Source organism: Ciconia boyciana, chromosome 9 (assembly GCF_034638445.1).
Source record: "Ciconia boyciana chromosome 9, ASM3463844v1, whole genome shotgun sequence".
NCBI lineage: Eukaryota > Metazoa > Chordata > Aves > Ciconiiformes > Ciconiidae > Ciconia > Ciconia boyciana.
This window is the reverse complement of record NC_132942.1, coordinates 12599359-12736995: the sequence shown is the minus strand read 5'-3', so window position 1 is coordinate 12736995 and position 137637 is coordinate 12599359. Positions and strand designations below refer to the sequence as shown.

Genomic DNA, 137637 nt, shown 5'->3' with positions numbered 1-137637 from the left:
CAGCACTCATGTTGCTGCTGGGAGACCTCCATGTTGGGGGACACCAGTGTCCCCCAAGCAGTGCCTGCCAGGAAGAGAACTCCAGCCCCAGGCTGCTCGTCCCCTCACTTGCGTGGGTACCAACACGCCATGTGGCTTCAGAAGAAGAAACCAGAATAACAAATGGCTGGACTCATGGTCCTGCTGATGCCAGGGGGACCACCAGTCGCCACTGCATCCCCCAGCCGAGGGTCTCTGGAGGGTGCCCGGGGCACCGCGTGCACCCCCAGGACAGTCCCCTGGCTCCGTCCTTGGTCTGCCAGCACTGCCTGGCATTGCCCTTGCTCCTACCCGCTGCTCACCTCCAGCCGTTGCCTCTGCCGAGCTGCTTCCCCTGCTCGCCCGCCCTGCCGCTGCCAGTGGGTGCCGGCAGGGTGGGAGCAGGCGGGAGAGCACTCGGTGGCTGCGAGCTGCCTCCCTGGCGGTGCTGGGCTGAGTCAGAGCTCGGCCCTCCCCGCGGTTACAACACAGTGCCCTTTCCCCTCTCCAGGCAGGCCGCTGCTGCAGGAAATGTCCTTTTTTAATAGAAGTTGGGATTTGTTTCCTCCTTGAAATTCCCCAGCCCCGCGAGGCCAGACCTGGGCTTTTGAGGAAAGCCTGAACCCCCGGCCAGGAGGGCTCTGCCGCAAGTGGCTCCGGGCTGGCCCACTCTCTGGAGGAGGGCGGAAGGCACTAGTGCCCATGCGGGCGCCTTTTCCCCTCTTCCTGGCCCCCAAAAGCCTGATCTCCACCGGCCATCGGGGCTCCATCCCTGCCCCAGCCGAGCTTTGATCCAGTTCTGGTCACCAGCTACCCAAGCAGCCCTGATGCCACCTCCCGCTGCTGAGGGACTCATTGCTGGGTGACACCAGGCAAGGTAAATCCTGCCCAAGGACCCCCAGGTGCCCCCTCCCGGGTGGCGAGGGTTGGGACGATGGAGGGGAACGTGCTCTTGCTGGAAGGACTCACTCGACTCTGTAGAAATTTAAGGGACTGACCCCAGGGCAGCTTCTGCTGCTTGTTGGGTGTCCCTCGCACAGGGATGCTGCTCGCTGTCACTTTGCAGCACAAGCTGGTGGCAGGACAGCTCCAAAGCTCCTTCCCACTGGGGCCTTCCAGCTCTCCCAGCACCTCCATCCCATCCCCCAGCATCTCCATCCCGTCCCCCATGGACAATGGTGGCCTCCACAGAGGAGAGGTGCCTCCTCCCTCCCTTCCTCCCTCCCTCCCTCGCCAGCACTGGTATTAAATCAAAGGTTTATGAGAAAATGGAGGGGCCAAGGGAGATCCTAATCTGGTCACAGGCTGATTAACCCCGAGTTCAGGCTGAGGTCCTGATGCTCAGCTATAAATAGCTCTGCCTTCCCTTTCCCATCCTCCTGCCGGGGCTGCGGCGTGCCTGCCCTTTTATGGTCAAAAAGGCAGATTTGGAGACCGAGCGGCCCCCATCTCCCATGCTGGGGGCGAGCCAAGGGGGCCCAAGGGGATGCTGCTCTTTCTCGCTGGGTTTTGCTGGGATAAATTATAATGCCAAGAACAAAGGAGCAGGTCTGGGGGGCTGAGAGCAGGGGATGGGTGCAGAGGGGCGAGCGCATCTGGTTTGTGCTCCTTCCTCCAGGGCAGGCGGCCCCTCTCCTGGTGCCAGAGTGAGGAGAAATCACCTAATTTGGTGTCTCTGTGGAGAGCCAGGCTCCTCCGCACCCCGCTTGAAGCACAGGATGGTGGCAAGGTGGGGACGGCGGGAGGGACCCCAGGGACAGACAAGGCCTCTGCCACCTCTGGGTTGCAAACGCAAGCTCACATGTCCCTGTTTGTCACCCCGGGGCAGTGGATTGACCCTGCCGACCCTGCCTGGCCACCACTGTGCCCAGTCCTGTGCCGCCATGCAGAACCCACTGGTTCCAGCAAAGCCGCCGGTGCCAGCCACTGCGGCGAGGGGCTGAAACCCTCCAGCAACACCAGAGCCTGGCTCGGGGGTGAGAAAGAGCCTCCAGAGGGGCAGGAGCAGCAGGAGGGGGATTCATGGCTGGAAGAAGCATGGCTAAGGAAGAGCCAAGGCACACAGCAGCCCGGTCATCACCTTTCCCATGGCCTCTGCTCTTCCCTGCTGCCCCCAGCCCACCAACCACCATCTCCCCATCTTTAGCTGATTTCCTCCTCCCAGAGCTGCCTCACCCCCTGGCAGAGTGCCCTGGGCCCCCTCCCCAGCCCACCACTGAAAGGTGTTTTGGGGGCACAGGGAGCCTGCCGGCGAGGGCTGTCACCTGGTGTCCCCAGTGCTGGCCCCAGGGCACACGGAGCGTGGGAGCGGGTGCCGGCACCAGCCCTCCCGCTCTGTTTACACGTCACATTCCCAGTCCAGAGGAAGTGGTGCAGGGGTGAAGTCCCAACGGGGACAGGCCGTCACGTCACCCGCCTCCAGCCCTCACTGGGAAGGGCTGGTGGGAACCCAGAGCACTGCGGGGAGAGCTCCCCACGGACACTGTTCCCAAGCGGTGCAGGTCAGCTGCTCCAGCATCCTCCTTGCTCCCTGGGCTCTGCTCCTCAGCCCGCTCTTGCATGGCTCCCAGCTGGAGCTGGCCAGAGGAGCTGGCGGAGGGGACGCTCTTCGGCATGGTGGGCACGCAGGAGCTCACACGAGGCCGGCAAAGAGCCTGGAGCCAGAGTGGGCAGGGAGCAGTGAGGCTCCCTCTCCTCTCATGGAGGCACAGCCGTGGTGTGGCTGGAGCTCATTAAGCTCCAGCACTCTTGGCTGCTTATCCAGGCTTTATCATCTTATCTCTGCTCCAGCAAGGGAGAGGGGAGCGGGGGTGTGTGTGCAGCATCGCCTGGACATGAGAGGAGCCCAGTTAGTAAATCACTTCCCCTGCAGGCCCCAGCTTTCCCAGCCCTGCCTGCTGCCCGCCCAGGCGAGCAGTAAAAGACGCTAGAAGAAAATGCCCTAAATAGGTCGAGCTCCCAGCAAGCAGGAGATGAGATGTGGAAAACGATGGAGCACAAAAGTTACGTCAGGACTGATACTCAGGCGCCGTTTCCCTGCAGCGCCCATGGAGCCGGCAGACCCTCCGGCAGGGCTGGCCGGGGAGCGCCCAGCGGGTGCGGTGAGCGGTGTAGCTCCTCTGCTCAGGTGCGGTGGGGCTCATGGGGGCTGGAGGTGGGGAATAATAAAAATGAAATTTAAAAACTAAGGTTGAAAAGGGAGGGAAAAAAAGGAAGGGGAAATCTGCAATGAGGGATCCCAGGTAAGAAGGCCAGGCTGGAAGAGAGAGATGTTGCTCTAGGTACCAGCGACCAGCAAGTCAGTCCCACGGCGAGCACCAGGGTGACCTTTTGGCCACCACGGAGCATCTGCCCCACACACGGCATGGCGGGTCCCACAGGCCCTGACCGCTGCCATCCCTTGTCCAAGGGAAGCTGCTTGTTCACCTCCCAGCAGAGCCCAGCCCAGAGAGAGGCAGTGCCATCCTTCACGTCCCAGCCCTCTGTTGCCCATGACAGGGATGTCCCTGCAGAGCAGAGGAGATGCGCTCCCTCCCAGCAGTCTCGGGGCGAATACCTGGCTGCCTGCACGCCGCTGGCCGGCACTCACAGACCCTGCTGCCCCGGGGTGGGAAGCCTCCAGCATTGCCAGCACGTCCCACCTCCCTGCAGCCGCTGGGGAAGGGGCTTAATAGGGCTGTCGCACGCCCGTCCCAGTACAGCCTCAGCCTCGGACGAGCCCCCTGAGACTCATGGGGGACAGGTTGCCAGAGCAGACGGCATGGCCTGCTGCCCGGAGCAGTATGGTGCCCTGCAGGGCTGGCCGTGCCCCGGGCAGCCCCACCAGCACGCTGCCTCCTGGCACGCTGACCATCTCCTGCGGCTCTGGCACTGCAGGGCACGGTGCCTCCCTGCTTCAGCAACAGCGGGACAGGGAAGATGTTGGTGCTCAGCACCTCCTACTTCAATGTCTCACATCAAGCAGAGCCCGGGCAGGCTGGCTGCCTCTCGCTCAGCCCGATCGCACATGTGTCTGTTCACCTGCCTAGCTGACAGCCGCACACAGCATGCACCTAATGCGGGCACACGGCTGGCCCCAGAGGCTTGCCAGCCCTCCAGAAGCCCCCTCCCCATCCTCACGGGCAGCATGACTGTCCCCGGCTTGTCCACCAGCACAAAGCAGCTTTGTCCCTCACCTCCACCCAGCAGCGGGAAGATGCTCACTCGCAGCAGCTGCAGCCCAGGCGCTGGAGCCCGGCCCCGCTGCACCGGCACTGTGATGGGCTCCCGCTGTGCTGCTCTGCAGAGGCCAGCTCTGCCCTGATGCCGCTGCTTCTCCCTGCCCCAGGACGGCGCTGGCATGGCCTTGCACGGCCACATCAGCTCCATGCTCAGCTCTGCCGGCTGCACGGGCTGAGTGCGCACTGGGGATTTGGCTGCCACTGCCGGGAAGGGTCCGTGTCTGTCCCTGAGGCAGCCCAGGTCACCCACCGGACCCTTTCCCTGCCCAGGCTGGCTGGGGTGTGGGACAGAAAAGCCCGGTCTCCCCCCAAGTAACTGTGTCCCTGGCTCCGCATAGGGTCTGACTCCAGTGTCTGCCCTTTATCTCCGTGACCATGCCAGATGAGCCTGGCCCCGCACTCGCTGTCCCTGCCCTGAGTCAAAGGGATGGGGTACCCCGAGGGGCTGGGGGAGCACTGGCACCTCCCGGCCGGTGACTCCCTTGGTGGCTGGTAGGGGAGGAGGAGGAGGCCCTACTCCCCTGCGCCCTCCCTGAGCCCAGCTGGCGGGCGCTGCCGGCCGGCAGACACTGCCCCAGCTCCCCAGGACAGCCCCAGAGCGGGGCAGGCAGCACGTCCGCATTACCTGGGGGAGGCCAGAGCCAGGCATGGAAGCGGGGCTGAGATGAGCCCTGTGAATGTACGTGGTCCGGGGCAGGCAAAGGGGTTCAGGGTTCAGGAGCGGCGAGTGCTCCCCCAGCACCCGCTGGCCTGCAGCCGCGGGACGTGTGTTGGGCTTCATCCCCCCCGGCTGGAGCCTCCCCCCACGCAGGATCTGCTCCGCTTGCCTCCTCCGTGTGCTCCCAGCCAAGGTCAAAGGATGGTGAAATGGCTCCAGAGCTCAGATTTCCAGCCTCTTGCCTCATCGTTTGCTGCTTGAATCCGGCTCACTCATGAAGACAAGCTTTTGCTGCTTCTGCCCCACACAGGTTAAGGCGCTGGGGCCGCCCCAGGGAGCATGCTAAGGTCCCGAGCCCAGTGCTCAGCCCCCTGCACTGCCTGTGCTCCTGCCTGCAGGATGCCTGTGCCACGCCACCGCCCATCACCTTCGCCAAGGCACGGCAGTGACCACCTGAGCACAGTGCCCACGCGCCTGCCCGCTGCTGGCAGGAGCCCTCACCTGCCGGGAGGCAAAGCGTGCCGCGGGCGGACGGTATGGCTCATCGTGGCCCTGTTCACCAGGAGCTGTGGCAGGCTGCACCACTGGCTCTCCCCAGCTCAGCCCCAGGAGAGGAGGAGCAGCAGGATGCTGGGGATGAGCAAAAGCAGGTTTCACTGGGGGTGTGGAGGAACAAGCCTTGGAAAAGCCTGATGAGGAACAAGGCTAGTTCTCAGATAGAAAAGGAGACCAAGAAAAGGAAAAGAAAAAAAAAAAAAAAGCCCTTAATCATCTCCAGACTGCCTCTTGACAAGCGTGGAGGGAAATGCCACTCTATCCAGCAGCCACCCAGAGCTGCAGCCTGTCTAGACACAGCCTTCCCCAAATTCCTGCTGATAACTCCTTGGGAAATCTTTGGCGGAGGCGTCTGCCTGTGTTTGTTGGAAATTAACTCCTCTCCTGTCAGCCGGCAGAGGGGAGGCAATGGCATTGCCCTTCGGAAGGGCACCCTGGCTGGCTGGGGAGCCGGGGCAGGCGCAGGCAGGATAGCTCCATGCTGGGGACACCACCGCTGGGATGAGGATGCAGGCCATGTCATGCTGGTGGCTCCCCATCCCCCTATGCAGCATCTCAGTGCCGAGATGCCGCAAGTTCCCTGGGAGCAGCCAGCGACAGCAGGAAGCCCTTCAGACAGAGTGGGATGGGGACAGACTGGGACCATGGTGGCCACGGCTGCCCTGAGAGGTTACAGTGTCCTGGTTACTGTCACCATCCCTTTGCAGAGGGACACACAGCCCATACGGGAGCTTGCCCCCCCAGGGATGGCATTGCACCCTGGCTGGATCCACTGTCCTCATGCTGGACCCGAGTGACAGCTGGTGGTTGTCCCTGTGGTGGTGGGAGCTGCCCTGCAGAGGAGGGAGTCAGGGGGACATGGCAGCTTGCTGCCACACGCTCGCTGGGCACGGTGTCCCCAGGTGACCCGCTGGGAGGGGACAGCCACTGCTGGTGCCCTGGGAGCAGAGGGAAGGTGCAGAGCCAGCCATAATCCAGGCAAAGGCAGCACTGTGTGCTGCGAGGGACGGGCAGGGAGGAGGCACGACCCAGAGAGCCTCGGGGAGCCTTTGCAAGGCCTAAGCCCAAGGCTGTCTAGGAACAAGCCGTGTCCGTACCCTCACGCCATATGGGGTCAGCAGCCCTGCCATCGCCTGCTGCACGTCCTGTGCCCTCCCCACCAGTCCTGTGGCCAGGGCTCAGCCACTGGCTCCCACAGGGCAACCAGGTTTGGCAGCCACTGCTGCAACTCCAGGGGGATGAGGACGCGGCAACCATTCACCCCGTGAGCAACGGAGCCAGGGAAACGCCGGCGGCTGAGAGCACGCCAGCGGTGCTAGCCAGGGGCCGTGCCCAGGGGGACAGAGCGAGGCAGCGGCACAAGCTGGGCTGGCACTGGGGGCTGCATTCAAGAGTTGCGGGCCACGGGATGGTCTTGGTTGGCATGAGTGCACCGGGTAGGGTGGTTTCAGCACCCTGCAAGCCTCTGGTGGTGAGCCCCGGCCCCATCCCCTCCCCAGCCTGGTTTCCCCAAAAAGTGGCAGAAGCATGGCCGGCCAGAGGAGCCGAGCAAGCGGCCCATGGCCCCATCTGCGCAGGGAGCCCGCCCGCCCAGGCTCGCCTCCGGCTTCCTGTTTTTTCCATCCTAGACATACACAGAGCAGAAAGCAATTCCTCCCCCAGCCCCGGGAGGGCCCTTCCCCACCTCCAAAAAGCTGGGCAAGCCCCACCAAGCTCCTCTCCCAGGGCCAGGACGGAGCTGTAGGGACAGCTTTTGGGGGAACCTCTTTGCTCAGGACTGCCTGGCCCCAAGGCAGCTCTGGCCACTCCTCGCCAGCTCCGTGCCCAGCAGGTTTCCCTGCCGGCACCCCATGGCCACATTCCGCTCGCCTCCCTCCCTCCTCGAGCACAGCGTCCATGCACCTGGGGGGTAACCTCTGCCCCCCTCCCCGCAGCCGGCTGGGCTGAGCATCCCGTGGCTGGCAGAGGGGGATGCTGGAGGAGCTGTGCTTTCCCCTGCCTCCTGCCCGCCTGCCCTGCCCATGCCCAGGGCAGGCACCAGGCAGAGCAGGAGCACCCATGCTGCCGGGGAGACTCAGCACCAACCGTCCCCCGTCCCTGCCGCCCCACGCAGCCAGTCGCCCCACACACCCAGCGCACCCGCCCGTGTGGCCACCCGCTCCCTCCATGCACAGGCACCTACCTGCCGCCCCACACCTGCAGTGGGGCACCGCGGGGACGCGGGCACACGCCCGCCACCTCCTCCTGGCACATTATAACCCGCCACTGGGACCCCGGCGCTGCCAGCCAGGGTTTTTTAAGCGGCTGGCATGGGAGCCCTCGGTGAAAAACTCCTTCCAGGCTGCTCAGAAGCTGGAAAACCTTTTTCTTTTTACCTTATATGAGCTGCAGGAGGAGGCCAGGCTGCCGACGGGCACCGCTGTCAGGGGCGCCGAGGGGATCCATTGGCTGGGGTGCCGTCACGTGGCCCCACCGCCGCGACCCGCCGCCGCGCAGCCGAGTGTTGCTTTTACCCCCTAAGGAAGGGCTGCTTGACAATTTTCATATTTCTTCTAAATTTGGAGATTTCAGACAATGCTGGGAGGCTTGGCTCGGGATGCCAGAGGCCCATGTGGAAGTCATTAAGTTGGAGAGGGGGAGCGAGGGAAGGAGGGCTGGGGGGAGCAAGGGGGAGGAGAGCGGCCAGGGCTGCGCCGGCTGCCAGCGACGCGCCTGGGAATCCAGGCCATCCCGCCCGGAGAAAGTTGTTTGCAATAACTGACTTCCTCCGGGCCCCAGGACCGCGTACGGGGGGGATGCGCATCCCACCACCGGTGGGGCGGGGGTCCGGCGGGGCAGGCTAGCCGCAGGGCCAGGGAGCTGCGGCAGCACTGGCCTCTGTCCCGCTGGCCGGGGAAGGAAGCGGAGATGCTCCCTGGCCTGGCTGGAGGTAGCTCGTGATTCCCATTACTTTGAAAAGCTCCATCTGGCCTGGGAAAAAAGGTGTTTCGGTGGCCACGGGGCTCTCACTGGGCTGCCCATGTGCGCAGGGTGAGATCCCTGAGTGCCGGTGGGGCTGGGACCCCCATGGGATGGCGGTGGCGAGGCCAGGGCTGCAGGGCTAGATGCACATGGCACCTTTCCCCGAGTTTTAGCAGAACGGGGAGCCAGTGTGAGAGCTCCATCACGGCGGGGCTGTGTCGGCCCCAGCCCCTCCCAGCCCCGTGTGGACCATGAGTCCATGTATGGCCTCCAGCCGGCACTGGGGCCGTTAATGAGCAGCCAGTTGGCAGCCTGGGAGGGAAACACCCGACACGGAAAGTGCCTTCATCCTCCTGCGCTGGCCGTCAGTCCCCGGCATGGCAAGGAAGGGGGTCCCCTCTGCTCTGGACACCGCTGCCCTGCCCCGAGGTCCTCTGGGCGATACGGCTGTTTGCAGGGATGTGCTGGGCTCCCCCCGGGGCAGTGAAGCCAGCAGCGGAGTGCGGCTCAGAAGGAGGAGGAAGCAGCCGTTGTGGGGTCCTCTGCAGCAAGCGATAATGGAGGGAGAGCTGGGGAGCTGGGCGGGGGACCCACAGCTTCTCCTCTGGGTTTTCCAAGGTGGTGTCACTCCCTAGGGGGGAGCAAAGGGCTGGTCTCTGGGGTCTCATGCCCTTAGAGATCCCCTGGCTCGTGGGAAGGAGCTCGATCCTGAGCCATGCACAGGCACAGTGGCAGCAGCCGCTGAAGAGCACTGCTGGTGCCTGGGGACGTGCATGCACTGCCCTAGCCTCAGCGGGGACAAACGTGAACGAGGAGTCTGGCAGGGCAGGACTTCCACCAGCAACATATCCCGGAGGGGCCAGGGAAGGAGAGGGGTCCTACCATCCCCGGAGCCATGAGCCTGGGAGCTGGGGACAGCCCCAAAGCCAGGGCCCCTCTACCATCGTCTCAGGCTTTGTACAGGAATGGTGTGGAGTGCTTGGCATCCTTCCTGCTCCCCCCAGACTTATGCACCACCTCAGCACGGAAGCCCCTGCTACAGGAGCCAAACGTCCCTGCAGCAGCTCTGTGTCCCCCCGGGGACATCCCTCCCACGCTGAGGCAGTGGCCAGCCACCAGCCCCCACCCCCACTAGCCCCACACCCCTGCAAACCAGGTGGCCACCAGCCCGGTACAGCTCTGGGCAGCTGCAGGCATCTCTGGAGGGTCAGGGCTGGAAACGAAGCCCTGCTGCCCGTGGCTGGCAGCGAGATGGGTGCTCAGAGTCATCCAGCTCACCCGGGGGAGGTGAAAGAAAGCAAGCTGGCAAAGCCAGCTCTGAACCGGCTGGCCTGGTTTTGCTCAGCTGCTGGAGAAACACCCACCGCTGGAAAGAGGGAGCGTGGGCAAGTGACTTTGGGAGTTAAAGAGGCGAGGGGGAGAGGCAGCGGCTGGCCAGACTGCTGTGGAGCACCCAGCCACACCAGCTGGCTCTGGGGACGGTGCCCCAAGGTGCGAGCGGGCAGACAGTGGGGAGCAAAACCAGTGCGGAGGAGTCGTACCAGCAGCAGGGTTCAGCCGAGGGAGGGGGCGAGTCGTCTGGGAGGTTGCTGCCCTGCCAGCTGCAGTAAAGGAGAAGCAGGGAACCGGACTGTGCTTTTTGCGCTACTCACACACACATTCACATCTCCCTCCACCCCAGGCACCCTGTAGCAATGAACACTAGGCCATCACAAAACAGGCAAATGTAGGAACTGCCGTGTGCTCAGCCCTGCTCTCTGCTCTGCAGTGGGGACCGCAGGGCTGGCAGGCCGGCACTACCCGGTGGGGGTGAGGACAAGACACGGGAAAGCAGCCGCCAGCACAGCCCTCGGGGATGCTCAGCATCTGCCAGGGGAGCAGGGACTGGAGTGGCAGTGCCTGAACCTGCCGGCAGCATGCCCAGCCCAGGGGAGAGAGGCAGCTGGTGTCCTCCAGGGAGCCAGAGCCACCATCGAGGTACCTGGCCAGGAATATGAAGGACTTCGCTGGGGCTACTGGCAGCAGGCTGGGGCGGGGGGGGAGCGTAAAACCCTGCTTGTTTCAGTCCCTGCACACTCACAGATCCAGTGGCCCCATGGCAGGACAAGCCTTGATCTTGCCACATCCCAGGAGCAGCCAGCTCCCAACAGGTCTGCCAGCAGTCACCGGGGCCGAGCCTGCGCTCAGCTGGGCGTGCGAAGGGGCATCCCCCTCCCTCCGCTGCAGATAAGCCTTGGTGAGCGGCACAGAGCTAGGACAGCATGTGGCATGTCCCCAGGACACGCCGGGCTCCTCCCTGGGCACAGAGCCCTCCCATGCCGCATCCAACCCCGTGCCCCTTGCTGTGTCGGGCACCCTGTGCACGCGGGTACCGAGCTGATCCCCATCCCGTGCCCTGGGAGCCCAGCAGCCTCCCCGAGAGCCAGCATGGAGCCGGCATCTCCCAGCCTCCGCCACCCTCCATCCCCTCTCCCCTCCCCATGGCCATGCAGCCCCTGCTCTCAGTGGGCTGGCTTTGAGTGAAGCACAACTAACTGCTGCCATTAAACAAACCCTATAATTAGAAACCAGGTTTCCTAAATGAAGTGAAAAATGTAACGTTAGCCTCTGTTTGTTCGCTGGATGCTGCTCTCTTGTTCCATGACCCAGAGGGGTCATGCCCTGTGGTTTCTGAGAAGCCTTAATAAGGTAATGTTTAGGAGGTTACTATCTTTACAACTCTTGTCTTATTACAACTCCATAAGAAAAACATTTGGGGCAAAGCAGGATTCCTTGGCGCGGGTTTGTTTTTGTTACTCCTTCGCTAAGATGCTGCCCAGCGATCCCTCCTCGTGGCAGATTCAGTTTCAGTATCTCCACAAAAGTGATTCCGCTTCCCCCCCCCAGCCCCAACCTCCAGCCCCCTCAGCTGGGCATGAGGGCCCGGGTGGCCCCAGGCAGCCGGCATAGCCCCGCTCCTGTCCCAGGCAGGTAGTCAGGGGACTGCCGGCCGCCGGCCGCACATGGGGCGATGCCGTGGGGCAGCAATGGAGAGGGAGCTCCCAGGCAGGCTCTGTGGGCTGCTCCCACCTTCCTGAGAGCCTAGGGAGCGATAAGAGAAACCCCTCTCCCACAAGCCCTGCTAACATCCAAACACACCGAATTTACAGCCTTTTCATCTGCGGCCCGACATCAGCAGGAGCTGCTGGGGGGCAGGCGGGCATTTCTCAGCCTGTATATTATTACACCCAAGAGCAGGCAGCCCCTGCCTCCCTCGCCCCCATGCATGCGCTGTCTGTGTTGCAGGGGCAGGACGGCGTGATTAACGCGTGAGCTGGGCTGGAGCAGCTCTGAAGGTGACCTTCAGGACTGGCCTGTGTTGCTTTGTAAATCCCTTCCCTTCACAGACTGTTAAAACAGGAGCACGTAGGAGCAGGGGTGAGGACCAGGGCAGGAGACTTTCTGCCCTGACTTCAAACCACCAGTCCCACCTGGTGACAGCTTGCCAGGAGCTTGGGGGGTCCCTGCATGTGCTGCAGAGGCCCCGTGCCCAGGGCCGCAGGGAGGAGAGGTTTGACTTGAGCAGACATCGGTGCCACCGCTGAGCCTTCCGTTTACCTCCGCCCTCCGCCTTGCCCTGGGAAACTGGGAACTTGGACGCCTGCCTGCAAGCAAAAGCCACCAAAGCCCTAAAAATAAGAGGCTTTCTCCTTGCAGACCCGGAGGGCATCGCTGCCCTGGATGCACGTCCCTGGGGGCTCCCTCCAGCCCCGTGGCCTTGCAGGGAGGGCAGCGGGGACGGCTCCAGGCTGCTCTGTGTGCCCCTGTGGGGCTGGAGGACCAGCCCTTCCCGTGGCCAGGAGCTGGGATGCAGAGGGTGTCCTGGCAGGACCATGTCTCACCTTTGCAATCCAGCACAAAATGCAGCCACTCCCCCAAGGTTCTCAGGGCTTGGTGTCCGACCGCCATGCTCACTGGCTTAGGCTGCGGGGCGAAGCAAAATCGTTATGTGGAAACCCAGCATTGCCTGCCTGTGCTCTGGGCTGGTGGGCAGTGGGGCGCGGCCAGTACAGGCTGAGGCCAGGAGCCCAAAGGGCTGGGGCAGTCAAGAGGGCAAGCACGGGGGACATGGAGGGAGCAGGGTGTGGGGCCAGGTGCCACCAGGCTTGGCAGGCTGAGGGGACCAGTGCCCGGGCAGTGCCTCGGCAGTCCCTGCAGCCTCCCTATCTGGAGGAGACCGTGGCTCTGCCCTGCTCCGTCCTACAGGGAGCTGGGGCTGCCCCGTGCTGAGCACCCAGAGGGGTCCTGCTGGGACGAGGGTCTGTCCCTGCCATGCCCTCACATCAGCTCCTCCCGTTCCCCCCCACTGCCACCGCGGGGCCAGCCAGACACAGGGCAGCAGGAGCAGGGAGCTGCCGGGGCAGCGGCCTGCACCACACCGGGTGCTGTGCCGGGCAGGAGCGGAAGGAAGCGGGTGTTTCCAGCACGGGGAGCGGGAGAGCAGGCTTTTTCCATCAGGTGCTCTGTCTCCAGGAGCAGAAAGCAAAAGAAAACAAAAGGCAGGAGAGGAGCGGCAGGAGGAACCTGCGCGTCTGGATCGTGTAACCAGCGACGTGCTGTAAACGCTGGGTGGCTGATGGATGTGCCGGCGGGAGCGCGGCAGGATGTGCCGGACACGCACCCTCCCTCCCGCCCCGCCGTCCCAGCACTGCCGGCAGCCGCTCTCCCGACGCCTCTGGCCCCCTGTGAGCCTCCTGCCTGGGGGCGGGCAGGCCGGGGTGCTGCCGGCCCCGCGGCCCCTAGCCCCAAAGGACAGCCCTGCACAGCTCTGCCTCCCGACGCCAAAGGCTGGCTGTTATCTCACGCCTGTGATCCAAAGGGTGTGATTTACAGACAGCGCAGAGCATCACCCAGCTCCCTGCCCGAGGAGGCAGAAGGGCCACCGAGACAGCTGGATTAGGGCTATATAAATAATACTGTCCTTAGATGCAGAACCCAGGTGCAGCGAGACCCCAGGCTGCCAGCAGCTCGTCCAGCCCCTCACACGGCCACCACGGTCACCCCTCCTGCCCGCGGCACCCCAGCACCTCAGGGCGGCTCTGCAGCCACAGCACCCGCATCGGGTCATGCCCCTTCCCTCCCACGGGAAAACCCTTGCCGCCAGGGTGGGGACTCTGGGGACAGCGCTGGTGTCACGGGGGCACGGGAGGGGACAGGTCCATGTCCCACGACAGCTGCCTGGGGGAGGGCACCCACCCCGCTTGATGCCAGCAATGAATTCCTGGCCGCCCTGGCCAGCTGGGCTGTGGCTCTGTGTTTATGTGATGGCAGGAGTCGGCAGAATTAAGCACTTTTTGTTTTTCCCTTTTTTGAGAACGGGGAGTTTTAATTCCCACCAAACAATGTTCTTTTTCCAGCAAGCTTAAAATAAGCCTTTTTGGCCCGGGTGTCCCTCACGCGCTGAGCGGGCCTTTGTGCAAATATGGATGGGAGCGCCGCGCTGCTGGCTCGGCTGGGCGCTACCTGCCGGGGGGCGGCAGGGGGATGCGGGACGGCACTGTGCTGGCCCCCCACGCCGGTGGCCCCGGCCCCAGCCCTCCTCCCTGCTGCGGTGTGGGGCTAGGTCTGGTGAGGCCGGCTCGCCAGAGCATGCTTACATTTGATGAGTGGAAAATGTTGCTCACGCAGAGATAGGAGGTGCTGCGGCCGTGCCGGAGCCTCCCGCTGTCCCGGCCACCTGGCCCACGGGTGGGTGTGTCCTCAGGTGTGCTGGGGCCTCACAAACCCCGTGGAGGATCTGGGCTTGGGAGCAGCCTGGTGCCTGGAGGAGTGGCCATGCCCTGCAGCATGGCACCAGCAGTGATGCCGCCCACCGCCTGCTGCGGGTGGAGGGGACTGCAAGACCCATGCCGGTGGCTCCTGCCTCAGCAGGGATATTCCTGATTGTGAAAAAAGGCAAAAAGCTATTTTCTGGCAGCGTGGGAACTGCGGTCTGATTCCCCCCATTCCCTTACCTGCGGACCCGTTGTGTGCTCTGCCACATGCTCCCTGGCCAGCACATCGCCCCTGCCAAGCATGGCATGGCCGCCCTGCATCCCTCTACCCCAGGAGCTTGGGCTCGGCTGGGGGCATGGCAGCAGGTTCCATGATGGTTATCCTGGGAAATATGCGCCTGGGTTTACTCGGGACAGGTAGAGCCTATCTTCATGGCCCCTCCTGCCCTGTTTCGTTTCCCACTCTCCAGGCTCTGCTTTCCACCCAAGTTTCCCATGGCAGTGGGGCAATGCAGTGGGGTAGCAGGGATGAGCACGTACAACAAAACCAGAAAGCACATCCCCTCTCCCCTCCGGGTAACCCACTCCCAGGGGAGCCGTGTGGGGGTTTCCAGCCCTTCCCGGCCACCCGCTTCCCTCGTCTCCCTCCACGGGGCTGACCCCAGCACACCCTGCTTCCACAGGGTTGGCACCGCAGCCGCACGGGCACACGGAGCCCACCAGCCGCCCCGTCCCAGCCAGGCAGGCAGGGGCTGGCCACGACCCAGCAACCCATGCACCCCAGCCCCTTCCCTCACGCAAGGCCAATGGGGAAAAGCCGCCCGCCCCCGCCTCCCCCAGCTTATCAAATTTGGCCATGTCTGAAAAGGCCTGGTTTCCTTTTCACCAAAAAAGATCAAAACTGGGTAATTGGCTGCCGGCGCGGATGCCTCTGAGCCTCTCTCATGTGTAAACAGCATTGCCGAGTGCTGACACAACGCAGGCGGCCATGGCACACGCAGGCGGCCAGCACCCTCTGGGCTCCCTGGGCCTGGGGCTGCTCACTGGCCCTTCTTGGGGGATCACAGAATAGGGGGTGAAATCACTGGGGTGCAGGCAGGGCTGGCTCAGCACCCCAGAAAAGACTGGTGTCTGAGGGCTTGGGTGTTTCCGTACCACCCGGTGCAGCAAAGGCAGGTGGCTGCAGGGCCCCTGCTACGGCCAGGTCCACTCTGCCAGGTCCCGAGGTGACAAAAGGGACATGCTGTGCTCAGCGCACAGCATCAGACCTCACCTGAGGGGATGGCAAGGACCCTGAAACACTCTACTGGGGCTGTCCTTGGGGATGTTAACATGGGCTGGGGCTCCCCTGCGGGTAGGAGCAGCCGGGCTGCGTTCCCTGCTGCATCCCGGGGATAGCGGGGCTGGGAGGAGGAGAGGGACAGTGTGAGTTGGGGGTGCAGTGTGTTTTACCCCATTTGTGGGGTCTTCTAGAGGCCCAGTTCCAAGACTGGGAAAAGGAGGTGGAAATTTCCCACCACCCTGCAAAGCACAAGGGCCTTCAAACCCCCGGGGACGTACAGTGAGTTGGGAGGCAGAGGGAAACTCCACACGCAGTGCTGCTGCAAAAGCTGGCGGTGCTGGGGAGGGAGCAGGGTGACAGGGGAGGCAGAAAACACCGGAGAGAGGCGGGGCAGCCCCCCAGCGCCGCCCGGCCTCGGGGGCAGCAGCCCTACCGATGTAAGGCCCCTCCAGAGGAGCAGGGCAGAGCCTGCTGCCCGTGAGAGTGGGGAACAGCACGGGGCACCCACGCCTCCCGCGGCCGGCTGGGGCGGGCAGGGGAGGAGGGATGCAGGGAGGGACGGAGGGGAGGAGGGATGCAGGGAGGGATGGAAGTTGCGGAGGAGGGATGCAGAGGGGAAGGACGGAGGGCTGGCGGTGCGGTTGGGTGGAGGACAGCACCATCGTGTGGCACGGGGGCTGCCCGGCCGCAGGGACAGTACAGCCCAGGGCAGGGGGGCTGCAATGCCGGCCCCCTCCCGAGAGAGGCCCCTTCTCCCCCGTCCCTGGGACGGGGCATCACAGCCGGCACCCCCGTGCCTCAGTTTCCCCCACCGCAGCACCCTGCATCCCGATGCCTGGCCCGGGGAAGCCAGAGCAGCAGGGCATGGGCGGGGGTAGTACCCCACCACTAACACCCACCACCCTGCAGCTCTGGGGCCCAGCCCCAAGGGCAGCTGTGAGCAGACCTGGTGTGTCCCCGCTGCCAGGGGTTGGGAACAGGTTTGAGGACAGCAGGAGGGTAAGGGTTTGGGGACAGACAGACCAGGGGTGAGGGAAATGATGGGTGCCATCGCCCCACCACTGGGCAGAAGGGGCTGGTGGCTCCTGGGGACAGCAGAGCTGGTGGTGGCACACAGATGATGGCGGGCCCTCAGCAGGACAGCCCCAGGCTACCTGCACACCTTGCTGCTAGCACAGGACGAAGCCCACCCTGGGTCCTCCCGCCAGCCCCTGCTCCCCCAGCCCAGCAGCCGTATCCCTCCTGGCCTCGGCAGGGCTGTGACCATGCTGGTGGCACCACCAGAGCCCAAACCCCCTCCCCAGGGCAGGTTATTGCCCAGCGAGCCCCTCCGGGCTGCCCGGCCCAGAGGGGACCCACCACCGTCCACAGCCACAGCCGCAGGTGGAGCCAGCGCCCGGGGAGGCGGCGGGTGGCCGAGTCCCAGACCACGCTGGCCCCCCGCCCTGCCGGCGCCGAGGCTCCCTGGCACCTCGGGGACCGGACACACCTCCGGCCGAGCAGAGCCGGGGGCTGGGGCTTTCCCTTTTTAGCTCCCTGGCTTGCTGGTGCCAGCCACACTGCAGGACGGCGGCCGGCAGCCCCTCCGCAGCAATGGAGCGGGCTCCAAACCTGGTAGGTGACAGCACGGCGGCTCAGGGCTCGCTCCTTGTTTTCCTTCTTTAATATAATTATTTGCACGCTTGTTTACGGGTGGCTACCTGGGTTTGTTTGCTTTGGAGATGCATGCTGTGGCCTGCCAGGCCCATCGCTCCCACGCCTGGCATGGCGAGGATGCAACAGCCTCGGAGAGCAAAGCTGCGACAGTCTGACCAGACGGTCCGGTACCGGAGCGGGAAAACAGCCCCGGCCGAGCGGTCCCTGCCCCGGGGCACTGCACACCCATGGGAAGGGCTGCGGGATGGCAGGCAGGGCTGCGGGACGGTGGGCAGGGCTGCGGGGCTGCCTGCGGCTGGCTGCAGGGACATGAATAGCAGGGAGCAGGACTACAGAAAGCAACTTTGTTCGCTGCTGGGCAGCCTGCCGGGTGTCAGCACACGGGAGCTCAGCCCTGCAAGGCCAGAGGGAGAAGGAAAGGAAAAAGCATCTTTCTTTCTCTCTCACCGTCCCCAGAGCACAGAGGGAGGGAGAGGAGGGTTTGGATAAAGATCGCATTATTGACTGTCTCATCTCTAAAGCTCCTTTTAAACCAGAGGCTGCCCAGGTACAGCCTGAGCTGAGGGTGTACACATCCCTTCCAGCATGCAGCCACCGTGGGGTGGGGCAGGGACCGGGCACAGCTCGGGGAGCACAGGCAGGGGCATTTTGGGCAATGCAAATTGCCAGCTGCAACCAGGGGCTTTGCAGCCACACACATCAGCTGGGGCTTGGGCTAGGGGCTCATCACAACCGTGTGCTCACCACTCCTGCAAAGTGCCCTCATGTGCTTCCACGGGTCTCACTCACAGCCCAGTGTTGCCCTTTGGGGGTTGCATGTGCCCCCTCAAAGTCAATGTGGTCCTGCCATCAGCCACTGTCCCATGGGAGGTGGGAGAGCTCCCCTTCCACACCAGGCCTGCAGCCCTGGCAGCCACGCACCATCCTCCTTCCTCCTCAGCTTCTCCTCTGCATCTTCACCTTTGCCATGGTCCTGGTCCCCGAAGCGAAGGACCAAAGCAAGGCAGCGAAGGGGAGGAGAAGGGGCCCAGTGCGGCCGCCCACGGCCACCCCTGCCCTGGCCTGGGCCCCGGACGACTCCTACACCTCCATGGCAGACTACGAGCACAGCATCCAGGACATGGTGCGCCAGCTGAGGAACAGCTCTGAGCCGGGAGACACCAAGTGCCAGGTCAACCTGAGGCTCTGGAGGTCCAACCGGAGGAGCCTGTCCCCCTGGGCCTACAGGTGAGCTTGGGGCAGGGACCTTGGGGACATGTATGGTGGCTCCGTGCCGGCAGGCACTGCGGTGGCCACGGCTCCAGCATCATGGGGCTGCAGTGGCTGCTGGGGGATGTGATGTGACGCAGCGCCCCGTTTCACCCCACAGAGGCATTGCCCTGCCCGTCCCCAGCCACCCACCGCCCCCCATCTCATCATCTCTCCAGCCTCATCTTGCTTTCCCTCCCCTCCAGCATAAACCACGACGCAACACGGATCCCGGCAGACATCCCTGAGGCCCGATGCCTCTGCACCGGCTGCATCAACCCCTTCACGATGCAGGAAGACCGTACCATGGCCAGCATTCCCATCTACAGCCGGCTGCCTGTCCGCCGGCTGCTCTGCCAGGTGCCGGGCGAGGTGGGGCACAAGCCCTCTGGGAAGAAGTGTCACAAGAAGTACCAGACAGTCATGGAGACGATCGCTGTGGGCTGCACCTGCATCTTCTGAGGTTGCAGAGCTAACCCCTGAAGCCATGCATGGGCATCTAACCAGCTTGCTCTTGCTTCCCGAGCTTGCCCAGCCCTCTGGGAGAGGGTCGCCCGGCTGAGCGTCAGGGTGAAGAGAGCCCTTGCGCAAGGCGATGGCAGCTCCAAGAGCTCCCTGAAATCCCCCTGCAGACTCCATCAGCCTCAGCCCAAGCAGCCACTTTGGGAACACCCAGAGCAGGGGCAGCCCCTGCAAGTCACCCAGCTACACAGTCCTGCAGCTGGCCTCACCGCGAGACACCGCCCCGAGCCCCCTCACCTCCACGGAGGAGCTCAGCAGAGCAGGCTGGGGGACAGAGGGAGGCAGCTGCCCCCCCCTCCTTCTGGCTGGGCAGGATCAGGCCTCCTCCCTCCCCGAAGTCCCCGTTTGCCTTCGTTCGCTCTGTCAGTGCAACAGCTCCGGGAGCACCTGGTCCTCCCCAGCCCTCCCCAGCCCTCCTGCAAGCTCCTCTGCGCTGGGCCAGGCAGCCCAGGGAGCAGGGGAAGTGGAGGGTGGTTTGGGCGGCTTCTGAGGTCCTCAATAAAGCGCATCACTGGCCCCTGTCTGAGCCGCTCCATTTCAGCCCATCGCATTGCCCCTCTGCCCCTGCCCACCCAGGGGTGGGTGCTGCCCAGCCTTCTCCCAGGGAGGCTCTTTTGCCCCCCAAAACACAGCTGAGCCCCAGGCTCAGAGAAGCCCGGATGCCTCTGGAAACAGGGAGCACCCGGCAGCAGGCACCTCTCCCTGCAAGCCAGGACCTGCAACAGCCCGCCCTGCATGCCCATCCCCGGGGTGCCAGGCCGGTGAGTGGGGCTAGGCTCCACACACACACGGCATGGGAGAGGCCACGGGACCTCCTGCCCCAGCCGGGGCCAGCTCTGCCACCAAGTTTCCTGGGGGCAAAGCCAGGAAGATGGGAGAGGCACAGCAGGAGCCAGGCGGCTTCCTGGGGGGCAGGACCCTGTCCCTGCCTAGGGCCAGCACCCATCTGCTGTGGATGCCAGCCAGCCTCATCCTTGAAAGCCCCCCTAGGTCCCTCCAAAAAACAGATGTGCAGTGACCTTTTTTCATAGGAAAAGGCACAGGCTCCTTCTAGCAGAGCCTGGGGAAGGGGAACAGGGAAACTGAGGCACACGGCACAGACATGCAGCAACACTGGGCAGGGACTGTATTCCTGAAGGCAAAGCATGTTCAAGTCATCCGGGACACAGCCCGTCCCCTCTCCCCCAGCCCCAAACTCCCTGGTGTCCCCAAGGTAATAAATACTCCCCAGACTACTACACGCAGAAGCTCCCGACCTGCTGCCTCCTCTGGGCATCACAGCTCGGTCTTCACCTTGTGCATCAAGTCCTTCTGATCGATTTTCTCCAGGTCCTGATGCCAGCGGTTGTAAGCCAGCAGGGCCACGTTTTTGGCCGCCACCGCTATCATCTCCATGGAGCTGGCCACCCACTCCACGCCACTGAGGTAGAAGAGGTTTTCATGGAGCACGATAGGCGGGAGGGACTTGGCAGCATCGTAGCGGGGATACGCCTGCCACTCTGTCACCTGCACCGAGTAGTAGGACCTGAAGAGGGTCTTCAGCTGCTGCTTGTCCAGCAGCTGCTGGGAGAGGACACGCCACACCGCGGCCTCCTGGGGTTGCTTGCGACGGAAAGCTGCTGAGATGTTGACAGGACAGATATTGTCCATAGCATTGAAGAAGAGGTTGGGGGTGTCGGTGGTGAGGATGCTGGCAAAGGGGAAGAGCTTGGGGTCGGGGAAGCCAAAGTAGGAGGAGTTGAGGTAGCCATGCACCACGGAGGTGACGGAAGGCTGGAAGGCTCCAGCGAAGTCGGCGATGGGCGGCTCAAAGTTCTCGAAGGTGAAGTTGCTTCTGCTGGGGTGCAGGGGAGTCGTCACAACCACCATGTCGTAGAAAGCTGAGCCCTGGCCTTCACTGCCCTCGTAGTGCACCTGGTACAGGGCTCTCCCCTCTGAAAAGAGATGGTAGACAGTTAGGAGTAGCCCTGAGCCCCAAGTAGTATTGCCCTGGCCCCCTTTTTTCTAGCATGGCCTCCGTCCCCTGGTTTTCCAGTACACACCAGTGCTGGACCATAGCATGTGATGGTTATGGATGAATTTGCTGATACTTTAGGGCAGCGGAAAGAAGATTTTGTCAAGCCTATGGGAGAAAGTTTCCAGAGAAGCCTAGCGTAGCGGGGCAAGGAGGACTGGGGCAGCACAGCCCGCCCCCAGACCCCAGCTATCCAGCCCTTCTGCTGTGGTGGATGGGGGAGCAAGCCTGCAACAAGGATGGTGCCATAGAAGAAACCTGAGGGACCTCACGAGGGAGAGAGGGGAACCTCAGGGTCGAGGTCTGTACTGCAGGGCCCGCACCAGGTCAGACAAGGAGAGATGGACAGACTCCCTGGCCTTCACCCAAATGCTTTACCAGGACCAGGATGCTCTCCAGCCTCCCAACGCCCTCTCTCTGCCCCAGCATATCCATGATGCCACTACCAACCTCCCGCTCTGGTGCGCCCAGACCCATGCCCAGGCCGGCAGCGCCCAGAGCAGACCCCATGCCCAGGCTCACCCGAGCTGTGCAGAGAGATGCCTGTCACCCTGGCTGGGATGACGTTGGCTTTGGTCAGCTTCAGCAGACCTGAACACACCAGCTTGTTGCCTCCTTCCACTGCCCAGGTGCTGCCCTGGGCCCCCGCCAGCGACATGGCTCCTGGGAAGAGGAAGAGGAGGGTGGCTCAACAGCCTGCCCGTGGAGGGGGCGCTGGGAAGGAGAGTCACATGGGGGGGAGAAGGGGTCCCCAGTTTCACCTGCAAAGGCAGGCACCAGCACTGACTGCCCGTAGCTGGAGCGCAGGACGGCCGCAATGACATCATCCACAAAGCGCTGTGTGACGCCCACCTCCAGCAAGGACTCGGCCACCGAGCGCTGCGTCATGTTGACGAAGGCATCACCCCCCAGCGAGCGCAGCAGCTCCTCCAGGCTGGAGAAGGCGTAGCCATGCGCCTGGTACTTGTAGATCCTGGAGGGGACAGGAGCACAGGGTGCCTGGTGATGCCCCAGTGCCGGGCAAGACTCACTGCGTTCCCCCAGCCCCACAGGCTCTCCTACCTCATGAACTTCTCCATCACCTCCTCCACCCACATCTGCAGGCGCAGGAAGCTGATGCCATAGTGCCACCAGAGCCGGAAAAGGTTGAGCAGGTACCAGTCAGTCTCCTCCAGGACGAAGTGCTCCCCGCTGAATATGGCACTCTTCCCTGCCACCTCACGCCGGTGCTTGAGGCCTGCAGGGAGCAGAGGGGCCCCGGCCCTGCTGGGCTCGCACGCCTCCCTGGGGCTGGCTGGCCGCTGGGAAAGGCCAGCGCCAAACACCGCGGCAGCAGGGATGTTGGCAAAGATGCTCTTGGAGGAGCATCAGGGAGTGTGAGACCCTAGGGCACTGGGACCCCTGCCAGACCCTATATATTGGGGCATCCCATGGAGTTGACATGCTGCTGGCTGGGACAAACTGGTGGGATTTTGTGAACCCCCTCCCACATACTAATTCCACCAGGACCCCTCGCCCTGATGCTCTGCTGAGCCGTGCCATCCCTTTCTCTTCCAGGGCACAACAGGGCTGGGACACAGGGACAGCAAGAAGGGGGTCACTGCATGCCCGGGGGTGCCGAGGTGGACTGGAAGCAGCCCTCTCCACGCCCCCAAGGTGCAGCCCCCCGGCACGGGGAGGGAGGGAGGCCATGCAAGCGCTGGGGTGCCCACGCTCACCAAGGATCTTGACGAAGTCCTGCATGTGGAGGCTGAGGGCGTGGATGGAGGCTCCCCTGCTCTCGTACTGCTGCTTGTTCACGGTCACGGTGGCCAGCCGGCCACCCACGCCCGCCGGCTCGTACACGTCCAGCTGCACCTGCGGCCCGAAGTGCTGCTGCAGGAAGTAGGCGACGGCCGAGCCGCCCAGTCCGGCGCCCACCACGGCTGCCGGCAGAGAGGGGCGAGGGCGGCCGGGTCAGCGGCGCGCCCCGAGAGAGCAGGGGGACGCCGCTGCGCCCCGCCCGGACCCCCGGCCGCCCCGGCCGCGGGGAGGGAAGGGGCCGGAGCCGCATGCGAGGGCGGGGATGCGGCGGGGACGGCGCAGGGATGCACGGCAGGACGCCCTGCTCCCGCCGCGGACGGGTGGCCGGAGCTCGCCTCTCCCACCCCCGGAGGCAGGCAGGCAGGCAGGGAGGAGGCCGGCTGCTGCCGGTACCCGGGATGGGTGCCCCCTCCCCACCCCGTACGCGCCCCCCCCCCCCCGCTCCTACCGATGCTGCGCGGCGGGGCGCGGGCGGCGGCGGGCGCGGCCAGGAGGGCGGCGAGGGCCGGCAGGAGCAGCGCGGCGGGCGGCGGGGCCATGGCGCGGACGGCTGCGCGGAGAGCGGGCCCCGGCAGCGCCCGCCCCGGCCCGGCCCGGCCCGGCCCGCCCCTTCCCGCAGGCTCGGCCCCCTCGCCCCCCGCTGCCGCGCAGCCCCGCCCGGGCAGCGGCCCGGGCCCGGGCCCAGGCAGGGAGCCGGCTCCCGGCGAGCAGAGGCAGGCCTGCCCCGGCGCTGGAAGCCCTGAGCCAGCGCGTCTGCCGGCGGCAAGGCGAGGAGGAGCAGGGCGAGCACGGGGAGGGGAGCGGGCTTGGTTCCCGCAGAGCCGGAGGGATGCACACAGCCTGGCGTTGCTCCCCGGGTTCAGGGAAGTGGTACAGCAGCAGGCTCACCGGAGACACAGCAGCGGTACAAAAGCAGGCCTTGTGGTAACTCATCTCCCAGCACTCATCCTTGGAGGATGACACTGGGGCTCAGCGGAGACTCTCAAAAGTGCTGGCTGCGGCACGTGAACAACCCCAGGCACAGCCACAGCGAGGATCCTCGGTGCCCTCTGCTCCGCACCGCTTGCTGTGCATCCACGAGGACGCTCAGCAGCATCCCCCTCGCAATCAACCCCATGGTGAACCAAAGGCCCAAAACCAGGAGCTCCCCGTGGCACCACCTCCCTCTGGCTGCAAGCATGCTGGGGGCTGTTTTCTGTGCTGCCGGAGCATGTTTTCTGTGTGTGCAGTCTGCACATGGGGCGAAGGCATGGTGCTCAGCACCCGGCTGAGGGGAGCAGGCTGGATCCTGCGTGGCTCATGCATCAGCAAGGGCATTTCAAGCTTTCGCTTGCACTTACTGCCCTGGGCAAAACAAGGTGCCCGACAGCAAGCAGCTCCGTGCCCTGGGGATTCCATCCGGGAGCCTGCTGCTGCTCAGATTGCAAAGGATAGCAAAGACTGAGCAAAAACTCTGGAACAGGTAGGACATGTAAAATTACAGACACAGAGCCTGCTGTAGCCCAGGGCTGGCTCCGTACCAAGTGACAAAATTTAGTTTGAGAATCTGTCATCTGAACTTTGTCTCAGGAGAAACACAACTCAAGCACAGGCCCCCTCCCTGCCCCCAGCCAGGAGCTGCTTCAGAGTTCCTGCATAGGGGAGCACACACAGCCTGGAAACTCAGGTGTGAACGTTTGGGGGGGCACAGACAAAAACTACTGTTGCTGAGCTCACCCAAGTCCTTACAGTGGGCAGTATGAACCCACCAGGACGGGGAGACGATGTTCCCAAAGCAGCTTAAAACACAGCACAGAAATATCTTTGCAGCATGCCTCAGGTTTTAACAAGCTCTTACTTAACCGGCCTGATTTCACCATGGCTGTGGGCGACAAGAAATCTGGCTTGTCACTGCAAAGCTCCTAGGAGTCCAGGTCAGTACTGTTCCCAATGGCCCCAGCAGGAACGGCAGACCGTGCCCTGCTGCAGGCGTTCTGCAATACCATGCCATTAGCAAAATGCTCTTCCTCTTGCTCACAAGCTCCGATGCTTTTCTGCAGATGGAGGTGGCTGTGGTTTGAAAACTCCCAGCTCTCACTGTTGGTGCAGAGAAAAACCAGCAGAGCCAGAAATTACGAACACCGCAGCAGGCAGCAGTATTTCCTGGTCTAGTTAGCGAACACCAAGCAATGCCCACACATTTTAGGCAGAATGAGGAAGAGCCCCTATAAGGGGACATGACCTCTGCGATCACAAGGGGACTTCGCTGGCAGATCTTTAGCACAGAAAGATAGATCTTGCCCCATAAAGACCACTTGTAAATGGCCTTTTGCAAAGGTTTTTTTCTAGTGAGAAGTGCCCAGGGGCATTCAGAGCTTCAGGAGAACAAGGCAAGCAAGGCCCACCGTCATGGCACCAAGTGTTACAAGACTAAGGCAAAACTAGGAATGGAGGCCCGGCTATTTTTGCAGAAGACATGCGAAGGGAGAATGTGATCTGTTACAATCACACCCCTACAGAGAAAGCCTGTTCTTCTCTCCAACAAATCCCTGAAATCATAACCTGCCTGCAGATACCGCAAGCGTTAGTACACAGTGTATATTGAGCCATCCTTAATCGAGCTGCCGTACAGTATGCCTGCTACAACACACTGCACACCAAAGGGGAAAAAAGCAGCAAAGCGAAGCTGTGAGAGAGCAGAATGGCAAAAATAAAACCAGGTGTCAAGATTTCAACTGTCAGCAGAGTTCTGCAGAATGAACCACCACCAAAGGCTGGCAGACAGCATTTCTCTACATGATGGTCCATGAGTGGACTTACCAGGAACAGACACAAAAGCAGGTGCAGAACTACCAGAGAATGACACACCTGGGCAGTTTATCAGTGCAGAAATCCCCAACAACTCACCTGCGTGAGGAAAGATGATACGCACGCAGGTGCGCATTTCTTGGGGTCCACCTGAAGGACTGTTAGTAACACGTTCAACAAAGTTCTCCACTGCCATGGACTATAGCCCTTATTTTAGACAATCAGATCAGGAATAGCGGGAAACCTTTCAATCCACAGTCCCACCCGACTAAAGTGGCAGTCAGAACAAGCAGCAGTTTGGGGCAGGGAAAAAAGGAAAAGGAAGCAACTGCAATTCTTTTTTCTTTATTTGCAAATGGACAGTATCTGGACATCTAAATTAAATCAGCCCTTTCCAACATTAACTCAAATGTCGTTGTCAATTACTTGCACCACTCCCACACTTCAGTCTTTGTCTTTCATACAGCCAGAACCTTTGGGTAAACAAAGAGCACAGAAACACAAAAAAATACAATATATACAGGCTTCCCACTAACTAAATGGACTTAGATTTTTGGAGACTAGCGACGCTTTGTTCATTTGAGTTTGCAAGTAATATCAAAACATCTCAAGTTTTAAAATAAAAAAATACTACAATATTCACATATCAAACTTAAATACATTTGTTTAAAAATTAAAGGACTGCTAATAGCTATTGATGCATCACAGCTGTCTCTTTCAACAGAAGCTCTGCTGATGAAGCACTGAGAATTTAAGGTTCACAAAGCGACATTCACATTCTGCACTGCTCCTGGTCAGAGTTAAGACGCTGCCATGCTCTGAGATGGTGCCATTGGAGACTCGTCCAGGAGTTCAACTCAAACTTGTCCCACTGACAGGGTATGGCAAGGCCACAGAACAAGGCAAATGCCCACGTTCAGTGGGGCTGCCCACTTCCCGAGAGCAGAAATGCAGGTCCACACATCACCATCACATGCACATCTTATCTAGTTGTCTGCATTCCCAGCTTGAGCTCTTCTGTTCATGGCTGGGCAAACGGAGTGGAAATGACTAAGAGGTATGTGACACTTCCTCTCCTTTGCTATTCCATCCCTGCTAATGTACTCCTGTTTGTATTAAATAGTCATTGAATAAAGTGACTGGAGAGAAAAAGCTCATAGGACCGTCTCCTCTCTGGTGTAACTCTGCAGAGTGCAACGGAACCGCACCAGTGGGGACTCTACCCCGCCGTGGTGAGTGTGCAAGCTTTACACAAACAAGGCAGACAAGGGAGCAAGAATCTACAAAGGAGAAATTCAATCCACCCTTACGCAATCTCATCCACGATAAACGAGACCATTAAGTGTGCTTGAAAGGCAAGAGAATCAAATTTTGCCTAGGAAATTTGGATTCTGTGATGGAATCCAGGTTTGGTTATTTCATTTTCACTTCACCATTCAAAGGAAGCAGAAACTAGGACAAACAACAGCTACAGTATTTATCTCTTTGGTAACTTCTGTAAAAGAGTCTCTAAGCAATGGGTACATCTCACAGTAATCATCATAAAAGCCCAATAAGATCCTGTAGAAGTTTCATAGATTGAAAAAACTGGGACAACAGGGAAAATAGCTTGCCCAAACTTAAATGGCGCCTGTGGGAGGGTGAGAAAGACTGCACAGGAACTGGATCCCTCAGATTCCTCCTCTAGACACAACAGTGCCTCAGTGAAAGCAGATCCCAGATACACAAGCTGAATCAATAACCTCTTATTACAGACAGAAGGTCTGGAGTGCATTTTAGGTATATCTTTAAGGCAAAAATGGGTGCATACTAGCTGAGGAGACAGGCAGGCTTGGCAAAGATTCCAAAGGTGGACCAGCTAGCTGTACTATACTTTCACAGTCAAGTGGCTCCGTGGGTCAGTTTAAAGAAGATTTGGGTCCCATCACTTCTGGTCACACACTACTTTTAAATCTGGCTCAGGTAAGTCGCAGCCTTTCCTATGACAGAAAACGACTTGTTGTGTAAAATGCCTTTGCTTTTGTTTAGTTCTTTATAAATAAAGTTTCACATTCAAAGTTAGTTTCCATAACCAGCTCTTCCCTTCTATTGCAAAAAGACTCAGCTGAGATAGCCGGGACTGAAGAGGCAGCAGAGAACCCAACCACTCCTTCCAGCTGAAGACACAGTTTCCTCAGAACAGGTTGCAGACAGTCAAGGCAGAACAGCAAGACTTGCATTACCACGTTTCGTGTTTTACCTGTTCTTTGTCTTGAGTAACAGTGTAACCTGGTGACCCAGTCAGCACGTAGACCAGCAAAACAATGAACAGGCAGTCCTGTATATCTCTGAAATTTCCAACAACGTAATAAAACAAGAGTTCTGTCCAAAGTGATCTAATGCTGCCATGTAGCACTGTTTCAGAGTTGAAATCTTAAGTACCTGCCTGAAAACCTAACTACAGAGAGGCAGAAAACTGCATTTTAAAAAGTATCCACTACTGAGTCACCCACATAGAGCCGTCACTAAAGCAGCTTGCATGGAGCATATTAGAAATGTGCATCTTCCTTAAATTTCTGGAATGACAACGAACTAGCTGCACATAGTCTCCCCAGATGAAAGACTGTCAATAGCTGCTAACCGAAGGCTGCGGCAGTCCTGAAGTCCACCACAAAAGGATTATGCAACTGAAGCCTGAAAAGGAATGGGAGAAGAATAAGCTTTCCTCCAAACCAGTGATGGCATCCACCATAAGTAAAGAGTTTTGGAAGTGGATCTCAAATAACTGTCAGGCCATGGATCCACTTCCAGAAAGTAAAAAGGCAGGAATTAACGAATCAGTAAGAAACAACCTGAAAACAACCATTCCTGCCTTGGTTTCGTATACTGCAGACCACAGGCTGGTTTATATAACTCTTCTGTCATTATACTGCTTGCTGCTCTGTAAAGGGTTAAATTCTGATCTTACTCGGTGACTGCATCCTTTCAGCTGAGATAAATGGACTCCCAGGCAAAAGGACCACTGGGAAATACATATGCCATGCTGTGACAACAACACGACTCCAACTAAGAGGACGGCTTGAGGTCAGCTTTCACTTCCTCAGACTTCTGCTTCCCTTGCTTTCTTGTCACTGCTGCTAAAATTGGTTCAAGGGCACTTGAGACTTTTAGTAGAAAAGATTTTTCTCCTTGCATCAAAACCCAAAAGGTTTAATATTTACTATCACCACGCAAAAGTAGAATCTGAATGTGAACTGGAAGTTAGTGTTATCCGAGTACCATTATTGGAGAGCTGAGAAAATAAAACAGTCCAGATTTCCTGCTTAAGGGCACATCTCCATTTTGCCAGCAGCTGCAACAAAGAGCATATAGTTTATCATGCTTGAAAGCTGCACAAATACCCATCAGGGAAGAGAGATTACTCTCCTCTAAAATATATCTTTTGGCTGGAGAAAGAGAGATTTCAGAACTGTTTTCTGGCTCCACCAAGAACCACTACTCCCTGTTTTACCTTTAGGAACAAGGAGGCAAGCTGAAGTTTTACCTGGAGAACAAATATTAACATATTAAAGTCTGACCTAACAACTGAATTATCTTTAAAAACCTCATCCCTATTCAACTGTAGTATGACAGAGGTTTCATTAATTTGGGATTGTTTTCCTGAAGTGACATGAGAAAAAGCTGCCCCTAAATGTCACTTCAAGTGATCATCTTCATCCCCACCTGAGGGGTCAGGGGACAAGGGAAGACACCAAAACCAGCCTGATAATAATACTCAGCCCTTTGGGCTTTTCCTCTTCTGAGTGCTTTGCAAAGAAAAGGCCTCACCACATTCCCTGTGAGGTAGGTCAATAAGTATTATTATATTCACTTAATACAGATATGGAAACTGAGGCAGAGAAGTTACTTTCCTAAAGGCCACTGCAGGAGTCTGTCTCAGAGATGGAACCAGGAGACAAGATTCCTTACCTCTCAGAGAATTTCCCTTTCCCTCTCTTATCTCCCCTCTTCCCCATACCAGTCTTAATGGAGAAATGAGCAACGGAGAAAGGGGCTACAGTGCCACGTTTCTGACAAATAGCAGGACTCCTAGTACTACTCCGCATACTCCAAAAAGGATTATTAAATATACAAGTACCTTAGAATTAATGGCAAAATGACTGAACACATTATAAAGAAGCCAACATACAATACAAACCTAGCTTAATAAATAAGTAAAGACACGCGCTGCAGTTGTGACTGAGTGCTGAGGGGTCCTCAGCTCAGTAAGGTCCCAGATGCCAATGGGTAAGCCCACATCATTCCTGTGACTCTACTGCCACGCCGACAAGTGCGTGTCTGATAGTGCGACCATGGAGTTTATAGCCATCCTGAGTCACCAGTGCTATCGTGCCCGGCTGCATTCCCTCGGCTGGTACATGGCAGACTATTTCATGGTCATATGGATCATATTTGCCACCAACAGGGTTCATCTTCTGAAGGCCATGTTTGGCAAATACACTTTGCAATTTGGCCTCTATGAGAGAGAGGCCTTCATAGATTTTATTCAGGGTTGGATTTGGATTACTAGGCTCTGCTTCTTCTGCAGCACTCTCGGCAGTCTTCTCCAAGATATCTGCTACCTCCACAAGGTCCCTGCAGAAACTCTGGATCCCTACAGGCACAAAGAAGCAAGAAGTAAATGAAGGGCAGTTTACAGAACATACAGAGCTACACTACCAATGACAGGCACAAAGTCACAGCAGTTTGAAAGCACCTTTAAAGCTGCTAAGTTATTTGAACCGTTACTTTAGTGAGAGCAGACAGTGTCTTCTGCATCCTGTAGTCAAAGCTTTATCATTACATGGGTAGTAATCTAAAGACTCCCCAAATCAAGGTATACGCAGGAAAGGTACATCTATACACTTCAACATATATATATATATATACACACACATCTATAGTACACCTGACAAAGTAGAGCATTAGTATTTCACTCCAAAAAGTTCTTGCAACTAAGACGTGTCATTTAGGACACTGTTCCACACCCTCTCATACAGTCCCACAGACATAAATGTTTTGCCAAGCAACTCACACAAATGCCCATGCACACGGAGAACAAATGCAATGGGGGAAACTAAAATAACACATGACCATTCAAAAGTACATCCACAATTTTATTCATAAGTTAAAACCGTTGTGGAAAGACTGGACAAAATGGTCCTTGGGTTGGTCATGAAAAGTCATGCAGTCTGTTTCATTAGAAAAATGGGTTTAGATCAGATACATTTCCAGAAGTGGTGTATTACACAGTGCAAAATTTTCAGGAAAACCAGCCTCCCTCAGTTACATAGATGCCATAACTAACTTACTGAAAAGACACATTAGGAAAACAGAGAAAGAGAAACAATAGTTTGGTGCTATCTATATCTGTACATACATGTTTAAACATGCACAGAACAAAGAAGCATGAAGGAGAAGCAACAAAGGAGCAGACAGAGGCAGACCAATTACCACCCATTTCATAGAATCACAGAATCATTTAGGTTGGCAAAGACTTTTAAGATCATTGTGTCCAACCGTAAACCTAACACTGCCCAGTCCACCACTACACCATGTCCCTAAGCACCTCATCTAAACGTCTTTTAAATACCTCCAGGGATGGTGACTCAAGCACTTCCCTGGGCAGCCTGTTCCAATGCTGGACAACCCTTTCGGTGAATAAATTTTTCCTAACATCCAATCTAAACCTCCCCTGGCACAACTTGAGGCCATTCTCTCTCATCCTATCGCTTGTTACCTGGGAGAAGAGACCAACACCCACCTCTCTACAACCTCCTTTCAGGTTTTGCTCTTGCGCCAGAGTCTGTTTTAATGCTCTACAGACCCCCACGCCTCCATGAGCAACTTCTAATAAAGAACCTAATTTTTCTTCAAATCTGAAGCATACTACATATAAAATTCAGAGCTCACAAAAAACCTCTCAAAACCAACGGTGCTGATTATCCCAACAGCCATTTTACAGCACAATGGATAGAACGGTAAGAAAACTACAGCAGCTCTAATTTCAAAGCTACTGGAATTAACTAATAAAAAACCTTCTGAGATTCACGCATTGTGGGGAGTAACAGTTTCTCATTCTCAGAGATGGTGCTGGCAGAGTGCAATGATTAAACAGCAGGTTTCTTTGCCCTTCACCTGCCTCCACTGCCAAAGCTACAAATCCAACTCACTTCACTGATGCTAAAATATTTATTATAGAAGTTTTAAAGAACATCTGATATAGGAACTGACAACCTTTGTCCCAGGCAGGATCCATCTCCTAAAAGCTAGAGCAGAAGAGAAGAGGCTGTTAATGCAGTAAAGGAAATCACAACCTGATGACACAGCTAAGAGTATGAAACTCAGAGCCAATTCTCAGTGTACAGAGGAACTTGTACTTTCAACCAAGTCAGTAGAACTACACTCAGTTGCACCAGGCCTATTTTATTAGAAAAAGATCACAAAACAGTCACTGAGATAAACCTGATAGGACACAGCTGGACATACAGAAAAAACAGCAAGTAAGCCCAGACACCAATAGTCCAGGCCAAACGTGATGCCAGACTTTACAATGAACAAGGGCAGGATGGCAGGAGAGAAAAGCTGTTGATCAGCATTTCATGCTCAGGCAGGCAGGCAGGCCACCGCAGTAAACACAGCTCTGCCTCACTTTGCTTACCAAAGAGCTTGGCATCTTCCACAAACTTCTGTGTTCTCCTCCGGACATTCTCAGAATCTGCCAAAGCTTTCCGGTATCGCTCCTGTAACCACAATAGCAAGGGGAGACATCAAACAGGGAGGTAAACCCAATTTCCTGACAAGCTGGCAATCCCTTAGAAATGATTTAAAAAGAGCCCACTTCACGTCAGAAGGTTGTGCTGGGCTCCTGTGTTTTCATTACATGCAAAGCCAAGTCCCTCTCTTACTGATTAATCAGCACAACTGTGAATCCCTCAAAGGATCCAAGTGAAGGCCAGAAGCATTCAGGGCGCAGCTCAGTTGAACACTGCATTGTCAGGCTGCTGATTTTTGCATGACTCACTGCAGCTATTGAGACACTCCTTTCTCTAGAAGGCAAGTTGGAGGTCTCAGCAACAGATCTGCAACCAGCTGATTTATCACCTGGTGCAGTAGTACTTTCCAGAATTGCCTGCCCAGTGCTGCAGTAGTTAATCCCCTCCTTAGTCACATCTGTTCTTCAAAGTTCCTATAACATGAGCCTACCATTTCCACCATACCACTGTCACTAAAGAGGACCTTCCTTCTTAGACAATCTGGATCCAGTGCGACACAATATGTGATGCTAATCAGGACGAATCTACTGCCATTCCCTCTGTACAATGCTGTGAAAGAATTGACCAGACCATCTCCAACATACAGTTTTGCCTGCCAGGATCATACTATCGGTGTCTTGCTCCTAGGTACTACTGATGGCGTTTTGGGGAAGGCAGACTGTACTTTCACAGTGCACCCTCTCACACTTAGAGCACAGCTGCTTTGAAGGCTGCCATAGCACAGCACCTTGTGTGCGTGTTATGGGGCTTACAGAATAAGCTAGGGCTGAAAGACAGATCAAGTCAAGGGGACTGAACAGAAGACATCATGATGCCACCAGCAGCATACTCACAGTTAAATCCCGGACTTGTTCTTCCAATTTGATGGCTTTGTGCTCTAAGGCACAGTCAGAAAGGGGATGCTTGGGCTCATCACGGGGATCTTCTGGGCCACACTCATCTCCTGTACTTCTCTGCTGAGCTGCAGTGCTGAAAACACATGGGGACCCCCTGAAATACAAACTAGTGAAAAAGAAGGAAAGTTAAGTAACAACAGGGTCAAAAAGAAGAATTCTAGTTTAGTGTGATTACTAAAAGCAGGCTCACTTAAAAAAGGTACATAGGATTCTAGATAAAATTTTAGCTCTTTTCAGAAAATATGGACAACTAGCACAGAAACACAGAGACAGATGTTTTGAAAAATTCTTCTATTTTAGACTCACACGTCACCACAGAGGCTGTACACCACTTCTTTGACATACCTTGAAAAGAGTCGCATTTTCACAGGAAAACAAGTTCTGGATTGCATTTTTGCTGACCTCCCAGTACAGGTGGTCAATACCGGATGACAAACTTCAGAAACATTTTTGCAAGACAGTCTTGAAAAGGAGGCAGGTGGTATAAAGCTGTTTTTACAGTTATTTAAAAAAACCCAAATGTTCTGAGCAAAATTCAGTAAGATCTGCAAACCCATGGCACTTAAGATAGGCAGGCAGAGCTTAGCCTGCTACCTAAGATGGTACAGTGACTGCAAAAGGGCAAGTCACACCAGTGGAATGGCTGTGGATTTCTGCGGAGCAATTTAACAAGCAAGGAAAGACATACACATCTCAAACTGCCGGCTAACAGGGGATCCAATTCTCAGATGCTCTGACCCATTTGTTCTTCTGGGCGCAAACAGACATAGCATTTGGTGTATTCAGTTTTCCTCCTATTGAGTGAAAAGGAGGAGAATTTCAACCTTTTGCCGACCGGTTCTTCTCACAAAATAGCAATTGCTAGACTGTACCCAGCTTTCATGTTCACTGCACAAAGAACAGTTAAGAAACCAAAGAGAACTGGCAGAGACATGACCAAGTTGTATGCAGCCCAAATATTCTAAGGCCTTCCATCAGGACCTTCACAGCACTGTTAGCTATGTTTGGAAAAGGGACTGAACATGCCAAATGAAAATTGTCCCTAATATTCTCCAACAGTTCTAAGCACTTCAACGGTTTTTATCTCTACTGGCAATGAAAGAGTCCCAAAGCCAGAAAAAACAAAACAAGCCCAAGCCTCAAGTGCTGAAGCCTATCTTATTTCCAATGACTTTTTCATCCTAAGTACGCTTTTCAACAAAAAGCACACTTGTCAGTGGTTTCATGTTGGTACAGCAGGTGGAGCTCATCCAGGAAGCTGACTCCACAACTTGCAGATGGAATGATGAAACAACCAAAGAGTCAGATAATTGGATTGAGCTATATAAACACCGCCTAGGTGCTTAGCAGCCTATTCTATACTGTAACAATCTCACAGGTTTCCCAAAAACTAGATAATAGAAGTCTGGCTGAAAACAGTTTGGTCAGAAGACGATCAAAACCAGCATGCTAGACACTTTGAAAAATAAATAAAATATTTTTCGCTTCATGCTATTCTTTTCCAGAAAGCCCTTCACCTGTGCCAACAGTGCTGTCACTCCATGAGTGAAACCAAGAGTTTTCACGCCCCCTCCGACACCACCTGCTTTTACAAACCGACCTAGACAGCACCCATTCCTGCCAGCATGAGGCCAAAGCCCCAGCCCACCTCCCTCTCACACCTTACACCAGGAACAGAGTCTGCAGCAGAAAGTTCAATTTACTCCCCAACCAGCTCCATTCAGGAAACATTTTAGTATATGCTTAACAAGGAAGGGTGTCTCCTTTTTTGGGAACACCTGGGCTCCTCCTCTGAGCAGAGCTTTCAACATCGCCTTTAATAGAGGTGTTTTGCATATACTAAGTGCACCTTTACTGAGTGAAATGCAGCATGGCACAGAAATCACTGCACTGGCACTGATTCAAACTTCTGTGCTTATACAGCACAATTCAACACCGCACAGAGATGCTAATTTAGGCGCCAGAATCGATATAGCTGAGTTCATGTTACCAGGCCTGCACCATTAAGCTTTCAGCAAGGCTATATTGCTCAGGTACAATGTCGCAGAAATGCACAGCTTTTGTTTCTGGGCCTATCAAATCCGTCATGAGACCTAAGTGTTCTTCAGCAATCCAGCTAAGCTGAGCTTACAGCAGCAACTGGAAGGGACAGGTTTGCTCCCCTTATTCCAGTACTGGAGCTGTGTAGAACGAAGGTTCAGGGAGTTAAACCAGCTGAAAACTCACCCTACAAAACAAAAAGACTTTTCTGTCTGTGTCCCTGAATAGGCTTGCTGACAGATCAGATGAGTGCAAGTGCCAGTACAAAAGAGAAGACAAACATGTGAAGCCTGGTGAGATGTGGGAAAGGGAAGAGGTTGTCCCCCTTTGGGTGGCAGCCAGGCCTTAGACTGGCTCAGCTCCATGGCCAAAGCACAGTTTAAGAGATTTATATCTGCCCAAAGACCACCAAGCATCTCCTACCACTCCCTGCTTAGCAGGCCAGATGTTCCCTCATTTTATCTTTAATACAAGGTTGCTACATTTCCCACAACACTAATGACAAGTTTCCTTTTCCCACCTGAAGACATTTGCACATAAATTTTTTTATGAAGTGGGTACTTAAAACAAAATCTGTATGTCAAACTGCTCCTTTTCAACACATTACATGCCAAATACAAGTCAGAAAGTGCTATTCCTACGTACACTTGCTCTGGAGTAGGACGTTCCTCGCACTAATCTTTAAAGAACCCAGGCGAGGGGCTCTTTTCAAAAAGGCTCTTTTCAGACCAGGCTCTTTTCAAAAAGCTGCCCAGCCACTGCGGTTCCAGGTTCCAGGAATGCCAACACAGAAGAACCCCCCCACATCTTAATCCTGGCTGCAGAAAGATCTGTTTGAGGCATCTTGAATGATTTTTAAGATACTTGTCGCATTTGTGTTGTTGACTGATTAACATAGCACTTTTTCAAAGTTATAGAAAGTAGACTAAACTGGAGGCGGGGACAGAGAAGGACCCCCTTCAACAAGCCTTCAAAATCAATCCATGAAGCTTTTAACAACTGTAAAGCTTTCTTTGTAAATAACAGGTGTGTCTGTGGCAAGCACCAACTACGAGCTTTGTACTTTATCATCTCACATTTCATTTCAAGAGCTGCAGGAATGGAAATTAGCCATGCTACAGATGAACCAGAAAACCTGAAATGCAGCTGAGAAAGCTGCTTTGCTAGGCACCTCACAGGTTAGACTCCTGTGTCTTAAAAAAGCTATACAAATGAGTTAACTCTTTTGCATCCAAGAAGCAAAGGTTAGTGAGTAATTTCCCTCTGCAGTGATTTACACTACTCGAATGGGTGTGTTTCAGTGTGTAGGAGAGGAGCATGAATGAGCCTCAGCTACTGGGACCTGCCTACGTGAAGCAGAGAGCTGCCTGCATGGATTCCTTTCTCCAGCTTGTGAAACCAAGTTACAGAACACTCCCCTGTGCAGTAAAATGCCCCAGGTATCACGTGCTGTTCAGACAAGCCTGCCTTAAAAGTTGCAGGCAAGAAACAAGAACCACAGGCTGACTCCAAAGGGAATTCTTAAGAAGGACTATTACGCAGAACTGAAAATGCCACTCAATTTACTTCTTCCTCCAGGATGAAAGAAATACTCCACTAAAAAGGGGAAGTGCTATTTACAGTCTGTCCACTGCACTGTGCTCCATCTTCGAAACACAGTGGTGATCACAGCTGCTCTAAAAATAGGCAGAAAACCCACTGGAGGAAGTTCACACATCCTGAAGCGACAGACACGTGGAAGTCCCAGAGCACGTGAAGGGATTATACAACTAAGCTGGTGATACAAAAAGATTTACAAACTGTTGTCACAGAAAGCCAAATAGACAGGTGTAGCAGAGAAGTTGATTGTATCCATATGGTTTAAGCCAATTGTCCTTAAAGATTAGAATTTAAAATGATGCAAACAGGTCTCTCCAGTCAGAACAATAGTATCACCTCTTTCTGGAGCACAGGCACCATACCCTACCATCCCAAACCGCCTCTGTCATGTTCCCTCTGAAGACAAGGGTCCTACGCCATCTCTCCTTAAACACTCCCTCCTCCTCCTCCTCCCAAATCAGCATGACAAAGCACGCAAGTGTTGAGACACACAGAAACATCTGCATTAGTGTTTTAGCTCTGATGAGCGTGCTTTGGAAGGAAATCTCCTAATTACCCCCAATTACTCTGTTTCATCAGGGAGTGATACCAGAGATTAATACCATGTGGACTCCTCTTCGATGAATCTGGAGAACAAGCTTGTGCAGTGCACCTTAACACAGGATCGCTGTAAACTGGGCAGTAGGCTCCCAGACTACAGCTAGTCCAGGGTAAGAAGTCCCCAAGATGCGTACAGCATGGGTGTCCGGGCCCCACCACCCACCGCTTTGCTGTACAGAGACGCTGCTGTTGGCTGGGACGCAGGCACGGCCATGCAGAGCTTGCGTACAAACCGTTTCACACCGATGGTGATCCTCCACGAAAGAAGCCTGCTCAGCTCCCAAAGTCACCTATTTCAAACTTGGTGCACATTTCGAGAGGGCCAAAGCAGTTTTCACACGTATAAGAGCATATGAAAGAGGAAGGACTTTCAGACACGCATCTTTACATTTAGTCCCAAACACAGTTGCTTCTATTATGTGCTGCAGAATTATTTTATTGCACTGAAGTGGTATTTTCAGTTTTTTTCCCAGGGGAAAAAACTCTACAATAAACTAACATGCAGTTTGACTTTTTTGCACTTCACCTGTCCACAAACACAGATGCTTCTATTATGTGCTGCAGAATTATTTTATTGCATTTAAATGGTCTTTAGGTTTGGTGGTTTTTTTCAGATAAAAAACTCCAGGATAAACTAACATGCATTTTTACTTTTTTTCTTTTCACCTGCCCACAGTTCACTCAAATAACCAAAGCACCTGTTATGGATTTCACTTTTATAAGCCATATTCCACAATGTCCAAAAATATGACTGGACACCATTTTTCTGTCTAAATATTGACACAATTAAATGGACCCTCTTCCCTCAACCACCCAAAACACACTGAGAGTACAGGTGCTGCATCACTACCAAAAATAAAACTTGAGGAGTACATTAAACATATACTTCGTGAATAAATGGTCCAGATGGGCAAGAAGAGACACAGAGATCACCTGTGGATACGTGTAACGGCAGGAAACAACGTCACAACGTGACCTGCTGACAACAGAAACGCTTTTCCCTAAAAACGAAAATGAATTTTTCCTCAAAATGTCACTTCTCCAGGAAAGAGCTTGCTTATCGAGAGCCTGTTTTTGTTCCGGGCCTTCTGAGGAGCTAAGGGCCAGCAGCGTGCCCCTCATGAGGGAGTAAAGCGGAGACCTCCGGGGGGGATGGCACTCTTCCAGCGGAGCCCCGCGCCTGCCCACACCCCCGCGGGCGCCCCAGGCCCGGGCCCGCCGCGGCGCCTCGTCGCCGCCGCCGTAGGGCAGCGGCTGCGGCGGCGACGAGGCGCCGCGGCGGGCCCGGGCCCGGGGCGCTGCCACGTCTCGCACCGAGCCCGCCACAGGAGGGGAGGGGTCAGCGCCGCGGCCGCTGGCGACCGTTAACAGCTGAGGGAGAGGGAGAGGGAGGACACAGCCCCCCTCACGCACTCACACCGCCTCACGTACCTGCCGCGCCGCGGCGCGCTGCCGAAGGGGAGGACGGTCCCGAAGCGCCGCAGGGAGCGGGCGGCCATCGCCCCACAGACCGACGGACTGACTGACTGACTGACTGACGGAGGGGAGCGACGCGCCGGCGCCGCCCGCCAACTACAGCTCCCAGAAAACTCTGCGCGGCATACGAGTCCCGGCAGGCAGTGCGGCTGCGCGGGCAGCGCCTCAGCGGGGCCTGGCTCCGTGCTTCGGGCAGTGGTCCCAGGCACCGCGGACCCGGGACCCGGGCTGGAGCTTGGTACACTGCTCCTGCTACCGCTGGGCAGCTTGTGGGGGTAATAACGCGATAGGTTTCACCTCTTGTTCAGTAAAGACCGAGAGAGGCTTGGGCCAGACCTGAGGTGGAAGGAATGGTGTTTCTTACTTCATGGTGAATAAACATTTAAAAAGCCCCGAAACCTTGGCCAAGTGTGCCTTTAACTGAGGACTAACTCCATGGGGGGCCTACAGGAAAGGTAGGGAGGGACTCTATCTCTTTATCAGGGAGTGTAGCGATAGGATGAGGGGTAATGGTTTTAAATGGAAAGAGGGTCGATTTAGATTAGATATTAGGAAGAAATTCTTTAGTGTGAGGGTGGTGAGGCACTGGAACAGGTTGCCCAGAGAAGTTGTGGATGCCCCATCCCTGGAAGCTTTCAAGGCCAGGTTGGATGGGGCTTTGAGCAACCTGGTCTAGCGGAAGGTGTCCCTGCCTGTGGCAGGGGAGTTGGAACTAGGTGATCTTTAAGGTCCCTTCCAACCCAAACCATTCTATGATTCTGTGATGTGCTTTCACAGGCTGTGGTGGTCTAGCTCTATTTCTTCCCACTGCAGGCACAGGCTCTTCGTTTCTTCAGCAGGAGAGGCAATGCTTTGAGGAGAGGGTTTTTACCCATTTCTGAAGTGAAATGGGATGGTGCGGCTCCAGGTCCCAGAGGGCACAGAAGCAGTGACAACCAGCACAGGGAAGCTGCTACCAAGAAGAGGACAAGTACCATCAGGAACAGGGCTTTCCTGCACCTCATCCCTGGGAGATGGGGAGCCCCTCCAGCCTGGGCAGTGGGCAGCTAAGCTCACGGCTCTGAGCCATCTGCAGTCACTAACAATGCACGCGAGATCCACCCAGCCTCAGCAGCCGCTGCCGCAGGGAAGCCGAGCCCACCCCAGACCCGTCCTGGCCCATTTCGCTACGAGCAGGAGTATTTTACCCATCGTGTTCCCTACAGCCAGGGGAAGGGGTGTGCCAGTGCCAGCATTTTTATTTAAAGCTGCTTACCTAGTTACTAACAAGAGGGCTTTGAAAGAGTGAGCTCCAAAGGTTAATTGTGGCAATTGTTAGCATGAGTGGGTGTTGGGCCTGCTCCCTTGTTCCCGGCACAAAAGCCTGGGCCTTTCCTTTTTATTCCTGTCCCTCGTTTCTGCCTGTGCTAAATGACCTTCCTCTATTTCTCTTTTCTGTTCCAGTCCCCTCACTTGAAAGCACCTTTTTTTGTTTTATTTTTAAACTTCCCTTCACTCCATTTTGACCACATGCCTTGGCAAACCATGTCTGACTGCAGCAGCAATAGTGTGAATGCGCTGTTGGCCAGGAGACAACCCCCCTCCCTCGCCCCCAACCTCCCCCAAAAGCTGGTATGGGGCTAGGGCAGAGAGCGCCTCAGCCCTTTGCAGCCCTTCTAAGCTGTTTAGCGAGGTTGAAAGTTATCCACTGTTAATTTGCTTTCAAATGCTGACACTTGAGCTTCATTCATTCCCAAGGGAAGCCAGCATGCCTTGACCCTTACTGCCTGGAGGACAAGAAGGAAATACTGGACAAGGGCACTTGGTTGAGGCACAGTGAGCTCAAGACATGAGGAACCCTGAGATGAGACCCTGCAGAGCTGGGAGCAGTGAGCAGGGTGAATGATCGGTGTCTCCAAAGCGTCTGGTCCTGAGCAGCTCATGAACCCCAACACCGAGGCAGCCAAAAATCCCCAGCAAGTCTGTGGTCACTTTGGAAAGTGGTAGCCTGGCCTCCAGCATCCCCCTGGCCTCCAGCATCCCCCCAGGTGGCACATGCTGATCCTGATAAATCAGAGTGCCTGCTGGGCAGTGCCGACTGCCAGCCCCTGGGCTCTCCCCTCCTTCCTTATGCACCATCACAGGCACACACACCTTGCGTCGAACTCCCGGCCCCATGGGAGGCTCCCCCCAGAGATGGGTTTCCCAGTAGTATGCAACCCTGATCCACAACGGACCCCTCTTCCCCACCCACCCCCCAAATCCCCCTCCCGCCCCCTTTCCCATGGTTTATAGTGTTGCCCACGAGGCAGACAGTGCCGCAGTGGCGGGGCGTGGGAGGGCGTCTCTCCTCTCATGCCTTCCCAGCACCCTCCCGGCGCCTCGGAGAAAGGGGGCTTGTAGCTCCTCCGTGAGCCCCAGTGTCCGGTGGGGGCTCGGCAGGCATTCCCACAGCCCGGCTTAAGTCTGCTTCTTTTCCCATTCCTGCAGAGAAAGGAAAAAAAGCAAGGGATGAGACATTGCTGGAGAAGCAAGCACTGAGCCCTTCGAGGACCTCCCTCCCTACCGGGGCCTTTGGGCCACCCCAGCATCTTCAAAGCCTGGGGTCACTGCTGCCCTGGGCATTGTAGAGGCCGCCTGATCAAGGGGAGCCTATTGACGAAGCCTTCTTACGCCAGCTACAGGAAGCATCACACTTACAGGCTCTCATCCTGCTGGGGGACTTCAACCACCCGATTGAAGGAAAAGTAGCACTGCGAGCTGTAGGAAAAGTATGCTGCAAAAGTATGCTGCAAAAGTATGCTGGAAAAGTAGCACTGCGAGCTGTAGGAAATCCAGGAGACTCCTGGAATACATTGAGGATAACTTCTTAAGCCAGGTAATAGACAGCCTTACCAGAGGGGATGCAGTACTGGACCTCATGGTCACCAACGCAAGTGAGCTAATCAGTGATGTCAAGATTGGAGGCAGCCTGGGCTGCAGTGATCACGCACTGGTGGAGTTCACAGTTCTGAGGGATATGGGTCAGGCAAAGAGTAAAGTCAGGACACTGAATTTTAGGAAAGCAAACTTCCAGCTGTTCAAGGAATTAGTCAATAGCACCCCCTGGGAAACTGCCCTCAGGGACAAGGGAGCAGAACAGAGCTGGCAGATCTTTAGGGATGCTTTCCATAGAGCGCAAGAGCTCTCGATCCCCTGGTGTAAGAAATCAGGAAAGGAAGGCAAGAGACCAGCATGGCTGAGTCGAGACCTGCTGGTCAAACTAAAGGGCAGGAAGGAAATGCACAGGCAGTGGAAGCAGGGACCGGTATCCTGAGAAGAGTATAGGGTCGGGAAGGCCAAAGCATAGATGGAGCTGAACTTGGTAAGGGATGCAAAGAATAAGAAGGGCTTCTACAGGTATGTCAGCCAGAAATGGAAGGTCAAAGAAAGTGTACTCCCCATGATGCACAAGACTGGCAAGCTGGTAACAACGGACAAGGAGAAGGCTGAGGTACTCAACAACTTTTTTGCCTCAGTCTTCACTGGCAACCTCTCTTCCCACACCTCTCGAGTAGATGGACCACAAGACAGGCACTGGGGGAGCAAAGTCCCTCCCACTGTAAGAGAAGATCAGGTTCATGACCAGCTGAGGAACCTGAATATACGTAAGTCTGTGGGACCTGACAGGATGTATCCCAGAGTCCTGAGGGAACTGGCTGATGTAGTTGCCAAGCCACTCTCCATGATATTTGAAAAGTCATGGCAGTCAGGTGAAGTCCCTGGTGACTGGAAAAAGGGAAGCATCATGCCCATTTTAAAAAAGGGTAGAAAGACCCTGGGAACTACCGACCTGTCAGCCTCACCTCTGTGCCTGGGAAGAGCATGGAACAGATCCTCCTAGAAGCTATGCTATAAGGCACATGGAGGACAGGGAGGTGATTTGAGAGAGCCAGCATGGCTTCACCAAGGGCAAGTCCTGCCTGACCAACCTAGTGTCCTTCTATGATGGAGCGACTACATCAGTGGACAAGGGAAGAACTATGGATGTCATCTATCCGGACTTCTGTAAGGCCTTTGACACGGTCCCCCACAACATCCTTCTCTCTAAATTGGAGAGATATGGATTTGATGGGTGGACTGTTTGGTGGATGAGGAATTGGTTGGATGGTCGCATCCAGAGGGTAGTGGTCAACGGCTCAATGTCCAGATGGAGATCAGTGACAAGTGGTGTCTCTCAGGGGTCCGTACTGGGACCAGTACTGTTTAATATTTGCATCAGTGACATAGACAGTGGGATCGAGTGCACACTCAGCAAGTTTGCAGATGACACCAAGCTGAGTGGTGTGGTTGACACACCTGAGGGATGGGATGCCATCCAGAGGGACCTGGACAAGCTCAAGAAGTGGGCCCATGGGAACCTCATGAGGTTCAACAAGGCCAAGTACAAGGTCCAGCACCTGGGTTGGGGCAACCCCTGGTACCAATACAGGCTGGGGGATGAAGGGATTGAGAGCAGCCCTGTGGAGAAGGACTTGGGGGTACTGGTGGATGAAAAGCTGAACATGAGTCAGCTTGCAGTCCAGAAGGCCAACCGTATCCTGGGCTGCATCAAAAGTGTAGCCAGCAGCTCAAGGGAGGTGATTCTGCCCCTCTACTTTGCTCTGGTGAGACCCCACCTGGAGTACTGTGTCCAGCTCTGAAGCTCTCAGTACAGGAAAGACATGGAGCTGTTGGAGTGAGTCCAGAGGAGGGCCACAGAAATGATCAGAGGGCTGGAGCACCTCACCTATGAGGACAGGCTGAGAGAGTTGGGGTTGTTCCGCCTGGAGAAAAGGCTCCAGGGAGACCTTTCAGTACTTAAAGGGGGTCTATGAGAAAGATGGGGACAAACTTTTTAGCAGGGCCTGTTGCGATAGGACAAGGGGTAATGGTTTTGAACTAAAAGAGGGTAGATTTAGCCTAGATATAAAGAAGACATTTTTTACAATGAGGGTGGTGAAACACTGGAGCAGGTTGCCCAGAGAAGTGGTAGATGTCCCATCCCTGGAAACATTCAAGGTCAGGTTGGACGGGGCTCTGAGCAACCTGATCTGGTTGAAGATGTCCCTGCTTATTGCAGGGGGGTTGGACTAGATGACCTTTAAAGGTCCCTTCCAACCCAAACTATTCTATGATTCTATGATGCTCTCCCCTCTGCCCACCCAGCCCTGCACCTCCCAAATCTGCCTGCAAGCTGGGCTCATGCCAGCAGCGAGTGCCACTGAGCTGGGCCAGCGTGGCTGCACAGCATCCTGGCAGTACCCCTTGCTTTTGGGGTAGGGAGCATCCCCAGTCCCCAGATTTCATGGTCAAGGAAGGGAGACGAGACGAAGGATGAGATTTCCTGTAGGGCCGGGGAGGAGAGGAAGAGCAAAGCAGGACCTTGGCCTTCCGGAGCACGTTTCCCTTGTTGGCAGGGAGGATGGAAGGACTTCTCTTCCTCAGTTCTGCTGCACAGTTAACAGGGACCAAGTGCTCAGGGGGGCTCCCGTTTGGCTTGTTTGTAGCTTCCTGTGGAAAAGGGGGACCAAGAAGGAGGAGGATTTAGGAGACCCAGGGAGCAGGCACAGCCAGGGGAAAAAAAAAGCACAAACTGTCATGAGGCCCAAACTGATGTGGCCAAACCTAATTGGCGCTTTGCTTCCCACCTCTGTCCACAACGGGACAAAGCAGCAGGGATGTCCCTTCTTCCCCATGTCCTGCTCCCCCCACCATCCCAAGCACTGTTGCTGGGGGAAGCCGGAGCCACGAGAGCGAGGAAGAAGGGGTGCATACCCCATTCTCAGCCTTGCCAGTCACAGCCAGCCCCAGGGCCGGCCCTCCCGCCAGTGACTGCTTCAGCCGCTCCTTCACTTCGGTCAGCTTGAGCTCCAGGTCAACGCGACGCTCCTCCTTCTGCCGGCACTGCTCCTCCAGCACCGCCACCTGCTGCTCCAGGTCCTGCAGCTTCGACCCTGCATGCACAAGCGTGCCCAGCTCAGCACGAAGCTACCCATCCTCCTGGATAGGGACGCTAGATGGGGCTGCCAGCGCGGCAGCGTGCTGCAGCCAGCTCTGCTCACGGCCACAATGCCACCACCAGCCCAGCGTCCCCATCCCACCCCGGCTCTGCAGCCTTCCCCCCGCACCCGAGTGCCTTCGAGCATCCTCAGCCGCAGCACTCGGGTGGCACCAACCTACCCGTGCTGCCCTTCATGGCTTCCCGCAGCTCTCGCTTCTCTTTCCGCAGCAACACCAGCTCGCTGCGGATCGATGCTTTCTCCTTCTCCAGCTTCTCCTTCTCTGTCAGAAATCGCCTGGCATCCTCCTCAGCCCGGTTCTTCCCGTACCTGTACTGGTTGGCATCTGCACGCACAAGGAGAGCCTGTCATGAAGGCTCTGGCCCCAGCTGCACCGATGCCACCCACAGTGCAGCTGAGCTGGCGCATCACCCGTGTGCCGGAGCCGGCCAGCCCCAGCCTGGCTGCAGACCCCCTTGGGGGAACAGTGTCCTCCCACACAGGCCAGGGTCCCCCCTACTGAGGTTTGTGGCTGAGGGCCCCCACTCACTCGACGCGTGCCTCTTCACTTTGACTTGCGGGTCCACCCGCCGTGACTTCTCGCTGCAGGAGGAGGCATGACGCTTCACCTGGGCTCCTGCAGGCCGCCCCGGCTCCTCCTCGCCCTGCAGTGGGGATGCGAGGGAGCATGCTGAAACACCTGCGGGGCCATCACAGCCCAGCCAAGGCTCCCCTGGTCATCTTCTGTAGCCTGGCCACAATGATGGGAGAGGGCAAGCCCCTGAGCCACGCTCACCTGAACCTTCTCATAGGGGACATCATCGTACACCACGTGGGAGGAGTCTGGCCAGTGGTCCTGGGAGGAGCTGGCCCACCTGCGGGAGAAGGGATGGTGTCTTCCTTTCCAGGACATCCCTGCCAGCACCCCAGTGAGCCCTTCCATCTCAGAGGGCTTCCTGTATTGCTCTCCCAGCTTCACTCACGAGCACTCTAACCTACCCTACCCTACCCAACCAAACCCTACCCTACCACACATATCCCTTAAGTCCTTCATCAGTGTTGATGAAACACCTTCCACTTTCCATCCTGCCTGAGGGAAACTGCCCTGCTTCAGGAACCGCCAACCCCTGGGACACCAGCTCTCCCTGAGATCACAGCACAAACCATGTCCCAGTGCGTGCCTTTTCTAGGGAACACACAGGGCTGAGGATCACCATCCCAGCCCAACACTCTACCCCCGGCATGGCCCCTTCCCAGCCATGGCACAGCAGGAGGACAGCCTTACATGTAAGAGTGCCTCACAGCCGTCACTATGTTGGCAATCGTCTCCACATCCACGTAGTCGTAGTGCAAGGCCTCTGGTGCCGTCTGCGAGCCTGTCTCCACCAAGAGGAGACCCAGCCAGCGGCCCAGGTCTTCGGAGCAGCTTGCCTGCAGGAGAGAGAAAGGGTTGGGGTGCATGCCCAGCTCCCAGCCCCTCGCCCTTGCTCCTGCCACAAAGCCCCGCTGTGGAGAAGGGCCCTCTGACACGAAGTGTGTGTGCAAGACTTAGGAGGGTCCAAGAGAAAGCACACAGGCACATGCAGGAGGTCCCAGTCCCAACCCCCCAGCCACCCCCTGCAACCTGCCTGCTTCAGCCCTGCCAGCCTCTTCCCTGCCTCCAGCCTGCAGATACCTGCAAGGCTGCCCCCGGCTCACCCAAACGATGCCCTGGGCTTCCTTAACGTGCAGGGGAGGTGAAAACAAGGCACCGCTTACATGCAAGTGTTGATCATCACAGGAGATGCTCGCCCAGCTTGGCAACCCCCTCCTCATGGGACTGGCACACCCTGCCCACCCCACTGCCCGCTCACCTCCAGCGCTGCCACCTCCTGCCCATTGCGAAGGATGCGGAAAGCGAAGGGGTGTTTGGGGCCCAGCCCTGGGACCACCTCACAGCCCCGGAGGACGATGGCGTTCACGTGGGTCCGCAGGTCGGTGCGGTCCTTGTGGAAGTAGAGGGTGTTGCCCTTCAGGCGACACCAGCGCTCCTTCCAGCACTGGTTAACCAGGACACTGAGGTAGCCTGGGGGGTGGCAGGGCCGAGGGAAGGGTCTCAGTGCCTGCTCACCAGACCTCGGTCAGGCTTTAACGAGACAGGGCTGCCCAGAGATTACGGCATGGCTCCCTTCTCATTTGGTCCTTCTGTGTCTCAGTTTCCCCACAGAGAGCCAGCTGGGACCCCTGGACCCACACAGTCACCTGAGGAGGACAGGTGACCCCTCGCTCCCTCCCCACACAGCAAGGGAATTTGTAGAGCTGGGACTGGGCACCATTTCGTAGCCTGAGGCAGTGTCACAGCCCTCCAGCAGCTCAGGGAGCTTGCCCCCACCCCACTGCCCCCTTACCCCCTGCCCCCCCCCCGTACAGGGGGGGAAGGATGCCAGCGCCCCACCGCTCCCAGCCTCGCACGAGCCAAGCCCCATCTCTGCCCCCAGCCTGCACGAACCGCAGCAGGGGATGTCCTCCTCGGTGGAGGAGGTCTGTGTGTCCTCGGGGGAAGGCTTCTTCTTGGAGAAGCTGATGATCCTGGTGATCTTCTTCCCTGCCGCCCGGCTCATCGAGCCCTTCAGGTCAGCCAAGCCGCTCTTTTTGCCTTTTCCTGGAAGGTGGACAGGGTAGCTGTGTGCCTCCGGTGCATGTCACGGCATCCCCCCTCACTGGGAAAGGATGCTCCCCAGCTGTCATGCACACAGCCGGCCCCCCCTGGCTGGGGGGACAGCCCGCCTGGCTGGGGGAAGGGGCCGTACCGTGCTCGCTGGGCTCTCTGCGGGCCGCCGGGGAGCTGGTCTCGCCTGTTGCCACGCTGTCCGAGTCGGAGGTGTGCTTCTCCTGCGACAGCCGCTGCAGGGGGAGCAGAGCAGACACCCTGTCAGCAGCATCCCCCTACACAGCCCCTAGCAACGGCCACTATCAGCCCTTCGTCCCTCCCGCGCAGGGCTGGGATGTCCCCTGGCACCAGGGGAGCCTCATTCCCCTTCCCCAGGGAGCCCCATAAGCCCTGCAGAGCTGCTGCGAGGATGGGAAGGACTCCTTGCGCTGCACCAGGAGCTCGCTGCTCCCCCGGCTCCATGCTCCCCAGGCTCGGCCGCAGCAGCCCCACGCAGCACCTCAGCAGGGCGGTTAGAAACCATCACCTTATCCAGGTCCATCTTGCATGGCATCACCGGGGAGGTGGGGGCTTCCATCCCGCCCGCCGCCAGGCTGCTGGCTTCCTTTATCACCTGTGGAGACAGCCCCCAGCAGCCACTCAAAATGGAACCAAGGGCCAGAGCTACTTTCCCTGGCTCAGCACGCTCCCGTCTCGGTCTCGCTGCCAGAGCCAGGCTGAACCATGGGGAGAGAGGTCCTGGTCTCTGCAGGACAGGACAGTGAGCCCTCCTTGGGGCACAAGTCCAGCTTGCCTGGGGCACTGCACACACCTTGACCCTTCAAAACTGCAACCAGTTTTGCAGATTTTGTCAGAGATTTTGGAAATCTCAGAGGTGAGGGACTTGGATGCCAAGCTGCACAGTCATCCTGCCAGCACAGGACACCTCATGACCCCCCGTTTTATAGGCAGGCACAGCATGGCTTGCCCAGGCCACCTCATGACCCCCCGTTTTATAGGCAGGCACAGCATGGCTTGCCCAGGCCATGTAAAATGACCCTGTTCTCCCACGTTTGGGGTAACAGCTGGGTTTGTGGTATGCAGAGGCTCCTTTCCCACCCACGGCCCCTTCCCTGTGGCCCCCGCCTCCTGGCTCTGAACAAAGGCAGGAAAGGGCCACGGGGAAGAGGAGGGGGAGAGCAAACATCCCCACCCCGCAGGGGCTATCAGCGCCGGAGACGCCTAGGCCCTGGGAAGCGGCTGGCCAGCCCCCCCCCAGCCGATAAGAGACAGGAGCAAAGCCCCCTTCCCTTTCCAGCAGGGCAAGACCTTTCCCAGGGCAGCCCCCTCCCCACCTCAGCCAGGGAGGATGCCAAGGAGAGTCTGCGGCCCCCCGGGCAAAGCAGGGGGTAGCCATGGTACCTTCAGCCACTCCTCAGCCTGCTCCTTGCTCTGCACGGCTAGCACCAGCGCCTCGGCTCCCGGCAGCGAGAACCGCAGCTCGTGCTTCTTGCGCCGCCCATCCTTGGGGACATAGATGACGTTGCAGGTGCCCAGGGGCACCTCCACGTGTGGCTGCCGGTCCTTGGAGCTTTTGTAGCACTAGGGGAAGCAAAGGGAACTGCTCAGGGCTCGTCCGAAACCTGCCTATCCTGCTGCCGTGCTGGGCAGAGCTGGGGTCCCTTCTCAGGGTCCCTCACAGGTGGCACAGATAGAGGCCAGTCTATCTGTGCCACAGCCCTCACAGGCTCAGTCTCTGTCTCTGCAACAGCCTCGGTGGCGGAGGGCTGCAGGGTGCCCTCTCACTCTGTGGGGTCCTAAAAGAGGGGAGCCCTCCATTCGCTTGCAAGGGAAGCGAGGGCAGCCCCTGCATGTGCTCTGCAGGGCAGTCACAGACTTGGGGCAGGGTCTTGGCTTGGATAGGGCTATTTTTCTTCAGCCTGGACTCCAACCTCCCTCCCAGCCCGCCAGTGGGTTTCTGTCCCCCACCAGCTCTGGGCTCACCAGCAGTTTGCTGTCTCGTATGATGGTGAGCTGCTTGGCCCACTGTCCGAAGCGCTTCTTGCGCAACAGGAAAGCACAAATCCTGCAATCCTTCACCAGGTTCATGGAGGCTTCCTCTGACGGCCACTGGTGTGTCAGCTGCTGGCCCTTCCCCTCCTCCTCCTCCTCATCATACGACTCATAAGAGCTGCTCATCACATCCGAGTCATTGTCTGGAAGGAAGCAGGCAAGTCACCCCAAATGGCACCCCGGGGCCCTGCCTGCCGGGCACGCTCATGTGCTGCCAGGGCTCCCTGTGCCCGGTGGGCTCCAGCACAGAGCTTGGGCTGGGCACTCTGGTGGACGGACTCCATGTCAGCCTCTGAAAACAGCAGCATTTTGACCCCAGCCGTCTCTGTTTCCCTTCCAAACCAGGAAGGATGCTCGCAGGCCAAATGCCAGTCCCAGGTGCATCTATGCAAACCCCTGGGCTGGCTTATTTGTTTGCAAGCCTCAAACTTTGAAAGCCTGGATTAAACCTTCTACCCACAACAGAGGATCACACACTGGCCTTCTGCCCCACACCTCCTGCGTGGGGCACGGAGAAGCAGGGCTCCACAGTGGTGTCCCTGTCCCAGCTCTCCTCCACCATGGCAGAGGCAGCTCACACAGGGCACGAGAGCTGCGTAGGCAGGGACACATCTTCTCCATGCTGCTGACAGACACGATTACATCCCTTCTGCAGCATGAGGGCTGTGGCTTGCATGGCAAACAGCACTCCACGCTCCTTGCTTTTTGCCCAGCAGCCTCTGACACGTGAGAGGTCCTCCAGCCTCAACCCCACTGGCCCCCAGGCCAGCCCTCAAGCCCCCGTCTCAGGGCTGGATATTGCTGAAGCTCTCCCCTCCCCAACAAGGGCACCCGGATACCTACAGGAGTTTTTTTGCTCCCCATTCATCCTGGTGATGGGGTAGTTGCTGTCTGCATCCTCGTAATAGCCATCCTCGATGGAGTTGGGGGGGCTGGAGCTGTCTGCAGAGGAAGCAGAGGGCAGCTGGGGCTGTTACACCTGGTTTCCCCCCAAGGCTGCTCCAAGCAGCGAGCCTGCGAGCCAGGGCAGAGCAAAGCACACCCTCCCAGGGCATCTCAGCATCAGTTCCCCCGCAGCTCCAATCTCTCCCCATCACCCTCTTCCCAGTTGAGCTGGGAAGCAAACAACTCCCTGCAATAATAGTGCAGTGGGATGGGAAGGAAGCGGGACAGGAGGGTTGCCAGTGGGAGCAGCGATGTTTCCTTCCCTGGGACAAGCTGTCATGCCCGCCGAGGGCTGCCTTTTTTGCCAGGCGGGCAGGCAGATGGGGGAATGCAGTGGGCAGCTTGCGGGGCTCCCCCCACCCTCCTGCCACCCCGGCACGGAGCGGGACTCACTGCGGGAGGTGATGTACTCGGGGGCCTTGCCGGGGCCCAGGGGCAGGGCTTCCTCATAGTAATCCTCAGGTGGGGGAGTGGTGGGCAGCGGAGGAGCAAGGTCCACAGGAACCTACAGCAGAAACACCACCGGCGTTAGCCAGGCAGCAGAGAGGGTCATGAGTCCCAGCAGCTACCATGGTGGCTAGGGACAGGAACAGGTCCCAGCCCCGGCCACTGCCACCTCCCTGGGCAGATGCAGAGCAGACCTTGCAGGTGGGCATTCAGGGACTTACGGTTTTTGCCGTCTGGCTTCTCGCCAGCTCCAAGCCAACGCCATCACCTGTGTCCCCCTCCTCCTCCTGCATGTCCTGGAGATCTCGCAGGTCACAGTCTGCCCGGGGGGTAAGCAGAGAGGGTGAAGGGAGCAGGAAACCCCAGAGCTGGCCTCCCCCAAGGCAAGCACCCATGGTCCTTTACTGGGAAGGTGCTGGGAGATGGGCAATGCTGGTAAACGCAGCTGGGCTGCGGTGTGCGTGGACCCCTCCATGGCCAGCCTCCAAGCAGCTTCAGGGGAGTGGGAGCAAGCGCCCACCCCAGGCACAAGGATGCAGCTTTCACCCTCCTTCCCCGGGGCGCCCCAAGAGCCCCCGCTGTCAGCAGGGACGCCAGGGCCAGCACTGCACCCACCCAGCGTGACCCCTGGCGTGTCACTCTGGGTCGTCCACACGTACCAAACTCCTCGAAGAGAGACTCCACGAAGCTGGTGCCATTGCTCAGGGACGCCGTGTTGACGTACATGTAGTTCACATCCTTCCCTGGGAGCGAGGGGATGTTCTCAGCCCGGGCATGGGCAGGGTGGCCGTGGCGAGGACCGGCAACCCCTCCTCCCCGCAAACACCAACCCAAGGACACAGGCCAGCCCACCCCACTGTGCCGTGGGGCTCTCCTCCAGAGCAGGTGCCCAGGGAGCAGAGGAGCCCCCAGGGATGCTGCTGCCCCCCCACAAGGAGGGCAGGAAAGTGGGAAGGCTGTGAAGCCCCAGGTGCAGGGCCCTCCTGGCCTTCCCGCGGAAACCCCTGTGCTCAGCAAAAACCGGTGGCAGGAAGACCTCTGCGAAGCAGCCTTTCCGCAGGGAGCAGCCCCCCCGCAGCCACGGCAGGGCTGACGCCAGCCCCTGTGCCCAGGGCAGGGAGAAGCTGGGAAGCGAGAGGGGGGAGCAAAGCACCCCAAGGGGGCTGAGCAAGTGCTGGGCGCTAGGCACAGAGGCAGCTCGTCCCTGCCCTGCAGATGGTTTTCCCTGCCCCGCTGGGGTTTTGGCCCAGGGCAGCTGCTGGGGACACCCACTGCCCATGGGGACAGCCAGCGGGCACCGCAGGAGCAGGACACAGACCTGCGGGTGGCTGCAGCTTCTGCAGGATGGTGGAGACGGCCAGCTTCTTCTCCTGTGTGGTAGCACTCAGGTACTCGTGGTCCAGCAGCCTGAGCAAGACACTGAGCTCTGGCAGGAGCTGGTCCAGCACTAGGGGGAGCAGGAAAAAGCCTGTCAGCCAGGGTGGTGTCGGGGTGCTGGGGTTGAGACAAGGCAGAAGGGGATGGAATGTGTGGAAGACCCCAGGACAGGGGTCTTTCCCAGCTGGCCCAGCACGGCTCAGGCACTGCTAAGAGCCTACGTGCTCCTTCCATGCACAAGCTCTTCCATGTGCATGCAGATGCTGGGATGCATCCTGCTGAGCCTGTGAATGGAAACACCAGCTCTGCAGGGCTACTGGACCGCTATCAAAGGGCTCAGCACACGTATTTTTCCACGCAGATAAAACTACACCTCTGTCCACCCAACAGCGTATCATTGCTGCTGGTGTCCCCTTGCTGTGAGAGGCACTGGGTGGCAACAGAGGGAAGGAAGGAAGGAAGGCAGGAAAGGAAACCCAGATGCCATCTCCAGAGCCACCTGGCAATGCCACCCAGGGAGACATCCTCCCACCCCTCGCCTGCTGGGGGACATTCATATTCCCCCGCTGTGCTCAGACCACCCATGACCTCCCAGCCCAGTGCCACCTCCACAGGGTCCCCATACACAGTCTAGAGCCTTCCTCCCCACACTCACCAACAGCAGCTCCTCTGCCCTGCTGTCACTCCTCCCCTGTATCATCCCAGCTCATCCACACTGCTCCAAGGCCACCCCACTCTCTCCTCCAAGCATGGAGTCACTGCCCCAAGGGACAGTCCCTGCTCACACAGGTGGCCTGAAAGATGCCCAGGGAGGGGACAGGGACTGTAGCACAGGAGGGGCTCTCCCCACCCAGCTCTGTGTTAGCTGAGCCTCAGTCCAACACACGTGGCCCCAGAGGCAGCCAAGAGGGACAGAACAGCTGAAGTCCTGGCAAAGAGGAACCGCACCAGAAGCCACTGCTCATCTGCTTTCCCATCGCTCTGTGAGATCCCAGCACCTGCCAGCTCCTGGGCTGCCACTGCACCTGAACATAGATAGCACCAGCCCAGCAGTCAGAACCAGGCAGGAGAGAAGGGGAGAGCCCAGCAAAAAGCAGGAAAAGAGAATTCACTGCAAATCACCATTACAGGCACAACTCATAAAGTGCGGGTCTTCTCTTTGATGTGGTGATTCTTGGGCTAGTTTTTAGGAAGCAAAAGCACACTGCAGCTGTGGGGTTACCCATGCAGCAAGCCTCCAGAAAACACTTGTGTCTTTGCATATCAGAGCAGGGCTACAAAAAAATTCATCACTGAAAGCAGTATTTACGATGCTGGCAGCAGCTGACCAACAGCGTTGGGAAAATGTGTTGGCCAGGGATGGAAGGATGGGAAGGACTCAAACAAGGCGAGCTATGGACTGCAAATCTCTCATGAGCTCCCACACCCCCAATTCTGCACGTGTACTGATACCCTCATCCCAGGTCTCTTCCTGTGCCTTACCTCCTCCAAGCAGGATAAGACAAAACTGAGCTGGATCCAAAGCCAAGCTCCCATTTTACCCGGGACCGTGCACTCGCCCAGCCCCACTGGCATCCAGGGTAGCTCCTGCAGGATCCAGCGCCTGCGGGAGACAGCCTGCATTGGAGAGGCCAAGCTCAGGGACAGCAGCAAACCTGCAGCTCTGGAGGCTACAGAGGGTGGGAGAAAAAAGCTACTGTTTCTTCCAGTGCAAGCGTGAGCAGGATCCCTTCTCTTGGCAGCAACCGAAAGTCAGCACAGCACAGCTGGGGCAGCGTGCAGCTGGCTTTGGGTCTCCAGGGACAGGAGGAGAGGCCAGAGGTGACTGCAGAGGCAGCTCAGACGTGCTGACTGATGGGGATGGTTTGCAAGGAGGGGAGAACATAGGCCCTGGCAGCACGGAGCATCGGCGACACCCTGCTCGGGCTGTACCCATCCCCACCGCTGCCCCTCCAGGCTCTGCCAGGGGAAGGGCCCCGGCAGAGCAGAGCTGGGTGGCAGCGAGGGCTGGCACCGGGCATATTTCCCGGGGGAAGGGCAGGATGCTGTGCTGCTGCTGGGATCCTCATTACTCATGTTCTTTAACAAGCTTCTGCTGGGCCCTATCCAAACACTGCATCCACTCTGCCCAACACCCATCAAAAACTGGGCTGCTACAGGTTTGACCCAGAATTTTGGGTGCCCACCTTCTACCCCATGAGCTGTGGCCCAGAGCACAGAGTAAGTCCCTCAGGACCAGGCTGGCACTGCTGCCCAAAGCAGGGACAGCACAGTAAAACCAACTGCTGTTTCAAAGCTTTTCAGCTGAAGGGGAATCCAACGTGAGTGGATTGATGCGGATCAGCGCCTGGCCAAGATGAGCCCTCGGGCAAGGAGACAGCATGCCCAGCCCCAAATCACCACCTACCCAGGACAGAAGGCAGGATGCAGCTCACAAGCCTCTTCCTGCCGCCCTGGCCGATGGGCTTCTATCTCTGCTGACCTTCTGCTTCCTCCTCCCTCCCCAGCGCCAAGCTAAACAGCAGCCTCAGCCCTTTCGGCAAGGGCAGCTTTGCCAGCACCCATCTGCTGTGGGCAAGCCAAACTGGGACAGGTAGCCCCCAGGCAGAGGGGGAGAAGCCTCAGCACAGCTCCAGAAGGAGCAAGCAAGCCTGGGGAGCTGGCAGCATCCCCCAGCCCAAGGGGAAGGAGAGGGCAACCACTCCTGCTCCCTGAGCTAGAAAAACACCGCACAGCAGACAGGCAGCCACAGGATCCAGGTCCTGCTGATGCTCCACTCGCTGCCCCCCTCCAGCACGCACCTCCCGGGGCAGGGACCCGCTCCAGCCATGCGAGAGCCTCGTGTGCGATGAGCGAGGGTAAGCACTCGGCTCCCATGGCCCTCTCCTTGCCCCTCTGCAGAGGCAGGAAGAGAGGGAAGAGGGGCAGATCCTCCCTAGGGTGTTTGCAGAGCGCTGCACAGGCAGGATGGGAGCAGGCTCCTGCTCAGCAATGCGGTGGTGGTCTCCAGGTGAGACATCCTCCGCTGCCTTGCCCAGGATGCAGCTGCAGGGCTTGGTGGTGCGTGGGGCTAGCAAGGAAGTAGCTGGGACAAAAAGCAAGATGCCCCCCTGTCCACCCAGCACCTGCAAGCATCTAGGGAGACACCCATCTTCCTGCTGCCCCAGCTCAGCAGGCTCTCAGCTGGCCACGAGCTCCCATGGAGGAGATGGGAACCATGCACACACCCTACATCAGCTTCCCACAGCGCACCGAAGCCTAGGCCATGGTGCTCACCAGCATCCCCATCCCCTGCTGTGTGTAGGACATCTCCCATCACAGCCACCAGCTCCTGTGTCAAGGCTTCGGACCAGCCGAGCGCAAAAGGGCAAGCAGGTTTCTACTAACAGTGACAAAGCAGGCAGCATGCACGGCAAGGGGGGCGAGGAGACCCCCTTGCACAGGAGAAGCGAGAGCGGCTGATAAGCGAGGTTTGTCGCCCGGCATGGCAGGCGGGTGAGCTCATCAGCAACGCCCCGAGCGCCAGCTCTGAGCTGGGGCGCACGAAGCACGGTGCGGGGCAAGCACTGAAGGCGCCTTTGTTTCCCCCCAGCTGAGCTGTCCCCTCCGTCTCCCTTGTTAAACATCCTCCAAAATACAACGGGGGAGGCGGGGGGGGGGGCAGTCAAAGAGGCCTGTGATCCCAGGAGGGTGTGCAGCCCACTGAGATGAGCCTCTGCCCCGGGGAGCAGAGGAAGGGAAGGAATTAATTTCCTATGCTCTTTAGGCTCCCAGCCTAAATAAGGCTAATGGGGTGGCGGCAGGAAGCAAGGGGAGATTGCTCCAGGGTTGCTGGGCAGAGGGCAGCAGGTGCTGATGTGACCGACCCAAGGTCACCCGGTGAGCAAAGACCAGCACATTACTTCTACAATAGCCAGCAGGAGCAAGCACAGACCCCGCAGCACGGGGGAAGGCAGCACGACATCAGAACGGCCACAGGCATTAGGCAGGTGACGCAGTCGAAAAGGGACCCTGCATCCCCCACCCGCCGAGCCACCACCTCACTCGTGGGACACCTCTGGCCTCGTGCCTGCCTCTGGCGCTGACAAATGGCTCCCACCTGCTGCTTTCTTCTGGGGCTTCTCTTGCAACCAAAATCCTGCGGGATTGCACCGCTTCTCTGGGCTCAGGCTTTGGACACAGGCATCCCAGGAGAGGGAGCAAGGCCAGCCTCCCTCCTGCAAACTCACTCCGCTCCGCATTTGCAGCCTGATGGGGAGATGTCAGTGAGGTCTCCGAGCCTGGGAGGGCTGGGAGCTGCGGCAGCAGATGGCTTTAGCATTAGCTAACTCGGGCTGCATGGGCAGAGGGGACCCAGGGCAGCTCTGCCGGGACAGGGTGAGCTGGGGGACCAGCACTAGGATGCTGCTGCTGTTCAGGACAACAGGGTAGTATCTCCTCTGCTGCTAAAGCCTGCCTTAGAAGCAGCACCAAGAATGATGCTGGCAGATGAGCTGCACCCCTTCCAGCACCCCACCACCTCTCTCTACCCTGCACCCAGGCAAGCTCTATTTTTACACCCTGTGAGCGCTCCCCCCCTCAGGGACCTGCTTCCACAGTGCCGAGATAAGGGTCCAGGTGCAGCTTGCAGCTGCAGAGCCCATCTCCCCCTCCCCAGCCTCTGGTCTGTCACAGGAGCAAAAATCAAGTCTTGCTCCAGCAACCTGCAGAGAGGAGGAAGAGGAGGAGGAGGAAGAGGCTCCAGCCAAGCCAAAGCAGGAGTTTCCTGGTGTACAGACCCAGCTTTTGCAGGCAGAAGGATAAGACAATGCACGTGGGGTTGTCACCCCAAGCAAAGCTGTTCCACAGCCTGACAGAGAGCCCCGGGGAGGGGAGATGCTGTTTCAAAGTACTGTAACGCTGCAAGGCTGCTGCAGCGGGACATGCACGGGGACCCCCATCCCGCGGATGCTCAGGTGCCGGCAGCCCCACAGCCACGGCTCTCCCGTGTCCTCTGCCTGCCCCCGGCCACGCTTCCTCCCATGCCAGGTGAAGGCTGGGGATGAGGGGGGCTGGGGGGAAATCGGATGCTGGGAGTGACGGCCATTGTTTGTAGCTAAAATAAAAACCAAGCAAAAATAAATCCTTCCTGCTGGGGTGGGCAGGGCCCTGGGACACTCTGCCTGCCTGCTTGCGCAGGGCTGCTTAGAGCCACCACCGGCAGTAAACAAACGTTTATAGGATGCCATAAATAGGTGGGGTGCGGGCTGGGGAAGGGGGCACAGGCAGGGGCTACCCCAGCAGCTGGTGACAGCAGCAGAGATGGCCCAGCCCCAGGAGGAACCCTGCAGGGAGGCCGCCCACCCTGCAGGACAAACAGACCCAGCGCTGTCGGAGGAGTTACTTGCAGCAGATAAACCACTCTGCCCTCTCCACAGGCTGATGTTGAGCTGCCTGCAAGAGACACCTGGGTGCCGGGATGTGCCTCCATACCTCGCTGCCAGCCCCCAGCCTCCTCCTGTCCCAGCACGGGCTGCGGGCATCACTGGAGAGGTGATGCCCGAAGTGGGTGTTGGCAGCCCCCTCTGGCCCCAGCGCACTGCTTCCCGCCCCGGCGGGGCCAGCTTTTCCCGGCTGCTGCTCCTTGAGGAAGACCATGGCCTCCTGAGCTCTTTGCTGAGCTCCCTGGGCAGTTCCTGTTCCCATTCCCATTCCCAAGGAGGTTTCTTTCTGACAGGGAGGAGGCAGGCGCGCAGCCGGCGAGGAAGTGCCTTGGCGGGGGCGGCACAGCGCTCCCAGAATTGTTCCTTTGTATAGAAGACAGGAGGACAGACCGCTGCCTGCCTGCACCCCGCCTGCGGCCACCGCTCCTCCGGTGCGAGCAGGAGGAGCACCCTGCCAAGCAGGCGGAGAAGGGCAGCGCTCAGCCCCCGGGAGGTGGCAGGGGCCAGCAGGGCATCCCTGCCAGCCAGGCTCAGCTTCCTGGCCAGCCATCACCAGCTGGGTGTGGGGCAAACTGGGATGACTGGGATGGGCTGGTGCAGCAAGGAATGCCAGCCTGGAAAGTACCTCCTCCTCTCAGCCCGGCTGTCTGTACAGCTACGGAGCAACTTGGCGTGCTCCAGCCCCGAGGGTTTTTAGAGAAAAGCCAACCATTAATGATCACACTTGAGCTCTGACAACATCCCGTAACAGTGGAAGATTTGCTAAGGGGCCACTCGATGCACATGAATCATCTCCTCCCTGAAAACAAGGGCCCCTTGAGTGGGGCGGGTGGGGGGAGCGCCTCTGACTCGGCATCCAACAATGTCAGCAGGAGTCTGAGCACTTGGGGCTGGCTCAGCTGAGCCAGCCGCCCACCCTCCCACCCTCCCAGCCCCCCACCCTCCCAGCTCTCCAACTGTCCCAGCCGGTGCTTCTTCCCACCCCTCACTGTGATTAACCCCCTTGCCGTTAGCCCCAGGACCCCGGCAGCTGTCCCTGCTCCCCCAGCGGCTCCCAGCTCAGACGCCACAGCACCCCCGAGTGTTGCAGAGCACAAGGTGAGCTCAAACCTTTTGACCCGTCCCCCAGACTCCCAGCACCTCCCTGCTGCCTCCCCACCACCCCACAGCACACCCCATGCCCCACCAAGCCAGGCTGCAGCAGACAGGGCAGGGACACACACCTCCTGGGGATCTCATCATCATGACCTTACAGTAACTAATATCCTTAGCTGATAACCTTGGAAAATCAGTCCCGGGAGATGAATGTGAAACCTGCTTGCTCAAGGGGGTAGAAGGTCCCCTGCCAGCTCTCCCTCCCAGTGCAGTTGCCCGCTGGCTTCTCTCCTTACACGAAGGAGCCCGCAGTGTTCTCAGGGCCCCTCCATCCTGCTCCAGCCCGGGGAAAGGGGGAGATGAGCAACCAGAAAGGTTAAATAGCAAGAAGGCTGCCCTGGCTGTGCGTGCTGAGCCTCCTTCATCTGTGGCCCCATCTGTTGCAGACGCACACCCCAACGCTGACAGCAGCTCGGGGGGGGATTCCTTTCCTAGCATGGCCCCAGCGGCACAGCCAGCTCAGCCGCTTTCAGCAGTGCCCATGTGAAGGGTCCTGCGTCTGGCCCAGTGCCTTTGCCAGCAGCAGCTCGTCTCCCTGGTATAAATAGCTCTGCAGAAAGCCTTATCGCATGGCCTGGCTCTCAGCCACTCACCCACCCCAGCAGAGACTGTCCAAGCAGCAAGTCCAACCTGGGGCCGAGCGGCAGAGCCACCCTCTCAGCCACACTCTTCCCAAGCCCTCCTGCTTCAGCCTGGCCCTCTGTGCCAAAGCAGTTTCTCAGAGTCCTTACCAACCCCCAAAAAGCCAAGAAGAGCAAGGGGAGCTGCAGCACATGCCCGGGGCTGATGCTCCGTCCGGTGCACCCAGCCAGTGCCGAGAGGGCAGGCACGAGGGAATTGGCCACAGGAGCAGGACCCCAAAATATCCCCATCCTGCTGCACTCTTTTCTGGAGGAGAGACAGTTTCACATCCTCCCCACAGCCTTACACATGAAAACAGGAGTCCTGAATAGAGGAAGTGTAACTACAAGCCAACAGAGCTTGCACAGGGCAAAGATTATCGCCCGTGTTCACGCCCCTGCCAGGTCACACACTGCACAAACCATCGCTCACTGCTGTGGGGCCAGTCAAGCCTCTTCTCTGTATAACTGGATTAAAGGAGAAACTGGAGAACAAGGGAATCGTGGTGGTTCCCTTCCCACCCAGCCCCATGCTGGCAGCACATCCCTTGCAGCATGGCCCAGAGGGAGGGGTGCTGCCCTGCAGTGAAGCCCCAAGCTGGGTCGAGGCTCTCCTGGCGATGCCCATGCTCAGAGCACGGCTCCGGGTGGAAAATCTCCCCCTCAGCAGCCGTGACTGCATGCCCAGAGCTGCAGCCTTCCCCCAGGGCTGCAGAACCCTAACCCTGCCTGCTCCGCTTGGTGCCCCAGTCCCCTTGGGCAGTGACTCACGGAGGGGTGTCACCTCCCCAGGGAGCCCCCAACAGAGCCATGGGGCATCGGAGGGGCCGAGGCCCTCTGAACTGGCATCGCTGCCGGAAGAAAACCCCAGGGCAGCCCTTATTGGGCTGCAGGGTATATCCTTCCTCGGAGCAGCTTGCATGGAAGCAGAGCAGCTTCACGAGCGGTGCAGGTAATAATTCACAGGGTGATTAAATCACCCACAAACACCTCCTCTGACCCAGGCAGATAACGACCCTCCAGTGCCCCGTGCTGCAGCAGGACTCCTTCTCCAGGAGCTGTTCCCCCGCTGCTGACGGCTTAGCAGCCCTTTCTCCGCCTCCTGGAGAAGACTGAGGTGGTTTGCTTTAGCTCACCAAAAGCAAACTTTATCCCTCTAACCACAGGAGGCTGTAGCTGCCCCCACCCCAGAGGAGGAGGGGGTGTTTCTGGATCGCCCTCTCTTACTGCTGAGCACAGCAAGAAGTCGAGCAAATAAAAGCACCCAGGTGAGATATCGCTGAGTGACCCTACTCACGCCCCCAGGCAGGGCACCGGCAGCCCCTTCCCTCTGCCTGCTCTACCCCTGCCCCGGACCCCTGAACCCCCGGGGGCTCGCAACCCCAGGTACAAGTTGTTTCCAGCCATGGCTCAGCCCAATCAATGCAATTAGCTCTGTGTGGCCCAGATTCAGTGCTTCCAGGCGACATTTCAAAACGCGGTGCCAGCCTCAGCGGGTGCGTGCCAGGATGCTCCACTGGGCCAGCCTGGGAGCAGGGCTTAGAGGCTGCTGGCTGGAGAACACGTTTAAATAATGAATGAAAAAGAGAGGTTTGAGATGCCCTTTAAAGTAATAGTCAGGCAGGGGCAAGACCTGCTGAGTAATGTATAAAAAACAACCTTTGGGCAGAGGGGAAATGTTAGGATTAGTCAGAACCCAGAATAAAATGTATTTTCTCCAACCAAAATTTTGGTGTTGGCCTTTTCCAAACAAACTCCACAGCGCAGGGAGCAGCAGGTTGGCCTGGGCTCCCTTCTGACACTGGGAGAGGCCCCAGGACCGGTGCCACAGCCATTTGCCCACCCCTGTGATGGGCAAAGCACTGGGAAGCCTCCCTGGGTGGCACCTTCCTGCCTGCAGCTAGCTTGGAGCTGGAGGGACCTGAAGCTCTCACCTCTCTGTAGCCCTTCGTCTCCACCAAACCTCAGCCTCCAGGACAGCAGGAATTACAGCTAATTGCAGGCACTGTGGTGGGAAACCTGCTGACTCAGCACCTCAGTGCTGATGACGGCTCTCCCGCGGGCATGCCCTCCCCACCACCCTGCGCCGGGGCAGGCATGGCCATGTTACCACCCAGGGTCGGGTGGGTCCTCCAGCCCCCAAATCTCCAAAATGGACATCCCAGCCCCACTGATGGGGGTGGAAAGCTGTCTGCATCCCCCGAAAGGCTGCTCTCTGTGTCCCGTACATCCCCCTTCCCCGAAGCCAAGATCCAAAACATCTTGGATGCAATATGCGACCCGCAGGAGTGAGATGTGGGAGGCCAGCAGGGCTGATACATCTTTCTAGGAGGAAGAGTCAGACAAGGCGGTTGTCCCTGGACCCTAAGAAGCAGAGGAGGGTACGGGACCCTCACCTAGCAGGGTGTGGGCAGGGAGGGCGTGGGATTTGCAGGAAGGAGCTGGTAGATTAGCCACCAGCCAGCTCCGCTTTCCCAAACGCTTTCAGCCATGTTGCACAATGCGGACCCCTCTTTTCAGAGGTGGTGGGAAGAGAAACCACAGACCCCCTATGGGAGATATCCCTGCAGAGTCAGGGGGAGGGAGACAAGCACCCAGCACCCAGCCGCCTGTGTTAGCAGGCATCCATGGGCATCCCTGCCTCGACCCCAGCAACGCTCAGGACCCCAGGGGCTGTGCCAGGCACGAGTCCCCCCTTCCCAGGGGCGGTCTGGGACCCGCTCAGTGGCCACCCCAGCCCTGTCCCTGCAGGACAGAGATGTTCCCAGGGCGGTCAGGGCATGGCAGAGGGTCTCTGCGTTCTGGGGCCGGGGCTGTGCTATGCCGGAGGACCCTCGGAGGGCAGGATAAGCGTATTTTCTCAGCTGAGAACAGCCCTTCCGTTTCCTTCCCTTGCCCAGCTCCGCCGGGAGCATCAGGTGCAGCAGCAAGGCCACGGCTGACAGCATTTCCTACCCGCTTAACCCCTGCAGGGCAGGGGCGGAGAGGCAGGAAAGCCAGTTTATCCCGGCAGGAAAGTGGACAAGCCTGAGCACAGGGGAAGATGCAACTGCTCTGGTTATTGCCGATGGCTCCGTCAGTGCCGGGACTGGTTCACCGTATCTGCTTTTAATCCAAGACACAAAATCCAGCTATCAAACCTGTTGCTACATAACTTCTATTCCTGGCTCTGTTCACAACATTGGTTTCCCAAAGTGCAAGATGACACTGGGACCACATGAAAATGGGAGGCTAAACCCACTGGACAAGGAGCCAAAAAGGGGCTGTTCCCCCATCACCAAGTTGGGTGGACTTACTGTTCAAAAAAACCCAGAGGAAAACCAAAGCCATTCTTCAAGCTGCTCCTTACACATCTCCTGCTAATTGCCAGTGATCAGAGCATACCAGCATCTCCCGGAGCTCCCTCCTATCACTTCCAGGATCACATGCACATGAAACCCACTTCAAAAAAAAAAAAAAGTATTTTGAGCATGGAAACCCCTTGCAGCAAAGATCTGTTTTCATTCCAAACTGTTACGAAATGTCAGTGTTTTCCCTTGCCTGCCAAAGAGCCTGCCTTTGATGCGATGGGAGGCATATCAGGAGCAAAAATGGAAGGGGCTGCAGCAGCCGTGCCGTGGGGGGAGCCTGGGGGAAGGAGGGCCAAAGAAGTTATTTTCATCCTTCCCCACTGTGGAGCCTGCAGATTGTCAGCGCAGTGTCTGCAGAGGGACCTGAGCTCCCCGAATGCCGCCGCTTTTAGTGCCGCGGGGTGATGAAAGGCAGGCTGTTGGTGGCTGCGCGGGTGCCAGGACCTGCTCTATTCATCCTGCGGGTGCCCTGGCAGGGGGTGCCAGGCCCTTGTTTGTGCGGCAGCAGGGCAGGGCTGGCAGAGACAATGCAGAATTCCTTGGGAGGTTTCCAACCAAACTGTCCTGCTGCTGCCCTGGAAGAGTGACATTTAATAGATATTTTGCAGGACTGACAGCTGTGCCATTAAATTTTCACTGGAAGAAGGTTCCTCACATGCAGGAGATGTGTGTTCCTCAGGCGAGAGCTTTAGCTGTGCCAGACTAGACAGAAGCTGGTGTAGGGAAGGGTTAAGGGGTTAGGACATGGGTCTGGGATGCCAGAAACCACTTCAAGCCTCCGCTCTGCTAAATTGTTATCTCCTGTCCCCAGCAAGTTATTTGGCTACTGAAGAACAGGCAAATCTTGGGTCAAGCCCAGTTTTCGCTCCCTGTCCTCCTCTGAAAAGCCTTCCTACTGTTTGGGATGAGACACTTCTTCAAAACCTTAAACAAAGTTTTCCTGGGCTGGGATAAGAACCGCCCGCCGGCTGCAGGCAAGAGGATCTCAGCGTGCATCGGCACTCGGTGCTGCTCCGTAGCAGAGGGTGCGTCAGCCTCGCAGCTCAGCACATTTGCACCGGAAAACAGCATTTCCAGGTCAAGAGCAAACGCGGGAAAGAGGCAGGTTTTCCAGACAGCCCAGGCAGATAGGACAGTCCCCAGGGTCCTTGGCTGGAGGACACTACCCCCGCAGCAGTCAGTAAGGGCACCAGCCCACTCCTTCCCCTCCCCAGCAGCCCCTGCCACAGTGGGCACCCAGGACGTGCAGGGCAGGGCAGGCCTGTACCCCTCTGGTGCAGCCAGGCTGGCTTCGACAGGGATCCAGTACCTACAGCGAGACCCGTTTCCCCCAGTTAAGGGCAGCATTGCACACAGAAGGATATCAGAAGATGCAGAGGGGCAAATAACTCCAGTGCCTCCCTGCTCTGCTCGGCATCAGCATCCCCGGGGCTGCCCTCCCACCCCTCTTTACCCCGCATGGTGGGGCCAGGACAGCCCGCAGTGGGCTCAGCCCCCTTCCCTGCCTGGTCCCCGGCTATAAACAGGCTGTGGCCCCGGGCAGCTGAGTTTCCAGCAGAAGGAATGGCTGCAATGCGGGGGAGAGCTCGGAACTTGCCTGGCGTGCTAACAGCTGGCCCGATCTGTGTTTCGCACCCAATCCGCACCCCCTTCCACTGGGCTACGTGCACAGGGCGGGCAGGATTCCTGATGCCCGCTTGCAGGCAGCAGGTCAGGAATGATCCGGGCTCCCTCCCACCAACCCCATGGCCTCCCCATTCCTGTGGGCGAGCTGGAGCCAAGTTTATCCCTGACACATCTCCGCCGGCTTTGCTGGATTTAGGCCCCAGATAACTTTGGTGCAGGACCTAAATTCTGGTGGCACAAAAGGTCAGGTAAGAGTCACTAATGAGGAGAAGCCATGTGTGAGCACAGCCCTGCTAGAGCAAAGGCTCATGGCACGCATCACCTCCCAGATCACGCACACATGCGCTTCTCCATCAGCACAACCTGAAACTCCACAAACAGCCCAGAGCACCAATTCCCCCGGTTAGGCGCTGGTGTAGAGCTGAGCCCCGCTGCCCAGCCTGCCAGGGAAGGCAGAAGGCTCGGCTGGAGCACAGAAGGTGATGAAGAAGCTGGTAGATCATGAAGCAAGAGCAAGTCAGGGGCTGAGCGGAGCTCCAGGTGAAGAAAGGGGCTGCCAGAGAGCTGGCAGAGGCTGGGAACGGGGCACAGAGCTCCTACGCACTGCTGGACCCAGCAGCCCTTGCACTAAGGAAGGGAGCCCAGCGAGACCCCCACGCCTTCCCTCCGCAAGCCACAGCTCCCAGAGGGATCCAGTGGCTCTGGGTGATGGGCGGGAGGGTCTGGAGGAGGTTTACATTAGCAAAGAGCCATCCGGGTGCCAACAGCAATTCATTACAAGCACTCAAAGCAAAGCAGGCAGGCACTGCTGCCACCACCATAGAAGGCACCAGCAAGGGGGATAAAACAGCAGAACGGCTCTCCCCTAGCTGGGCCAGCCTGTGGAGCAGCTGCGCCATGCCCAGGCCTGTCTCCATGATGCTCCAGGATGGTTTCCACAGCGTGTTGGGCATTCCCTGCCCTTCCCTGCGGTGAGGTCCCAGGTTTGATTTTTGGGGTGGGCTGGGATGCAAACAGGGTAGCCTCCCACCAGCTCACACAGCAAGAGAATGGGGAAGCCGAGACCCTTTGCTCTCCCCTCTCCCCATTCGTGAGGTCCTCTGGGACCTTGAAGGACAGCTCTGGCATCACATGTCATTTGACAACACTCCCCCTCCCGCAACAGCACCCTCCTTCAGAGCTGGCAAAGCCACCCTGTCTGGCTGGCAGGCAGGGCGAGCCACAGCCATGGGGGAAGGCTGTCCCTGTCACCGTCCCTGTCACCTCCCGGGCTGCTGGGCACTGACACTGCTGTGCGAGCACCAACACCGCAAGCTGCTGCCCAAAAGTCAAACTCCTCATACTGCATTTCCACTGCGGAAACACCACCCCATCCTTTTACACTGGGAAGGGGAACTCTTGACCCTCGGGTCTTTCTGGTGCTGACCCAGAGTTGCAGATGCAGCACTGCTTGAACTGCCCTGGGACTGCAGCATGGTCCCAGCCCGCAGAGCTGGAGCAATGCCCCTGGCCCCCCTGCTATCATTTTTGGCTGGTGCTGCTGCAGCACCTCCGAGGACCAGTCAAGGGCCAGGACCCCTGTGCTACACCGTGTCAGCACCTGCTCCTCCTCTGCAGCCCTAGACCACCATTCTGCAGCAGCAAGCCCCCTGAAAACCTCCCTCTGCTCCCATCCAGGGACCTGCCAGCCCCAGCAGAAAGCCAGGACCTTCTCTGCAAAGTTGGCCCCAAGCCCTGGCAGGTTTATTCATATCCCAGATCAAAGCCTAACAGCTACGTGAGCCTGATGCCACAAGCTGCAGGCGGGAATCACACACATGTGGGAACGCCACCGCTTCCCAACAGGGTGGGGATCAGGCCCTCCATGGCTTTACGAGACCACCGGCATCTTCCCCAGCTGGGGAAACTCTCCAGATCCGATCAGGTCCATCTAGAAACACCAGTCACCTCCCTTTCTACAACCATAACTTCCCCTAACAAGTGGTTACACCCCACAGGCTTGCTTACAGGCCTCTGGCTTTTCACCCATCTGACCAGCAAAGGGAAACTGGCACCAGTTTGTGCCCCAACTGGCCCTGCCACAGGGCTGGTGCGGGGGGGTAGGCACCCTGGGGACGGGGTCCCACATCGGTCTGGTGAGCTGCACCCGCTCGGTTGGGAAGGGATGCGCGACCCCCGAGCCCCCCGGGACGGGCATCCCCTCTCCCCCCTTACCGCTGAGACGGTCCATGGTCCCGGAGCCGCGGGCAGCACCGGCCGCCCCGGGAGGCGCGGGCGGGCGAGTGTCACCGGTAGCAGCCGCCCGGCGGGGCCGGGTCTCGGCTTCGGAGCGGCCAATCGCTTCGTCCGCCCCTCCCTCGGTGCGCGGCAGCGCCGAGCACCGGCACGGCCCGGCACGGCACAGAGAGACCTCCCGGAGGGCGGAAAGTTTGTCCCCACCACTGGTGACCTCCCGTGTGCAGCCCTGCCGCACCCACCTCCTTCCACCCCCCCTTGCACGGCCGAGGGTGTCCCCGGGGTTCCCCCCCACGCCGTGCATCTCCCCCAGGTGCTGTCCCACACCGGGCATTGGGCATCCCTGGCAGCGGCAGCACCCCGTGAAGGGTGGGGGTCCAGAGCGGGCCACCTCCACCTGCCCGCTGCCTGCCCACTGGGGTTGTTGGTTTGGGCAACTTCAGTTTGGGCAAAGATCCAGAACTAATTCCCCCACCCAAACGCACGCCCAGTGAGCAAGCACAGCTCCCCCTTACCACCTCACTCCCTGCTTCACCCACGCTGTCCTTGCTCCCCGCCCTCCCAAACCCCTTCATATCTGCTCCGTCCTGGTGTCCCTCATGTGTCCAGCCTCTGCCTGGCCATGGTGCTCATGCCACCTTCACTGTCCCTCCCCAACAAAGACCTCAGAGGAGACCTGGGCTTAGGAGAATTGTGGGGTGTGCGAGGGAGTGTCCCGCGCGTGGAGAGCGCATGGCAGCGACTCCAGGCACCCCCAGGACAATTTCTCCCGGCCTCAGGACTGCAGCTGAGCCCTTTTATGGGGACAGCAGGCTGTGACAGAAATGTGATTTGGTTTCACACATAGCCAATTATCACTTGTGAAAGCAATAATTGAAATAGTAGATGTGCATTAGCAACTGGTCTCCAGGGCTTCCCCATTTGGGGCACTCTTAGCCCAGGGCAGATTGGAGGCAGCGACCCCCTGTCTCGCACCCCCCTGTGTGCAGCTGGGAGCCAGCCCTGCCCTGCTCTCCCCAGGCAGCTCCTGCCCAGACGCTGCTCCCTGCCTGGCTGGTGTTTGCTGGTCCCTCCCTTCTGGATCAAGCCCCATTTTCTCTCATAATGCGCGGTCACCTCTGGGGCTGTGGTCGAGGCACAGGGCGCTCGCAGGCCAAAGCAGCCAACGCCACTGCCTGCCGGGCTCTGGCTGCTTTGTGGCTGGAACTTGCAAAGCAGCCAAATGAGAGCGGGCTCAGGCAGTGATGGCTTCCAGGGCAGGCATTAACGCCCCCGCTGCTGCTCACCGGGGTGCAGATGGGTGCTTTCTGCACACCCTGGGGCAATGGGAGCCCATGAGGGTCCCACGGGGTGTCTGCTGCCCCTGAATGGCATGGGCTGGAGAGGCTTCCTTGGCTCTGAGAGAGAGCACTGAGCCCTGCCTCAGTTTCCCCATCTTTGCCATGGAGGTAGTTGTGGGGAAGAGTTAGCTACTGTCCATAAAATGCTTTGAAAATGAAAAGACTCCCGCTGTTGTGTTATTATTATTAATAATAATATCCTCCAGGCTTTATCACTGAAACTGCTGCTGGAGATGGAAGTTTCTTACAGCCACAAATGGTTGAGCTTGATTTAGGGAGCTGTAGTTTCTATGAGTGAAATCATTATAAATACAATTGGCTCATTTACTGCTGCACTAAAGCAAACAGGAGCGATTACCAGTGCAATATTGCCATCTCCAGCTCAGGCCCCAGCCCCTTCCATGCCAGTGTAAAGCTCCCAGAGCTGGGCCTGCTGCTGATGGGAGACCTCCTGTCCCGAGCACCCTGCACCCTGGCAAACCCCTGCAAGGGGCCCCGCACATCTCCTGCCTCACACAGGAACCTGGTGATGGCTTTTTTGGGCAACAGGCTGGGCAGCCTTGGCACCCAATGGTGGTGGTGCTGATGGCAGGGAGGGCATTTGATCCACCTGATGGGAGACACCAGGACAGGAGGGTTTCAAAGGGGACCAGAACAGGCAGAAGCAGAGCTGGCCCGTGGCACAGTGAAGGTGAGGCCCTCGCCATCCCCTCGGAGGAATCCTGCTGACCCAGCTCTTGCAGAGGTGTCCTGTGGCTCGTTGGTCTGTTTGGGACTGCTCAGTCCTGCGGTATGCCTGAAAATTGTGCCACACGAGCAAATAGGAAACCAGAGCACCACAGACACCAGGAAGGATGTTTGTGTGGAAATAACCCTATTAGTTTTAAGAAAAAATAAGCAAAAAAAAAAAAATCCCTATAGTTTGCAGTGGAGTGAACGCTGAATGGCCCTGGTAATGGCCTTAATTCCTGGAGGCTTGCAGAGGGATTCATCTGGGACTCAGGAATCAGTGATGGGGTAATTCAGGAAACCTCCCCCCACCCCCCCTCCCCCCCCCAAAAAAAGGTCCAGCAGTTAGTGGGACTGGCACCCCCAGCTCCCCTGCTCTGGCCTTGCCCCCAGCCGGACTGCTCCCACTGCTGCTCACGTGGGTGCCGAGACCACCCGATGGTGGTAGGGCCCCAGGCACAGTGGCCCAGGACTGGGCGGCATCACAGCTTGTCCGCTCTCGGGCCTTGCTGGCCCTGGACAAACCTGAAGAGCAGCAAGAAACTGCACAAGGGAGGAGGCGGCTTTGGCTGTTTCATTTAAGAAGGGCTTGGTTTTGGTATGGCCTGGAAAGCCACCATGCAGGCACTTTGGGAGGAAAAACTGGCTCTGTAGCAATACTGGGTTCGCAGGGAAAGCCAGCAGCTCAGGGTGCATCGGGGCTCAGTCTTGCATCTTGACCTGTGGGGCTGCACCCTGCTCCCCGTGGGGTCCCCACCACTTCTCCTCCTTGTCCCCTCCCCAGGCTCTGTATTTCTGATCCTGAGGGTGAGGCTGAAGGTGCCCCTAGTGCATGGCCACGTTAAAGGCAGGGTGGGCATTAAGGAGCCTATGGTGAGATCCCTCTTTCCTGCAATTGTACCCAATGCTTTTTCCAACCTGTAAGTAAATACACAGACCCTCTGAGCAGAGGGGGATGGGACACACCCTCCCCACCCCCCATCCCAGAGCCCCGCTCCCCCAGCCCTGGGTGCCGTGGCTGTTGCAGCAGGAACGTCCTCCCCCCGTGCCTCCGTGGGGCAGCAGTGACAGGCGCCAAGTGCTTGGGGGCCCATGTGGCTTTGGCCACGGGAGAACCCGAGGACTGATACAGAAACAGGGTTGGAAAAGAAAAGGAAACAAAGAGCATAAAATGATCTGCGAGACTCCAATTCACTCTCAGGGGTGCAGAGGGCCCCTCTGCCACATACAGCACCGAGAATCATACAGAGCTGCCATATAGAGATCTTTCTATGTATATATTTATAGGTATGTATATATTTATAGTGCACTGCATTTAAAACAGCCGGGCCTGCTTCTTCAGCTCGTTCCTCTTCCACAGGGCCAGGCGGTCGAACTCGGCGATGGTCATGCCAAAGATCTGGTAGAACTCCTCCTGGGAGAGGTGTCGCTGGGAAGAGACGGGATGCTGGGCCACGGCTGGGGACCACGGCCACCACCCAGGGCCAACAGCCACCACGCGGGCCGTATGGCTGCAGCGGGGCAGGAGGGCACGCAAGGGGGTCTGATGGCATCCCCTGCCCGGCTGGGTCCAATGGGGTGCTACAACCCCCAGCAGTGCTCACTCGCGAGAGGGGGAGCACCCGGCTCCCTCCTGCTCCTGCCAAACACACTCGTGCTGTGGGCATGGGGAACAGCTCTGCCCGGCCAGTGGAGCAGGAGGACCACTGTGACAGTGTGCTAGCGCATGTGTGGTCCTGGGAAGCTGTGGAGATGCTCTTCACACATCCATGAGCCCCTCACAGCCCCATGCTGCCTGCTGGGGCTAAAGGGACACCCCACGGGATTGGGTCCCTCTGAGCCCTGAGGAGATTATCCCCAGTGGAAAAGGCTCTCCTCACCTCTAACCGAGTCCTGTCCACATCTTTGGGCAGCTGGTTCCTCCCCCTTGTCTTCACCAGGAGCAGCTCGTAGGGGTATATCTGCACAGGGACAGGAAGACCCATGGGGTAGCTCTGGAGCCAGAAGAGGACAGTTGGGGCACACTGTGGTAGCCGTGGGGGCCACTGGGGCAAAGCCTCCTCCTGCTGTGTTTAGCAGGGTTTGGGTGGCACAGGTGCCTCCAGGGCTTGGACGGGACAAGGCAGAGGGGGGAATTGCTCTCAGGGCAACCCTAATCCACCTTGAATCATCTTGGTGGCTCTGGAATAGCCTGCTCACTCTGCAAAACCAGGAGTGACCCAGGGATGAGTGTGAGTAGGGAACCACCAGCACAACCACCCTTCTCTGTTCCTCACCCCGGAGACACTTTTGCTCGGCCAAGTGCTTGGGACCCTGGCAGGAGGGGAAGGACCCTGGTCCGAAACCCACAGTCCCGGGACGGGGCTGTCGGGTGGGGGATGGAGGGGGATGAAGGTAGGGCATTGCAGGCAGAGGGCAAACTTCCTCCTGAAGGGCCTGGGGACACACGGACACATCTCTGGGACTCCCTCTGGGTGATACTCAAACCTCCAGCTGGCAGCTGCTCCTTGGAGCAGGAGCATCTTACCTTGTACTCTGTGGGGAGAGAGAAAAGACAAGAGAGACATGAGCCACGCTGACCCCTCTGCTGCCAGGATGCTCCCCCCGGGACTGTGGGGACCTCCACCTGTCTCCCCCTTTCTCCCTTCAGCCTGGACCTCATTTTCCAGAGCTGTCTGTGGTGGGGTAGGCAGCCCCATGGCATCTGGCTCCGTGCCCACAGGGTCCCCTGCCCGCGCTGCTCCCCAGCCCCGCAGCGCCTTACCTCGCATCCCCCAGTTGACGGCGTTTGTACTGTCGTAGTGGAAAAGCTCAGCACTGGGAGGCTGCAGGAGGGATACAGGGAGGGAGGGAGGAGTAAGAGGGGGTCCCCTCCAGATGCTCAGCACAGCACCTCCCATGTCCCCAGGGGGGAATGCACCCACCCACCCCAAAGTAGGACCCGCTCCCCACACCTGGCAGTGGGGAAACTGATGCATGAGGTGAAGTGACAAGCCCAGGTCACACAGAGGCAGGATCAGGCCTCCTGATCCCCAGCAATCACTGCCCCAGGGTATAAAGCAAAGCTCCCATGCTGGGAAGCAACACCAGCATCCCTCTGAAACGTGCCCTGCAGGATGTTCAAGGCAGGCACCTCTGTCCTGCAGTGCCTGGACAGGGCAATTTGGTCCCCAATAAGGGTCATTTTGGATTGGCACAGACCAGCAATGACAGCATGGGTGCAGAGAAGGGGGAGAGCAGGACACCCTAGTCATGAAAGGGGAGCACCGAGGGCTTTGAGGAGCCTGGGGAGAATGATGAAGGGTGCAGAGATGCCTGGCAGCAGCAGGATGCAGGCAGGAGACACTTACCCTGTGCAGCCCGTTCCTCCTGTAGGCAGGAAGGGAGGCTGACTTAGAAATGAGGGGATCTGCAAAGAAGCCACCAAGGTGCATAAGGGAAGATGCATGGGTGAGCCCCACACCCCAGGAGAGCACCCGCTGGGCCACCTTACTGCTGTGCTCCCACATTGCTACCCAGCTCCACATTCACCCAGCTCTGTCTCCTTCCAGCTCCAACTCATTTCCAGTCTGGCTTCCTCCTGTGCTGATATTCCTCTCCCCAAAATCCCTTTCCCATGGCAGCCCTCCTGCCTCACCCTTCAGTGCACCACGATCTCCTCTCTCAGTTTCTCTGACTTGTCCTCTCCTGACCCTGCCACCAGCTTTGCCCTGGTTCAGCTCTACCCTGGCCCAGCCTTTCAAGGGCTCCTTCTTCTCTCCCCTTCTTCCCTCCCAGCATCTCCTCCAGCTCAGGCTCTGGACCCCACAGCCACGGGGGACCACCCGCAGAGGGCTGCAGGCTCACAGACTCACCGCTGTCGGCCAGGTAGTGTGTCCGGGGAGCTGCAAGGAGAGCAGAGCTGGGCATCAGGGAGGACCGAGCGCCCCACGCCATGCAGAGCTGCCTGGTTGCCAGCCCCGCGGGTCCTCCTCGGGGCTCCCGGGAGCCCAGCGGGGCTGAGGGGCTACCTGAGCATCTCCAAACGGCCCCAGCTCCATGACGGCAGATGTGCCATGAGGAAGGAGAGCACAGAGCGGGCAGGGGCATCTGTGCTGCCAGGCTCCCCAGTGCCTCCAGCCCCCCCTGCAGCCCCGAGGGGAGAGGGGCTGGGTGCCCGGGATGCTGTGCAGTGAGAGCAGCGCAAGCAAGGAAGGCAACCCTGGGGCCAGCCAGCAGGTCTGGGGTACCAGGAGGTCCCAGATATGCCGTTAATGAGGAGGTACACACGCAGCAAGCCCAAAACAGGTCAGAGCAAACCCAGCGTGGCTGTGCTGTGAGATTCCCAAGGGACCCTTCAACCACCCGATGAGGCACTTCACCAGGTTACTCAGACAGCCTGCAAACACCCACCAGGCAATGCCCCATCCCAGCTGGGGCACAGGGAACAGATGGAGCCTTCCAGAGAGGAAAAGAGCCTCCCAAGCCCAATTCTGGTGCCCAGCACCTCTCCCACCACCCCTTCCCACTCCCCCGTTCTTCCCTCTCAACCCCAGCAAACTTCCCACAGGGGCTGGGACCGTGCCAGCTAGGACGAACAGACAAGACAGGGTCCTTACAGCCATTGAGGGAGCCCTCATAGCCAGCTGTGTGCAGGGCTTCTCTGCTGCTGGCCGAGCTGCGAGGTGGTGTCCAGGGGTCTGTGTAGGAGTTGGACCGAGCCTTCATCTCTTCCCTCAGGATCAGCCTGCCGATGCCGCTCTGGATCTGGGTGTGGGGGGGGAAAGCCACTTCGCACCCCTCCTTTCCCTGCCCAGCCCTCCCTGACTGCTGGCATATCACGACAGAACATGGCACCTCCTGCCATGGGCTCGGCATCTCCCATCTGCTCCCCTGTCCTTGGGGACGAGGTGCTGGGGTGGGGTGCCTTGGCAAGGGGGTGTGCTCCCCCTCCTTCAGCCCCCATGTTGGGGGTGGCCAAGGGGGGAGAGATGGCAGAGGGCAGCAGGGACGGTGGTGGCCCCTTCTTGGGTGGCGGAGCTGGGCTGGCCTCCTCCCCAAAGCCAACTGCGATGGGGGCAGCTTGCTGCCGGCTCTCCCCTGCCAGGCTGCAGGCAGGGAGATCACTCACCTTGTGCATGCCCCGGTCGTACCTGTCCTCCTCGCCTCCTGACGAGAACCTCCGGGCCCGGGGGGCTGCAAGGAGACACGCGCAGGGGTCAGACAGGGATGAAGGTGGAGGCAGGTAGGGAGGAGACAGTCCCCAGCTGCATGGGGACAGCTGAGTCCCAAGGGCTGCTAGGATTTTGGAGTCACTTTGGCAGGTATCTCAGCCCAACCCCACCTTTGGGTCCAGACCCAACTCAGGGGGGGGTGTCCCTCCCAGGCAATGGCTGGGTTTGGGGGCAGGAATGGGTTTCCCTTTCCCCCAGCCCAATGGGGGGCTGTTACCTTTGGGGGAGCCTTGGAAGGACCAGTACTCTGACTCAGAGTGGTAGTATGGGTCCGGGGAGTAGGCAGGGCTATACTTGGACGACTGCGCGATGTCTTCGCTGGTTTTGCTTTTTGTGGCTGCAGGGTGGTTGTCTGCAAAAGGAGCAGGCAGAGCTGTAACAAGGACCCCCAGTCCCACCAGCAGAACTTGCAAAGATCCACCCCAGGGCAAAGGCAAATCCTCTTCCCTCCCCTCTCCCCAGTGGCCACCAGCAATTTATGTCTGGGACAGCATGCAGCAGAGCTGGGAATAGTCCATTTTCAAACTGCTGACACCTCCTGGAGACAAGGGTGCAGAGGCAGATGATGGGGACAGTGACAAGCAGAGGGGCTGCCACTGATGTGGCTGGGAAGGGACCCAAACAGCTCATAGCCCACAGCACCACAGCACCCAAGCTCAGGCTCCCACATAGTGCTCACCCCAGCCCCAGTACCACCAGTGCTACCAACCTCCCTGTGCCCCAGGCTGTCCCGTCACCGGGAGGGCTATAACCGCACAGGCAGGAGGGGATGGAGGAAGGCTCAGTCCCAGTGGGGAAGGGCTCTCGGTGGGATACTGCCAGGGGAAGGCGGCAGTGGGCTGTGCAGCGGGCAGGGGGAGGGCAGAGGGGTGACCCCAGCAGCTCTGGCAGGGGCTCGGCCCCCTGTGGCAGAGCCGCCCACAGAGCTCTGCTCAGGCTGGGAACTGAGCCTCGGCAGCACATGTGAGAAACCCAAGGGTGAGCTCTGCTCCTCTTCCCCAGAGGCCAGGAGACTCAGGGGAAGGAGCACCAAGGACAGGCTGTGTGGCAGAGCCATCCCATCACCTCAAGCGGGCACAGGGGACCCCGCCAACAGCAGCTACTTACAGCAGCGGGTGCAGCCAGCAGCGGGGTGGTGGGGTTGGGCAGGTGGGAAGGGAGAGCCCCGGGAGAGAAAGGAGACACAGTTACTGCTCGGGAGGAGCTGCTGCCCCTCTATGTGCAGAAGCAAGCAAGGATAGTGCAAGCCAGCCCCGCTGAGAGACACCAAACATCCCTGTGCCTCTTCCCCACCCCTCAACACTCCCCAGGCCTGTTTCACCCTGGAGCATCCATCCTGGATGGGTTTTGATTTTTCTCCAGGACTCCATGTGAAACTGCAAATTACCTTCTTCATCCCTTTCCCAAGGCTGCTCTGGCTCCTGGCATCAACAAGCAACAGCTACCCTTGTCCCCTCTGCCACCCCTCCATGGCCTTGCTCCCCCTCCCACAGCTATCCCTGTCCCTGGCACTGCTGACAGCCTTCGCCTCCATTCCTCGCAACAGGGATGAGGTTCAAAGCTGCCTTTTACTTGCACTGAACCCTACACTCTGCTGCCTGGAGGGGAAGCAGGAGCATCAGCCCACCAAAGCCCAGCTCACCTTGACACCTGCTCCCATCTCCCACCCTGCCCCTAAACACGACTCAGCCAGATCAACCCCGCACTGGTGCCCTGCCCCGCTTCCCCCATGGAGCAGACGCCGGCGCACAGATGGCAGACCATACCGTGTCGCTTATAGATGGGGGGTTTCCGGTAGATGTTACTCTCGCCAGCAGCTGGTGGCAGAAGAAAGAAAGAAAGGGAAGAAAGAAGGAAAGAAGGGAGGAAGGGGAGGTCAGCGTGGGTGTGCTGAGAGTGGACAGGACAGAAGTCCTGCAGGAGACGCTATCCCCACACCACATTTCCATCACACAACCGCCTCCGGGTCCACGCGTCCCACAGGAGTGCAGTGCCAGGCCAGGGCCAGGCGGGCTCCAGGATGGGCAGCAGGAGCGCGGTCCTGGGGCCGCCCTTGGGCAGTGGTGCGCACACAGGACATGCAGTGAGCGCCCCAAGGTCAGCATGCACTGCGGGGCGGCGGGCGCAGCCAGCCCCGGGAGGGAGCGGCACAGCCAGGAACCACCGGCCACCCCTGCCAGCCGGCAGCAACGCACCACGGCTCACGCTGGTGCGGTTTCTTGGGGGTGCCAGCGCCTGGAAGAACCGCCTGCAATCTACCTGGGGGCGAAACAACATCAGCCAAAGCCTCTTTCCGCAGCAGAGAGAGAAAAGAGCGAGCTGGGAGGGAAAGCGAGTTGGAGCCTGGCACTGAGAGCTACAGCCCCCGCGCAGGGGCCAGGCAGCAGAGCTGGCGGAGCAGGGAGGGGGCCATCCATAAACCACCGACCGTCAGCGGGAAGGCAGGGCAGGGCAGGCAGCGGGGCCGAACCCTGGCAGGGATGGGATGGAAGCAGGAGACCATGGTGGGGAGCCTCTAGGTGTCCTCACGGTGCTGTCCCAGGGCATCGGCTATACGTTGTGGAGGGTTCCACACTTTGGAGGACAAGGGCAGTGGGAGATGCCTACAGCTGAGCAGGGTGGTCTGGGGCTCTGGCCCCCCTGAGCGTGCTGAAGGATGGATGGGCAGCTCTGCCTGCTTCCCTCCCCACTCTCCCCTTCTGCCCGCTCCGTCCCCATCCCCGTGGGCTCTGCATGGCAGGGAGCGGGTGGTGGCCCTTACCTGGTGGCCCCCTGCAATCCCTGCAGAAGGGGAGCAGGCATCTGGCAAGCCCAGAAGACTCTGGGGGGAGGGAGCGGCGGGCCCTAGGGGGAGTATAAAATAGTCATCTGTAGTGATGGGTGCGGAAAGGCCTCCGGCAGACACGCTTCGGCTTGTGATCCTGGGGGGAGGTAGGGGAGGGGGAAGGCTCTCCGCAGGGGACTCGTCTTCATGTGGGGGGTGGAGGAAGGTTGGGGAAGAGGAAGAAGAGGGATGTTGCAAGGATCAAGCAGACCCCGGGCAGCTCTGGGACGTCCGGGTGGTGATGGGGAGGGAGGAGGGTTCAAGCTGCAGGTCCTGTTTATGGATGGCCTCTACCAGGGGTAGATCCTGCTGCCAGCTGGCTCTAGGCAGGCGGTGGAGCTACGCATGCGACACAGTGGGGACGACACATGCGGGCATGCCACAGACACGGCGCTTCCCTGGGGACCGGGGTGCTCCAGAGCCTACCTGGGATGTGGAAATGCTTGGGCGCTTGGTATGAGGTTGGAGTGGAGGACCTCACATCTAACTGGCTATAGTAGGGGGAGCTGCGCCCGCTCTCGGTGCCTACGCAGTGCCGAGCAGAAGCAGCCATAAGTGACCGAGAGAGAGAACAAGAGGCAGAAGAAAACGGGTGTTAAATGCAGTGGCGTTAGAAGAGCGGGGGGCGACCCACGTGGCGGGGGTGATGGGGACGTGCGCCAGGCCATGGTCCAGGATGGGGCGTGATGGAGCAGGGCAAGATTTCCCACATCTCCGGAGGAAAGCGGGATGCAGAGGAAACCCTGTGTGCCGGTGCTGTTACAGGGCAGCAGGTTGCCCTGCCGCTGGTGAGAGGAAAGCCGAGCGTGCTGCAGAGGCAAAAGGTGATGGGCCCTTGGCGGTGCAGCGTGCAGGTAGTTTGGGGAATGCAGGACCTCCAGAATTACTGACCTCGGATTTTCCCAGTCATTCCTCCCTGGCTTCAAAGGACAGGAGACATGGTACGGACACACGCTGCTTCCCCCTTGACACACTCCAGGGTGTGCACACATGTGTGTGTGTAAGGACCCCCCCTTGCAGCACTGGCTGGGCACAAGCACTCTTGTGCACGCCCCTCCCAGAGCTACCAAGCCAGGTGAGGGATCTTTACTGGACCTGGGGGTCACCTCTCTCCCCACCCCATCCTCCATGAGCCCCAGCTCAGGTCTGAGCCAGGACAAAGCCCCCTCGGCCTCTCCTCGCAAGACAAGAGTCAGGGGAATCAGAGGATGCACACAGCAGCTGGTCACTGCCCCACAGCTCCTGTTGCTGTCAGACCCCCATGGACGCCCCCAGGCCTCCTGCCTGCTTGCCAGAGGAGGGACCACTGAGGTCCCCTAGGAGAAGCAGGGGACAGTCTGGTGAACCCCGCTCCACTTGGGGGTCTGAGCTTCGCCCAGCCTGGGGTTGCAGCCAAAATCCTCACCTGAGCGGTAGAAATGGTGGGGGGACCTTGGTATGGTGGGGGACATGCCCTGGCGGCTGTAGGTGGGGGAGTCGATGTAGCCAGGGCTGGAGGCTCGCCTCTGCCGCGTGTCAAAGCTCTCGTAGATGTCCTGGGGATGGGGAAAGGCATGGAGAGAAGCGCAGTTAGAGCTGGCGGGATGAGGGACAAGGCAGGTCAGTGCCTTGACAGTCCTGTGGGGAGGTGTCCCACGGATGGGTGTCCCAGTGCTTGTGGCAGCCCAGGAGGGTGCATGCTTTGTGGTGTGACGTGCTGGGCAGCATGCGTGTCCTCCGCAGCTGGAGGGGGTCCCCAAGCTGCTCTGACTCCCCACTGCCAAAGTGCAGGCAGTGAAGCCCAGGGTTTGGGACAAGGTGACAGTGTCCGGCCAGAGGCTTTCTCCCCCTTGCCCAGAGACTGTCCCCTTCCCCTGTGCTCGTTCCCAGTTACTGGCGTCCCCCTTCATGCGACAGAAGCTGCACCCTGGGTCCACTCTGCCAGGGAGGGCTTGCACACTGCTCTCCCCAGGCCCGAAGGACAGGATGCTCCTGGACAGTCTCCCCCCACTTTGGGGCAGCACCCGGGCAGCGGGACGTTCAGCAGAGCCCCAGCGGTCCCTGGGCAGAGGGATGCCCTGCGGCGGCAGCAGGTGACAGACCCCTTGGTGCCCACCAGGGGCATTACCTGTGAGTACGGGGAGAGGGTCCCGAGGGACTGGAGGCAGCAGGAGGCAAAGTGGGGGGAGAGAGAGAGAAAGAGAGACAGCACATGGTTAAGGGGAACAGTGACAGACTGGGGTCCCACAGCGGCTTGTTTTCCCCATGTTACAGCCTCATCACAGCTGCCAGGCAGTGAGGGCGGCTGGTGGCACAGCTGGAGCCGAACTGTGGCAGGACGCCGGGCAGGAAGCCCCTAGCCAGGAGGGGAGCTGGCGTGAGGATGGCACCTCCTGAATCAGCAGCCTGCACCCCTTCTCAGAGACCTTGGTGGAGCAGCTGCAAGGGGGGAAGGCAGCTGCTGGCCCCGCAGTGCTCCACAGCAGGCCATGGCCATGCTGCCCGCACCATCACTGGGTGGGCTGGAGGAAACCAGACTTGTGACAAGCCTTGGGACAGGAGATGTAAGAGATGCTGCTGCTGGACCACCTCAGGTCCCCCATCTCTGTGTGAGCTGCTCAGACATGGGACTGCTTGGGCATCATCTCATCACACGCTTGCAAAAACGCACTGACCGAGCCCCCTTCCCTCGGCTGCGGGGCCAGCAGCCAACAGGGGCAGCCCTGCTGTGCCCCAGAGATGCCATGCTGGGGCTGGGTGGCCAGGAGGATTGCCTGCCAGGGGCCAGGCTTTGGGCTGAGCCTGCTGGCTGTCTGCCCCTCCACCCCGGAGGGATGCACACATGCTGCATGCCCTCCTCCTCTCCTGCTGCAGGCTGTGATGGGTGAGCTCCCTGCCACATCGCTCCCGAGGGTGATGTCTCCTCCTGCACAGCGCTGTCTGTCCCTGCACGTCGGGTCTGCGGCACAGTGTAAGCAGGGTGCTGCCATCAGCTGATAAGGTCACTGGTTTCTTTCTTACTCTATAGCAGCAACACTAAGATTTCCCTTCCAGCCCAGGCCCTCTTCCCAGTGATGGGGAGCCTCCAGGAGAGGTCTTACCCCAGCCCCTGCCTCCCTGCAGTATTCCCACTGGAGTGAGCAAACCCATGTGCAGTTTCCCCCATTGCCCCAAATTGGGGTCCGGCTCCCTGTGCAGCCTGGCATTGGGTGTATCGAGACTCAGTACCTCCCCATAGCTATATCTCTCCAGCGTCTCATCCGACGTGTATCTGTGATAGGGCTCGTAGGAAATGAGGTCAGGACGCTGCACTTCATAGATGGCTTTAATCTTGGGAAGAGCTGCCAGGTCTTTGTAATTAAGGATCTCATTATCCACTTTAGCCTAGGGAGAGGAGAGACAGAAAGACGGAAAGGAAGAGGAGGAGAGAAGGAAGGGGAAGCTGGAGCACACAGTGTGGAGCCAGCACAGAGCAGACAGAGCCCACCATCACCCCCACAGCAGGAAGAGGTAAGAGGAGATGCCTGAGAGGCAGCAGTGGGAAGGGGCAGAGGAGCTGGGAGAGTGGGACTGTGCCCCTCCGAGCACTCCTGGTCTGTGCCAATGGCACTGGCAGTATGGCATGCTGCTGGGGCGAGGGGGCACGGCTTGTCTGTGCTGTCCCCAAATGCTGGGCGCTGTCCCCAGTCCCCAGGGGGATGCCTCACACTGCAGAGCAGCACTGGGAACTGCCTCTCCCTTCCCTGGGGCCGGAGCTTCCGTCCTGCCCTGCACAGACGAGGGGCACAGACCAAGGGGCAGAGCTGTACTTACGCAGATGACGCGGTTCGGGGAGCCGATGCTGGAACCGGGGGGTGAGATGGAGGTTTCCGATGTCCTTCTGTGCTGTGGAGGGAGAAAAGCAGAGGACAAGTGAGAGCATGGTGAGGAGGGACCCCTGAGCAGGCACAATGCTGGGTGCAGTAAGCAAATTGTTGGGTTTGGGGCTGAATTTCACTCAAGGTCCAGTTCCTCTGCCCTTTCATCCACTTGCTGCCGGTGCCCATAGCCATTGCAGGCTGCCCTGCCACCCAGCTTTGCACCATGGCCTCTCTTGGGGCCAGATCCAGTGTCAGGTGAGTTGCCTGGCAAGACCCAGCGGGCAGCTGTTCCCATGGCCAGCCGGGCGCAGAGAGGGAGCAACAGCTCGAAGGGTGCAGGGGGTTGGTGAGGGGACTGCTGTGCCCCCTGCCCGGCTGTGGCGCGGGCTGGTGCCAGCCAGGAGGCAGGTGCCCACTAACAGCCTCGGCCACAGCCACCCGCCATTCTCTGGGCAGCAGGGATTGAACACGTGCCAGCCTCGGGAAGCCTCCCCAGGCTTGGACACTGCTACAACAGTTCACCTCCAGCAGGGACTCGGGGGCAACATCACCTGGGACGTGCCACCTCTCAGAGATGCCCCTCACCCTACTGCCTACCTTTAGTTTCTTCTCTGCTCTGGCCGCCTGCTTGCAGATGGGGTGCCACACTTCAGAGCCTGCAACGCAGCAAAGGGAAAGAGTTTCAGCTCCATGCACAGCTTGCTCCCACTGCTAGGGATTGTCCAGCTCCCCCTGCCATGGGGGAGTCCTGTCCTGTCCTGGCTGCCTCCAGCACTGACCTGCAGCCCATGGTGCCCCAGGGGGGAATGCGTCAGTGCTCTCCCTAGCAGCAGCTGCATTGAGCAACCGGTGTTCACAGAATCACAGAATCGTATAGGTTGGAAAAGACCTTTAAAATTATCAAGTCCAACTGTAAACCTAACACTACCAAGTCCACCACTAAACCACGTCCCTAAGTGCCACATCTACACGTCTTCTAAATACCTCCAGGGATGGTGACTCAACCACTTCCCTGGGCAGCCTGTTCCAATGCTTGACAACCCTTCCAGTAAAGAAATTTTTCCTAATATCCAATCTAAACCTCCCCTGGCACAACTTGAGGCCATTTCCTCTCGTCCTATCGCTTGTTACCTGGGAGAAGAGATGGACCCCCACCTCACTACAACCTCCTTTCAGGTAGTTGTAGAGAGCAATAAGGTCTCCCCTCAGCCTCCTTTTCTCCAGGCCCTCAGCTGCTCCTCATAGGACTTGTTCTCCAGACCCTTCACCAGCTTAATTGCCCTTCTCTGGACACACTTCAGCACCTCAATGTCTCTCTTGTAGGGAGGGGCCCAAAACCGAACACAGTATTCGAGGTGCGGCCTCACCAGTGCTGAGTACAGGGGGACAATCACTGCCCTAGTCCTGCTGGCCACACTATTCCTGATACAAGCCAGGATGCCATTGGCTTTCTTGGCCACCTGGGCACACTGCCGGCTCATATTCAGCCAGCTGTCAACCAACACTCCCAGGTCCTTCTCTGCTGGGCAGCAACCAGTGTTGTAGGAGTGCAACCCCTGCATGCTGGGGGGGCAGCTCCTGGGGGGCCCTGCAGGGGCAGGAGGTAGGAACTGGCGTCTCTCCATAGGGAGCAGAGCAGGAGGGAGGTGGTGAGCCCCGAGGATGCAGAGCAGGGGTCACCTGCTGGGTCCCACCAGCTTTCCTGGGTGCCTCCTCCACTACAGCACAGCCACAGGCATGCGCCCATCGGGAAGGCAGGGCAGTGGGGACTGGGTGTCCGTACTAAGAAACTAAACAGCTCCCAAGCGCCGAGATGTAGTGGCCAACACTACTAAATGGTGACAGCAAACCCAGGCATGTTTTTGGTGCAGCCCAACCAGCGCTCAGTCAGGCAGCTCCTGCTGGTTAAACTCGGGGTAACACCGACCCCAGGGCACCCACAGCCCCTCGCACGCTCTCTGGCCTGGAACCAGCAAAGCCACCGAGCTTCGCCCAGGTGTGTCCCGGGATGGATGCTGAGCACACCCATCCTGCTGCCTGTGACGGGGGCTTGCAGGGACCCCCACTCCGGCTCTCTCAGTGCACAATTCCCCCTTTGCCACCCACGGGGTCATTAATGACTCAGGGTGACAGGCAAGTACAGGTTACTAAGAGAAAACAAACCCTCCCTCTGTGCTGAAAATAGTCCCTAAGGCAGCTCCAGGCAGGGATGAGCTCCTTGCCAAAACCAAACCCAAACCATCCGGCCATGCCAAGCGAAAGCCTTACCCCTCTGGTGCTGCTTGCAGCATAACCTGGATGAGGGGAGTTGGGGATGGTGGGGAAGGGGTCCTGGGCCACCTCCCCTGGGGCTGGGGAGAGCGGGGAGCTGGGCGCAGGCCAGGGCCACATCCAGGCATGCCCAGCAGCGCTCCCCAGCTGTGCAGGGAGACTCGCAGGGAGCAAAAAGCTGCCAATGAGGAACAAAGTCTCCTCCAGCTCAGCAGCAGGGAAGGTTTCATGGAGAGAAATGATTGCTGCATGGCCCAGGAAGAGCACAGGGGCTGGAGAGCAGTGGAGAGGGGTCTCTGGCATTGCTGGTGGGCACTGGGACTCTGCTGTGCAGAGAGACCCTTTTGGCTTTGATCGCCATAAGGACCAGAAGCCCAAGTGTCCCCACAGCCAGCACACCTCCACACAGCCATGCTGGTCTGCCTCACTCAGGTCCATGCCCCAACGTGGGGCAGAGGAGTCCCTCCTCACCGCAGCGGGATCCCTACCTGTGAGGTACATCTCCTCTCCTTCCGTGAACATCTGGTGGCAGCGGACACATCTGGCACAGGTGGGGTGGTAGTGCTTCCCTCCTGCCTGCAAGGGCAAGCAGAGAAAGAGGGGCCCCTGAGCAAGGCAGGACATGGCGTCCTCCCCAGCAGCCCCCTCTGCTGCAGGCAATGACGAGGTGAATGTGGCAAAACTGCTCAGAGTGCCCTCGGAGACCACTGCAGTGTACAGAGAAAACCAGGACCACTTCATCACTAATGCTTCTGCAGGACTACAAGCTGGACTGGGACCCTTCTGCTCTCCTTGAATTGTCCAACACAGGAAAGCAGAGCTAGGAGGTCCCAAACAAGATACCCCTACAAACCTTACCCCTAATAAATTGTCCTTGGACTCTGGAAATAGCTGAGACTCCCTGCAGTAATGCTCAGCCAAGCAGCCATGCTTTGCACCAGCTCCTTCCCTCTACAGGTGTGAAGAGAAACAGCAAATTTGGCCCAGGATGTCACAGCAGGGAAGCAGTAAAGGGAGAAGAGCCCCAAAGATAAACCTTGCAAAGCACAGGCTTCCTCTTGCTGTCAGATCACCCTGGCTACCATTGCCAGCCTCTCTCTCTAAAGAAACTTTTCTCCTTCTGTGAAGCCATGCCCAAACTTCAGCACTAGCAACATGCTATTCCCCAGCTGAGCAGGAGCTGGGCTGTTCCCTTTGCTCTTTGACAGGGATAATAGCTTTAATTGGTAGCTTGTTTCTACTCAAAGTGTCTGCTAGCATTTCAATTATAGGCTCGTTTTCTGGGCTGGGAGGCAGGAGCTGGCTCAGGGCACAAGGAATCTGGACTGTGCTGTTACAGCTCAACCCCAAAGGACATATTACTCCCATAATAATCCAAGAGAAGAGGAAGGATAATTCAAGGAGGCAGAAGGAAGATGAAGCTCTGGCTGACAAAGGGGAGGGTTATGATAGAGGGGGCTGGAGCTGGTTTGAAACAGGGAGGATCAACAGGAAAATTTGCTGTGAGGATAACTGAGAATCTGCCAGTTGATTGCCCATAAAAATCACCCTGGAACTCAATGTCCTTGCGGTGCACACAGCAGCCAGTGGCTTTTCCCTTCAGTTTATGCCAAAAATGAGTGGAAGGTTTTAGGGCAGGCAGGGGACGTGACTGGGAGAGTTTGGACCCCTCTTCCTTTCATTGCAGTGCACCTCAATCCAGGGAGGGGACAGCCCTGCACCCCAGGCACCTCCCCATGCCAGCTGGAAGCAGCACAACGTACTCCTGGGCTGGCCCAAGTGAGCCCACAATCCAAGTATCCCCAATTCACACACGAAAGCCTGGTAACACGGCAGGAAAGTCACCAGTGGGAGGGCTGCAGAGACAGACCCACCGTGAATGCCAATGAGCAGCAAGGAAGGTGCCAGCCGTGGTCACCCAGGCTCTCCGGTGGGACGGGAGAGGTCCCCACGACAGTGGCTTGCACTGAACGCTTCGCCAGCCTGAGCAAACACACCAGCTGGTTCCAGGCTACAGAGAGTCTAAAGAGAGGTCTTATCCCTAAAAGCCTCGTCTGGAGCCACCGGTGTCATTGACATTGTGCCAGTGCGCTCATCGTGTCTCACACGTGCCGCTCCAGGGAGATGTCCCACTGGCCCTGCCAAGGCAGAAGCTCCCTAAGGACGGCCGGTTCCTCCTGCTCTGCCCGAGTCCCTGCGCATATAATCCTGCCCGTGCTAGCACCCCCCCAGCAGGTACCCACCAGCCAGTGCCACATACCCAGGACAGGCACGCTGAGCTGTGTCAGTTGGAGGAGACAGCCATAAACACAGCGAGAAGAGATTAAAAACAACCCAGCTAAAGCCCAACTCCTAAATGTTGCGGGCCAGTGTGCCTACGGCTCCCCTCGCTTGTATTTCCAGCTAGCTAGAGACAGCTAACGCTGGGGACACAGGGCCCTGATGACTGATGTGCCAACTCCCCCCAGTCCCTCTCCGAATTTGGGATGGGTTTGGTGCTCTTGGACCCTCTTAGTATCCCCAATGGCTTAGTGTGCTGACAGGAAGGGGAAAAAAAAATTCTATGTATCTTTTCCTATCTAGACTATATGGGCTGCTGTCACAGGTCAGACCATGCCAAAAAGGGATGCTTTGCAGATCAGGGTGTGGATGTGGAGGGAGGCTCCTCTGGCAGCATGTACCAGCCCAGTCCCACCTTTCATTTCAATGCAGATCTTCTTCAGAAACCACCCAACATCTCAACACCCACCACTCCCCCTCAAAGAGCAACTCTCCAAACCATGCACAAACCTTGTTCCTTTTCTATTGGTTAATATTACAGCTCGTAAGAGGCTGGTAGAGGCTGCGAGGGAAGGGACCTGCTTGTTATCACTTCGCGTCCCTTAAAGACTCATTAATCATCCAAGCCTGGCTGTGCAGCTCAGAGTGGTTGGGAAAGTCCAGAGGCTGCTGGGATAGCATGAGAAGGCTCCTCAAGACCTAAAATTATTTAAAGGCACCCTTTCCATTTTGCACTCTGCTGGAGAAGACAATTAAAGCCTCTGGTTTTACAGGAGATTGTTCAATACCGTGAGAAGGCACGTACCCGGGGAGGGTGGGCTCAGCCCTGTCTGTGGGGAGGCAAGGGATGCCCACAGCACCCACGGGCTCCACGGTGCTCGCCTGGCACAGCCGCCCAGCACCCAAACCTGATGCTCCTCTCAGCTCTGTGACGGCACCTGAGAGGAGGTGGCACCTCAGCTCTGCCCGCGGGGACCCCGGCACTTGGGCGCATTACTTCTATTACTTCTCTGTCACATAAGGAGGGCTGGACTCCCTTGCCTGGTCGTGGGTGCAGCAGGCAAAGTGACGGCCATTCGGAGCATCTCATGGGATGCAGCCAGCCTCTTCCCACAGCCTGGCAGAGCTGCCAACCACTCCAGCCAGGGAGAGCCGATGCTGGGAGCAGAGCCTGGGACCAGGACGGAGGGCACAGGGAAGAGGCGGAGGACAAAGCAGGAGGGAATGTAGAGCTAATGCTGGGAGAACAGCTGGGGGAGATATAGGCAAGGGAGAGTGGGGAAGGCTGCCTCCTTGTCACCGCCCTGGGGCCATCTCCAGCTCGCAGGCGGGCTGCCACCACCTGCACGCCTGTCATGCCTGCAGAGCTGCTCTCTGTCTGTCCCCTCAGACACGCAGCAGCAGGAACACCCTGTGCTCATCCTGACTCCACTGTGGCTGCGCCAAGTGAGGAGAACCCCGAGAGTGGTGCAGCGAGGAGGCAGCGGTGCCTGAGGGTGCTGGCCAGGCTGGCAGCACAGCCTCCGAGCGCAGGGCAGGCGTCCCAGGTCCCCTCTGGCTCTTCTCACCCACCCTCACATCCCACACTATGGAACACCCAGCCTGCTTGCCCTCCTGGGGTGTCTGAGGATGCTCCTGTCCTGGCAGGGGGTTATTGGGGACCAGACTGCCCAGGGGAGCAGCAGCAGGGATTCAGCCTCAGGGGGTCCTCTGGCTTCACCGTGCTCTGCTCAGACGTTTGCTAATCAAGTGGCCCCATGATGGGCAGCCGGCCCGCGGCAGCCGCTGCAGCGCTGAGCTCATGCTCATAGCAGCCAGCATCGGGACTGCTGCCGAAGCCTGGAGTCGGCAGAAAGCCTTCCCAGGCAGAGGCAGCTCCCTGAAGAGGGGGAAGATGCTGGAGGGCTCCTGGCACCTGGATGCTTTCAGGCCAGCCCAGCCAGCAGGACCAGAGGGGGTGACCACTTCTTGGTAGGCTGTGAGTGAAACAGGCTGGAGATGTCCTGGAACAGCTCTCAGCAGGCTGGAGACCTACACAGCCACTGCCACTCCAGCTCACAGCACCTGCGGTCTGGCTTGCTGTGGAGTCACAGTACCTCTGATTTTGGGATACAGCTTCCTATTGCTGCTGTCTGGAGATGGCAGAGGTGGGGATGCCAATGCCACCTACACCTTTCCCTCCCATGAAGGGAAGGTCTCAGGAGTGACTGAGCACACTTTCAGCATTGCTGCCTCTCTACACTACCACAGCCCAGCCCCACAGCATCACCAGGGGGTCCAAAAATCACAACAGGTTTCATTCTGACATCTTTCCCTCTGCCTCCTGAGCCTTTAGTTTACCCTCAGACCAGATTTTCTGGCTTTTTCTTTTCCCCTGCAAATGTTGGGGTAAGAAACAGAAAGCATGACAGGACACCTCACCTCCAGGAGCAGGGACTGCAGGAAGGACCTGACTGCCTGGCTGATGGGAAGGACCAGCCCTGATGGACCTCTCTGTCCCTCCCCAACAGCAAACCCCACTCCCCCCACCTCTGCTGGCTGTGCAGGTCCACTATAGCCCAAAACATCCTCCACGGCCACCTGCATCCATCCTTGCTCTGGGATCCCTGTGGGATCCCTGCATCTCCCGGTGGCTCTGCCAGAGCAGCCTCTGCTGGCCAGCAAGGTGATGAGCAAAGCCCCCTCTGGATTTGGCCCAGGACAGGGGACCCCCTGCTTTGGTAGCTGTCCTGCAAAGGGGTGTGCCATGGGGACGGCTGCCTGCAGGCAGGGTGCTGCAGCCCCTGCCCAGGCTCCGCAGCGGGCAGCCATGCTGGCTGTTTCCAAGGCAACAGGCAGGCTGCCTGCACAGGGATGCGCTCAGAAGGCGGGCTGGGGTGAGCATGGTGGGGACACTCCAGAGCCGGGCACGGTAGCAGCTGGTTAAGGCTACTGTCCCCACATCTTGGGCTCCGGACACATCCCAGCACATCCAGGCCACCACGTGCTCTGGCTGCTACTGAAGCTCCAGCACCCAAGCCACCTCTCTGAAGGTCTGCAGTGTGGCGTTGCTCCTTCCCCCGCTCCCACCCTCCAGAGAAGGTGGTCAGACTGTGTCCACACACCCGCCACAGGCCCTGAGAGACCAAGGGTAGCATGACAAGGGTGCAGGATGATGAAACTCCCACATCTCCCCAGGGCATGCACCTTGGAGCAGGATGCACACGGTCCCTATTACAGACGGGGACAGGGTGGCCGAGGCCCCGGGACTCACCTCCAGGACCCTGCCGCTGATGTACCGGTCGCAGGTCTCACACTTGATGCCGAACTGGGCATGGTAGTCGGACTCACAGTATGGGACACCATCCCTTTGGGAGAGGGAGGAGAAGGGGGTGAGCAGTGGGTGAGCCAGGCTGGGCACCCCTCGCTGCAGCCCCAGCCCCGGGGGGTGCAGCCCAGCAATGGCCAGCACGGCCAAGCCTGCTGCCAGCACAGTGGCACTCACTTGCTGATGTACTCGCCGGTGAGGATGATCCCGCATGTTTGGCACTTGAAGCAGCTGACATGCCACTGCTTCTCCAGGGCCAGGAGGGACTGGCCTTGCTTGATCTCCTCCTTGCAGCCTGCACAGTCTGAGGGGACAGAAGATGGGGGGAGAGCATGGGACCACCGCACCTCCCTGGTGGGAGGCTCGGCAGTGCGGCAGGAACACCCACATCTGCTGGCCCATGCCGAGGCACCCTGGCTGTTTAACCCAGTGTACCCCTTGCACTGAGAGGAAGCCCTGCCTCAGAGGACCTCCTTTTCTATGGGATGCTGCTGTTATAAAAACCCTGCTCCTGAGACCACTCCAGGGGCAGCCCCTTAGGGATAATTTCTTTATGGGGAATCATTTCTTTACAGGAATATGCCACCTCTGCTTGTTCCCAGCAAAGGAGCCAAAAGGAAAGCCTCCTGCTGGACCTGGGACCTCTGAGGCACCGCTGGCACCCAGCCACCCCGGCCAAGCACCCGCCGCAGCACAGAGCCCGGTCTCCCTGCAGGGCAGCGAGCTCAAACCAGGGCGACTGCGTGGGCTGCTGGGGCCGTGCTGCCCTGGAAGGTCCCCGGGGGCTCCCCTCCGGGGTGGGAGCGGTGGGAAGTGTCTGGCAGCGAGCGCAGCAGAGGAAGGGCTGTGCTCTCCGGCAGCCGCGTCCGGCCCTGCTGCAGTATTTACGAGACTCCCTTCCTTCCCCGCTTCCCCTGGCTCCCATCAAGGCTGGGAGCAGGAAGCACATGGACCTCGGACCCCTGACCTTGACTCCTCCTTGTCGTCTTCCCCCCTGGGCAGCAGGTTTGCCCGGATGGGGTTTCTCCTTAACTCCCTCCCTGCCGTGGCACCACAGAGGTGCAGCAGCCCTGCGCAGGCAGCCCGAGCAGGCAGGCTTTTCCACTGAGCCCATCCCCAGGCAGCTCCGCACCAAGCCTCTGCCCGCCAGGCAAAGCTAAGGGGGGTCAGGGGCGGATTTTTGACCCCTGGCAAAAAGCAGGCTGGCCAGCTCAGCTGAGCCCAGATCCGTTCCCTCTCACACAAGCGCTGCTGGTTTTTTTGTTGATAGCAGGGCTGGGGCTGCAGGGAGAGGCTCAGCATCCTTCTTCTAGGGATGTCCTCCCTGCAGAGTGCACCAGTGTGGGCTTCAGCAGGCAAACCTCCCCTGGCACCCTGTCTGGGTGGCACCGCCAGGGCACCTGGGCCGCAAGGGGCATGTGCAGGCAGCAGGCTTCATCTGACTGCTGCCTGTGGCTGCCTATGAATAAAGCATGGTGCCCTCAGGTAACCCCACTCTGCAGGTCAGGGAAGAGCGCTGGCAGGAAGGGGACGGGAAGGGAGAGGAAGGCAGGCAAGAGGCAGTGCGTGGCTGCCCTTCCCCTGCCCGCTGCCCCAGCCCTGCTATGGGAGACAGTGGGGTGCTGCGGGCTGGCCACAGCCTGCCTCTGGGCAGCTCAGGGTGCTGATGGAGGAAGATGGGGGAAGCCCTGTCCTCTGGCTGGGGCTCATTCAAACCCCACCACGTCCCCTAACTGCACCAAGGCCATGGTGAGAGCTGGGGGGAGGCAGCTTGGGGGAGCTCCCACGGACCCATTAGCACCAACTCATAACTCAGTCCAAACAGCCACCGGCAGTGCCACCACGGTGACTGGTTGACAAGGACGATGGGTGGTGACACCACGGTCCCAGGTCCAGCTCTCACTGCAGGGTTTGGCTCCTGGCACTGATGCTCCAAGGCTTGCTTAGCCGCAGCAGCAAGGGCCACCACCCAGCCCCCCATGGCTCAGCCCGCTGACGTGGCAGGGTTTGGGCACCATGGTGGGGCACAGCTCCCGGCTCTCCCTGCCTTCTGCCACCTGCCCACGCACTGCACTGAGACAGCTCCCCTGGGACTTGACAGCAGCAAACACGGGGCATATGGGAGACAGCGAAGCATGGACATTAACGCTGCAGTCCCATTGCTCTGGACAAGGGCTGAAGCAAGCCCCGTGTGCAGCAGCTGCGTGCCGCAGGGATGCTCTGCCAGCCCCCAAGCACAGCACCCACGGGATGTTCCGCAGTGGCCTGGGGCAGAAAGCCAGCAGCAAGGAAAGACCTGGGGGGGGGTAAAGCCCCATGAGAGGAGAATGACATGAAGAGAGGGTATCCCAGGGAACAACCTGGGGTCAAAACCAAGGCCAAATCCACCCAAAAGAGCCTGTCCATTGCTCTTGCTGAGTTTTAGCTTAGGTTCATGAGCACAAGGGGGTGAGCAGAGAAAGGCCTTCAGTGCTTGTAGAAGCAGCAAGTAACACCAGTGTTGGGAAAGCCAGGCGAGCGGTTGCGGGGCTGGCACTCAGACAGAGACCTTGGTGCAGCCAGACACAAAGCAATGTCGGGCACCGCCTCAGAGCAAACCCAGCTCCAAAACCTCCCCACTGCCCCAGACAGCACCTGCCGGGGTGGCGGCACCCGCCCAGGTCACAAACAGGCCAAGGGAGTTTCCGAAACCAGCAGTGACCTGCAATCCCGGGTGGAGCCATGGGACTACTCTGTTACTCCTCCAAAACCTCCATGAACACCCATGGTTCTGTGCAGCACTGCACACTGGCCCCAAAACCCATCCTGTCACCTCCTTGAGCACTGGTGCAGGGGCAAGTGGTCCCTCTCCTTGCAGCCATCACACAACACAAGAGCAGTCAACTTACGGCTGGGCCCATGGATCTTGATAGGTTTGGTACTGATGAGAGAATGGGAGCAGTTTTGGCAGACACAGTCCTTCCCACTGAATGTGACCTTGTCTCCGATGGGGAACGGCTTCCTGCAGCCAAGGAAAAGGTGGGGAGGCATGAGCCACTCGCTCCTCTCCACACAATGCTTGGGGCTGCTCATGAGCTCCTTCCCCAGCGACCAATGGGACCCGTGGTGCTGGGGAGCAGAAGGGCTCCAGGTGAGGGCTACAAGGGGAGGCAGGGAGTGTGCAACGTGTGCCGGGGCAGGAGGACCAATGCAGGCGTTAAGGCAGGTCTCCAGGCTGCAAAGGGAAGGGTTGGAGCCATTTCATTGCTTCCTAAGGGTTTCCACTAAGAAAATGCAGAGGAGGTGCCTGTTGTGGTGCTGAGCGGGGAATAAGGGGCTGCAGGCTAATGAACACCCCCCTCCCCGGTGCATGGCCAAGGGCTGCATGGGGCTTCTGCAGGGGGGTTGCATGCCCTCAGTGATAGCTTCAGCTCACCTGCAGGTGCTGCAGACGAAGCACTTGGGGTGGTAGGTCCTCCCCAGGGCAGAGATGACCTCTCCAGTGATGAAGTCCCCGCAGCTGTCACAGCGGGTCCCATAGAGCTGCTGGTAGTCGTGGGTGCAGATGTACTCCTGGTTCTTAAAGAAGAAGCCCGACTGGGCCAGGTCGCAGCCGCACACTGGGGGGGGAGGACATGCACCCGTCAAGGGGGCAGCAGGCAGGCCTAGCCCGGGGCCCGGCCGGGATCCCCGAGTCCACCTCTGCTGCTTCTCGGAGGGCTTCCCTGCCCACCAGCCGCGCTGGGGCCTTCCCCAGCACCACAAGATGTCAGTGTTGGGCTGCGGTGGGGTGCAGGATGGCGCTGCCCAGACAGCCAGGGCCGGGCACTGCCAGAGGAAACCCCAGTGCGGGGATGGGAACCCCTGCAGCCCCCACCCGCCTTGCACAAACAGCCCAGGAGGGCCCGTGGCACCCCCTCCTGGACCCACAGCACCTGGATGGGGCTCAGCCCCTCCATTTGACACTCACACGGTGTTGGGCAGCCAAGAACAAGACCGCAAAGGGTTGGGCATGCCCTAGAGACAGCTGGGGAGAGGTCTTCTCCACGCCCTGGAGCTCGGCCTTTTCCATGATGAGCCATCTCCACTCCCTGGCCTGGACGTGAAGCCATGCCCTAATGGGAACAGGTCCTGGGACACATTGGGGTTGGTGCTCTCACTGCTTGTTTTTCCATAGGTGTCCAGCCCAGCCTCGCTTCCTTCCCTGCTGTGGGAACCGTGGGTGGTGCACAGCCCATCAGAGTAATCCAAGGAGATGTGGCAAGCCCTGGCCCTTAGTGTCATTTCCCTCCTACGTCTCCTCCATCCACAGAGAGACCTCGAGAGTATCAGACCCTGGAAGGCACCTCAGAACGGCACAGGGACCAGGTCCTGGGGCCTTTGCACGATGCCCCCCACCTGTCCTGCAAGGTGGTGGGGTGGAAGGGGGAACTACAGAGCAACTGAGCACCCACTGGCATGGCCCATCTTGGTCTCTGTGTTACCCCTCACCCCCAAGCACCCCTCTGTCCTGTCCTCACACACCTCACCTGCACCTGTGGGCCAGCCCACACAGCAGCTACCCTCCCCAGGGCACAGCTGGACCTGCAGGGCCCACAGGGGCAGAGATGCAGCTCCTCTCCTGCAGAGCATCCCCTGCAAAGCTGCTCCCTGGAGCTGTGGCCAGACAGCCGGGGGGTACGGGGCCAGCACCCGCTGCTCTCCGAAACAGCCCGCCAGCATTTCCTCGTCAGTGGCAAGGGACAGGCCACCAGCTCTGGCACAGTATCAGGAAGCAGAAGCAAGAAAAACCGAGGCAGGCCTGGGCCCCGTTTGGTGTGGGACCCAGAGCACATCCCCAGGGGCCGCACCAGCCATGCCAGGCTCCTGGGGACACACTGGGGACAAGCTGTGGGGCTGGCGTGGGAGCCGGCAGCAGCCAGCCTGAGGTGGCAGGGGGTAAGAGCTGTGAGGGAAGGTGAGACAGGAGGATTTCCTCTCATTATTTATTGCCTTTCACTTGGAAATCAGGCAGTGAGCACTGCCAAGCTCTCCCTGCGGCTCCTGGCCCCTTTGAAGCCAGAGGCTGTCTGAGCTCTTTGTCTGGATGCGCAGCTCCCACTCCTCTGCACAGCAAGGCGGGAAGGGGCTCGGCACAGTGCCCCCCACCTGCAGGTCAGCCCCGAGGGCAACCTGGGGCCCACACCCCCTCCCAGAGACCCGGGGCTGCCCACACCACGGGGGACTGGGGCTGCAGCAGGGGTGGTGACAGCCCAGGGAAGAGTCCCCTCCGGCCAAACCCTCCGCTTCCAGGGGAGGAGCAGCAAAGCATGGCCAAGGGGACAGGGATTTATATCCTGCTTAGCGCAACGTGCTGGGAGCTTGGAAGACCAGAGAACTTTAAAAAGCCCTGGTAATGGGATGCTTTACAACCTACAGAAGCGGCCACTGGCCTGGTTGAGAGCGGCTGCTTTAATAAACGCGCTAAAGGAGCCCTTCAGCGTCAGCTCTGGGCCGTTAGCTTTTACTGCTCTGCAGCTCTCCTCTTGTGCTCAGGGAGGATTTGAGCAACCTCTCTCCTCTATTTCTGCCAGCCCCCAGGGGCCACCGAGCCCCAGCTGCAGCACACGGCATCCCACGGCACCTCAGTTGCATCCCACGTGTGGGTGGCAGCGATCTGTCACCCGCCCCCAGCCCCATCAGGAGCTGCTCCGGGTGTCTCCCCCGCCTCACTGCCTCTCAGCCAGGCTGGTGACACCTCCTCCTCCTCTCAATTCGGGGGCAGGCAGGTGGCTGAAGGACACGGTGGCCCCCCGAGATCACAGATGGGCCGTGGGTATGCTTGGGACCAGCGCAGCGTGGGCTGTTGGCATTCAGGCAGCTCGAGGGTAGTGATGGTGCCCAGGTCTCGGCCACCCCTGTTCACAGCCTGCCAGCTCTGGCATCACGCAGGGGCTTTGCCTGCACTGTGCCAGCGCCGTGCCGTTGTGCCCCGCCTGCACTGGGCCACATCCATCCCTGCAGGAACTGCCACCCCCAGGCGTGTGACCACATGTCAGTGGGCCAGGTACATTTGTCCCCAGCTCTTTGCCTTCCAGACTGCACCGGGGGCCATGGGGCAACCTGGCCACCAGCTCTTTGGGTGGCTCTGTCCTACCTTGGCAGGTGAAGCAGCGGATGTGGAAGTGATTGCTCTGGACGCGTACCACCTCTCCCTTGCAGGTGTCCCCACAGCGGTAGCACTGGATGATGGTGGAGCTGCTCCCAGGGGTGTAGGGGTTTTGCTGATAGGGAACTGCTGGCAGAAAGGAGGGAGGGAAAAGCAAGAGAGGGGAAGGGTCTGTTAGTATTCAGGGCACAGACAGGCATCACAGCACTGACCTCAGCTAGGCAGCTGCAGAAGAGCCCTCCGGCAACTGCGACACAGCAGCCGGACATCAGGCCATCGCTAAGTGCAAAGGACAGCCAAGATCGTGCCAGCGCCCAGTGACTCTGAGCTGGGTGCACATCCCTGTCTGGATTTGGGATTTGCCTGTCCCCACAAAAGAGCCTCTACACATGTTTGGCTCCCAGGTTTGCAGTCCTAAGAGCTGGGCAGCGCAAGTGCCTGGGCACTGCTCGTCCCTGTATGGATAACCAGGTCACCCGCACCATCACCCCAAAGCCATGCAGAGCTCCCCGGGTGCTCTCCTGTCCCTTAAGCAGGTGCAGAAAGGACAACGCAGGGACCAGCTAACCACTGGCTCTGCCCTGCTCAGCCCTCAGGCAGCCCTGGCTTGCTGCTGACCTGCTCAGAAACATGCCAGCGAGCACTGATTTGGCAGCAGCATGGGAAGGAACTGTTGTTTTTTGGAGCTTCCACTTGTTTGGTTAGGAACTGGATGAAGAAGTCATTTTTCAAGGAGCTTTCAAACATCACAGCAATTGAGTGTTTGGCCCTGGTGGGACTCTCACCTCTTCAGCGCGGAGCAGCATCCCAGCCCTGATGCTCCTTCCGGAGCGGCACCACGGCGCGTGCAGGGTCTGCTGGGGACAGCAGAGGAGGGGAGGGCAACGTGGCTCCCCCGGAGCTACAAGCAAGAGCCGACCTTCGCCTGTTGCAGATGGTCCTGGCACTCATGTCCACTCATCATCCCCCTCCAGCAGCTCTGCAGACCACCACGAAGGGCTGATGCTCTGCAACCTTGCCCCATGCGCCAGGGGGGAACCATACGGAGCAGGGGGTCTTTCCGCTGTCTCAGCACAATCCCCAAACACACACAGAAAACATTTTAAAGAGCAGCTCCTGCTTTCCCTGCCTCACCTGCAAGACCATGTGCTGCTCGCAGGAGCTCTGGGCTGGCTGACACCATGCTAACCTCTGCAGGCAGGGGCCAAGCAGCAAAGGACTTGTTTGCTGTAAGATTTCAGAGAAGAAGTTGCAATTTGGGCAACTGGAGCAGTGAAGGGCAGGATTTCAATGGACCAGAGACTTTCTGACCCAGTGCTGAACTGCATTCCCAGGAACAAGAGAAGCAGCTGATTGAAACCTGGTATGTGAACTCCCTCCAGAGCAGGGAGGAAGGGGCACAGGACAGAGGAGATCACTCATCAGAGAGGCTCCTCGTTCACCGTGGGGCAGATCGTGTGACAGGGAACAGAAGCAACCCATTATTGGCTTCAAAAGCAAAGAAGAGAAGTCAAAATGACATTGAGACTGTCTCACAGTAAAATGCCATCCCATACGCCAAGCGCCCACAGACACTCTACGGATACGCAGCACCGCTCATGACTGGGAAAATGGGCTGACCCTCCCTGACCACTGCTCCATCCCCTGGGGCTATGGAACTGCTGGGGACTGGCTGCCTTGCCAAGTCCGACCTGAGGGCTGCAAGGAAAGCCGAGGTGTTTTCCTGGGAGTGCCCCCCAGCAAAGCTCAGGATCCAGTCTTGACATGAACTTCCAGGAGTTGCTGGGACTTCCCTCCTGATCGAGCTCGTACAGGCCAAGAGCTCTCAGAGGCCAACAGAGGTACCTGAGGTACTAAAGGGTACTGCAGTGCCAACAGAGGAGCTATAAAATGGGAGTCAGGCCTGGAGCTCAGACCAGCAGAGACACTAACTAGCCTAGATCTAAATCACTTTGAGGTCCCAAATACGATGAAGGACACCTGTAAAGGGAGCAGGGTACTCCCACCCATGCTTTTGCAGGCATGTTTTGCAGGGAGGCACAAGCCCTGGGAAGAGGGGTCCAGGACCTCCTGCAGCAGCTGCTGCTGGCGGGCACCCATGAACTCTGCGGCAGCCTGGGGGGACCCAGGACTGACCCCAACAGGATCTCCTCAAGCGGGAATAAATGGGGGATCTCTTCTGTAGGGGTCTCCAGCAGAGCAAGAGTTACAGCACTGAAACTTCCTCCCACACACCCCGTGCTCTCACCCTCGCTGAGAACGAAGGGGAAGCCAAGCCCTGGGACACAGCCACGGCAATCCACAAAGCTTGGAGAGAAAAGCAGGAGGGAGGTAGGGTGAAACGCTGGGAATTAATCAACGCTTAAACAAACATTAATAATAAAAAAATGGGAAGAAAAAAAATAATCAATGTCAGAAAATGCAGGCATCACTTATTCCAGGCTTCTGGTCTCTAGGGGAAACTTCTTGGTGTCCATAGCAACACATCGCCAAGCCCCTGCACTGGCAGGTCTGACGGGAGGGAAGGCAGAGGAAAAGGAGTTGAGGATGGAAGAGATGCTCATAGCTGTGTTACGCCAATGGCAGAGATGAAAATCGATACGGTCACTCCTATTTGTACCCACGGAGATGGGTCAGGACCCAGCTTAGGGCACCATCGCCCTCCCGCCTGCTGGCTTTGTTCAGCACTAAGCCAAAAACTCCCTGATTTGTGATTAACCTCTGGCCCATGCTGGAATTTTCCTCCAGGAACATTAATGCATTGTTTTGCTGGGGCTCTGCTTGTTTTTGAGCAGGCAGCTGCCCGCCTCGTGGCCTCGTGCAAGAAGTATTACACATCACAACACTCCTGAGCAGAGGGACAGCTGAGCAGGGCAAAGCTCATTACACCAAAATAATCCAGTAATAATGTAAGTAGCATTAGTGGCCTCACAGGTCGAGATACAGCAGCCGGGGTGAGGGGGTGGGAGCTGCCCAAGGAATGCCTTAATCTCACCCCAGTTTGCTCTTGCTTTTGCTGGTAGAGCGGGAAATTAAGCTGGCTTCACTGCAGCACAAAACGCTGCCCAGGTCCGGATTCCTGAGGAGCTGCCCCCATGTCCCAGCTGGCACTTGATCCACAGAGTCCGAGGAGCCGCTGTGGCCACAGCCATGCAGCGAGCTGCCGCATGGGGCTGCATGGGCACCCAACAGATTTCTCACTGATCCAGATTAAGGTGGCACCTCTGGTCAGGGATCAGTGCCCTGCACAGTCTTAGGGACTGAGGGCAGCAGCCATACACAAGCAAGAGAGCTTGTGACCTAGTGGGGGGAGAAATGGTGCCCCGAACAACACCCAAGGCTGTATAGAGGAGCTTTGTCCCCTGGGAGGACAGGGGGACCTCACCCAAGAGATCCTCCAAGCCATGCTGCAGTGAGCAATCCGCAGGTTCCTGCTGCGCATCCCTGGGCAATCCCCCTCCTTCAATTCCCAGAGCACCCACCTTCCACTTCAGGAGAGTCAACAACTTTGTTTGCCTTCCTGTGCTCTTCCTGCACAGCATCCCAGCCCTCCACTGAGGAGCAGCAGGAGAGGGAAGTGCTGAACGCTTGCACTGCCTCTGAAATGCTTTAAGCCCTTCAGGAGGCAGGGGCTGATGGGAGATGATCCCCACCTACCTTGGAGGGATGGCAGCTCAACACCAATGCAGATAACAGGGCACAGCCCCCCAGGATGGGCTCAGGGCTGAAAGACTGACACAAAGCAAGCTCCACCAGCTTCTTGGGACCCCCACGCAGGCAGCCCCATGTACCACAGTAGCAACCAAGAACCAAGTTTCCAGGAGCACAAGCTGCAAGGAACAGGACACCCAGGGGCATTTATAAAGATCCATCCATCATCCCTTACTGGGATCAGACCAGGTCCTGCTGGCTTCCCACCTATCTCCCTCTCCCAGCTCATTAGCCCTCCAGCAAGGTCAGTTAGGTAGAAACTGCTGCAAGTGGGGTTTGCATCATCAGCAACAGGTAACTGGAAGCTCCCACCCAGCTCGGAGAGCTGCCCTGACGCCGTGTTTGCTATCAGCATGTTTAGGAGACGGCATCTCCACAGTGGGATGGGGAGGCCTGATTTAATTAATTTCCAGTAATTAATATTTGCACAATGCTCGGAGAGCCACAGGTGAAGGGGACTGTGGAAAAGCAAAGCATTCACCCTTTAATTTAATAACAAGAGGTGGTGCCACCATGGGAAGCTGAGGTGGGTGGGTGCCAGGGGATGGGAGGGGGTGCTGCTGGGGCTGAGCGCTGGCATGTGCAGCCAGGTCTGAGCAAGCAGGTGCTGGCTGCACGTAGGGGAGATGTCCCCGCTGGGTGCTGTGGGCGTCAGCATGGGGTCCAGCTCCAGGGGGTGCTGGGTGTGTGCCTGGGTGAGACCCAAGTTGGGGTGGATGCCGGGTGGCGAGGGGGAGCAGCAGCAGCAGTGCGTCAAGGCAGATGATGCTGTCAGGAGTCCTCACACCTCCATGGGGCTGAGCCCCCTTCCAGAAGCCACCATCTCCCACTCCTCCCGCTGCCTCACAGTGAGCAATTCACCACAGCCATCCTCTGCACACTCGCTGCACTAACTGGGGCTGTAAATCATCCTCTCACAAAAACCCGCTGGGGTGGTGGGACCAGCATGGCACGGCGGACACACGGGATGCGGCTGCCGTGCTGGGCTCAGCTGGCAGACCCCGTGCCCTCGTGTCCCTAGGGAAGGGCCTCTGCCACGGCACTGGGCGAAGGCGAGGAGGGGGACGGGAACGCGGCAGGGGCTGTGGCAGCTCAGGAAGAGGAAGCCCGGCCCCACCAGCGCGCCGGCCCCAGAGGCGTCGAGGCCGAGGGCGGCAATGACTGGCCAGAAAGGAATTTTGCTGGAAGCGCTGGAGGCTGAGGGAGAGGCTGGGGTGAAGCACCGGCTATGGGACACAGTGTGCTGGGCTGGGGGTGGAGAGCAAGGGGGTGCAGAAGAAACCCCCGCTAGGACGCGGGCAGAAAGAGGTGGCGTTCTGGGAGCCTGCACCCCAAATCCTCTTGCCGCAGCAGGGATGCAGGGTGACCCAGCCAGCTCTGAGCCCTGTGGGAGGCGAGGGAGAGGATTTCCCCTCCAGGCAGGAGCCGTGCTGCGTCCCGAGGGTGGCCGGGGAGGAAGGGTGGGAGCTCCAGTGGCCATGGGATATGGGTTTCTCATCAGCAGCAGCGCTGAGGGCTCCTGCCTGCCATCTCACAGCAGCCAAAGAGCTCGGCTATGGCTGTAGAAATGCCTTTGGGAAGGAAGGGAGGTGGGCTCGGAGCCAAATGGTACTGGTGCTGCAGGCGGCATGGGGAGAGATGCAGCCGGCTGTCCTGCCAGGGCTGCCTCCGACCCCGGGGCACAGGAATGAGCCTGCTCTGGCCGCCGTGGTTGCTCGCCTGCCTCAGCTCCCTGCCAAGAACGTGATGGTGGGGAAAGGCACTAAGGGCTGTCAGCAGCGGATAGCCGGGTAAGGGGCACAATGTGGGTATGTGCACCCCGCTGTGCCGGTGCTGGTGGCCCAGCTGAAAGATCAGCCAAATTACCCCTGAAATAGAGGAAGGGCCAGCATTTGGGGTGCTCAGCTCTGGTGGCGAATCTAACACCTGCTGTGACATCTGCATGGCCATCTCAGTGCTCAGGCAGCTGGCCACTGCTTTCCATCAAGCTTCTGCAGATAGAAGTCATTTTGACCAAGAAGGAAATTATATATTTACCTTTGGTCAAAATATTTTCTCTTCTGATCTTTCCCCTAAGTAAAATCCAGAAGTGCCACATGATTCCTTACTTAATATTTAGGTTTTTAGGCTGGGTACTCCTGATAAAGGAACGGGCTGAGGGCAAGTACCACAGATCTGCTGTGGGACAGTTTGAGCCTGGAGGAGCTCTGGCTGCTTCTCCCAGTGTTTGCATTGCATACATTGCTGTCCCCACACGTGCAGCGCAGGAGTGGGCTGTGACGGGCACTGGCAGGGAAGGTGGGCAGGGAGTGGGGCAGCGGGGGGAGCGTGGGCTGGGAGCAAAAGGGACCACCTGCCTTACACAGAGCAGGCACTGAGGTATTTCCAAATCATCGGAAAACAGTCCTGTTAGTCAGCACAGAGCGTCGTGCAGGCAGGATTATGAACCCCAGCCAAGTCCATGCCAGCCTCTCCTCTCCTAGCTCGCAGGCAGAGCCATCTGCAGCTTACGGCTAAAAACCCTTCACTGTGTCACAGCTCCTAATCTAGCCCTAGGCTTCCCTAATTAGATCATGACCAATTATTGCTTCCACCTGCCTCACGCTGTCCCCTTGCCCCCCCCGTCACTCCCCGCACCACGTCACCTCCCTCGGCGTGACACAGGACACAAACAACACATAGGTGTCGTGAGGACGGCAGCCAGGAGAGCTGCAGTGGCACATGCCAGCACGGGCGAGGGCACGTGGCTGCCAGCAGCAGGACAGGGCTGGGATGGGGACAATGGGCCAGCAGCAGCATCGCACAGGGGAGGGAGCCCTCGTTAGCTGGGTATCATGGGGAGGACCTGAATGAGCGTGGTTCATCACAGAGGATAACAGCAGCTCGACCCTTCCCAGCCAAGCTCTGTGCAAGTACTTTCATTGCAGAGGCACGTCAAGGATGCAGGGCAGGGGTGCCAGTCCTGTGCTCCCATCCTGCACCACCCTTGCTGCTCCCCATCCATCGTGTGCCACCGCCTAGCCCGTCTGCGGCTCCCCCCACCCGCTGCCTCTCCCGGGAGGGCTGGCAGCCAGGCGAAACCACTGCAACAGGCTCCTAATGAGCTCAAATGCATGCTCTGGCCCTGCTCCAGCCCCCAGTCCTGGGGCTCACTGTGGATTTTAACCTTGGGATGCTCGAAGGCTCATGCCCTGCCTTGGCAGGACGGCAGGTGGGAAGGATGGGGGACGGGGGTGTGGACACAGCCCAGAGAGCTGGCAGCACCGTGCTTTGCACCCCACAGGGGGGACACAGAGGGGTGCAGCGGGCAGAACCAGCCTCTCCTCTTGCTCTGCTCTGCAAGCTCCCAGCTGGGAAGCAAGGCAGCCAGTGCTGGGGGGGTTCCCCAGTGCTGGGGGGGTTCCCCAGAGCTCATGTCAAGCTGGAACTGGGAGGAGGCAGCAAACTGTCACTGTCACACAGACTCAAGTGGTGGCAGCCACTGTGGCTGGCCAGCGACGTGGGAAGGTGCCCAAATGGGTGCCAAAGCCTCATGCTAACAGCAAGGGCATGGCAGGACCATGTGCAGGGATGGGAGCTGGTCTGCAGGGGGGACACACTGCTACTGCTCTGAAAAGAGAGAGGAGGGAGGTCAAAAACACAGTTGGAGGAGACAAAGGAGAAGGGTAAAGAGAAAGAGGGAAGGAGAGAAGGAAAAAAAGAAAGAGGATAGAAGGAAAAAGGAAAAAAAGATGGAGCAGTGACTAGCGAGGGCCCTGCCCACACAGCAGAGTTTGTTTCTGGCTGCATTTATGGAAATTATTCTCCAAACGCAAGTGCTGAGGAAGCCGGCAATTGTCTCCCCGCGCTGACCCGGCTGCCGGCAGCTGCCCGTGCCTGCCTGCAGGATGTTTACTTCCCCAGCACGCGCAGCCCAGGCAGGGCCGTAATGTGCCGGGGAAACCCAAAGACCCCACTGCCGGCTGAGGCTGCAGCAGGTTTTACCTCCTCCCCTGCAGAAACCTGCAACCCCCTGGGGAAGACCCCTGCCACCACCCACCCCCAGCCCCACTGCCAGCACAGCCGTGGGGTGTGCTGGGCGAGGGGCCCAGGATGTCCCTGGTTTGCTGAAAGCACCGACTGCTGCAATCATGATTTTTCCAGATTCTCAAGAAAAAGAGGAAAAAGTTGCTCTTCTAGTTCTTGCAGCTGCAGGGAAATTTGAAGACCTCAGTGCAGAGCAGCATGAAAACAGAAAGCCTTGTGTAGTGCTCACAAGCTTCCCCAGCCTGACAGCTATTCCCTGGGCTGCCCAGAGCTGGTGAGCCAGGGAGCATGCTGTCCTAACAACCCCAGCCACCCAGCCCAGCAGCAGCCAGGGAGCACCACAGGGAACAAGCCTGCCCGCGGCACCCTCACTCGCAGGGTTGCAGCTACAGTCACACCCAGAGCACCACTGAGGCAAGAGTCATCGTCCAGGAAAAGAGGTCCTTTCGGACTCACCAGGCAAAGGAGGAGGACGAGCACCCTGCCACAGGCTAAATGGCATTCCCAGCCCTGTGCTGATCTGTGCCACGGGGTGGGTGCCCGGAGCTGGGCTGCAGCCCTTGCTACCGATGCTCTCACCCCAGTAGCAGCGCCCTCTCAGAGGCATTGGGATTTTTAACAGCATTCGCTTCCCAGCACAGGACCACCCTTTAAAGTGTACTTGTCACTCACCAGCCCTGCTACTAAATAAATGAAAAAGCAGAGGGCTTGGTGGGAACAAGCCTCCACCGCCTGGCAAGTGCTGCGGCATGGGGCCGGCGTCTCTTGAGAGCTTCACTAACACTTTCCCTTTCCTGCAAGGGTCCTGCCGGGATGGCTGCACAGGGGCTGGAGGAGGGCGAGGGGCCAGGAGTATGGCTGTGCACCCCTGTGCATGGGAGCTCGGGGGACACGGAGCAAGGGAGGGGGCTGGAGCAAGGCAGGAGGTCTTCGGGGTGCAACACTGGAAAATAACATGTTAGAAGGAGTTTAACATGTGCAGTTGAACACACGTGCTTGCAGCCACATTAGTGCATGGCTTGCGTGGTATGTATGTGCCCTCCATGCTGGCTGCTTTTCTCCCATCTCCAACAAGCGCTGCCGGGGTCTTTTTTTCCCAGATAATACTTGTACAGCTTGTCATGGCAACAAGATCTCCTTGAACTGCAATTGCAGCCGGGACGCCTGGTGCTAGCACATTTGCCTGTCTGCAGACATCACAGAAGCCTCTTCCAGCAGAGGTCTGGGCTGGAACCCCCAGACCGGGTGCGAGTGGGACCGCCAAGGGAGGGCAGCAGCCTGCCTCCCCATGCCAGGCCCAAGCTGCCCCCCAACCAGGATCTGGGGATTTTTTTGCAATGACTAACAGACAGCACCAGGCAGTTCCTCCCATTTCATCCCCTCCAAGAAGGGTCTGTGGGATGCTCAGCCCCCCTGCACTGGGCCAGCTGCTCCCCACCTTGAGCATGCCCCCCCAGCAGCAGTTTGCAGGAGGAAGGGAAGAACTGGGCAATGTGGGAGAAGGAAGGCTGTGCATGCAGCAGCCCCCTCCTCGCAGGCAGGGCAGGGGATGCTCCTCCCACGGGCACCCACCTGGGCACAGGCAAAATCCTCTTGGCTGCTGCCCACCTCTGCTCCCAGCACCCTGCTTGCACCAGGAGCCGCTCTCCACAAGCAGCATTGTTCTCATCCTAACATGCGGTATCACACCCAGAGCACCTGTCCCATCAGGGCTCTGTGCTGCATCCCAGAACTGACACTGAGGGCTGCAGATAACCACGCAGGTCAGAGAGGAGGAGTTCAGCCCCTCCGACAGCTCGCAGAAAAGAGATCCCTCAGCACCTGGTGTACCATATCTGCATGCAGGCTGAATGCGCCGCAGCTGCCTGTATATCTTACATGGCATGCCCAGTCTCCCAGGCAGGCATGGTATTTCCACCGAGCACGGGGCCGGAGACGTAGTACTCAACGGGGAATCGCAGGCTCTAGGAATGGCAATAAATCTCCAAAAGGCACAGCTCGAATTTCACAGTAACTATTTAATTCCCCTCCCTATTATCCCTGAGAATATTTTAGCAGTTCTTGGCGCCTTGGGGAGAGGAAGAGAAAGGATAGATTACATTTTAATTAATAATGGCTGAAATGCATGGCTGCCCAGGGCAGGAGCCGTGGTAAGCCTGGAGCAGGGAGTTACGCTGAACAGGAGGGGTCGGTATGGCAGTCACCAGGCACCAAAGGGCTGGTGCTGGGTCCTGCGCCCGGGTGGCTCCGGGGCTCTGGGGCTCCAGCTGTGAGCAGCCGCCTCTGTCCCATTCCCAGGCAGGAGCAAGGATGCTCCGCACCTCTGCAAGCCAGGTGGCTACTTTCCTTCTTGCTCTTAAAATCTTTGCAAGGACATTAGCTAGTCACAGCCCTGAAGCTCACGCCCCACTCTGGCAGAGGTCAGACTCATGAAGGAGTCCCAGAATAGCCCAGTGAAGGGGGAGCTGCCCTGATGGTGAAGCTGGGGAGTGGCAGCTGTCCACATGGCCAGCCCCAGCTGCAGCGCCTGGAGGTGGCTGAGGCTCTTAGCTGCTAGAGCCTGGGTTCAGTGGGATACCAGCAAGGACTGCAGCAGTCCCAAGCATGTTTTTGGGGTGAGCCAGACTGCTCCTTGCTGGTGCAGCTCCCCAGCATTTGTCTATCCAACTGCTATCCAGATCCACTGCAGTGGTATGAAGCCCCCACCAGCAACTTGAGACTAGCAGTGCTGGGAAGTGAGATGCTTCCCCCAGCATGCAAGATACACATCTCCATCCCATGAGGGCCACAAGGTGACTTATGCTGCCAGCTCTGCTGGGTCTCCCACCCCCTGCAAGAGCAGCCTGGCTGAGAAAGCACCCTGGTCTGATGAAGCAATAAGCAGCAGGAGTGAAGCCCAGAGTGATGCAGAGATGCTGGAGCCAGTGGGGAGCTACTGAGAGCCCCCAGCCTTGTGCTGTGCATCCCAGCCCTGCAGCAGGGCGTCACAGCCCTCACGGCATGTGCCAGGAGAGGTGAGACCAGGCTCCTACAGCGCTGCACAAACCCCACCCTTTTATGCACAAACCCAACAACAACCTGGCCAGAGACACAGCGAGAGCCGACAAACGTGCTCCTGCCCTCTCGCCCCTGCGCACATCTCTGTGGCATCCCAGCCCCAACCTGCAGCCAGGGCACCGCGCTGGAGCCGTTCCCACACCGGCGTTTGTGCCGTTCCCACCAGCCGCTGCCTCCCCAGCAGATGTGCAGCATTCTCCGAGATCAGCATTTTGGGCTGTGGAAAGGTTTGTTTGAGGCGGACGAGGAGGGATCCCTGCTGAGAGGCTGAAGATGGGATTTCATCCTTACATCTGGTTCAGCTTAAAAAATCTTGCCCGAGCTGCTATAGATACAAATAAATTGTGTATGAGCGAGGGGGCGTGAGGCAGATGAGTGCATCCTGCACACAGACGCATCGCACATCCATAGCTCGAGCTCTGCCTGGGTCCCAAAGCAGGGCTGGGGTGGGGACCACCCTGGGACAGGGATTTGGGCAAGCACAAACCCACCTAAGTGGTCACAGAGACACGTGGCTGCTCTTGGTGGCCCTCTGTGGATCCCAGGTGCAGGAGGACCACCTGAGGCCACATTCTCTGGAGGACACCATGCTGCAGCATACAGCCAAATCCTTGGTAGCAGCCTCCCTCTGTCCTGCTGCTGGACCCTGCTGTCCCCAGGGCACGCATGCCCCATGGGGTGACACACAGTCCCAGCCCTGAATCACCAGTGCAACAGGATGCTGCAGAGCAAGAGCAAATAAGAAAGCCTTCCCCATGTCCCCTCCTCCCCTGTGGCCATCCCATGACATCCCCCTCCATCAGTAATGTGGCCACTGCATCCCACCCATCCTCCAAGTGTGGGGTTAAACCAGAGCTGCCACCCCCAGCAGGAGCTTTGGGCCACCCAATGGCCATATGGGTCCCAGTAGCCCCACTGCTGCTCCTGGCCACCCCAGCCTCTCTCCTGCTCACCTGGGGTGATGCTGGCTGGGGAGGGGACCTGGCAGAGTGGTCTCGAGGAAGGCAGCCCTCTTGGCAGCCAGGCGCCGTCTGGAGCCCATCTCCTCCCCCAGATTTTATTCATGAGGCGTGACAAGTGGGTGAGCTACAACCAGCCAAACAGTTCACCCAGCAGCCTCAGACAGTGAGAAGGCAGGCGGAGCATGCCTCAGCTGCAGGTTGGACCCAGCTCACACGATGCTATTCTCTGCTCTAACCAGGCTGGACAGGTTTGGGGGGTCCATGAGAGAGGATGCCCTTGGGTCCTAGAGTCAAGGGGTGCCAGATGTGTGTGGTAGAAGAGACTAAATTTGAGGTCCTGGCCAAAAGATGAAAACCCTTAGCTCATCATTTTGCTGAGGCCAAATTTCCTGCTAAACAGAGTCTGTGTTCAATGCTGGGAGGCAGTCTGTGCTGCATGGGAGTGCAGGGAGCCCAGGGGGACTCTTCTCTCCACTGCCAAAGCCCACCCGCTGCCACCAGCCAGGGACGCAGCAGCCTGGGTGAGCTTTAGCAGGAGGGATCCATCCCAGCTGAAAAAGAAAAAAAACCCCAAACCAGAAAGCAGCAAAGGGGCTTTCTGAGGAAGGGAAAGGGCAAAGGAGCTGTCAGATGGGCTCCGACATGGTGGCATTGCCTGCTGGGCCTTGGAGGGGGCTGTGGAGTCAGTGCCAGGGTGTCCGGGACAGGAGCTGACACAATGGAAACATTCAGGCTGGTTCCTTGCACGCACACGCCGGAGACAGCCAGGACAGAAAAGAGCTTATTTCTGGCTGATGCATGGAGGGATTTTCTGTTTGCTGCTGTGTTTTGTATTTGTGGCTTCCCGTATGGAAATGCTTTTTCCCTTTAACCTCCACCCACAAGCCCCATGGATTTTGTTGCAGTTTTCAAAACATATGGTGCATACATCAAAAACATAAAGGATGCTATATTTAAAATATTACAAAGCAAGCCAGGAGCCAGCATTTTTAAACTAGGGCAGTGTCTGAGAGTGAAAAATGTGGGGATTTAGGATTTTCTATACCAGATCAGAGAAACAGCCCCAATAGACAAGATAGAGCCAGGTTGGCAACCCGCCACCTTGCAGCAGACTGTTGCTTACATAGTCTGGTACCCACTTCTGGGAGAGAATCCACCCAGTTAGCCCACGCATCTGCACCCTGCTATTTCAGAGGGACCACAGTGCTGCTGAGTCCAGCACCTCTCTGCCCTCATCATTCATTTTAGTGTCCAGCCGATACTTGGCAAGGTGGTCTGCACATCATGCTCTAGAAAGGCAGCCCCAAACCATAATGCACTGAGCTAATTTCTTCCTGGTTTCTTCTGCGATCAGTTGATTCCCTGATGGGCTGAATGCCTCCACTAATAGCTCTTTGCGTAGCATCATTTATATGGCCAATACAAGGACTGCAAGGCAGAGAAATTCTTGCCTTTTGCAGGCACAGGTTCGAAGACCAGAGACTCCTCCATGTCATTTCTCCAGGCTGGAGCTCGTTCTCCTATTCTGCAGAGTGCAGTACACTCACTTGTTTTATTTTAAACCATATTCACGCTGGCATTGTAACTCCAACCTGGGAGACTGCGTCACAGCCAGGGAATGAGGGGTGTTGGATTTGCTATTTTTAACTCCTTCTACTCCGGGGAGGGAACTGAAATCAAATCTCTATCCAGACACACTGTATAGATATTAATGCAATGAAATGGGAATTTGGGCTGGAGGTGACAGCTGGCAAAGCGAGCCCTGGCGTCACAGAGGGGACAATCTCCCCATAAATAGGATGCATGGAAGGGGTATATGTTACAGAGCAATCTCAATGCCATCAGTGTGTGCTCAGAGGGACAGGAGGTTCGAGACCAGCCACCTCCCAGCCAGCCCCATTCCAGGGGATGAATTATGGCTCAGGACTGGTGGCAAAACACCATCAGGAGCTTCCCTGGCAGGCTCCAAATTCCTCTATCCACTCTTATATCCTGGGAAGGTGCTCTCTAGAACAACTGGGATCTCATCAGCTGTGTTCCTGGGAGGGGGGCAACACAGCCCAGGGCTGCAGTGCAAAATGCACCACCACATCCCCTTGGAGCCCTGCTGAACTATCAAACTGCCTGCAAACTGTGGGGTTGGAAGAGACAAAACATACACCTACAGTCAATTAATACAGACCATCCCACAAAAACAGTCCAAACCCTCTTTCAGAGAAAGGCTTAGAGCCCCAGCCCTCCTGGCCCCAGTGGGCTCCCTGCGGCTGAGAGCCATGCAGCACAGAGGGTGTTTACCAATTTTCTTAATCTACTGTGATCCCTGCTCTAATTCTGTTAGAGGTAGCAAATGGAGCCTTTAAGTGGTCATAAAAAGATTGTACCCACCCCCCATGGAGCTTATTTGAGACACCTGGCCATGCATATGGGTGGCAGAGAGGGGAATGTGGCAGGCACCAGGGCTGTACGGGTGGTGGGGTGCAGTGGGGGACAGCACCATGCCAGGGAGAGCCCCACGGCCACCAACAGGTTTCACTCCCTTACCAGCAGCACCCCGAGCAGAGTGATGAGGGGCTGGCCAACATGGGTGACAAGCACCCAATGGCAGCATCTGAGACCTCTCTGTGAGCCGCTGCCCCAACCCACCTAGCAGTGGGTTCAGAGGGAGGAAACCGCCTCCCTGCAATGCAGGGGTGCACTAAGGAGTCCCTGGGACAGAGCAGGCTGGTGTGGTCACGGACCACCCCAGTGCAGAGCCAGCGTGGGGCTCTTGGCAGCCTGCAGCTGCAAGCCCTGCCTGCGGCTGTCTCCTAGCACACATGGGTGTGCGCTCATGCAGGTGTGCATGGCCAGCCACCACAGCAGCCTGGCCTCCCCGCTCCTCCACTGGCAGCTGCCGTGGGCTCTGGTCCATCCCACTGCCCCAGGAGAGGCAGATCCCTCTCTGGGCTCTGCAAGTGCTCAAAGAGCTCCTGCGCAGGCTGGCGAGGTGCTCTGGTCTCACCTAAAGCTGTTAGCATTTAGCTTCTGCCATGTGTTGGTTTCAGTTGGCCGGAAACTGAGCTTTCGATATTAAGAGACAGCAGTTTTTGTTCTTCTTGCCATCTGTATGTTTGTGTATTTCCCTTACCACTGTAATTAGCAGGCTGGGCTCCAGCCAGGCTCAGGAGGAGATCTTAGTAGACGTCTTCCCAGCAATTTGAACAGCTTCGTCATTTCTTTTATGGCTCCCCTAGTACAGTCCCCATCACAGAGATCATCACAGCCCAAGCTGTCACTCCCGGCACCCTGGCAGAGGCAGCAGGGATAGGGAGGCTGTGCTCCAAAAAGCATCAGCTCCTGCAGCTGTGGGGGTCAGCACCTGAGCAGCACAGGTGAGAGCTGAAACCCCACACCAGGAAAGGCAGCAGGTTTGCCATGCTCCTGCCAGGTCCCCCGGCAGGGACCCACATCACCAGCCCCTCCAAAGCTCTGCCAGAACAAGCCCAGCTCACTCTGCCCTCTCTGGGGTATGCACCACTGCAGCTAGCTGTCTACTATTTGCAAAAACAAGAGGATAAAATAAATCAACGTGGCCCCAGCAACAGAGCCTAGCTGATGCCTGGAATCTCCTTCCAGCTCTGAAGGAAGCTGGCAGCACCATGTCCCGCTAGTCCAGGGCCAGCCACCTCCTCTCCTCTCCTTCCTCCCCCGCACTAAGGCTTGAAAAGCCACTGAGGCTGGCCCAAGGGTGGTCAGGACACAACGAAGCCCAACAAGACCTCAGTTTCCATCCCAGGCTAGCACTGTTAGAAGCCTCTGCAGTGGTTTTGGCAATTCCATCTCTCCTCCCTGCTCCTCCCCAAGCACACCCATGCCCATGCACCTTGGGCAATCCCAGGCTGCTCCAGGTGCAGTCTCCTACAGTTGCTCCTGCTCCCCTCACTGCAAACCCTGGCACAGACAACAGCCAGGGAAGGGCCATGCACAGTGATGTTTGCAAAGCACTTGTGTTCGAGCAGCTCTGGCAGCAGGAAGCTGGGATGTGCTGGGTTCTCCATGTAGGACCACGAGAGAGGAGCGTTGCTATTACTGTAACTACTCCGCCTTGGCAAACCATATTCTGGTTTCGGGCTGTCTGATAAACAGACTTGAGCTAGTACATACACAGACATCTGCCTGAGGCAAACAGCAGGATAGAAACGTGCAAGCAAATTTGGCAACTTTATGTGAATTAAATGTGCATTTAATTGAGATTTACCGGGGGTTGCAATAGCAATTGATTATCAAAATCAGATTATTTATGGGGGTTTAGCAACTATATAGGAGATTAATGTTGTTTCCAGAATAAATCCTCAGTAAATATATGTTTCCCCAGTAATCAGCTAATAACACATCATCCTAATTATCTCATGAAAGGGGCACAGAAGCTCTGACAAATACTGACAAGATATATTGTTGTCTGCAAAGCAGCACCAGAAAGGCACAAGCCACACTCTGCCTCCAAACCATGGCTCCACTTGTGTCCTCCAACGCCAGACAATGGCCAGGGGATGCATCCAAGTCCCCACTGCCAGCCTTAGTCCTCCACATGCCATAGGCAAAGACTAGATCTAGGATCCAGATGACATCTTGCCCAAAGACATGGGGAGGTTTGCACCCTGGGGCCCTGAGCCTGGCTAAGGCAGGGCCAAGTCACCACAGTCACTTGCATGGCGACAGGTGATGATATCAAGAGAAGAAATAGCATGGCTCCTAGGACAGGAAAAGGAAGCTTTTTCCCAAGACCAAGGGGAAAGGTGCATGTGTCCTGCAATGGGGTACAGCTCCATATTTATACAGTTTTATATTTCGCTCTGCTGGCAGGTGGTGGTGCCCCATTAAACCTAAAGGGACTGCTTGGGCTGCAGCAGCTCCTCTATTTTCCTTAAGTAGTGCTTGCTCATTAAAATCATATTTATTGAAGATTAACAGTTTTGGCAGCAAAAGGCAAATAAAGCTGTGCCACGCAGCCAGCCCTGCCAGTGCCTCCCCCAGCCCCCTGCACAGGGTGCTGCACAACCCCATCCTGAGCTGGCAAGGGCCACCCCGTGCCCTGATCTGTCCTCTCCCCAGACACCAGGATGTGTTGCTGGGAAGTCACCAAGGAACCTCTGTCCCTGGAAGGAGGGGGCAGCCGGTCCCTCCCCAAGGGGCAGGAGGGTGCCCTGCCACTCCCCATGGCCAGGGCAGGTGCAGGACCACTGCTCCAGGATGCAGAGATGCTCTGGCAGTCACCATGGCAACCCCGGTACACAGCCAGGGTGAACAAAGCTGACAGGAGAGAAACAGAGAGAAAAAGGAAAGGGGGGGAGGAAACAGCCTAAAGTCATGGAGCGAAGGCTGGGGCAGGAGGGAGAGATGGGGTGGGAAAGCACAGGCCTTGAGGAAGAGGAGGAGAGCTGCCTTTAGGCTGGTCACCTTGGGACGACCTTCAGCAAGGTAACCCTGAGTATACACTGAGTGCACCACCGAGACACTGTCTGTCAGCCCTGCTGCGACTGTCCCAGCAAAGGGTCCCTCCAGGACATGGCACATCCCCTCTCCCAGTTCCCAGGCAGGCAGCACCCTGCTAGAGACCCAGGAGGCTGCAAGGAGCCCTGCCCACACCCTCAGGCAGCTCTCAAACCCCAAACTGAAGAGACCCTTAAGGTGATGGATAGATGGGTGTCTGGGGCCAGGTTATTCAGCACCTTCCTTCTTCCACTAGCACAGATGGATTGGCCCAGCCTTTGGGTCACAGCACATCACACGCAGCATGCTAGCTCAGGGCTACCCACACTCCCACTCTCCACTGCACCCCAATTCTGGGCTCTAGGCCCATTCCTCAGTCCAGCTGCACCAGCTGTTTGTCCTGCTACTTCCCAAGCAGAGCAGGGCTGCCTGCATCCCCTGAGCTCCCAAGAAGACATTTCAGAGGCCAGACTGCCAAGACCCCCAGGTGGAACACAGGGCCCTTCAGAGCAATTGCCAGTCCCAATGGCGCAACAGTGGGCCATCTCCATGGCTGGTTGTGAAAGGAGCCTGGAGGCAGCAGAGGGCAAAGTATGCTTTGTTGCATGGCTTGGGGCTCACCTGAACCCCTAACCCAAGGTCAGAGTAGGAGGCAGAGATGCAGCCACAATTACATTGACATAAGCCCTTGTACTGCAAGAACACAAGCTGCGTCCACTGTCAAAGCATGCTCTGCTCTCGCTTCTCTGTCCCACTTCATTAAAGGCAGAATTAAAAAAACAGACATCAGGGTTTGGGTCAAAAAGCAGCAACTACAACCTCTCTCAGCTGGAATGGAAAACAACATCCCACTTGTCTGTTTATTCTAATGAAATAACAAATCCCAAAGGGAAGCTCCCCCTCTGCTGAGCCGCCCTCGCGATAGCTGAATGGTAAACACAGAAACAGCCTCTTGCAGGCAGATAGCAAGTGCTGGGGTGGTGCCTCAGCCCACCGATCATGGGGACGAGAGGGGGTACCTGGGGAGGGGGAGGTGGCCAGCAGGGCTAGCTGTACATGAAAGCCTGGCAGGAACAGGAGAAAAGCTGAGAAAACTCCCAGGAGAAGCACTAGTGAAACAGATCAGCCATTTTAGCAAAGAGGAGAGAAACCACTGAATTAGTGCAGATGCTACAGCAGTGGCTGGAGCAGGGCAGCAGGCAGTGGGCACCCGGAAAGCTGCTGCTGTGGGAGAGGAGCACCTGTCCCCGCTGTGGTGCAGGGCTGTCTCAGCAGGTAAAAGCACACCTCTGCACCAGTGCCTACACAGCACAAGACTCTCTAAGGGGTCTTAATATCCCCCTGAGCCACATCCTGAGCCTCTGCTAGTAGGCCATGGGGTGGCCCAGCAATGGGGCCAAGAGGCACCAAGCAGGTCTTGGTGCTGGGCAAGCACAAACCGGGCTGGGGACAGTGGGGGACATGGCAGGACGAGGCATATCTAGAACAATAAACTCCCATGAGCGTACAAGGGGACGTATGCTCAGCACAGACGTAATCCTCTCCCCTCCTCCTTTCCGCACTCATGCTCTCCTCGGCTCCTGCGTACGCCCAGAAACCTGACTTCAAAAGGAGGGGGGCTGCCAGCGTGGGAAGCAGCAGGCAGGCAGACACTGCTGTCTCCTGCTAAAAGCCTTTGGTGCCTTTCATCAGGGCCAGGGGAAAAACAGCCTTCAACTGTCGGGCTGGAGGCAAACGGCCAAGCCCTGGCATCAGGTCCTGCTGCCTGGCAGCCCTGTGCTTCCAACATGGGCCAGCCACAGAGATTTAACCCTCCCTCCTGGACAGGGTGGGTTTAGCCCTCCCCTCCCCACCCCACCACCCTGCTATATATACACGTAAATAAATCCATCTGTGTACAGTAAGCACCAGAGATCCTCTTAACCCTCCACGCTCTCCACTCTGGAGCCAGGGCTAAGCGCTGCCACCCCGTGCTGTAGGCACAGGAACTGGGGCACTCCGGTAACAAACCCATGCGTGCAGCTCAACTCGCCTGCGCCAAGGTCACGGCTTCCTTCCCTGCTGAGACATCCCTCCCAAGCCGAAGCGACGGTCTGTCCCCAAAAGCCTCTGGAAGCCACATCTCCCAGCTCCTCATTAGTGACAATTAACAGGCAATCAACGGGCCCAGCAGAGCTGGCATTTTCCAGGGAACAAGTCCCCTTTCAAGAGGGAGAAATGAACATGTGCTTTGTTGTGCATGCTTTTGGCTTAAATGAGCCAAAAAACTGCCTGCAAAGGAACAGAATTATTTCCCAAACGGGACCCTTTATGCCACCTGCCCAGCCAAGCAGGGAGCAAGGGCTGGGGCAGCCGCAGATGACCTCTCTTGGCAAGCACTTGCTCTGCCACACGCCCGTGGGATGCTCTCGCAGCAGCCCAGCAAAGGGCAGGCAAGGTGGGAGCAGGGACTAGGGATACCCCCTGCCTTGGGGAGGGTAACAGGCACTATGCTGCTGGCTCAGACCCCCCCACTGCTCCTCCAGAAGTTATTTCAGATCAGGTGAGAAGCTCCTCAGAGTCAGCAGAAGCCAGCCAGGGCAGGAGGCACCTCTTCACCGTCCCCAGGCTAGGGCTGCCCTGGGGTTTGGTGACAGAGGTAGGGTAGAGACCTCAGCACCACAGGGGGTGGCTGGGCTTGGACTTCAGCTCCCATGCTACAGCATTAAAAAAGCTGTGGACTGGAGAAATACAGCGAGATAGGCACACAGATGAGCAGCAACCCTTTGCAACAGGCCAGCACAAGGACTGGGCAGCACATGCTCTCCAGCTTTGCCATTCCCCAGCCTGGAGCCGGGCATGGCTAGCCCATCACCAGCCTCTGCTTCCCTGGGTATTTGCCTAGCTGATGAGGAAGGAAAAACAAAGAGCACACAAGAAGAAAGCAAGCAAGGGGGAGATGGCCTGGATGTGACAGGCTGGCAAGTTTGACAGAGGAGTCTTGTTAGCAGTGTTTTTTCCCCCCACAGTTTGAGCAGGGGCAAAGCCACAGAATGCTTCCCAGCAGCCTGCACCAAACGAGCCCAGCTGCACAGAGATTTAATTGCCAGTGGCAGAGCAGGGCAGGCAGCAGCAGCTGAGGGGTCTGGGAGGACAGCAGAACAGCACTGATTGCTTCTGCTGCAGCACAAGCTCCATCCTCTTCCCCAAGGATGGGAAACTCCTGTTGTCTCTCCAGCCACCCTTCCTCCAGCACAAGGGGTGCATCTGACTCCGTGCTGTGCCTGCCTGGGGCTGAGCTTGGGGTGTTTCACCCCAAGGCTGCAACATCCCAATGAGAGTGCACTGTGCCTTGTGCTACCAGGTATTGGGGACCACAGGTCTGGGCCAGCTTGGGTGCAAGGCTGCAGCTCAGCTGGAGCCCAGGGATGTGGGAATTAGCAACCACCACAGCAGACCTCTGCTGGCTCTCCAGGGGAAGGAGAGGAAGGATCTGGCAGATCTCTGAGCTGACTAAGAGCTCTGAATGCCCAGTGGCTCTGCTGTACCAAGCGCAAGCCAAAGCAATTAGCATTTCTTGGAGACACTCCGTGTAATCTTCCCTGAGTGATGGGGAGAGCTGCCACAAGCACAGGGAAGGGCTTGGAGCTGATTCCCAGGACCAGGGAGATGCTGTGCTGGCAGTGACGCAAGGCAGAGCAGGGCTGTCCCGCTGAAGGGACCTCCTGCCAGCAGCTCTGGGACCGCTGCTCCAGCCAGGTGTGGGGACACTGCACCCTCACCCAGCCACCACAGTTCTGCCACAGCCCCAGATCCACCAGATCTTGCCTCCGGGTGCTGCAAGCTGTCAGGCAGCAGAAAGCCAGAAGACAGAGCAGAGAGGCAGCTCTCAGCATCTTTCTGGGAGCACAGCCCAGGTGGGAAAGGCCACATTGGGGAAAGCCAGGGCCAGGACCAACCTCATCCATCAGCTCCCAGGCGAGGCCACCAGCCTGAGCCTCGAGGCAGGGAAAGGAGTACAGATGTGTCTGGAGCTGTTTGGGGAATCACACAAGAGCAGCAGCAGCCAGCCCAGGCCCAGCCATCCAAGAGTCACAGATTATTTTTAACAGCTACTTGTAGAACACAGTGAGCACCCGCAGGAGACAGCCTGAGCTGATGCTCACCCCATCCCTCTCTGGCACGTGCAAAGAGCATATCTCACAGCCAGGCTTTTTATAGGGTTTCCCATTCCCGCTGGGCATGCAGCTCAGCCACTTGGTATGACCACACCACCCCCTCCCTCAGTAATCACTCACATGCCGTTCACTAAAGTCTTTCCATTCCCTCCCTAGCTGTTTCCTCTTCTCTCCTTATTAGGGATCCACCTACCTATTCATTTTCTCATTCTCTCCCCCTCTGTGGCTATTTTTAAAATGCCATAAAATCTTTCAACTGGTAGCATCCTCAGGGATGCAAGGGATTTTATATGTAACCCATCACGAGCCATCATCACCACATAACTCACCATGCGGGCAGTGACTTTTCTTTTTTCAAAAGCAGGGGAGTGGAGAACATCCATGCTCAGTCCCTCAGCTCTCCCTGGCCAGCTCACCCAGGGCAGCATCACCAGGCATCTCCCATCCCAAAAGGGAAGGATCAGGTCCAACCCACTCCTCTCCCAAGGGGGCAGCTGGGCCAGATGGTGGGGCAACAGTGCAAGTCCTCTCAAGGAGCATCTGTGGGTGTATGAAGGGATGATTTTGCTCACTGAATAAAAGGCTCTGAGCTGGGGATCATGCAGCTTCATGCCTTAGCATCTGCTGCCAGATGAAGGAGGGCTTCCTTGCTGAGAAGATGGCGGTGTTTCTCCCTGTATGCTCATGCACATGTAAGCTGCTGTACTGCTTAGTTCCCGTGCTGGTTGGTGGTCAAGAGGTAATCAGAGAGCCAAGAAGCAGGGGATATTTTGGTGCTGCCAGCAAAACTCCTTCCTAAAGGCACAGCCTGCCTCAAGAACTGAATCTCTCTGGCAACAGCCTGGATGAATAGGGAGGACCAAGGTTTCCTGATCAACTCCAGCCCAGCCTGGGTGGAGGGAACAAAGGAGCATTCAGGGACCACACAGGCACTCCACCAGCACCATGAAAACCACTTTTCTGTCCCAGATCTGGTTATTCCCTTCTCCTTCTCTCCCAAAGGTCTGGCTGGAGACCCAACACATGTACCAAAGAGACCCCCTTGCCCTGGCCTGTCCATGCCACCTGCGCTCCAGCACAGCTTGGCAAGAGCTGAAGGCAGGTTGCTAAATCTTTACTGCAAGGGAAAGGCTCCCTGCTGCAAGCTGTCTGGCTGCCACTGCCAGTGAGGTGCAGGCACGCTGACCCAGCTGCAGGACACCAGCCTCAGCGGCTGCCAGATGACATTAGGCTGTGCATAACCCAAGAGGTGTCCTGCCACGCGCTAATGCAATGACACACTCCATGTCACCAGTGGGACCCACAGAAGCCCTTTTCCATCAGCTCTGACAATCAAGTGTTGGGTGTATCTGCGATGGAGGCAGCAGGTTTCCAGGAGCCCAAACTCAGTCACATCACTCTCACAATGCTTGGGTGACACAGCTATTTATAGCACATAGGATGTTAGAGGGAGCTCATCTTACCTTGCTCCACACTTTCTTCATCCTCTGAGGACCAGGAGCTGATGCAAAAGGTGCCAAGGCAGAGGGGGAAGCGGGGCAATGGGAAGGGACACCCCACAGCCCCTGGCACAGCACAGGGCAGCTGAGGCAGAGGGAGGGAGGGGTTTGTGGGGACCAGTGCTGTGATCCGAGTGCAGACGAGAGGCTGTGCGAGTACAGACACGAGCTGGGGGAAGCTTGTACTCTATCACACTCTGAAGACTGTGATACGAGCAGAGAAAGGGAAAATCTGGAGCAGAACTGCCTGCTCAGACAGCAGGAGAAGCCAGTGCCAAGCCGCACAGCATGCCTGCCTGCCCAGACCTGGCTGCCGCAGCCCTCTGCAGACAGCTGTCCTATGTGGGCTGTGTTTGAGGCTGGGTGCTGAGAGCAAGTGGGGTCTGCACCACCTCCAGAAGGGCTCTGGGACCTCTGCCTGCCCCAGTCCCCATTTCTTTGGGCCAGGCAAGGAGAGCCTTTCCACATCTTTGCTGTACTTAGCACCTGACCATTGATCCCCAGTTCACAGGGCAAGCATGAACCATGGGGGACCTGCTGTAGGTCCTTCCTGGCAGGCCAGAGACCTGTTTGCTTGTGTAGTCACACACAGGCATCCCAGCTGATGCAGACCTTGCAGCACTAGTAGCCACACCAGCCTGCTGACAGAGCCACTCACTGCTCCACCCAGGCACCACTGTGGCCAAGCTGGCCAGGGTTTATTTTACCCAGGAAGAACACTCAGTGGTTCAGTGCAGCGGGTGACGGGCAGGGCAGCAGGAGCTGACAGACAAGCCCTGATCCAGCTCTGCCTCATGGCCAAGGCAAGGAAGTTCCTTCTTTTGGAGAGGGGCTGCCAGGGGCACAGGAGCTGGGGAGGCAGCTGCCCCCCCTCGCACAGCACTGAGGCTTGGATGGGCTGCAGCTCTCGACATGCAACAGAAATGGGTTTCACACACAGCTTCCTTCCCTCCTCCTCTTTTAAAGCTTTCAGCAGGGAAAAGTCCTTGACCAGGGCCCTGGTTCAGCCACCTTGCTGGGGCTCTCCCTGCCTCTGCTGAGAATCCAGGATGGGGAGTAGCTGCAACAGGGAGATCCCTGCCACAGCACCCAACATGTCCCAGCAAGTGCTGCTGAGCCAGGGAACAACCCGCCCAGTCCCCCAGCTGCTTTAAAATAGCTCCCCTTCCCAAGCAAGCACCCCGGGCTGGGCAGTCCTCCTCAGGATGCCTCTGTGCAAAGGGGTCCCCAGGGCTGGAAGGGGAATGGATGACAGGAGAAAAGCAGCAAAGTCCTCAGGGTCAGCTAGTACGAAACACAGATGCTGGGAAGAACAAGCAGGGCCTTGTAACTTGCTTTCACGAGCGAGATGCTACAAGCATGTTTGTGAGGGGTGCTGTACAGAGCCTGGCATGTACGCTTTGGGAGCTCACAGTTTGAGTCCTGGTCTAGGTTATGCTTGTCTTGACCAGCTGCAGACTGGCTGCACGTGTGTGAGAAACAGTCATATAATTCACTACTGTGAGAACAGGACAAACCCTGAAACTTAAATTCAGATTGCAATGGGCTCAAGTTGGGCTGAGGAAGGGCTCTGGTGCTGGCATTGTACCAGCAAAGCCTTTCTTGCCCCACAGCAGTGTGGTGCTCCCCAAAATGTGTCACTTGTTGCCAAGAAAGAACATGGAAGCCAACAGGATGGCTTCAAACCCTCAAGGCACATGCTCTCCTCTTCCTGTTCCTTAGAGAAACCTTCCCCCGAAGGACTTTCCCAGTTGTTCAGGTCTCAGACAAGATGATTCAAAATGGAAGTGGAGTAAAATGTCCATAAACAGAAAAACAAGTGATGCTTGGGGCTCAGGAAAGCACCTTGCCAGGGTAAAAAGGGTAAGAAGAAAGGAAGGTCAGACAGGCTGCATAAAGAAAGAGGAGCTTGTACTATGGTTTCCTTGAGATCTCTGCCCCAGGCAGCAGCAAAGGCACATCAATTCCCAGCTCAGGGCTTATGGCTGACACTGATAAAGCATTCAGCAAGCTGTACCCGAACTGAAAAATGCATGTATAAACTATGCCTACCAAACACCTGAGCCATCATCAAATGTGAGAACTGTGGCTGAGTTTGCTGCCATGCTACATCAGGTTGGTACTGTTAAGCTTCAGACAGCCTTCTTCTAAAAAGCAAGGCATATCCATCAGGGCTGTGCATCAGTGCACTCAAGCTCTTCTACCTCCCCAGGGATTTACTGAGCCTATGGACTCAAAAGGCAGAGGCTGGGCACAGGAGGACTTGGGACAGCCTAGATGTCCTCTAAGCAAGAGCCACCTGCTCTCTGCTGCAGGTTGCCAGTCACCCTGCCATGCTTGCCCTGAGCTGCTCATAAGCAAACTTTCTGGGCCTGAAACATCTGGACTTGGGCTCTACCTTCCCTACAGCTACTGTGATCACTCCTAGTGCCCTTTCATCCTGCAAGGCCTACTCCTTCCCCCATCACTCTCTGCCCGAGTCCTTGCCATCACCAGTCTACCCCCAGGATGCTTTCTGGAGGTGCTGCAGTGCTCACAACTGAGGGGCACTGATGTATTTAGTCTAAAAATATCTAATTAGATGTTTCAACCACTTCATTATGGCACCATCATGATAGGACTGCAGGGTCTGGCAGGAACTTGGTGGGTCTGCCTTCACTCCTTCGCAGCTTTGCAGAGAGCAAAGGCAGCACCATGCTGACTCCTTGCTGATAACAGGACAGCCTGTCATTAGTCCAGCCTGCTGGCATCACCAATACAATTATCTGGCTAAACCAATCGTCACTTTGTCATTAGAAAACTTGCTATTTATTTTATAACAGCATGGCAGGCCCTTGAAATAATTCAATTGCTTCAATTGACTTTACAGCATGCATTTCATTGGCCTGCAAGGCCACTTTCCATGGCTTCTGCTCTTCAAAGGGCAAGCTGCCAAGAAAGACTGTTTGCCAGAGAGCCTGAACAAAGCTTGGTGAGAGGACAGGGTCCATCCACCAGCCTGAGGACAGAAAGAAGCTGCCTGGGTTCTGAATTTTCTGGCACCAAAGTGAATGGCATTGGATGATTGTCCCTTTGCTAGGCTGCCCAGGAGAACAGAGGGGACAAATTGTATCAGGTTGTTTGTGGCACAGTCAGGCTTGGATGTTAATTGAGAGGACCAAGATGTGGGTGGAGAGCCTGGAGTTCCCCTTTGTGCCCCAATTCTGTGGAGCACAGTGCTAGAGCCCTCCTTGGAGAAGCATGGACGCTAGGTAATGTTCATGGCTGGGTTTGGAGAGAACATACTAGGAAGGTAGCTTTTCATCTCTTGCAAGACTGCCTTGCATCTGTGTCCCTCCTTTCTTCTCTGTCCCACCTGCACCCATAGCTTGAACTCTGAGTCTACTCCAGCCTTTCCGAAAGCTCTCCTCCTTCTACAAGCCTCCTCCACAATAACCTGCCAGAGAAGGAAGAGCTCTGCTTGGAGACCTGCCTATTTCCCCACTGCATGTCCAGCAGCTCTTGGGGGAGCAGGGGTGAGGAGCACAAGGGCTCATCCAGAGCCAGAGCCCATCTCACCAAGCACCCAGGGACTAGGCAGCAGCACCACTGCTCTAGTCAGCATCTCACTCTGCTGGGTCCTCCCTCACTGGAGCTGTGCTTTGTCCCCAGTTCACTGCATGCCTGTGGCAGCCTCCAGCATTGCAAAGATAAAATGGGAACCAGTGTTGACCAGGAACCATGAGTACTATGACTGAAAAGGCTCATCTGTACCATAAACCCCCAGGCCTGGTATTACCCCTGCAAAAAATACAGTCTCCTCACAGGGAAGACACTAACACTGCTCACCACACTGACAGGCTGATCCCTCCAGGTTCACTGCACTTCTGAACACAGGAGAAACACCATGTCCTCCTCAGCAGGTCCCACCCTGCTGGGTTGGGAGACCTGGTGAATCACCCTGCAAGATGAGCTGTACAGAGCAGAGCTGGAGCTCCTAGAGATGTACAGCACCATGTGATTCCTCTTTAATTACACAGGGACTTAATAGAGTTTGCTGGTAAACACCTTGCAACCACATGTGCCTAGAGATTACTGTGTAATTATGCTTAGTGGATCACCACGTAACAGGGAGCATGAGTTAGGAAAGGCAAAAACAACCAAGCAAACATGCTGCATTCATCGGTATCTGTCATGAAGCCTTCCTGCCCAAATGTTTAGCTGGCCAGCCTTTCCTCATGTCTCCTTCTCTAGCTTTCTGAGACTAGGAGAGCCTCCAAGCAGGAATTTGAGAGGTACCAGGGGTTGGGATGGTCTGGAGAAACTTTCCACCTCACATACCAAACCCTCTGCAAGACCTCTTCCATGCTCCAGCAGGCTGTCAGCTACTCAGAGGAAAGAGGATGGGGGATAGATGGTACTGGTGTCGTGTGTCCCGTCCCCCCCCCCCCAATTAACTTGCCATGGGGACAGATTCTGGTCTCTCTATTCAGGGTGCATGTTGGAGACAGAAAGAAGTCTCGAAGATCCCTAGTTTGTGAACCAGTTTCAATCACCCATTGCAACACTGATCCAGAGCATGCCAAACCTGGTTCAACCCAGGAGTTCACTGGGGTTTAACACCCCCCAGGAGTTGTGTGTGTCTTTGCCCAGTTGTGTGTGTCTTTGCCAGGTGGCCCATAACAAGGGGCACCTTGCTCCTGACAAGACCAGTGCCAAGACTTCCAGCAGCCACTCTCCTACCCCAACAGAGCTGGACCAGAAGAGATGATGTGCAAATGCCATCTCCCATGGATCCCACCAGAGTGACCCCTACTCACAGACCACACTCACTGCATGGACCTGCAGCACCCAAACCTGGTAGCTACCTCCAAAGCAGCAGAAAGGATTATTCACACTTATTTCGGAGAGTCTTAAATCCCTGGGGCAGTTGACAGCTTCAACCCTCTGCCTTTTAACAAGCACAAACCCAGCATTGGCCATGTTAGCGTCCCTGCACCAAGCCACTTTCCGCAGGAGAGGTTAAGCCCAGAACCTAGGGGATTTCAGGGGGTGATTTAAGGGATGATCTCTTGGGCAAGAGTTTGTACTACAGGATCCAGCTTCAATGGAAATGCAGCACAGCAGTGATAGACCTGTTTATGAATGTATGAATCTATTTGCAACCAATTAGCAGTGCTAACTGGAGTGGGAGGTATAAATAGCATAGCTAATGTAAATATCAACACTGTGCCCTCCAAATGCTCACTGCACACCTGGTGAGCCCAAGAGGAGAGGCTGCCTTCCCAGCCAGCACAACCCTTGCACCCTCAGGGCCACCTCATCTGCTCTGCAGCCTCAGGATATGAGTTCACACCCAAGATCAAAGGCCTTTTCCTCTTCCCCTTAAAATCATGATTTCCATATGGCTTTGCCTTCCCTGCATCATGGGAGAGGAGATTACATGGGGCCTCCAATCCCAGGATCTGGGGTGAAAAGTTCCAAGCCTGTCCCCTCAGCAAGGGCAGGCAAGACTCCTATGTGCTGTGCATGAAGCATGTTCAGAGATGCAGATGCATCTCTGAACATGCTTCATGCACAGCAAATCCTGCACAGAGCTCCCCGGAGGCCTCGCAGATAGTTTTGCACAACAGCATGGCTTGAGGCCAGTCATGGCCCACAGCCCCACGTTTCCTGCCTCACGTCAGCTTCAGATGGGATAGAAGTGTTATCAAAATGTACCAATTAAAATGGAAAGGAGTGTGGGAATTCACAGATTAGGATAAAATGCCACTATCTCATTGATTTGCCAGCCCCAAAACTTTGGTCCTGCAGCCACAGATACACCTGTAGGTCACCACCTCATGCACAATCTGGCTTCACCATCCATCCTCCTCCACCTGTGCCTCCCTCTCTCCTCACATCTGCATAGGTAGGGTCCTGTGCACTAGGAGAGAGACCAGACTTGGGAGGCTGGAGTGCAGCTGAGCCTGCTGACTGGACTCCATTGCATCCAAGCCCTCTGTCACTACAGGGGCTGGGGGAAAACAACCAAAATCAATGCAGAGAGCAGCAGAGCTAGCCATGCCTGGGAGGAAGAGCTGCAAGCAGGGCTGGGAAGCCTCTGACCAACAAGCGGCATTAAGCTCCCCAAGCCACTGGCCACTAGCAAAGGGCTGCAAAAGCCATTGCAGGTCACTGCCAGGTAGCATCAGTGGGGTGAAATAGAGATGGCACAGAGGGCACTGATGCAAGGGTCCTAGGCTCCTTTTTTGCCTCACAGGCACACAGACCTGAGGGATACAGGCTGGGTAGGGATGCACAGAGCTGGGTGAGGCAGCAGCGAGAGGGGAGGCACAGCTTTTGACAACATTCACACCAGTCACAGAACACACTGATGGGAGAGGTGGCCCCGCACCCCATGCCTTGCTCACAGAATCAGCCAGGAGAGGATTGTGCCATTGCTAAGAACAGACATGAGCCAGCATTTGGGTATGGCAAGCCCTGCTTTGAGCCCCTTGGTTACTGGGAAAAAGTCTGGAAGCTTAACAGGGTAGAGCCCACTGCCTTGCAGGGTTTGCACAGGCCCTTGTACCAGCTGTGGTCCCAAAGAACCATTAATAATCAACCCACAGCACAGGAAATGATCAGCAGATGTTACAAAGTTCCCAAACCTTTAGTAAAACACATGGCTGCTTAGAAAGATATAATAGCAATATTTAGACAAAGACTGCAAAGGCATCCAAGGGGCTGGGCAGGAGCCATGGTGTCAACTTGCTGCTGGCAAATCCAGAAGCTGAGGCACAGCGGAGTGATGTGCCCAAGGTCACAGAGCAAGGCAGTGGCAGCAGGAGCACCTCCCAAGAGACTCCCAGGTCTGCGCTCACTGCCTGCCCGGTGGCCTCCTCCCGTGAGTCATGTCAGAGCAACAGGCAGTCAGCACATGTGGGTTTGCTGGCACCTCTCTCTGTTTGAGGGAGGATCCAGTAAAGGCATTTTGCAGTGCAATTAGATAGTTATAACACACCAGCACCATAAACAGTCCTTATCACTATCAGCAGACAAGCTGGCTATTAAGAGCTGGTAAGGAATCCCAAAAGGAACCAGCACGCATTTGTCAAAATTGGCTTAGAGTAAGCTTAACAGTCCCACCTGACCACTGTGGTCACTGACCTCAGCAAACACTGTGTGCCATCCCAGCCCTCCGCACAGGACCTGAGCTCATCACCCAGAGAGGCAGAGGGAGGACCCTTTGTTTTCAGGCATCCAGCAGGCACAGAAAGAATCAGTCCCTATTGTTTCCTACCTGGGCACTGCCAGCCCCGCTCCTCCAGGGAAGGGGGCTAGCTCTTGTCCCAGGTGTGGCTTGTGCAGAGGGCACCTGGAAAGTTTTCTCACCTCTGACGCAGCCCAACAGAGCTGGAATCACCTGTTCTGTTGCCTTGCAGCATGCCAAGGCATTTTTCACAGTGTTTTGCTTGGGAACCACCCCAAGCCCTTGGATTGAGAAAACCCAAGACACCAATGTGATGGAGAAGTCACCGCTCTGCCACTTTCTGCCTGGGGGACTCCTCCTTTCTTCACATAGCCTCTAGGACCCACAGGAGGGAGGGCATCTTCCTTGGGCTGGTTATCCCAGAAGGAAGACCCTCAGGTGGTCATCAGCATCAACTCCTTTAGCTAGAGACTCACTGCTTTTAAAGGAATGGATCAAAGCTGTGCTAGCAAGGTGGGTACAGCTGTCACACATCATATCAGTGAGGAAAAAGAAATTGATTGTGACTTGATCAAACCTGATCAATCTTTCCAGACTTTGCAACAAGGACACAAAACCAGAAGTAACCAGACTAGCACCAGGTGCCAGTTCTCATCTTATGCAGCACATTTCCAAGCTCTGCTTCCTTAGAAATTCATACATAGTGCATGACTGCCTCTGCCCCTGTCTCTCTCACACACAATAGAAACACCCACATCCCCAGCTGCAGAAGGTGCATGTTTTTCAGTATTGCACCTGTGCTTCACTCAGGTCCCTGGTTTCTGGGTCTCTCCTTACCCTGTTCCTCCTCCTCATCGGCTGCTCCCCTATGTCCATCTATACGTAGGCAGTGGCATCAGCAAGTGAGCCTGCTGCCTGTCAGAGTGCTCCTGGCTTCCTCTCACCATGTCGCCTATCGACATTTTAGTCCATGATCTGCCCTCCAAACCCCAGAAATACAAGCCAAGAAAAGTACTCAGTGGAGATAAGCACCACAGCTTAGCCCACATGAAAGAAGGGCCAGCAAAGTCAGACCCTGTCAGAAAGCAAAAGACAGGCAGGAAAATAAGAAAAAAATACAACCTATTAGGCTTGTCAACCCTGTTGTGACATTTTCTTTCCAGTTCCTCCCAGCCCGATCGGTGCAATACCAGCCCAGTTCCCATAGCAAAGGTAAGGGAAAGCCGTACTTACTGCTAGTGCTCATCTTGCTGGTCCTCCTCTGTCCTTCTCATTCAACAAAGGGGGAAAAGATGCTCCTTAAATCCGCTTTTTCTTCCGCCCCCAGTCAGGGGGAGGAGGTTGCCTCTCTCCTTCCTAGGAGAGATATTTCTGTGCGATCCGCCGGCTAACGCATCCCAAGGCAGCTCCGCGACCCAGTACGGCGATCCCCCCGGCTGCCGCTGCTCTCGCTCCCCAGCTGCCGGATGGCAAGGTCAAGGGTGTCGCCGGCTGGGGTGGGGGGCGAGGCGCGGCGGGTGGGGTGGGGGGACGCCCGGGACCGGCCCGGGGGAGGGTCCCGGCGCGGCCGCGGCGTCCGGGGCGAGGCGCTGCCATGCACTGCGGAGCGCGGCCGCCGCCGCTCGTCTTATAGCGGGTGTGGAGCCGCGGCGGGGGACGCGCAGCGCCGCGCAAGGCCGCTCCCCGCCCGCCCGCCCCGCCCCGGCGGCTCAGCCCGCGCACGGCCGCGCCGGGCGGGGCAGCGCGGGGGGCAGCGCGGGGGGCGGGGGCCCGGCCCGGCCCGGCCCGGCCCGGGGGGCGGCTGCGGGGCGCCCCGCCTCGGCACCGCCGCCATCTGCTGGGCACCGCCTGCCCGCTGCCCTGCCCTGCCTGCGGTCCTGCCCGCGGTCCGGCCCTGCCCGCTGCCCTGCCCTGCCTGCAGTCGTGCCCATTGTCCCGCTGCCCTGCCCTGCCCTGCCCTTCCTACTGCCCTGTCTTCAATCCTGCACGCTGCCCTGCCTGGTGACCTACTCGCTGCCCTGCCGTCAGCCCTGCCTGCGACTCTGCCTGCAGCTCCCGGGGCTCCCAGGCCGGCCCCTCCTTACAACGGGGCTCCCACCCAGCCCGGCGTTGCTCCCATCCAGCCCTGGGTGGGACTGGCAGCCGTTCCCACACGGCTCGCTTTCCAGCTTGGCCCTGTGGTGGCTGAGCGTGGAAAGAAACGGTGTCCCAGGACAGAGGCATGGTGGGGAGGGATAAAATTTATGCTGAAAAGCTGGATTTCCTCCAGTGCCAAGGTTCCCCTCCGGCAGCTGTCCAGGCTGGCCACCACCAGCTGTCCTGGCAGTCCCACGCTGGGAGCAGGGAGGGGGCTGTGAGTGTCTGCAAAGCTCCTGGCTGCAGGATGGAGAGGGGGCTCTTCCCTCACGATCAGCAAGCAGCCTTCTCCTTTTCTCCATTAGCTCCTTGTTTTGCTTGTGAGACGCTATCTATCAGAATAAAGCCTTACCCAGCGGAGCTGCTCCCAGGGTGCGAGTGGAGACAGGGCTGTGGCCGCCCTGTCTGCGGAGCCCCCAAGAAGCTGCACTGCGATTCAAAGAGGCGAGCTATGATCTTGCCGCTAATGAAAGGGGCTTTTCATGCAGCGTGACAGGCACCGCATCTCTCCCGCTCCTGGGGCTGGAGTGCCTCCCAGAGAGGGCCTTTTGCTTTCCCTTTCTCTTGCTGTTTTATTTGCGGCAGCAGATGTTTGCGGTGACATGACAAGACAGGTAGCAGGTCGTGTGAGCTACGCCTGTGCTGCCGGTGACGTAGCCAGCTCGCTGCAAGCCCTGCTGCCTGTCCCCTTCGGCTCTGTCCCCTTCCCAGAGGCATCAGGTGGGTGGGAAGAGCAGGACCAGCAGCAGGGGTGGGGGTCCGGGGCCCCTGCAGGGTTGAGGGGAGCAGGCAAGGGGAAAGCAGTGCTGCTGATACAGCATGGCGGGATGGCTCAGGCTGTCCCATGGCGCTGATTTGGGGCCCTTTGTGAAGTTTCCCTGTGCCTGACAAGTGCCTGGGGTGTCCCCTCCTCGAGGGAAGAGCAGAGGACCCCATCGCAGCGAGGCTCACGCCTACCGTATCAATAACGTCCGTTCGGGGAGTCAATAAAGCAGACACGATGTGAGCTGGTCCCCATGGTTCAGCGAGCTAATTAAGCTTCTTCCGCTGACCTGGTTTCCAAATCTTGTTAACTTGCTGCTTTCAGAACAACTTGAAATTTCCAGCACAGACAGGCTGGGATTGCAGAGGCTTGCGGAGGAGGACGGGGTGCTTTGGCGGAGCTCAGGGGGCACCAGTGCAGAACCTTTTCCCCTTTGTCCCCTCCCAGCCGGACAGTCCCAGCACCATGGAGCTGCACCGTGGCGGAGGGGCAGCGGGCACTGCCGGTGGGGCAGGCGGGCAGGGCATCGGGTGTCCCCTGCCATGGGATTTTTGGGTCTCGGCACTGGTGAGCTGACAGCAGGGAGCTCAAGCCCCTGCCACCCCCCCACCTCGGGCAGTGGCTCCCACAAAGGGACCTGGCTCCCGGCTGGGCTGCAGCAGGGGCCCGTGGTCAGAGCCCCTCACCATCAGCGCTGTCCCAGGGTGTTTTGGAAATCCCATTTCCTTTTCTTTGACTGAGGAAGCTGGCTGCAAAAGCTGCCATAAAAGGGTGTTAGGGATGCCTGAGACAAGAAGTCAGAAATGAGGAAATGTCAGGACGTTAATGCAGCCTCCTTTCATCCCTTTGTGTTGTGCATTGCAACACAGTCTTTCATGGCAATTATTAGATGCGTATTTTTCCCATAAGGCGCCTGCCTCATTCAGTACCCAGCATCTACCACGTAGCTCAGGCTGTGCAGAGGAAGCTGCTGCCTGCAGGACCCTGCATCGTTCAGTGAAAAGGGACACGTAGTGATGGGGGTAAGAGGACAGAAGAAAAAAAGGTGCTAATTTAATTTAATTTTACTGATGGCTTCCCTGGACACTGGGTTTCTTATCCTTGTGTCCTTGGCCTTGTGAGATGCTGAGAGAGTCACCCGAAGCAAACTTTCTCCACGTGGTCAATAACTGTGTTTATTCTTTCCTGATGGCTGATGCGAACACCGGCTGGCTGATTACTGGGAGAGCTGGAAGTTGCCGGTTGCATGTGAAACCACTGGGAGCTGGGCTCAAAATGTATCTTGTGCTATACCATCATCAGGAACTTGGAGAAATCAGGCCCACCACCTCTGCAGCTGGTGGCCTGGGAAGCCACCACCCGCACGTTTCTGTTTGAGGCTGCGCTCAGCCGCAGTCCCTGGGAAGGGGTGTTGGTCCCCCGGGGCCGGCGGGACAGTCCCTGTCCTGCTGCAGTGCGGCGTGCCTGGGGAAAGCCCCAGGGACGGGGATCCCTCCTCACTCCTGTGTGACTTGGGGACCAGGTGAGGAATGGAGAGGGGAATGCAAGGGAAATATTGGATAGCAGGTCCCAAGGCCAGGAGAGACAGGGTTAGGAGAGGTCAGAGAGTTAAAAGATCACATAAGCATCTCTGTCCTCAATGTGCATGGAGGGATGGTTCAGCAGCAGCCTTAGCTCTGGCATTTCTGTTTTACTTGAACCCATAGCATCCCTTTCAGCACACCTAGATACAGACACATGCTAGATACATACATGTTTGCAAACACACACACATACAGTCACATGGAACAGCTTTCAGAGTTCTTTCTGTAGGACCCCCAGGCTTTCCACCCACTTTCTTTCCCCTTTGACTGGTAGTCATCTTGGTGAACAACCTTCACTGCTGGGCCCTGTGAATCACAGTTGCAGGAGTGGAAATGCCTTGGCCAGAGATCCCAGCTGCAGCCCTTGCTCCAGGGTGTCGTAGCACAAATGTGTCTGTCTGTCCCAGAGACACCAGCTGGCCAAACGCACCCCTGCCAGCCCGAGCTCCCGGCAGACCTGCCTGCATGTGCACTGGCAGCGAAAGGCTCTCCTTTCTCAGCAAGATTTAAGTCCAAACAACGGCAGCAAGATGCCTGCGGGGACCCCAGTGCAGCACAGCCCGATGCCTCGCGTGGAGCACTGGGCAGGCTGCAGAGAAGCAGGACTCTGACTCATCGGAAGCTGGTGACATTTTCCAAAAAAAGCCTGTAAGTCCGAGGCTATAATGTTCCCAAAAGGCAGCAGAGAAGCCTAAAGGGTCTGGAGACCCCATTATACCACAGTGCATGGTCTGTGTCATGAGATGGAGGAAATTCTGCAGCACTGGGCAGTTTCCCACCCATTTTTCTCTTGTCCCCTGCCTCCCCTGCGAGGTGGCATCTGGCAGAGGTAAAGTCAGGAGTGGTCAGATGCTGCTGCCCACTGTCCTGGTGCAAAGCCAGACTCACTCTTCTAGTGATGACAGAATTACTTTCCAGATGATGGAGCTCAGCATTTTGCTTTGGGAGTCCCTGGAAAACGTAGTGACTGGGACCAGAGGCAGTGAACTGGGCAGCGGGTGTTTTAAGAGGGGGCCCTGGGAGGCTATGGTGGGACCTGACAGCACAGTTGGTGCCTCATCCAGCACAGGACCCCACTCCTCTTCCTTAGTCACAGCAACCACCAAGACGGTTGCCAGTGGTTTGGCTTTCTTCCAGTTTACACAGCAGCACAACAGCCCTTCCCAGCAATTCCCCATGTCGGCAGGAGGAGACACAGACAGGCAGAGGCAGATGTTCTCCAGGCTGCCTGCATTAAAGTGATAATCAAATGATAGATTATTTTCAAGCAAACTCACATTTTCAGTCATTAATTTTAGTGCTGTGCAAACGGTTTCAGTAAAAAAAAATACCCAGACAGTGGAGAATAGTTGTGAGCTGGATCTGCTCCAGGCAGTGCTGGTGTGCACTATAGCCCATCCGTGACCTGTAGCCGTCCTGCAAAGCCAGGAAGGGATGCCTATGCCGTGCATGGGAGGAGCTACAGGTCCTTATCTTATTATCATGGGGGGTGAATCTCTAGGTCAAGTGCAATAAAAATTCCCAAATCAAAAGCAGATGACTGAAAACAAGTGCTGCAGAAGCTCTGAAGCGACTCGTCCTGCATGTTGGGAGTGCTGGGCCTTCACCTCCCCTCCTGAAAGATCAGGACATCAGGAGAGGAGAGCTGCTGCATGATCTGCCTAAGGCAGGGATGATGGCAAAGGTTTTAGGGCATTGGAAACCAGTGTTTATCCTAAAACCTGCAAGAGTCTTTCACTCTCTAGCCCTTCAGGAGCACTAATGTCCATGCGCAGACCTCTGCTGCAGCAGCATGCTGGAAAAGCTGAGGAGCACGCTGTTGTGGCATGCAGCAAGGCCGGGAGCTCCCAGGCAATATCGGGGCTTATTGCCCGAGGCCAGGCACCTCAAGGCTGCTTTGTTTCCCCCCTCTGTGTTGTAGCTGAGTTCGTGTCCACCATGCTAGTGCAGCCCCTCCTCCTGGTCCTGCTGCAGGGCGCGCAGGGACCCAGCGGGGATGGCTCCCCCGCAAAGCCCGGCCAGCCAGCGGCTCCCGCTGAGCAGCATCAGCAAAGCGCTGGAAAGGGAGATTTATACCAGTTGCAGCTCTGGCCCCCGAGGTACTGGACCTGCTTTCCCATTGCCAACTATGTTTCAACCCACTAAAGGTCATTGGAAGTTGGGTTTATTTTTAGTTTTCCCTTTTAAGTTGCCCTGAAGCAGCAAGGACTAATGGAAGGAAGAAACATCCTCCCTCCCATCAGCCGTTAGGTCAGGATCCCGAGATGTTGTTAATGGACAGCCTTGCCCATCACGAGCTGCCTGTGAGAAGCCCAGCCCATGGACCTCTCCGCTCGTGGAAGCTGGCTGGCACAACTCCCGTCTCCTCAGAGCTCCTCAGGGAGCACCACCTTCTCAGAAAGAGCAATGTAGCCTTGGCAAATGCTGCTTCTTTCTTACTGCTGGAGTGGCGTTATCACGATAACTTGTTTTTCCTTTTGTTCCTCATATTGTTTCATGGGGAAACGGAGAATCAGGGTGATTCCTGAATTGGGGGACCTTCAGGCCTGAGCATGGCGCTCCTGGCAGCAAAGCTCAGACCAGGTCTCTGGACCATGCTGCCCGTGCAGTTCAAAGGAGACCGAGTGACATAATTAAGAAAAGATAATTTCTTTACACACTTCTGAGCATATGAAATACTGCAGAATGGCCAGCCCCGGGTAGGCAGCGGGTTATCTCTTTTCTAGGAAATCTCACTTTTTTTTTTTCCCCTGGTCTAAAAATGGAATGCAGACACTTAAAATAAATTCCCGGAGAACAAAACTGAGAAAACACAACAGGATCTGAATCAAAGTGTTTGGATTAATTAGCTTAAACTGAAAGCTTTCATTGTGATTTCAGCCTTGGCTTTATGTACAAAAAATTAAAGCAGCAAAGCTTTGTAAGTTGAAAAATCAAAACGTTCCACCCTGAAAATATCAAAACAAGATGCTTAGCCTCACTGAGCTGCTTCGTTGCTTTCTAAAAGGAAATGGCATCAAGACCAACACCTTTACAAGCAGCGTGGATCATTAAGAGCTTAAAAAAACCCTCTAGATGAGCATAAGCAATTAATATCTTAATCAGTTTTTATCTTTTTCTTCCAGAGGAAAGTCTAAAAATACTGTTTTTTTCCAAATTATCAAAAGATTTCTTTAAATATTTTGCCTTTACTGTATGGTTAAGCTTGAGCAGTGTGAATTAGATGGGGTGGTTCATATGAATCACATCTTTGCTCAGGCTCCATGGCAGGCACTGTTTGTATCAACGCTTGCTGGGCTGGCAGTGGGGAAAGCAGCACTGGATTTGCTTTTTGGTGCTATATGTGTGGGAGACAGCTGTTCAGCACCTTGCAACTCCTATTGTGGATGTTGGAAGGAAAAGTAACATGGAGGTTGGGATTTTATGCATGTTTGTGGTCTAAAGATGGACAGAATGTGTTTTTGTGACCATTTTCCTACTGTGGGTGAAACTGAAAAATGAAAAATTGGAGATCTGGGGGGTTGTGCTCACTTTGTCATTTTTCATTCTCTTTCCTTGTCCGGTTCATTTCTGTTTCAATGGCAAAATAGGAACTGGGTAAAAGCAGAGGTAGAGGAGAATAATAAAGGAAAAGAGAGATGAGAGGGGAGAATTACAGGGAAATTGAGATGTTAAAATGAAATATTTTGAAATTTTGATTTTCTAGAGATATTTCCAAATGAAATACATTTCCTTTGGAAACCTCTCCAAGGAGAACAACTTTGACATTTTGAGTCATTTTTTCTTCTGATTTTCAGTTAGCTCTATCCAACGCAGCACCTGAACGCACCTTAGCTGCACATCCCTGGCAGGGTTTGCCTGGCGTGTTACCTGACCAGTAGCGTCTTTAACACAGAGACAATAAAATCACCGCTGGAAATGAGTGTGGCTTCACTGCTCATTAGCGCAGTGCACAGAGCCTGGCTTTTGCAAGTCAGCAACTGGCGGTTCCCAGCCACGCGCTCACAGCAGTCCCTTGCAGATAGACTCCAGAGAGTCATCTTCCCTGGAGATGTCCTCCAGACCCGGCTGGTTGCACTCGTGTCCCCGCTGAGCCTGACGTTGCTGCTTGGGATGCCAGTCCCTTATTTCAGAGTCTTCCCTCGTTTCCCTTGCAAGCCCAGTTCTGCAGTCCCACAGCACTTGCCCCATCCCGGGGTTATTTCCCCATCCCAGGGTCCACCCTGTGGACCAGGTGCAGGCTGGCGGTGCCCGGGGGCTGCGGGCAACAGGGCTGGGGCCTGGCTCCAAAACCATTTTTGCAATGTTCGGACTGTGCGGGGAGCACGACGCTGGTGGCGCGGTAGTTGCTGCCATCTAATGGCTCTGACAATTAATATGCAGGAGGGGGACAGCCAAGCTGCACTGTGCACTTCAGCCGGCTTGGTAGCTATCAGCTAATGAGCTGTCTCGTGGGGCTGCAGGGCTGCTGGGGGGACTCCGAGCCTGCAAAGCAGCACAACGTCCCGTAAGGTGACACTGGGCACAGAGGGGAAGGCAGAGGTCAGGCATTCCTGTTTCAAAGCCTGGGACGAGATCCTCAGAGGTGATGCTTGCCAGTACCGGTAGCTCTGCCCTTCGCAGGGGAGGTCAAAGACACCGTCACACCCTGCTGTCTGCAAGCCTGTGGAAGCAGTGGGATTTGCATGCTGGAGGTCTGCATCCCAAACCCACCTCGGGAGACGTGATGGGAGTCTCCCAGCAGCCAAGTGGACCCCTCACCTGATTCCCCCTCTTGCAGCGAAGAGCTGGGCGATGCAGCGAGTCCCAGGCAGGGCTGCGCTCCCAACACTGGCTGTGCCTGTCCCCCGGACAGCAGACCCCCAGCCTCAATGCACTCAAGCATCTCCACTCTGCCAACAAGGGTGGCCCGGCACCGGCTGCGGGTCCCTGGCACAGGTCCCACACACACCCTCGGGTGAAAGAGCAGCCGCCTGGCTTGTATCTTGCAGCCAGCAGCTGCACGCCAGTGGCTCCCAGACCAGTCTGCAACTTGCAGGAAAACAGTTCAGATTCGCCTCTCTCGGATATGTAGCCCTGATGCAGTGGCTTTCCGAGCACCTTCGCAAAGAAAGGTACAGTGCCACCTTTTTCCAGTTTATTGGACAGGAATAGCACAGCCTCTGGGATTAGCAACAGCTCCCCAACACAGAGGATACATTAGAGAGACCTTCCTCTGTTGTCCCCAGCACAGCCTGATAGCTGTGGGCTACCTGGGGCGACGGGAAAACCTGTCCAGCACATACAATGCCACAGTGCAAAGGCTGAGATGGCTGCTTGCACACAGCCGTGTCTGGCCAGTGCTTTCCCTGTGTCCCTCTGGCCGGTGAGCAGCCACCTCACGTGGGCCAGCAGAGAGGATCCCCTTCAGGTCGCTCCAGGTCCAGAGAGGTGGGCAAGGCAGGAGGGCTCCCAGACAGATCCTGCCTGAGCTCGCCACCCCAATGTGGGCTGCAGGCCTTTATCCACACCCCAGGTCCTGCCTGGCCATAGTCAGGGAGGTCTCGGTGCCCCTCAGAGGCTGGCAGCTGTCTACAAGCTACCTGCCATCAATGCTCCTGCATTATTGATAGGGTTAAGGCCATTTAATGTTCTGGCCAGTGCTGGGCAGAGATACTTCCAGTCTGGGAGAAGAGCAGGGATGAGAGGCCAAGGAGAGGAGCCGTGACTGGATGGGGCAGCAGGAAGGGTGGAGCTGGGGGACGTCCTTGCAGCAGCTCTTCCATCAGCCAAGAGAGATCAGGTGGCCAAGAGACACTTTTCATCACCTGGGGACCCTCTTCTGATGTGAAGACTGGGTGGATCTGGCTGCTGGCTGTGAGTCTGTCCTTGTGGGGCTGATTCCTGGGGTGGGTGGCCATCTTGGCTGGGTGCATGGCAGGGCCAGGCTTCATGGCAGTGGGAGAGCTGAGAAAGCAGTGTTGGGGGTGAGAGGGGGCACAACGGCTCCAGAGGAGGAACTAGTTAGAGGGACGGTGGGAAGGGCTCCTCTTCTGCAGGTGATGTGGAGAGCAGCACCTGCTCCATCCCAGGAGAGTCAGGGGTCTAGGACTGGGCTGCCTGGGGATGTGGGACAAGCTGGGAACGTCAGAAGCTCATGACACATCTCCTCGTGTCCCCTTGTGCCCTCCGCTGGGGAGCGTCCTTGTGCAGGATGGACTTGCTCTGGGGCAGAGAGCCTGGCACCCCTCATCCCTGGCACCTTGTTGTAGTGCAGACAGGAGAGACCTGACAGGAGTCAGAGGGAGCTGGGAGGAGTATCCCGAGGGTGCACAATGGTTTCACGAGCTGTTAGCTCAGATCTCGCAGAGGACACGAGGTCTGGGCTACCTCTGCGACCTTGGAAGAAGCTGTTCTAGAGGCAGAAAGAGGTTTTCCCTGATAGTCCTGTGCCTAAAAACTGCTGTGATGTGCGATGCTGTGGCTGTCCCCCCTGCAACCGTTGCCAAAGCAGTGGTGGTGCTGGAAGGTGCTGTAGCTCTGCCTGCACGTGGGCAAGGGTGCCCGAGCAAGGCAGTGCACTGGAGCAGTGACTGCTGCGGGCAGGATGGCTGAGGAAGGGATGCAATGATCAAAAGAGCTCGAAAAGGCTTTGAAAGGCAGCACCATGGGGCTGTATGCTTGCAACTGCTATTCCTTGCCGCTCTCCTGCACCTTATCATTAAGCTCACTATAGCGAAACCGGTGCCTCTGAGACACCTGCACATGGAGTATTACAGTGGGGCTTTCCTGGACGCCTCCAAACCTTCCTGCAAGCTGAACTGGAAAAAACCCAAGATGTTTGCACAGGGGTGAACTAGAAGGCTCCTTTCAGCAACACAGTGCCAGGCAGGGGCTGCAGCGATCTTCAAACCCTGGAGCTCAGCTGGCTGGCTCTGGTCCTTCTTTCTTCCTTCCCATGCCTTATCTGTGGCCTCCACTTCCCTGGCTCTGTCTCCGCGCAGTCTGGAGGCTCCCCTGGGCAGTGACGCCATGCCGCTGCCTTTGAAGTGGTGGTCACATTTGGAGAGCCGCAGCCAGGAGCAGGGAGGATACTGGGGATTCACACCCCAATGCCAAGGAGGAGACCTCAAAGCAGCTGCCCGGGCTGCTCCCTGCATGGCTCCCTCCGGCGCAGGGGCAGCCGCTGTATGTGCTGCAAGGGTGGTCCCAGCCCCCTGACCCACCCGGGCACGGCTGACACACACGGTCTGTTTTCCAAGAGCACTTACTTCCTCTGCCTCTGGCTGAAAACAATGCAAGAGGAGCAGGCCTCAGCATTTCTGAAAATTAAGCGCTGAGTTCAGCTTAGTTCAGCCCTGGAGCTCGCTTAACCCTTTAGTTGCGGGATGGAGCAAATTTCCCAGTGCAGGCAGCAGCTTTGGATTGCCGTGTGCAGCACAGAACAGAGAAAAGTAAGAAGGGTCTTGGAGGTGGAAGAAAAGTCTTGAGTGAGGGCCATCAGCGAAAAGAAATATCTTAAAGCCAGGCCTGTCCGGCTGCATTTCAGTGACTTGTCATGCCGGTTTTGCTGCAAAATGTTTCACTTCGCCTGTGTCCTGCAGCCATGCGTGAACCCTCTCCTTCCCGAGCTGCCCCCAGCTGCCGGCACACCAGGAAGGACACTGTCCCAAGGCCACCCCATCTTGGGCACGCGAAGGCATGCATGGAGGTACGTGGGGGCAGGTCCCTCTCCCCCATGCTCCTGTCCTCCCACCTCAGCAGGCAGGCACTGGCGTGCAGCCTGAAGGGCCCAGGATTGCAGGGGGGGGCATGGTGTGGGCAGGTGCTTATCACCGTTCTGTGCCCATTTGCAGAGGGTGAAAGCAAAAGCAGAGAGTGCAAGAATGAGGAAATGTCCCCGCTGGCCCTGCTCACTCCTGCCAGTGTCCCCGCGGCTCCCCCAGCTGCAGTCGGTGCTCAGGCTGGGTGGGCTTTCAGAGGAGGAAAGGAAAGCACTGCTCCGCATAATGCCAAAACGGGTCCCCCCACCCATATCAGAGAATCAAAAACATGAATCAGGAGTTTGTTTGACCTGAAACAAAACGTTTCATCTTGTTTGTTTGCTTTTTTCCCCTGACTGAAGTCAGGTTTAGACTGACTTCCTTTTTCTTTCAGGTTCATTTTTAAATAACAAAGTGAAAAGCACAGAGGCTTCGTTTTGAACCTGCCAAGGAATGGTCAACTTCTGAACACTTCCAGAAGGAAACAGGAATATTAGAGAAGCTTGATAGTAACTCTTTCATTGTTTTCAAAAGAAAAAAAAATCCCTGTATTTTTCTCTGCTGGCCCTGTTTGTGGAGTTTAGCCGGGGTGCACAAATACTGCTGGGTCCACAGATCTCTTGTTCTGTGTGTCTGTATTAGCAGTTTGTCAGAGAAGAAGGGGTTT

At 57.6% G+C, this 137637-nt stretch overlaps 5 protein-coding genes and 1 long non-coding RNA gene across 8 annotated transcripts in view; 1 reads left to right on the top strand and 5 right to left on the bottom strand.

Annotated features, from left to right (window-relative positions):
- The window catches only part of LOC140656855 (uncharacterized), a 10868-nt gene extending 3048 nt beyond the window's left edge, over positions 1 to 7820 (bottom strand). Inside the window, exon 1 of the long non-coding RNA XR_012044162.1 lies at positions 7634 to 7820. This is a non-coding gene — a long non-coding RNA (uncharacterized lncRNA). The remainder of the gene's footprint in view (positions 1 to 7633) is intronic.
- An 8958-nt stretch (positions 7821 to 16778) lies between these two features.
- On the top strand, positions 16779 to 18813 carry IL17B (interleukin 17B). The gene is made up of 3 exons (XM_072873637.1): positions 16779 to 17061; positions 18044 to 18330; positions 18558 to 18813. Exons 1-3 carry the CDS (start codon positions 17041 to 17043, stop codon positions 18811 to 18813), a joined length of 564 nt encoding a protein of 187 aa, XP_072729738.1. The 5' UTR covers positions 16779 to 17040.
- Positions 18814 to 19983: 1170 nt separating this feature from the next.
- PCYOX1L (prenylcysteine oxidase 1 like) lies at positions 19984 to 23298 on the bottom strand. The gene is made up of 6 exons (XM_072872207.1): positions 23139 to 23298; positions 22606 to 22812; positions 21950 to 22124; positions 21649 to 21860; positions 21410 to 21550; positions 19984 to 20807 (listed from the first exon to the last, which is right to left on the bottom strand). The coding sequence occupies exons 1-6, from the start codon at positions 23227 to 23229 to the stop codon at positions 20149 to 20151; spliced, it is 1485 nt and encodes a 494-aa protein (XP_072728308.1). The 5' UTR covers positions 23230 to 23298; the 3' UTR covers positions 19984 to 20148.
- Positions 23299 to 25806: 2508 nt separating this feature from the next.
- GRPEL2 (GrpE like 2, mitochondrial) lies at positions 25807 to 38989 on the bottom strand. Of its 2 annotated transcripts, XR_012044133.1 has the most exons (5): positions 38838 to 38989; positions 33105 to 33273; positions 32157 to 32238; positions 29655 to 30110; positions 25807 to 28150 (listed from the first exon to the last, which is right to left on the bottom strand). XR_012044133.1 is itself a non-coding variant. In XM_072872679.1 (4 exons), the coding sequence occupies exons 1-4, from the start codon at positions 38903 to 38905 to the stop codon at positions 29755 to 29757; spliced, it is 675 nt and encodes a 224-aa protein (XP_072728780.1). In that variant the 5' UTR covers positions 38906 to 38989; the 3' UTR covers positions 25807 to 29754. The 2 variants fall into 2 exon arrangements, 1 of the variants encoding a protein (XP_072728780.1); XM_072872679.1 differs by having other exon boundaries at positions 25807 to 30110.
- Positions 38990 to 41154: 2165 nt separating this feature from the next.
- On the bottom strand, positions 41155 to 66785 carry AFAP1L1 (actin filament associated protein 1 like 1). 2 transcript variants are annotated; one of them, XM_072872476.1, is made up of 19 exons: positions 66741 to 66785; positions 52294 to 52422; positions 51635 to 51718; positions 51197 to 51294; positions 50922 to 51033; positions 50427 to 50525; positions 49515 to 49726; positions 48933 to 49112; positions 48058 to 48144; positions 47671 to 47764; positions 47370 to 47522; positions 46735 to 46946; positions 46167 to 46312; positions 45678 to 45756; positions 45432 to 45546; positions 45063 to 45227; positions 44658 to 44836; positions 44265 to 44393; positions 41155 to 41345 (listed from the first exon to the last, which is right to left on the bottom strand). In XM_072872476.1, the coding sequence occupies exons 1-19, from the start codon at positions 66754 to 66756 to the stop codon at positions 41322 to 41324; spliced, it is 2313 nt and encodes a 770-aa protein (XP_072728577.1). In that variant the 5' UTR covers positions 66757 to 66785; the 3' UTR covers positions 41155 to 41321. The 2 variants fall into 2 exon arrangements, with proteins under 2 accessions (XP_072728577.1, XP_072728578.1); XM_072872477.1 differs by lacking the exon at positions 44265 to 44393.
- A 3341-nt stretch (positions 66786 to 70126) lies between these two features.
- Positions 70127 to 126347, bottom strand: ABLIM3 (actin binding LIM protein family member 3). Its single transcript, XM_072872291.1, has 22 exons — positions 125980 to 126347; positions 94680 to 94820; positions 91980 to 92163; positions 91453 to 91565; positions 88742 to 88868; positions 88511 to 88604; positions 83466 to 83553; positions 81304 to 81362; positions 80660 to 80731; positions 80075 to 80230; positions 78975 to 79004; positions 78273 to 78402; positions 75810 to 75860; positions 74261 to 74395; positions 73941 to 74005; positions 73429 to 73576; positions 72685 to 72714; positions 72181 to 72239; positions 71595 to 71655; positions 71358 to 71365; positions 70711 to 70791; positions 70127 to 70259 (listed from the first exon to the last, which is right to left on the bottom strand). The coding sequence occupies exons 1-22, from the start codon at positions 125990 to 125992 to the stop codon at positions 70146 to 70148; spliced, it is 1959 nt and encodes a 652-aa protein (XP_072728392.1). The 5' UTR covers positions 125993 to 126347; the 3' UTR covers positions 70127 to 70145.
- Between the last annotated feature and the right edge of the window lie 11290 nt (positions 126348 to 137637).

Excerpts from the sequence above, each read along its gene's own strand:
- IL17B (XM_072873637.1), top strand. The coding sequence starts at position 17,041 with ATGGAGCGGGCTCCAAACCTG. Across the intron at positions 17,062-18,043 it reads TGGAGCGGGCTCCAAACCTG|CTTCTCCTCTGCATCTTCAC; the intron begins GTAGGTGACAGC and ends CTTCCTCCTCAG. Across the intron at positions 18,331-18,557 it reads CTGTCCCCCTGGGCCTACAG|CATAAACCACGACGCAACAC; the intron begins GTGAGCTTGGGG and ends CCTCCCCTCCAG.
- PCYOX1L (XM_072872207.1), bottom strand. The coding sequence starts at position 23,229 with ATGGCCCCGCCGCCCGCCGCGCTGCTCCTGCCGGCCCTCGCCGCCCTC. Across the intron at positions 22,813-23,138 it reads CGCCCCGCCGCGCAGCATCG|CCGTGGTGGGCGCCGGACTG; the intron begins GTAGGAGCGGGG and ends CTCTGCCGGCAG. Across the intron at positions 21,861-21,949 it reads GTGATGGAGAAGTTCATGAG|GATCTACAAGTACCAGGCGC; the intron begins GTAGGAGAGCCT and ends TGTCCCCTCCAG.
- GRPEL2 (XM_072872679.1), bottom strand. The coding sequence starts at position 38,905 with ATGGCCGCCCGCTCCCTGCGGCGCTTCGGGACCGTCCTCCCCTTCGGC. Across the intron at positions 33,274-38,837 it reads AGCGCGCCGCGGCGCGGCAG|TTTGTATTTCAGGGGGTCCC; the intron begins GTACGTGAGGCG and ends CTTTTTCACTAG. Across the intron at positions 32,239-33,104 it reads AACAAGTCCGGGATTTAACT|GAGCGATACCGGAAAGCTTT; the intron begins GTGAGTATGCTG and ends TTGTGGTTACAG.
- ABLIM3 (XM_072872291.1), bottom strand. Across the intron at positions 79,005-80,074 it reads AGAGATATAGCTATGGGGAG|TCCCTCGGGACCCTCTCCCC; the intron begins GTACTGAGTCTC and ends TGCTGCCTCCAG. Across the intron at positions 73,577-73,940 it reads ACGACCGGGGCATGCACAAG|ATCCAGAGCGGCATCGGCAG; the intron begins GTGAGTGATCTC and ends CCCCACACCCAG.
- AFAP1L1 (XM_072872476.1), bottom strand. Across the intron at positions 47,765-48,057 it reads GCAAGATGGACCTGGATAAG|CGGCTGTCGCAGGAGAAGCA; the intron begins GTGATGGTTTCT and ends CTCCCCCTGCAG. Across the intron at positions 46,947-47,369 it reads GGAGGACATCCCCTGCTGCG|GCTACCTCAGTGTCCTGGTT; the intron begins GTTCGTGCAGGC and ends GCCACCCCCCAG.